Consider the following 101,804-nt stretch of genomic DNA (forward strand, 5'->3'; position numbering starts at 1 on the left):
AGCATACCTACCAGTGTGGCAAATTTTTAAGTTTTTTTCTGTCGGGGAGGTGGGTCAAGTGTAATGCTGGCAATGTGTAAAATTGGCACAGTCACACTGGAGAAGAGACTTAACTTCTTTTTAAAAAATATTTATTTTTAGCCCTGGCTGGTGTAGCTCAGTAGATTGAGTGTGGGCCTGCGAACCACACGATCGCGGTTCGATTCCCAGTCAGGGCACATGCCTGAGTTGCAGGCCAGTTCCCAGCAGGGGACTCACGAGAGGCAACCATACATTGATATTTCTCTCCTTCCCTTCCCCTCTAAAGATTTAAAAAAAAAAAAAAGGCCAACCTGGCCCTGGCTGGTGTGGCTCAGTGGGTTGAGCCCAGGCCTGTGAACCAAAGGGTCACCAGTTTGATTGCCAGTCGGGGCACAAGCCTGGGTTGCAGGCCAGGCCCCCAGTAGGGGGCGCATGAGAGGCAACCGCACATTGATGTTTCTCTCCCTCTCTTTCTCACTCCCCCATCTCTCTAAAATAAATAAATAACATCTTTTTAAAAATAAGTGTTAAAAAAATAAATAAAAAGGCCAACACTCAGGAAGGAGGTGGCTCTGAGTGAGTCAGCCCACTCAGCAAGACGGGACTGAACCTCTAGCACTGATTTAACAAGGATTCTTCCATGTACTTAATGTGCATTAAGAAGTATTGAGAGTTTGTCTATCTTCTGTTCCAAATTTATGCTGGAGGGATGAAAAAGAAAATGCAATGAGCCTCGTTAAATGAAAAAGAAATATGCTGGGAAATCTCCAGAAGAATCCATGTCCCTGATTTGCCTCTCGGTTAGCCCAGAGCAGACTAAGAATTCCTGCCTGTGGGGGAGCTTCCAGCCTCACAAAGGCCAGGCAGCTCCAACGGCTGAGCACGGCCGCAGGGGGCAACCAGTGAGGGGGAGGCAGGCGTCCGGAGGAGACACGGGTGTGGGTGCAAGTGACCTTTTGCCCCGATCTATCAGTGGAGATTTGTAGGAAAGGTTTGTGCATGGAAGGGCATTCCCCATCAGGACAGCCCTTCCGGATGAAAACGCCTTAAAAAATTCCCGTCAGCACTAATCCTAACACCCAGAAGGTGGGAACAATGCAAATCTCCATCAGGCCAGGAACGGACACACAAAATGTAGTCTAGCTGTACAATGGAATATTACTCAGCCATAAAAGGGAATGAAGCCCTGGCCTATGCCGCAACATGAAATGAACCTTGAAAACATACCAAGTGAAAGAAGCCAGATACACAAGGTCACGTCTGGTACGACTCCATTTATATGCAATGTCAAGGACAGGCGAATCCATCGAGATGGAAAGCAGGTGAGCCCTGGCTGGTGCGGCTCAGTGGATTGAGCATCAGCCTGTGAACCAAAAGGCTGCTGGTTTGGTTCCCAGTCAGCGCACATGCCTGGGTTGTGTGCCAGGTTCCCCAGCTGGGGGCATGAGAGAGGAGACCAATCGATGTATCTCTTGTACCTTCCCCCCTCTCTAAAAAGACAAATAAAATCTTTAAAAAAAAAAGTAGTTGAGTGGCTACCTGGGTGTGGGGCGTCAAACATTGGGGACTGACTCCTTAATTAGCTTGAGTTTCCTTTGAGGTGATGATAAACGTTCCACAACTAGGCCCTGGCCTGGTAGCTCATTTGGTTTAAAGTGTTGACCTGATATGCTAAGGTCGTGGGTTCAATCCCTGATCAGAGGGCAAACAAGAAGCAACTGGTCAATGCATCAATAAGTGGAACAACAAATCCATGTCTCTCTCTCCCTCCTTCACTTCCTCTCTCTAAAATCAATATTTAAAAATTAGCCCTACCTGATGTAGCTCAGTGGATTGAGTGCCGGCCTATGAACCAAAGGGTTGCTGGTTCGATTCCCAGTCAGGGCACATGCCTGGGTTGCGGGCCAGGTCCCCAGTAGGGGACACACAAGAGACAAGCACATATTGAAGTTTGTCTCCCTCCCTTCTTCCCTTCCCTGCTCTCTAAATAAAATATTTCCAAATGAACAAATAAGTACATACATACATAATTTAAAAAGAAATGTTCTGTAACTAGAAGGAAGTAATTGTTGCACAGCACTGTGGGTGTACCAAATGATACTGAATTGTGTACTTTAAAATGGATAACTAGGTGTTTTGTGAATTGTAGTCCAATAAAAAATTAATTAAAAAACCCTCAGTATATTTTAAGGGTTTTATTTTTTAGACAGAGGGGAAGGGAGGGAGCAAGAGAGGGAGAGAAACATCAATCTGTGGTTGCCTCTCATGTGTCCCCTACTGAGGACCTGGCGCACAACTCAGGCATGTGCCCTGACTGGGAATCGAACCAGCAGCCTTTTGGTTCACAGGCTGATGCTCAATCCACTGAGCCACACCAGCCAGGGCAAGCCTCAGTCTTTTTTAAGTTTTGAAGGGCTTACGGCATGGCCACATCTCTTTTAGAGACATTGGCAAGATGTTTCTGGTTGAAATTAGGACTTGAAAAACCATGACACCAAGAAGAAAGAGATAGGAAGGAAGGAAGGAAGGAGAGGTCTTCTTCATATTTAGCCAGGAAAATGACAGGGTTGCAGGAGGGGATGCCATTTCTCTGGCTCAGCGACCGAGAGTAACTGGTGGCGGTTGTGGAGGAGGAAAGGGAACGAAGCAGCTCCTCAGGCCGGAGAATGCCGAGCGCGCCCACAGCCCTGGCCCATTTGTGCCTCATCATCTCGAGTCACTCAGCAGATGCCTTCTGCCTGCCTGCCATGTGCAAAATGCTCTCTGGGGGCACTTCGTGGAAATTACAGCACCCTGTCTCCCAGGGTAGCTATTTCTATTTTGAGTGACCTTTCTCACGATTCCATATGTCACAACACTTATTTCGTAACGCCGTTTCGGGTTTTCTTGGCGATTCTTTTGCTTCTCCAATCAGATTATGTGCTTTCTTGAAAGTGTCGTCTGGCCTTATTCAACAATCTATCTCCCGTGTCACTTAGTAAGACATCACAATAATCAATACTATTATTAGCAACATATATTTATATCAGAATGAGCAGCTCATCCCAATTCGCCCAGAACTTAGGGTCTCAAAAGCCCTGTGTCCCCTGGAAATGCCTCAATCCCAAGCAAATCGGGACTGTTGGTTACCCTAATTATAATCTATAATATAAACAGGAAACATTTGTCCAGCTCTACTTGGCATAACATTCTGATGAGATAGGAATATTGTGATCATAATGATTTTCTAGATGAGCAAGTCAGCTCAGAAAGGTTAAGTAACTTTCCCAAGGCTACACAGCTAGGAACAAGCCCATCCTTTTCACCACCACAGGTGTTCAGTAATATTCGCCGATTGAATGAGTAGATTAAGAATCCTTAGTATATAGCCCTGGCTGGTGTGGCTCAGCGGATTGAGTGCTGACCTGCAAACCAAAAGGTTGCTGGTTCAATTCCCAGTCACGGGGTATGCCTGGGCACCCAGGCCGGGTCCTGGTTGGGGACGTGCAAGAGGCAACCAATTGATGTCTCCCCGAACCTCGGTGTTTCCCTTCCTCTCTTTCTTGTTCCCTTCCCCTCCCACTAGAAAAGAAAAAGAAAAAAAAGAATCCTTACATGTAACACCCTCTCTCTCATCTCCCAGTAAACCAGTAGGGTCAGGCACACAGGAAATTGATGTGAAATTACACTGCCATGAAGCGTTCAAACAGCAGCAAAGGACGAGCTCCACTTCCACGGGCCGTAGGCGAATTGGAGCAGATAAAAAGTTTCAATCCAATTTGCGCTTTCATGGTTCGGTGGATTATGGATTCAGGTAGCCCAATGGCTGATTGGTTGCTATTGGGCTAGCTTCTCTTTTGCATCAAAATTTCTTTTTTTTTAATTTTTAAAATTCAATTTATTTATCTTTAGAGGGGAAGGGAAGGAGAGAAGGAGAGGATCAATGTATGGTTGCCTCTCGTGAGTCCCCCACTGGGAACTGGCCTGCAACCCAGGCATGTGCCCTGACTGGGAATCGAACCGCGATTGTGTGGTTCGCAGGCCCGCGCTCAATCCACTGAGCTATGCCAGCCAGGGCCAAAATTTCTTAATTAAAGGAAAACTTATTAGCCCTGGCTGGCGTACCTCAATGGATTGAGTGCCCTCCTGTGAACCAAAGGGTGACTGGTTCCATGCCCAGTCAGGGCACATGCCTGGGTTGCAGACCAGGTCCCCAGTAGAGGGGGCACAAGAGGCAACCTCACATTGATGTTTCTCTCCCTCTCTTTCTCCCTCCCTCCCTCTCGCTCCAAAATTAAATGGAAAAAAACTTAAAAAAATATATTTTAAAAAAAGAGGAACCAGAGAACTAGAAGGAAAATCACGAAAAGGGAAGCCCCGGTGGAGCTCCGGAGGAAAATGCGCTCTCCAGGAGGAGTGTGGGGTCCACCCTGGCCACCGGTTTCTCCTTTCCACTGCCTTTTCATCACTTCTTCGCTTTGCTCAGCTACACTTCCTGTGATTCATCTTTTGGATGCTTTTCTTCAAGCACCTTCCAACTCCTCACCTCTCTCATCCTCCGGAGCACACACCTGGCCGGACTCCAGCCATCTGCCTTCTCGTGCCAGGCAAAGGCAGCAGGAAACCACCCAGCCAGCCAGACGGGTTTTACCTGAGTCAGAAGTCACAGACCTCGAAAGGGCGCAGGGCATTCTCTCTGTGTCCCAGGCGTGCTGCTGGGTGGGAAGAGTGTTTCTTTCCAGGCCTCCCCACCCGCACCCCACCTGCCCTCCAGCGGAGGACCACATCCCACCCGGTACTTCCCTGTGCAAACCGAAGCCGTCGGACGGGAAGCCCCTTGCTGTCCATCTCCAGAGCACAAGCCCCCTCATTGTCTTGCCTTTTGTTGCTCACTCGCTTTAACCCTGCCCCCCCCCCCGCCCCCGCCCCCTGGCTTCCATACCCTCTCTCAAGGATTGAGATGATCTCTTTCCTTTCTTCCCTCTCTTTCCTGAACCTGCTTCTCCTACACTCTTTTCTCCCCCTCTTCCCTCTCCAGTCTGGTTCCAACCCAGGTGCTGCAAGGCACTGGGGGCCCTGACGGGTGTGGCTCTGTGGACTGAGTGCCGGCCTGCGAACCAAAGGGTCGCTGGTTCGATTCCCACTCAGGGCACATGCCTGGGTTGGGGGGCAGGTCCCCAGTAGGGGGCCCATGAGAAACAACCACACATTGATGTTTCTCTCCCTCTCTTTCTCTCTCCCGTCCCCTCTCTCTAAAAATAAATAACATCTTTTTAAAGAAGTAAAAGGCATTAGGAAAAGAGGCCAAAAAATTGTGGACCACCCTGGCTGATGTGACTCAGTTGGTTGGAGCATTGTCCGGGGAACCCAGAGGCCACGGGTTCCATTCCCGGTCAAGGCACTTGCCTCGGTTGTGGGTTCCGTCCTCTGTGGAGGCACGTACGAGAGGCAATCAATTGATGTTTCTCTCTCACATTGATGTTTTTCTCTCTCCCTTCCTTTCTCTCTAAAAGCAATGAAAAACTGTTTTCAGGTGAGGATAAAAACAAGTGTGTGGAGGGTAGATTTTGTTTCGTTTTCTGTCTTGCTCAGTGGTTTTCTGAGCGCGTGCAGCAACAGCCCTGCCTGGCAGATGGACCCACGCTCCGATCCGCGGTGCCCATTCAGAACCCAGGGTTCCGATTCCAAAGTAGCAGCTTCTGCCTTGAAGAAAACAAAATCCAAGTGCATCTTGCGTTTGTGGACACCTGGGACATTCACGTTCCTAACAGAAGCGTCGACATTCATGGACCCCTACCCTTCCTTGTCAAAGTCCTGTGGGTCCCCGAGTGCAGTGCAGAAAAGAAGAGAGGACACAACAAAGGCCGCGCCACCAAAGCCACTGCGGTGCAGGTGACGTGAGTGGCAGAGGTTGCCACTTCTCCCCCTTCCACCTCTGCCCATCACCTCCTTTCCCTAAATTCAGCAAGAGCATCAACGCCTAGGACTCTAAGAGCCTGATCCTTTACTTAAACAGTAACAAGAGTTCTCGGCTCATAAACGACGCAAGAGGCAAAGCTGTTATTCATTGACCATGTCTCTCTTTGGTCGCGGGGGACATAGTGTGTTCTCAGCAGCACACAGACCTGGGTATTGGGATGAGGGTTTCAAGGGGAAGCTGGTGAAGGAAAGGTGAGAGAGTCTGGGGTTTCCTTGAGTCCTCGGTGCTTTGCTCCTGCTGCCTTTCGCTGGCACGAGAAGGCCGATGTGGGGACGTCCCCCTTCGCGTTAGCTCTTACTCTGTCCTCTGTATCAGCTCTAGCTGCGTAATGAGCCAGCTTGGGAGACATAGTGGCTTAAAACGGCAGCATTTACTTTTTCTCACGTGTATTCGGGTCAGCTGGACAGTAATGCTTATCCGGGTCAGGCTCCACCGACCTTGGCGAGGCTCAAGCCTGAATCATTAGCTGGAGGCTGCGTGAGTCTAGAGTGACTTGGATCTTGTGTCTTCCGCGCCTTCCCCTCACCTACCTGCAGCCAGCCAGCCCGGACGTGTTCTCCTTCCTGGCGGAAGCAGAGAAAAGAGAGAGAGAGAGAGAGAGTCAGAGCCTCTGAAGACTCATATTTTTTTTTTTTCAAATTTTTTTCAAGGCTTAGTCTTGGGACTTGTCCACTTCTGCTGTCTCCTACTGGCCAAGGCAAATGGCAAGTTCCAGTTGGGAGGGCTGGGGAAACAGATTCCATCTCTCGGTGGGAGGAGCTGTGAGGTTGCAAGGCCAAGGTTCTGCACAAGGGGGGGCGGTGTGGGAGGGGGGAAGGTGGGCTGAGGTGGGTCAGTGTGACGCTCACTCTCCCCCATGAGTGGGAGCCCCCGCGGCCAGTATTGCCCATCTGCTCAACATTCCTGTTTTCTGACTTCACCCTGTTCTTTCCTTCGTTCTGTGGGTCCCTTTGGCCATTTGGGGGAACTCCCTAGCTCATTCCTCCCCCGTTGCCCACCCCCACCTTCACCCAGCATCAGAGTCCGGACCAGGCCCCCGCCGGTTTCTCTGCCCCTCCTTCACTCCTTGCGTCTCCAGCGAGAAAGCGGCTGTGAGGGGCTCAGTCTGGACTGCACCGCTATCCAGGCCATTCCCTCTCCTTATGGGTCAGTCCTCCTGACTCCATCCCCGAGTCTGCACGTGGTCCAGGAGACGATCTCTCCCCTAGACTAACAATCGCCACCTCGCACAGGAGGGCTGTGGGGTGGGGATCTGGGCTTTCACCTGGTTCTGCCCTCAGCTATCTAGGTGGCCTCAGGGGAGTGACTTTACCGCTTTGTGCCTCAGTTTCCTCCTGCTCTAAACTCAGTGTTTGAGTCCCCCACCACCCAGTTCATATACTGAAACCTAATCTTTCTTCAGTGTGACGGGAGGAGGTGATCAGGTCGCTATGGTGGAAGCCTCATGAATGGCATTAGCACCCTTAGGAAAGACACCTCAGCCTGATTGGCACGGCTCAGTGGACTGAGCACCAGCCTGCGAACCAAAAGGTCGCTGGTTCGATTCCCACTCAGTGCACATGCTTGGGTTCTAGGCTAGGTCCCCATATGGGGGCGTGTGAGAGGCAACCAACTGATATTTCTCTCCCTCTCTTCCCCTCTCTCTGAAAATTAATAAATAAAATCTTTTAAAAATAAATAAAGGACACCCCAGGGTGTTCCCTCGCCCCTTCCTCCACGCAGGGGGACACAGCAAGAAGACAGCTGACTATGAGCCGGGAAGCAGGCATCAAATCCTCCGGCCTCTTGATCTCAGGCCTCCCAGCCTCCAGGACCGTGAGAAATAAATCTCTGTCCCTTACGAGCCGCCTGGTCTATGGTGTCTGCTATAGCAGCCCCGATGCGCTACGGCACCTCCTCTCAGTGCGGATGATAACAGCACCTGCTTATAAGGTTGCTTGTCGTAAGAATCGGAGAACCCGAAGCACTTGGGATTGTTCCGGGACCCGGAGGCGGATGGGGATAATGACGACGATGGCTGTGGGGAACTGACTCCACGCAACGGGCCAGGTCTGTGTCCTCGCCAGTCCTCACGGTGACCCGAAGACTTGGTCCCGCTTTTCTGATGGGACAGCTGAGGCTCAGAGAGGTTCAGCCACTTGCCCAAGGTCACAGTTACTAAACAAATGAGCCGTGATTTGAACCCAGATCCGTCGGATTCCTAAAGTCCTCTTTCTGACCGTGAGCCCCAGCTTCTGGCTGGGCTCCCTGCTTTCCCCCTTCTCCCTGTGACGGCCAAAGGGGTGCAGGACGGGTAAAGCTGATGAAGTCTCCCCCTTCCTAAAATCCTTGGGGGACGTGCCTCGCACGATGCATGATCGGGAGCTAGACAGTGGTCACGGTTGTAAGGCATTAAGAATCCACGAAAAGCCACTGACTTGTACAGTTTAATTCTTCTTCATTTTTAAAAAAGATTTTTAAAATTTACTTTTAGAGAGAGGGCAAGGGAGAGGGGAAAGAGAAGTAGAGAAACATCAATGTGAGAGAGCTACATCCATCTGTCACCCCTCACATGGCCCCAGCTGGGGACCCAGCCTGTGTGTGTCCTGACAGGGAATTTGAACTGGCGACCTTTTGGTTCACAGGACGGAGCTCAGTCCACTGAGCCACACCAGCCAGGGCTTATTTTTTTACTTTTAGAGGAAGGGAGGGAAAGGGAGAGAAGCACACATTTGCTGCTCTAGTTCCGCCTATTCAGGCATTCACGGGTCAATTCCTGCACACGCCGTGACTGGGGATTGAACCTGCAACCCCAGAGGACTGGGACGATGCTCTGACCAATCCGGCTACCTGGCCAGGGCAAGTTAGTGAGCTTTGTGGTATGTGACTTGTATAGGACCAACAATGAGGACAACAAAGCCTGCAATAACCGAGGATCACCTTCGGATCAACCTCCAAAATACCTGCTTTCTCAGCCTCTCAGCCTCACTCAGCCTTGCTCCTGACACCCCAGCTAATTGCCTTGCCCATTTCCCCAGAAGCTGCTGCCTCTGGGCCTTTGCACCTGCTCTTCCCCTCCACCCCTGTCTGACTAAGTCTCCTTATCTTGCAAGTCTTATCTTATAATTGACTTCCTTCTGGAGGGCCTCCCTTAATCTCTAGTGGCCAGGTCAAAGGTTCCCAAAGCAGCTTGAGAGATGATTTCCAGGTGACTTCTTTTAATGGTCATGCACTTATTTTAACGAAGCTTAGGTGGGGGAAAAGGAAGCAGTCCCTCACACCTGTGATTTCATGACTATTTCAGGGAGCCCCCTGAGGACCCATTTAAGGAAAAAGAAAAAAATTGGTTGTGAGAACAAACGAAAGGGACACACAGCAGAGGAGCAAGAATTGCAAAATTGTACTTTAGAGATTAGTATAGAGGTTGGAAAGTCCCTGGGGGCTGGGTGGCCTCTGCTGGGTCGCCTCCTCACTGCTGCCTGAGTTCTCAGAGCACACCATGGGAAGTGCTTTGTTTCACGTCTGTCTCCCACCCTGCGGCACGAGCCCGTGAGGGAAGGGCTGGACCTGTCTCATCACCACTGTGTCCCCAGCATTACTCCCCCCTGCCCCTCCCTGCCACCCGATCCTCCCCACAGAGCAGGTGCTCAGGGAGTGTGTGTGGAATGAACCGATGCCAAGCTGTAGGATGTGAACTTTTACCCCGGGGGCAACAGGAAGTCACAGGAGGGGTCTGATCGGGGAGGTGTCAAGGTTGCTCTGTGCTGTCGAAACCCCAGGCTGCCTCTCCATTCTAGGCCCAGAATATCATCCGCACTGCTCTCCGAGGGAGCTTCTCCTGTCAAACTCCTCTTTATCTCCTCCTCCTCCTTCTCCAGGAAGCCTCCCCGAACTTCAGGCTGAGTCAGGTGCCTGCTCTGCGCTCCCCCATCCTAGCCCTGTCTGTCCTGGAGGCTAGGCTGGGCCTGCATCCCCTGTATGCCCGTGAGAGCTCCAAGAGGTCTCCCCAGACTCTCAGGAACCCCTCCGGAGCAGGTGCAAGGACTGGACCGCACTGGGATGCCATCTCCCCAGACCTCGGCGTTCCTTCCATCCACCAGCCCCTCCCAGCTCTTTCTGGCTCCTCTCCTCGTAGACTTGGCCACCGGCACTATTTTTAAGTCATGTGTAATCAACACCTCTGCTTTCTCGCCTCCTTGTTAACATTGAAAAATGTTTAAATTAAAAAATATTATATTATAACGTTTGCCCTGGCTGGTGAGGCTCAGAGGATTGAGTGCTGGCCTGTGAACCAAAAGGCTGCAGGTTCAATTCCCAGTCAGAGCACACGCCTGGGTTGCGGGCTGGGTCCCCAGTAGGGGGTATGCCAGAGGCACCCACACATCAGTGCTTCTCTCCCTCTCTTCCCCTCTCTCCATAAACAAAGAAATAAAATCATACACTATGCGGCCTTTCCTATCTGCTCCTCACACTTCGCATAAACTTTCTAAGGTTCCTATAGCACGAATCAGCACTTTGTTCTTCTGTGGCGGAATAACATTCCGTTGAATGGCCCTACCACCTTTTGCGCATTCATTAATCCATTGATGGATATCTTGGTTGTTTCTACCTCTCTCCTATTGCAAATGGTGCTGCTATGCACATTCGTGTGCGAGTTACAGTTTACATGCCCGCTTTCCATTCTTTTGCGTGTATACCTAGCAGCGGTCCCACAGTAATTCCGTGGGCCACGTGCTGGGGAAGCACAAAACTGTTTTCTCTGTCAGCTGCACCACTGTACCCACCGGCGCGGTCTGGGGGCTTCTGATTTCCCCACGTGCTGCCAACACTTGCTATTTCTTCCTTTTTGGATTATGGCCATCCCAGTGAATGGGAAGTAGTCTGTCATTGTGGTTTTGATTTGCGTTTGCCTAGTGACAAATGAACTGACCTCAGCCCTGCCACCTCACCAGAGCCATTGTCTCACTCGCATCAGCCCGATGGTTCAGCTTCACGCACGTGCTCTCTCTCTCTCTCTCCCTCCCAACTGTGGACACCTTCCTCCCTCTCCTGCCACGACCTGCCCGTTCCCTTGTCTTCCTCTTCTTGTTTGCAGAGTTGTGGGACCTTGGGCCAGTTGTTTCACTTCTCTGGGCTTCCGTTTCTTCATCTGTGGAAGGAGACTGATAATTCGAACTTCCGGCTTGTTGTCATGATTCAGTGAGCTCATGTATATGAAAAGCTAAGAAGTGTTCCTGGCCCAGAGGGGGTCAGAGGGCCAATGGCAGGACTTTTCCGTTTAAAAGGTACTTTAAAACACTAAATCTGGCCCTGGCTGGTGTAGCTCAGTGGATTGAGCACGGGCCTGTGAAGCCAAGGATCACAGTTCAATTCCCAGTCAGGGCACATGCCTGGGTTGCAGGCCAGTTCCCAGTGGGGGACACATGAGAGGCAACCACGCATTGATATTTCTCTCCCTCTCTCCTTCCCTTCCCCTCTCTCTGAAAATAAAATAAAAAAAAACAACAACATCTGGCCCTGGCTTATATGGCTCCGTGGACTGAGCGCAGGCCTGTGAACCAAAGGCTCGCTGGTTCCATTCCCAGTCAGGGCTCATGCCTGGGTTGAGGGCCAGGTCCCCAGTGGGGGCCACATGAGAAGCAACCACATGTTGATGTTTCTCTCCCTTTCTTTCTCCCTCCCTTCCCCTCTGTCTAAAAATGAATACATAAATAAATAAATCTTTAAAGAAATTATATTTTCCCTGGCATGTAGGTTTTTAGGAAAACCCATCAGAAATTCTTTATTTAAAAGAAGTTTGGCTCTAGCCAGGTAGTTTACTTGGTTAGAGCGTTGTCCTGCTGAGCCAAGCTTGTGGGTTCGAACCCTACTCAAGGCACATGCAATAGTCAACCAATGAATGCATGAATGAGTGGAACAACAAATTGAGGTTTCCCTCTCTCTAAAATCAGTAAATAAGAAAAAAATTAAATCTTGACTATAAGAAGTAGATAGCAGTTGCTCACCTTCATTAAAAATCTTCATCAAGCCCTGGCGGGTGTAGCTCAGTGGATTGAGCACGGGCTGTGAACCAAAGCGTTGCCTGTTCAATTCCCAGTCAGGGCACATGCCTGGGGTACGGGCCAGGTCCCCAGCTCGGGTATAAGAGAGGCAACCGCACATTGATATTTCCCTCTCTCCCTCCCTTCCCCTCTCTGTAAAAAGGAATAAAATCTTTTAAAAAATAAAAAAGAATCCTCATCAAACTTCCTATAACTCCCCCCTCCTTTTTAATTGAATTTATTGGGGTGACATTGGTTGATACAGTTATATAGGTTTCAGGTGTATGATGCTTCATGGAGCTTTTAAAGCAATGCAATAAAAGCCAAAAACTTTTTAGGGGCAAGTGTAATGTGGTAGTTAAAAGTGTGAGCTTTGGAGCAGGGACTGCCTGAGTTTGAATCCTTCTACCTCTTTATTGGCAGTTCTTTAGCCTCTGTGTGACTCAGTTTCTTCATCTGTAAACCAGGAATGGTATTAGAACCTTGTACCTGCTAGGACCACTGGGGCATTCCTGAAGTTTATCTATTAACTCCTATTTGGCCGTGTATAATGCTCACCTTTTTAAAAAAATATTTTATGTATTTATCTTTAGAGGGGAAGGGAAGGAGAGAGGAAGAGAAACATCAATGTATGGTTGCTTCTCGTGCATCCCCTGCTGGGAACTGGCCCCTGTGGGGAACTGGCCCCTGCGGGGAACTGGCCTGCAACTCAGGCATGTGCCCTGACTGGGAATTGAACCACCATCGTCTGGTTCGCAGGCCTGCGCTCAATCCACTGAGCTACGCCAGCCAGGGCTAATGCTCACCTTTTTGGCCCACATTTTTTGAGGGAAAAATAAGGATGCGCATTAAATATGGGTATAATGATTACATACCATGGGTATAATAACGGGCATAATAATCCCATGTATAATACGCACAGAACCTAGGAGCGCATTATACACAGTGGAATACGTGGTAGGTACCTGGGTCTGCAGCCCCGGCTCAGTTAAGCTTTACTTGTGACTCCGTCATCCCGTAGCCTGGCCTATTTTCACTCAAGGCGTGAGTGACTTTCACAGCCATATAAAAACCACGTTTCACAAACCCTGTAGCCCACTTAAACCGAAAAAGGTTTTACAAGTAATTTCCGTAACAAGCCGAAACTCATTAGTTGCAGGAAGTCCTTCGCATCCTCCAGATCTCCTGGAACGTCGAGTAATAAACCTCTAAACGGGACAACTCCCCTCTGCCCATCAAGGCTTCCAGCTGAGGCCAGCTTCCCTTCTTAAAGGGTCCGTTCCCAGTTTTGACTTACTTTCCCTTCTCTTCCCTAAGAGCAGAGGTCCCGTCCCTCCTCCTCATCCTCCCCTAAGCATCACCCAGGAAGTGGCCCCTGTGGCACAGCTAGGATGTTAAGTCTACAGGTGATTACTAAATTGCTTAAAGCAACAAATAAAGCCATAGCTGGTGGTACATGCATAGGGGAAGAAATTCATTTCAGCCTGCCCCTCCCCACCAGTGCCATTGCGGGGTGCAGGGGGCGCAGATTGCTGACACCCATAACCAAGGGCAGAGTTTTCTCAGACGCAGGAGTGTGGAGGAGCAAAATGCAAAGGGAGAGTTCGCAGAAGCTCATATTTTTATTTACATTGTTATGTATTTCTTTGAATGGGTGGTACCACGTTCAAGTTTTACAAAAGTACGAAAGAGCTACCCTGCTCCTACCCCATTTCTCTCCCCACAGACGACTGCTGTTAACATTTTTTTCTTCGTTCGTAGATATTCTGGGCATTTAACGAGCAAAAGCTTTTCTTTTTCTTTTTTCTTTTTAACAATTTAGTTTGTTTTCAGAGAGGGGGGAAGAGAGGGAGAGAGGAAGAGAAACACTGATGTGTGAGAGAAACATAAGTTGCCTCTCGCACTCCCCAATGGGGGACTCGGGGACCCGGCCTGCAATCCGGGCCTGTGCCCTGACCAAAAATCGAATGGGAGACTTTTTGATTCGCTGGCCGGAGTTCAATCCCCGGAGCCACACCAGCCAGGGCAAGTCTCGAGTTTCAACGCGTCCCCACACCACCGCCCCCGCCCCCGCCCCTTTCAAATTAGTACATGCTCTGCACCCTTTTGCTTTTTTCCCCATTGACTGCATATACAGTTCATTTCGTGTTGGTTCATGTATTGCTTCTACATATTATGGTTACTTCGTGTCCAACTGTGGGTCGGACCTCAGTTTATTTAAGGAGTCTCCCGTCGATGGACAGGTCGTTTCCGGTTGGTTTTGCCTTATGCATTTTCATGGAAACAAAAAATAATGCTCCTCACCCCTTAGCGTTTATCGTGTAACGGGTGGAAGCGTCAGCCCATCGGCCCCAGCTGCTCGCAACCGCTGAAGGTACCCCCACCTTCAGGGTCCCAGGGCTTTGGTTGCGGGCGTTGCACCGGCACTAGCCTGCGCGAAGCTGTCAGGCACCGACCAGGGTCCTCTAGAGTCCCGCCCCAAGGCCCGCCCGCAGTCGAGCCGATTCAAATCCAACCAATGGCAGCGTGTAAACAAACCTTGGCCACGCCCCCATATGAATAATACCTCGGGCTGGCGCGAGACTCAATTAGCCCTGCAGGGGGTTGGGGGCGGCTCCGAGCAGTGGCCCCACCCCCGGTCTTGGGCCAATGGACGGGCATGCCCCGCCCCCCGCACTTGCCGCGCTGAGGACCCGAGGCCAGGCTGGGCTCGCAGCTGCCTGATTTGGTCGCCGCGCGGAGTCTCGGTTCTCCCGGCAGGGCTGGGAGACGGGGCTGCGCACTCCTACTGTACCAGCCATATTTAAAGGGCGCGGTCAGAGGGCGGAGGTCACCCCGGAATCAGTGCCCTCCGATCCTCCCTCCCTTCCCCCTCCAGGAGCTAAAAACCGGGTCTTGAAAACATCTCCGATGGAAACTTTCTCTTCTCACTCCACATTGAACGAAATCTGGAAGGGCGGCAGGGGTGTTTTGGAATTGGGCAAGGCTTTTTCTTGTTTCGTTCGCCCTTGTTATTGAAGTGTTACACACATTCATACACGGATCAGCACCGGATCGTACAGAAAAACACGGATCATAAGTATGCTGCTCAGCTGAAAACTAAAAACACTCGTGGCACCAGCACCCTCCTAGATCAAGAAATAGTAGTACTTGGGTTGGCAGTTTTCAACCCTGCAGCTGCCAGTGCAAGGGAGGACCGCGATGAGCGTAGTTTAGACTTTCAGAGGCGCAACGCATTTATTAAAAAAGAAAAAGAAAACCCACTCTTCTCTGTAAAGCAAGGGCCATCAGACTAGATATTGATCAGGACCCTGCACCGTAGGAGCTGGGCTGCTGGGCGGGTATGAGGTGCAAGACGCGGTTAGAAGTAAAGGGGGTCTGGTGGGGAGAGCTGGCGGTGGGGTGCGGAAGGACTGGAAGTGAGAGTGGATAGCGTAAGAGAACGCTGTGGTACTTGCGGGGAAGGGGGCGCTCCTGGCTGGAGCGTTGGGAGAGGAAGAGGGGTATGGAGGCAGTACGCTGGATATGGAAAAGGACATCAGGCCCCTGGGAAAGGGCAGGTTAGTTCTCCAATGTCCTGGATCCTTCCACAGCAAATAGGGTTTTTCCTGATATTCCTTTTTAGCTGCACGGCTATACGTAAAACAATCCATTACAGGTTGAGATGAGGGACCCAGCAATCCAAGGTCATGTTGAGACATAGGGTTTTCATAATCCCAGGTCCAATGTCTAGAGCTATGCTTGTTGACTGACTGCAAGGGCCTATGAGAGAAGCCCTTTGCCTCAAAGCAAACTGTTTTTTGGAAACCTTTATTTAGTCAGTAAACATTTGTGATGGTTTGTTACCCGCCCAGCCTTATGTTAGGAAATACTGTGACTCATGGGATTGTCCCAAACTGGCAGGCAAGGACCCTGTACCAGGAGCCCAGGGTCGCAGTGTAATTGCTGGTTGAGGAACAGTAGATGCATCTTCTCTGGTCCTAATATATTGCTTTGTCCCTGTCCCAAAAGAACTTCCACGTCCTTTGCCCCATTTCATGTAGTCTTCACAGTCTGGACCCTGAGGACTGACAGAGCTGGGTTTGAATCCCCAAGCTGTGTGACCTTGATATGGTTTCTTACCCTCTCTGAACCTGTTTCTCCTTGACAAAAAAAAAAAAGGATAAGAATTGAGAATGAAATGAAAGCCAGTGCCCAGCCCAGGGGGTTGTTACTGCAGTCCTCAGAGTTTATATGAGCAAGGAGTTAGTTAGGATTACCTGGTTAATGATGTAATCAGGGGAAGGTAAACAGATGTCTGCCACTTACTCGTAATGGCATCAAAAACATGGATTTAAACAATAAACAGATGCACAAATGTGACAAAGCCGAGCAGTGCGGCAGGTGAACCTGAGTGGTGGGTATTTAGGTTTCACTGTATTTCTTCCACTTTTCCATGTTTCAACATTTCCATAAATGTTTGGGGGCAGATTCTAGTGTCTGACTAGACAGTCCCATTGGATAGATGAGAAACTGGAGGAGCTGAAGAAGTGACCTGTCCCAGATTCATCTGGTGACTCAGGGACCAAGTTGGTGACAACACCTAAGCATACTGGCTTAGTCCCCACCCTGGCTGGGTAGCCCTGGGGCAAGTGAACTAACCTGCGTCCCACTGCCAACCCAGTTAACCTGAAACTCACAATTTGCATCTAAAGGGAAGGGGATGTGTCACCCCCAAAAGACATCAGTTTTTTCCACTTGAGTTTGTAATGACCCTACACTGGCCTTGGACAGTTAATCTCCCAGGGCTTTGACAGCCATGGTTTGGGGGTTGGCTATTTTTTGGCCTCCTTCACATCCAACCAGGCCTGGGTACGAGCAGCATGTACTCAGGACAATCTCCCCAAGAGATCAGGTGTGCCTCTGAGAGGGTAGGTGTTGTTTATCTCTTCATTAATTGGACCTAGAGCTTTCTTTTCTTTAAAGATTTTATGTATTATTTTCAGAGAGAGAGGAAGGGAAACATTAATGTGTGGTTGCCTCTTGAACACCCCCTACTGGGAACCTGGCCACAACTCAGGCATGTGCCTTGACTGGGAATCGAACCAGCAACCCTTTGGTTGGAAGGCCGGCACTCAATCCAGTGAGACACACTAGCCAGGGCTAGAGCTTTCTTTTTTTTATGCAATTTGCACAAGGTTCTTTTTTTTTAAAAGATTTTATTTATTTATTTATCTTTAGAGGGGAAGGAGAGAGGGAGAGAGACATCAATGTATGGTTGCCTTTATGCGTCCCCTGCTGGTAGTTAGCCTGCAAGGAACCGGCCTGCAACCCAACCATGTGCCCTGACTGGGAATCGAACCGTGATCATGTGGTTCGCAGGCCCGCGCTCAATCCACTGAGCTACGCCAGCTAGGGCCCAGGGCTAGAGCTTTCTTGAACACTGAGTACCAGTTACCATTCTATGAGTGAAGGATACCATAATGCACCAAAACCCTGGGACCTGCCATGGAGGGTGGAGAGAAACCAAGGCTAAGGGATATATTTACTTACTTGTTCATTGTCTGTGTTCCCCTTAGTAGACTGTGTGTTGGGGGAGAGCCGATGGGAACCAGGGTGTTCTGGGTCACTAGCCGGTACATACTAGATCCTTAAAGAGTAATTCCTGAATGAATAAACTGGAACAGTCACCCCCTCGTGCCTGGAGTCTGGCAACTTTGATCCAGTCCTCAAGTTCTGAGTACCTCGGGGGCTGGCAGCTATGACACACAAGTGCCACCCAGCTTAGATGGGGCCCCATTTCCTGGTTGTGTGACCTCGGGCCAAAACAATTCCCCTCTCCGGGCCAATTTAGTGTTGCCCGCTGTAAGATGGGAAAAGCGAAAAGCTTCCCCATGAAAGGTTATCAGAGGTCTCTTCCTGGTAACATTGAACTTGGCACTAATGAATATTCAAGATGTAGTTCAGTCCTGGCCAATGGAAGGGCAAGCTATGCAAAAGCGTGTGTCTATTGCTGTTCCCCTAAGGGTCCCATAACCCCGGTGTAGGACCACCATTAGAGCTTTTCCCACTCTTATGTTTGGGGCAACCCATAGTGAGTTCTTTTGGAATTGATAGTTTCTTTTTTATATAATAATAACAACAGCCAGCGCTTATCTGGCACTTCCTGCTGCTCTCTCCAGGACAGCTCATTTCCTCCTAATGACCCTATTAAGTGAGGTCTATTATTTAAAGATGAGGAAATGGAGGCACAAGGAGGTGAAGTAATTTGCTCAAGGTCACACAGCGAGGAAGTGACAAAGGCAGAGCCCTTAACCACTGTGGTCTCTTGGTAAAATTTATTTTTTAAAAAAGTAAATAATTATGAGTAGTATCACAAAAGCACTAGGGTAAATACTAAAGCTTCAAGCATACAGATCTGTCTCAGTCATTCATTTATTCAACATATTTATTGAGTAGCTTCTGCATGCATAGAGCTTTTCTAGGCCCTGGGGAGCCAGAAGGTACTAAAAGGCCTTAAGACCCCGAATCTGTGCGCCCGGGTTGAGTCCCCGCTGCGTCCTCAGCCCGGCACCCGGCACACAGTAAGCGCTCACCATGCATTCTCTGAATGAACTCGTGAATCTCAGTGTCTCGCCCGCGAGGCTTTCACGGCCAGGTGGGGCGGAAACGGACCCAGCACCGCGGCAACTTGGGGCTTCTGGGAATCCCACCCGCGCGGCTCGAGAGGCCTCGAGGCGGATCTGCAGCAGAACGCGCCCGTGTCTCTGGCGCCCTCCGCGAGACCGTTGCAGCTCGGCAAAGGCCCAACCGGGGTGAGTGATCAAGTCAGCCGGGTGTCCGGGCCAGTCACCCCAAAGCTCCAGCCGCCTTCCACCCTTTATGGATCGGACTCCCGGCTCCTTGGTGGTCGCACCTGAGATACATTTCCTCCTCCCTCAGAGACTCCCGCTACCTTTTCAAACCACCACGTCCTCCCGCCCGGCGACCATCCCCCGAATCGGGGGCGCGCCCAGGGCGCACGGCGACCCCTCCCCAGCCAGGCACAGCGTCCGGGGTCTGGAAGCGCGAATCCCTTTAGCTTTCTCCCAAACCCCGGAGCGTCGTTCGAAGCAATTGCAGGAGTCCACCGAAGTCTGGGAAAGCGCGCCCCCAAACCCCCGGGACTGGGGCTGGGGAGGGGGCGGTACTGGAGTGAAGGGGCCCCTCCCTGGGCGGCCGCTGTCTGCCATTCGCTGGCCCGCCCGCCGCTCGGCTCCGGGAGCCCGGGCCGGTTAGCCGGGCGCGGGCGGGGCCTCCCAAGCCACTCCTCCGGCGCGGGCGGAGGGAGGAGGAGGAGGAGAAGGGGGGGCGGAACACAAAACCAGTAAAGGTTTTTTTTTCTTTTGCATTTAATTAAAAATAAATTTTTTTTGCAAACCCGAGGGGTCCTCTCCAGAGCGGGCGCGGGGCCGGGGCGCCCGGGCCGCGGCGCGGGGCGGCGGCGGGGACCCGGCGGAGGCTGCCGGGCGGCCGCCATGCGATCAGGCAGTGCGCTGACCGGCCCGGCCGGTCGGCCCCTTCTGGGTCCTCCCTGTGCAGCCCGTGCGGGGCCGTCTCGGAGACCCCGCGCCGACGGCTGCTCAAACATCAGGGTGAGTTTCTCACAATGTAGCAATTTCTCTTTAAATCTCTTAACTCTCTCTACCTGCGAGTCGGGGCTGTGACAGGGCGCAAAAGCGAGGGGGGAGTGGGGGTTGGAGGCGAGGGTGTATGTGGGGGGAGCCGGAGCCGGGGCCGAACCCACCCCCCCGATACTCACACACTCAGCCCCCCAACCGGGGCGCAGCGCCCGCTGCCTCTTTTTTGCTCGGCGCCCACCGCTCTCGGCAGCCCCCCACCCCCCGCGTCTCTTCCACCATCACCGCCGCCCCGATCCTGCGGGGCCCCCCCGCCTCGCTCCCTTGCCCAAACCCGGCGCCCGGTGCCTCCCCGGCCCTCCCGCCGGCTGCCGGGGATACAATGGAGCGGCGGAGAAACGAGACCTAACGTTCCACGGGGGGAGGGGCGGGGAGACCCCCTCCCCCGGCCCCGGGGCTCCCTCCCCTCGCCCTGCTCCCCGCCTTTCGGGGAAGAAGAGGGCAACGGGGCAGTGGATGGTGATTTCCCGGCCGGAGGCGGCGAGCCTTCACCTCCTCCTCTCGCCGGTCTCCTGCGCCCCCTCCCCAAATGCCTCCCGGGGGTGCCAGGGAGGAACGGGGCCTCCAGCGAGCAGGGGAGGGATGGATGTGGAAGGAGGCCACCGGGTCTCCCCCTCCCCATCGCCCCTAAACAATGAAAGGACTTGACTTGGTCCTCCACCCCCCAGCAGTGAAAGGAGTTGACCCCCTCCTCTGCGGACCGGCTGGTCCCGGAGGGGGCCGTTACTGGGGGAGCGAGGAGGGCGATGAGCCTTACCCCTGTCACCTCCCGGGATTTGGGGCGGCCCCCATCGCCACCCCCTCCGCCCGGGAATGGGAGGCACCAGGCCCAGCCCGGGCACGGCGCTCGGGTGGTGACCTTTAGACAAAGGCAACCCTTTCCCTGGGGTGAGCCCGGGCGAGTCGGGCCCCTGCGGAGGGCGGCCAGGCCGCGGGCACCGGGAGGGAGGGATGGAGGAGGGAGGAGGGATGGAGCCATCTGGTTTTCCCATCCCTGGCTGCCCCTCGGCTGCTTCCCCGGCTGCTGTCACCGGCGGCCGCGCGGAGACAAGGGACCGGGGCTGCCCGGGCCTTGGTCGGCGGCCAGCGGAGAAGCGGGCGAGGAGCGGCGGGAGGGCTGGGGCCGGGGCGCGGCGCCGACGGTGATTGGAAGGCACTGTGGCTCCTTCCTCTCCGCGCCCCTTTGTTTTGCTTTGTGGTTCTGAGCGACTGAGCTTCCCGGGAGGTGGGGTCAGAGGCCGCGGTGTCAGCTCTCCCCGGAGGCCGGGGTGACAGGTCCTGGCCCTCCGGTGGTCCGCGGGCGGGCGGCGGGGGGCTGCGGTCCGTGTCCAGCCTCCAGCCCAGACAAGCGGCCCCTTTGGGGACACAGCCCTCTTCCGATAGTATAATGAGGATCTGGGCTTGAAGTGCAGACGCTCCGTACAAGCGTCTGCACTTCTCTCGTACCTCCTTTCTGAGGGCGCTTGTCTGGGAAACAGTTTGTAGAAACAGCCAAGACACCAAGGCCTGAGATTCGTGATGAGTTTCGAGGGCTTTCAGCTTCTCACCTGGGTTGGGGGTAGTGGCAAGGGCTGAGTCAAGTGTGCCCTCAGGGCGGGTGGGAGAACAGGGGAGGTGACAGTTCAGGAACTACCCCTGCTTCCCATGCGCGAGTGTCAGGTGGGACCGAAGGGGTTCATTGACCTCTCCCGCCCTTCCCCATAGCTCCCCCACTCCTAGAGGTTGGCAGTAACTTCATCTCCCTGCCCAGGGAACATTACCGTTGAGTGCATTTTGCAGACCGGCTGATGGAGTCTCAGAGAGGTTAATTGGCTTGCCTGGGGTCACACAGCCCCAGTGTGTAACCCTCTCAGGTTTCTCCAGCTAAGCTGAAAACTGTTAGGTTCTCCTGTACCCCTCTTTGACGCTTGGCCCCTTTGATTTCAGTTGCCCTGGGTTCCACCTATAGTTAATACAGAGCACTCAGAGCGCTGGTCGGGGGAGTCCCGGGCATGGGTGGGGGGTGCCCAGGAGCTAGCCCCACCGTCATCCTCCTCCCCCTGAGCTGGGACTTGCCCAGGCTTGCTGCTCCTCAACCCTCTGCAGGGAGGGACGCTGAGCTGTTGGGGACCTGGTGGTTACTCTGCCCTGTGACCCTCCTTCTGAGGCGCCCTGATGCAGCTGGGGGAGAACCTTCCTGCCCGATCTTGGCTGGGCTTGGGTGTCACACTCCTGCCCCCGCCCCTGGGGGCCTTAGGGAGGTCATTGAACTCTCTGTCCTCGGCTTCTTCATTTGTAGATGGGGTTGAGGATAGTTCCCTTGGCTGACCTGGAGGTGGGTGAAAGTGTTATCTGCCCATGTTTGTTTCTTACTCAGCACATGGGACCTGGCGCTTGCCGGTTGGGTGCGGGGCATTTTAGGGTGGTCCACCCCTGAGGATTGCCCTGTCCACTTAGGTGACGCACCGTGCCCCTTCCACCTCTCTGGCCGGGGACCCTGCCCCTCTATCAGTCGCTGGCACTGAATCCACTTTTGTGGGGGGTGGAGGGCTGAGGGAAAGGGTCTTGGGAGGGCCTTGCATACCCAGTGAGGGAGGCGGCACAGGTGGTCTCACCATTTTAAGGATGAAGAAACTGAGGTCAGGGAAGCCCGTTCCCTGGCTGGGGCTGGGGCGGGGCGGGGCACTGTGTCCCCCAGCAGAGCTGGGGAGATGACATTTTGAGAGAGCCCCTGCCCCCTAACTGCTGTCTTCTCCCTGATGTGCAAATATCTTCCTTCCTGAGATGACAGGCATAAATAATAGTAAGTCCTGGGTGGGTAGGAGGAGGGGGGTTGTAGGCCTCCCTGGGCTGAATGTTTCCGAAAGTAAGAAAGGATCTTTTTTGGAGGAGGGGGGAGCATGAGTAAGGCCCCAAGAGGGGCAGACCGATGCCCCGCCCCCTTCCCCATTGACTTCCTTCCCAGAGGCCTCTGGGGCTTCCCCCAGCCTTCCCTGGGGATGTGGGGATCTTCTTCCTCTTCTCCCCTCCAAGGGCCTGTGGAAGGGCCAAGGGGGCAGCACTAGCCCTGGGGCCTGGTGGGAGGGGTTCCCAGGGCGTGGGGAGGGTGGTCGAGGTCCAGCCACCAGCCGATCTCCCGCCAGCCTTCCCAGCTCGCCCCTGTAGCTGTCTTGACTCCTGGTCTCAAGAATGCAGAGGGCTGCTGGTGGGGGGAGTTAATTGGAAACAGGAAAACATGGCATTCCTTTCCAGCTGGGCCTGGGCTTGGAAAGCCACCGAGGGGCTGCCTTTTTCCCTCTCCCGCCCCGTAGGGGAGAGGGGTGGGGGGCATGACTCTCTCACCCTGGTCTCTTTCGGGTCTCCCCCCCGCGAGGCACCCTCACTGTCAGCAGACATAGGAGTTCGAGAACTACACATCGGTGACGTGAAGTGTTCCCTCCGTCAGAAGGAATGCCTCCCCCCATTAGTCACCGTTCATACCGAGTTTGTCCCCTCTCTCTGAGGGCGGAGGGCCTGCCTGAGCGCTGGCACCCAGCGTGGGGTGCATCACACTGGAGGCACATGGGAAATGTTCTGTCGAACGGTCCCCAAGGAGCTCCCCCCACCCCCCCGCTAGAATTCTCCCCTGCCTGGAGCCACCACCGTTGGAGTGTTCGTCCCCATTGACTGACGCCTTCGTGTCTTGGTGACATGCATGTCTCCCCAACGGGGAGAGAGAGAGAGAGAGAGAGAGAGAGAGTGTGTGTTTTCCAAGACATTTCTAGTTTGGCGACAATTAGTTTTGTGGGGAGTTTGTGTGTGTGTGGTGGTTCTGTTGGCAGGAGAAGTGGGGGAGGGAGAGAGAGAGAGCGCGTACCTTTGTTTAATTATTTCCAGTGAATCTTCCTTGAGGGCCTACTGTGTGCCAGGGCCCCGGGGCTCAGTTATGATGCTGGGACCCAATCCAGGAGGAAGTAAGGATTGTTTTCAGGGCTGGGCAGGCTGGGTGGAAGTGGATGCGTTCTGTCTGGGTGGTCTGCCGGGTCTCCAAGGAGGAAGCCGTTTCTTTCTCTCTGCTCAGCGGTGCTGCACAGGGAGCCCATGCAAAGTGGTGAGCCCCCCTCTCCACCCTCCCTGGCATGCGGGGGACCCCAGCTCGCCCCCGCCACAGGGCACTCCTCAGGCTTAATGTTCTGTACATACACGTTTACACCTGTGTGTGTATGTCTGTAAAAATATTTATTGTGCACAGGTGGTAGCACGCTCTTCCCAGTGCTCTGTACAGGACTTCTTTCTCTTCACCTCCCCGGGAGACCTGGCTGCACAGTAGTACCGGGAGGGTTTCCTAGGGCTTTTTCTTGGCTGCATGGTATTCCGCAGAGTGGGTGAGCACTCCTTGGCTTGACATGCACGTGGGGGTGTTTACAAAAGTTTCTGCTGGCAGAGATGGAGGGCCTGCGTCCCCGTGTTTCACTGGGGAGTGGGTAAGCCTGCAGAATAAACTCCAGCTGCAGGATTGCTGGATCCGGAGCCTGCCATTCAGCACTCGGTCACTCTTTGGAGGTCCTGTTGCAGCCACATCTTGAAGGAAGTCATTCTCCCCCCTGTTCAGCTCATCCAGCCTGTCAGGCTCTGGGGTCTTTGTGTCTTGGGACCTCCTTGTCTCTTGTGCCTGCCCATGGCCTGCATCATGTGCTTGTCGGTCGGGGTGGAGGTCAAGAGCGTGGGCTCCGGTGGCCAACTGTCTGTTGGTTCGAATCTTGGCTCTGCCAAATGCTGGCTGAATAGCTGCAGCCAAGAGGCTTGCCTCCTCTGGGCCTTGGTTTTTCCTTCTATTAAATGGGTTCATCTCAGGACTTAACTCTGAAAGGTCCTTGAGAGGATTAAGTCAAGTTCCTAAAAAGTTCACAGGTAGCTGGTACAGTCGATGGCAATGTCATCTGTCATGCTCTGTCAGTTCTTTCTCCTGGGGCCCTTTCCTCCCAGCTGAGCCTTGAACCCCTGATGTTGGCAGGTCTGGGAGAGAACGCTTGCTCTTCTACTTCACTGCGGCCTGACCCTGGGCAACTGATCCCTTTTCTGGGCCTCAGTTTCCTTGTCTATAGAATGGGCCCGCAATGGCCCCCTTGCAGGGCCTGCTGGGAGGGCCTCGCGAGGCAGCACTCCTCCCAGCCATGCGTGCGGCGGCCTTTCAGGAGCTGGCTGCTGAGGTCGCTGCTGTTTCCACTATGATTACTGTTCTCCTGTGGGCCCCGGGCTGACTTCTCCACTCTGAAAGGTCCCCATTGTCTTTCCCAAAGGCACATGGGAACAATGTTGCCATTCTGAAGCAGTCGACACAGCAGGCTGCGGTGGCATCAGGCATGGTGGTGTGACTCTGGAAACAGACAGGGCTTCCCTGCCCCGCGCGTGCCTCAGTTTCCTCATCCGGAAGAATGGGGAGCACAGAACACCCACCTCAGGCATGCTCACGGGTGTTCAATGCCTGGCGCATAGCAAGTGCTGGTGTTAGTGTCTGGGCTTGGAGAGAGAGAGAGAGAGAGAAAGCAATTTTTGTTCCACTTATTAACACATTCATTGAGTGACCGGGGATCGAACCTACAACCTTGGCGTCTTGGGATGGCGCTCTAACCAACTGAACTACATGGCCAAGGCCTTACTGTTATGAGGGGAAGGAGCAAGTCTCCCATGACGTCAGACCCAAGTCCTTATTCCCTTTTCCCCAAAACCCTAAGCAACTAGTGTTGGCGTTTTAAGTGGAGAGCGAGGTCCCGGGCAGCCCAGTGCCCTTTGGGTCTCAGTCCCCTCCTCTGTGACAGAACTTTCCCTCCTGAGCTGGTTGGGGAGGCTTGAGGGGGTGACGGGGTGGAAGGCGTTTTTAAGACAGGGCCTGGTGGGATGGGATGGGAGTAATAGACAGAAGACTGTACTTGAAAATTACATAAATAAATAAATAAATAAATAAGGGCCTGACATGGAGTGCATGGTGAAGGTTGACTTTATTATCTGTTAATTACTAATATAATAAAAGTAGCATTTAAACTTTTCGTTGTGGATTTTTTTTTAAAAGGTTTTATTTATTTTTAGAGAGAGGGTAAGGGAGGGAGAAAGAGGAGAGAAACATCAATGTGTGGTTGCCTCTCGTGCGCCCCCTACTGGGAACCTGGCCTGCCACCCAGGCCTGTGCCCTGACTGGGAATCAGAGCCCAACGCTTTGGTTCGCAGGCCCGTGCTCCATCCAAGTCGTGGAAATTTTAAAGCACCCACCAAGAGTTGAGAGAATAGCATACTTAAGCCCCCAGGGCCCATTGCTGGCTTCAGCAATTTTCTGCTAATCTTTTTCGGTCCATTACCTGCAATGCTGCTTTTTTTTTTTTTTTAAAATCTGGAGTAGTTTTAGGCAGATTCCAAACCTCTTATCCGTTCAGCTGGATGTTAGTGTTACTAATGGTATTGCTACTTCTGGTGTCAGGAACAAGGTTCACCGCCTCCAGGGCCTCTCCTGGTCCGTGAAGGAGACACAAAGCCTACGTCACAGCTTGGGGAAACCGAGGCAGCGGGGAGTGGGCTTTGGTGATGTGGTTCTTTCTCTGGTTGTTCCCTTCTCTTGGGGAGGTCGCTCTCTTGGCTACCACGGGTCTCGTGCCCTGGAGCCTGTTTCTGATAGAAACGCAGGTTGGAGGATCGGGGCCTGGGTGGGGCCGCGCGGGTGTAGGTTGTAACATCCTGGGCAGGTACCGTCCCTGTGAAAGGCGAGTCTTGTGGCAGCGGGGGTGGACTCGATGACCCCGGAGGTGAGGGATAGTTGGGTCAGCTGGCCAGGTTCCAGTCCTCTCTCTCTGCCCCTTCTAGTCCTTATGACTCAGGGGCAGGTGACGTCCTCTCTCCCCCTCCCAGGTGAGGGAACCAGAAGTATGGGAATGAAAACAGATGCTTCTCCCAGGAGCCCTTGCACGCACTCAACAAGGCCCCGTGTATGCTTAAGGGGGCGCTCTTGCCGGGCTTCCGAGGGTCAGAGGAGGGGTTAGTGGCCCCGAACACCCAGCTGGGCTCCTAGTAGTTCCCCTTGAAAACGTTTTTCATGTTTGGATGGCCTGGGTGGGTTGCGGGGGGGCTGCCGACTTTAGGTGACCCCCTCCCCAACCTCCGTGTTCCCTGGGTCCCGGCCTGGCAGCCTTGGGAGGACAGTGGAGGGGGGGTGTCTGTGGCTGTGGGCCCCTACTAATGACCCCCTGGTGACCTCCACAGCTTGGAGGCTAAGGGGGGCCCTTTCCCCCAGGACAGCCGCAGGCCGGAGCTCCCTGGAGCCCCCTTTCTACAGGGACGGCCACTGCCTGTGGTCCCTTGTGCGGGGCTGGTGAGGGGGACGCCGTAGCTCCTGCCTGGTACAGTGGTTGTAACAGTTGGTTGGACTGTAACATCCTCCCTCCCATTCACAGTACCTCACCTGGCCTTGAACATGGACCCCCCTCCTGCCCCCTGCCCCCCGCTAGGTGAAGGGGGCTCCCTCTGACAGAACTCTGGACTCTTTACCCTCTCACCCCAGGCTCCCCTCGGCTTAGCCAGCTCTTGCCACAGAGCCCTCTCCCGTGTCCGCTGCCTCCCAGGCACCCTCCTCCCGGACTTTAAAGTGGATTGTTTTGTTCTCCTGTGCCCGGCAGCAGCGGGTTTGCTGTGTGTGTGGTGGAGTTTTGCTTTCTATAGAGTATTCTGCTGTATTTCTCCTTCTGTGTCTTTTCCACCCAGCTCTCTGCTTTTCTTTCTTGTTATTTATTGATTTGTAGAGTGAGAAAGAGCAAAAGGGAAACATGGAGAGAGGAATATCAATCTATTGTTCCAGTTGTCTCTGCATTCGTCGGTTGATTCCTGTAGTGCCCCGACTGAGGATCGACACTGCGACCTTGGAGTATCAGGGTGATGCTCTAACCAACTGAGCTATGCAGCCAGGGCCTGGCTTTTAGGCGCCCATGTTGCTACTTGGTACAGCCGTCTCCGTTTGCTTAAAATCCCCCCCCCAGGGCCGGACCTCCTGTTACAGAGGCAGTGAGAGGCAAACTGACTGGTCCAGGGTCACACCGCTGGCTGCAGGCAGGCCGGGCTGTGAATCCAGGCAGCTCCTGCTACTGGTTGGTTAATCCAGACCCCCACAGCCAGCCTGCAGTGTGCTTGGCCTCAGAGTTCTGCCCTCAGGGACGGGGGAGGGAGATAAGCCAGGAACACACCCGCCCTTCCTGCGAGGTGAGATAGGTATCTCACTGGGCTGAGATACTCGCGGAGGCTGGAAGGAGAGCTGGCTTCTGGGGTAAGTTGGGGCAGTCGAGGAAGGAAGAGGGGGCTCCTGGGGGGACATGCTTTGGATTCCACGCCCTTCCCAGCAGAGGAGCCAGGGCAGCTTCGCACAAAGGCCAGTTGGAGCTTCACCGGGGAGGAGGACCTGGGATACTGGGGCTGGGATCTGAGGCGCCGTGCTCTTGTTGATGGGATGTTAGAGAAAGAGGAAGTTCAGGTTGCCCGGTGTCAGTGGCCTGAACGGCTGGGTGGGTGCAGCTGCCCTTGTCTGAGGTGTGGTTGAGTGCCGGTAGTCTGGGGACCACAAACCCCGGAGAGGAAAGCTCCGACGCCCTCTTGTTGGATAGAGGAACGCAGAGAAGGGAGAGACCCGGGGACACTGAGTGATAATGGAAGTCCTGGGGATGGGGATGAGTCCCTAAGGAGAGGACAGGAGGCTGTGGGGAATCAACCTGGGTGGCCGCCGCCGCCTCCCCCCCTCGCCCCCCCCCCTCGCCCCGGCCTTGTAGACCAAAAGCATCTTTGACCCGAAAAGAGAAAGAGAGGGAGGAGGATCAGGGTCAGGCTCGGTCAGCGTCTCCGGACCGATGGAGAGGAGTTTCTAGAAAGGTTTTGGCGTACGTGGACTTGAGGTTGGGCCTCCTGGGTCAGATGCAGCTGTTCTGGAAGCAAAGCTGGGTAGGTAGGGGCGGGAGGCAGATTGGAGGACGGTGAGGAGCCCTGAGAAGGGGAAGGAAGGCTGGTGTCATGGAAGGAAGGGAGNAGGATCAGGGTCAGGCTCGGTCAGCGTCTCCGGACCGATGGAGAGGAGTTTTAGAAAGGTTTTGGCGTACGTGGACTTGAGGTTGGGCCTCCTGGGTCAGATGCAGCTGTTCTGGAAGCAAAGCTGGGTAGGTAGGGGCGGGAGGCAGATTGGAGGACGGTGAGGAGCCATGAGAAGGGGAAGGAAGGCTGGTGTCATGGAAGGAAGGGAGGGAGGGAGAGAGGAAGGAAAGAAAAAACCTCGCTACCTTCCATGGCTCCTTAGTGTGCTCAGGTAAACCTCTGACCCTCACCATGACCCCAGACAGAGCCCCCCTAAGCCTGGCCTGGGCTTGCCTCCTTGACCCCTTTCACCCTGCCTTCTTTACACGTGGAGTTTGGTCCTCCTTGCGCGCTTTTGTCCTTCCTGTGCCCTCTGCCGGCAGAGACTTCCTCCAAGTCCCTCCTATCTTGCCTTCGTAAATGCCCCCTCCTCAGGGAAGCCCTCCTTGTTGCCTCCATCAAGCCTCCTTCACAGCACTCGGCTCCTCCTCGTGGTAGGATTCACCCCCAGGACCTGGCTCCGATGAAGCTGGTAATGGGTTCTGATCGCGCCAATGAGGGGCCAGGTGACCTGGGCACAGATTGATCAGGAGGAGAGGAGCACATGGCACGGGCGTCTCAGCACCTGAGCGGGCTCAGAGGCCGGGGAGAGCCAAGGAAATGAGTGAAGGAGAGTTCTGGCCGAGTCTGGAGGGGGTGGTGTGGGATTGGCCTCAGGAGCGTCTCCTCACACGTGAGGCCGGGAGGTGAGTGGTGTGGAGGTGGAGAAAGACGTTTGCGCGACGGGAAGGAGTGCAGAAGGCCAACATGGATCTGCTTGGGAATGGGAGGAGAGGGAGGCCTGTCCGGGGCCCAGCTTCAGCAGCCCTGCCTACCCGGCCCACCTTCTTTGGGAGGCTGGGGTCTTAAGCACGTGGGGCGGTTCAGTTTGGGGGAAGGAGGTCTGAGATCCTTTTGGGAATCTGCTGAGAGGCAGAGAAAGGCGCGCTTGGCCCTCCAGACAACTGGCAGAGGGTTTCGGGGCACCTGTGGGTCGGGTTAAGGGCTTCACCCAGACTGGCCATAGCAACTCACTCATTCAGAGAGGGGCCCATTTCACAGATGAACAAACTCGGGCACGGAGCAGTTACATGACTTGCCCAGGGCCACCCAGCTGCTCCATGGCTGTCTGGCCCCAGAACCCGGACTTTCACCTGTGAAGGCTCTATGCTTCCTTGTTCCCCGGGGCCAGCCTGAGAAAGCCCACCGTCTGGGAGCTGCCCTCGCCCCTCCGCCCCCACTGTTAGTTTGGGATCCAGCGTTGTGTCGTCTCCGAGACCCACGGGAAGCCCGGTGTCTTCATGAACAGAGCCTTGGCTGCCCCAGCTTCCTCCAGAGAGCAGATGTGTTTGTGAGTCGGTGGGCGACAGGCTGGGATGAGTCAGCGAGACCGAAGGGACGGGGTGGAGGGTCGGGACTCCGAAGGCACATCTAATTCGGCTTGTAGCTGGCTGTGGGGCTTGCAGCACCTCTCTCGGCCTCAGTTTCCCCATCAGTGCGAGGGGTCCCATCCCTGCCTCTTGGCAGTCAGATGGGTGACATCACGTGCCCACAGAAGGGCGGCGTGTGCGGTGCTCACGTGCTCACTGGTGTCGTCCGAGCTTTGTGATTTGGAGTGTCCCGGACTGGAGCTCTTGGTAGGGGGTGGGGAGGTACCCCCGGGGGGCGAGCAGCTCCCATGGCGGAGTAGACTCCGATTTCCCCGGCAAAGCGTATTCCCGCGGCGGACACACCCGTGGCTGTCGGCACTGAGAGGGAGACTCTGGCATGGCCTTTGCAGCTCGGGGTTGTCCCCGAGCCCCGAAGGCGGGGAGAGTGGATTGTAGAGACGGTCGGAGGTTGGGGTGGCAGATATGGGGTCACAGATTTATCTAAATTATCTCCTGATGGGACTGTGGTGCAGCTTGGCATCACAGAAGGCACCATCAGGTGCCCGGCACCGAAGCACCTGGTGAGGGGAGCTGATTGATCACTCTCACCCGTCCTTGCTATTATTACCATCCCCCGGCCCAGTAGCCTGCACGCTCTGGTGCGGCCCCAGGGGGCTGGCCTGCGCGCAACGGTTTCTCAGACTTCGCGGGTCCCTCACACCTGACTGCCCGCGGGCCCCTCGGGGAGCCTGCTCCACGCGGGTTCTGATTCAGTGGCTCTGCGGCTCCTCCTCGCGTTTCTGACCAGCTCCCAGGTGCGGCGGCTGCTGCTGCTGCCGGGGCCCCTGCTCCCGGACCACACACGTTTGAATTGCAAATGCGGCCGCGGGGAGATTGGTTTCCCCGCGGTTTGCAGAGTCGCTGCTAGCCTCTGCAGATCTGAGACACACGGGACGCCAGGCGAGAATAAGGTCCCCTAGCTCTCTGCCTTCCAGGTTGCTCGATGTGTGGGGCTGGTCTGTATGAAGTTTTGTGCAGGGAAAACTCATGTAGCACCGCGGGTCTTTACCCTGCCCGCCCCCGCCCCCCGCACCCCCCCCCCGCCCGGAGAGGGCACCTCTGTGGGGAGTTTGGGCTGTCATCTTTCGGCCCCCTTTTCTTTCTTTTTTTAAATCTTCACCCAAGGATATGGGTATTGATTTGAGAGAGAGAAAGAAACATCAATTTGAGAGAGAAAAACATTGATTGGTTGCCTCCCATACATGCACATCCCAACTGGAGATCGAACCGGCGCCCTAGGTGTGTGCCCTGACCTGGTATCGGGCCTGCGACCTTTTTGGTGTATGGACAACGCTCCAACCAGCTGAGCACCTTGCCAGGGCTTACCTGTCCTTTTTAACTTGAACAGATGTCTTAGAGGAATCATTTCCTTCTCAGCAATCGAGAACCTCATTCTTCTAGCAGCTGAGGAATTGTCTAGAATGTATTGAACCTCTACCTTAAGGGTTGTTTTTTTTTTTTAGTTTCAATTTTTGCTGTGAGCCTCTATGTGTCTTTATATTTAAAGTGTTATCTCTTGCAGCTAGCATATAGTTTGACCGTTTCCATCCATAGATTTCCATAGTAAGATCATTGCAGTCTGGTAGAAATAAAATGCTAGCCACTTACATGTTGTTTTAGCCCTGGTCAGGTAAGCTTAGTTGGTTAGAGCGTCGTCCCAATACGGCAAGGTTGTGGTTTTGATTCCTGGTCAGGGCAAGTACAAGGATCAATCAATGAATGTGTAAATAAGTGTAACAACAAATCAATATTTCTCTCTTTCCCCCTTCTTCTCTCTCTTAAAAAATAAATCAATTTTAAAAAGGTATGTGTTATTTTAAATTAAAAAAATTTTTTATTCATTTATCTTTAGAGGGGAAGGGAAGGAGAGAGGGAGAGAAACATCACTGCCTCTCACGTGTCCCCTGCCAGGAACCCAGGCATGTGCCCTGACTGGGAATCGAACCGTGATCCCTTAGTTTGCAGGCCTGCGCTGAATCCACTGAGCCACACCAGCCAGGGTGGTGTATGGTATTTTAAATTTCCTAGTAGCTTCAGTAGAAAGAGGGAAAGTGAATGTGAATATATTTTACATAATCTAATATACCCCAAGTACTATCATTTTAACCTATGATCAGTATAAACATCATTCATGAGAAATTTCATAGATTTTTATTGTAGTTAAATACACATAGCCTGAAATGTACTAGTTTGACCATTTTTCAGTGTACAATTCAGTGACAGGTGTATTTGCAATGTTGTGTAACCCTCTGCCCACTAAATGTCCCCTCGCCCTTCTCGCCTGGTGACCTCTGCTTTACCTCCTGTCTAGAAAGCTGCCTCCTCTGGGTACCTCACACACGTGGTACCACCCCATGCCCCTCCTTTTGTGTCGGGCTTATTTCACGGGGCGTAAGTCTTCAGGGCTCATCTGTGTGGTGGCACGTGTCTGTGCTTCATTCCATTTCATGGCCGAGTAGTATTCCCTTGTCGGTGCACACCACATTTAAAAAAAGATTTTTATTTATTTACTTTTAGACAGAGGGGAAGGGAGGGAGAAAGAGAGGGAGAGAAACATCAGTGTGTGGTTGCCTCTTGTGCGCCTCCTTTACTGGGGACCTGGCTTGCAACCCAGGCATGTGCCCTGACTAGGATTTGAACCAGTGACCCTTTTGAATGTTAGTGTCTGGGGTTGGAGAGAGAGAGAGTGGATTGGCTCAGTGCTCAATCCACTGAGCCACAGCAGCCAGGGCTGGCACACACCCCACTTTGTTCGTACAGTTATCCCTTGATGGATACTTGGGTTGTTTCCACCTTTTGGCTGCTGCCAGTAGTGCTGCCATGAGCATTGGCTCCAAGGATCTGTCTGAGCCCCTACTTCCTGTTCCTTTGGACAGAACCAGTGGAGTTGCCGGTGGAGTCGCCAGGTCGCAGGGCGGACTCTGCCTGTGCCTCTGGAAAGAGCCGCTTTCTCTCAGCAGCCACACGTCTCCCATTCCCACCGAGCAGTGCACAGGGCTCCCCGTTCTCCGCATGTCCGCCAACATGGGCTATACAGTTGTTTCTCTTTCTTCCATACTCAGTTTTCCACATTCAGTGTTTTTTCTACACTTCCAGCGCATCTCAGTTTGCACCAGCCGGTTCCAGGTGCTCAGTTGCACGGTGGGCAGTGCTGGTTCAGACCACTTTCTGTTCAGGGTCATTCCTGACCAACCTGGCTGGACGTGTAAATCTTCCGTCTTGCTCTTTGTTTTCTGTTTACTGCCCGTGTTCTTTGTTCCTTTTTTCTCATTTCCGGCCTCCTTCAGATGAATTGAGTAATGCAGTGTTCCCTCTTACCCCCACTCTTAGCCGATTCGTGCTGCCTCTTTGTTGCTCTGGAGCTTCCCTTCTGCATCTTGGACTAGAACTTGGCCTTCGAGTCTCAGTGAGCTGGGAGCCATGGTGCGTGGCGGCGGGGCGGGGCAGGGGGGCGGTGTTTGCTTTGAGCTGGGGAGTGGCCCCACCTGACGTTCTCCTAGCCACACCTTCAGCGGTTTATGCAAGAGCACTTCTTACCAGCTCGATTCCTGGAAGAGGGTTTGCTAAGGCAAAGGGAAGCGCACATTTAGATGTGGGCAGGTCCTGCCAAATGGCATTCCACAAAGGCTTCGCCATTCTCACCCCTCGCGAACAGCAGCCAGGATTTATGGCATGACTGCTCCATGCCAGGCCTGTGCCGAACCCTAGGGACACGGGCGAGAATCAGCCCGGGGTCTGCTGCTTAAATACCTCTCGGTCCTCGAGGCCCCGGGGCAGCCTCGGAGCCGCCTCCGAACTCAAAGGAAGGCGAGGGACCGCAAAAGGAGAGGTGAGAGGGTATTGTAGGTGGTGGAAGGAGCTTGGCAGCCGCCCGGGTGGTGTGAGAGCTGGCTGGACCAGGAGGCGGACAGCACAGGGCTGGGGACCACGTGTGTGTGGGCTCCCCTTTGGGGCAGGACAGGTGCAGGGGAGGATGATGACCACCTCCCTCTGGGCTGGTTTGAGGAGGGTTCCATGGGAGGGAAGGCGGCGCAGGGGTCGTTTGATTCAGGTGCCCCCGAGGTGGGAGGGGATCAGAGCCAGGAAGGGTCCGCTTGACCTGGGGGCCGGCTTGAAGCCCGTTGTGGACAGCGTTGAAGGCCTGTGTCTGATGGACTTCCTGGACATGCCACTCCAGGCCCCTAGGAATAGAGAGGGCCAGGAGCAGCAGCGGAAGAGTCGCAGAGGGTGATGGGGCCTCAGGCAACACCGAGCGCGGTGCCCTCCTGCTCCGTAGGGAGGCCCTGCGCAGGTTCGAGGCAATTACTGTCATTAGTGCTTGTGTTGTCTTCGTTTTCATTATTATTCATCCAAGGTCCTTCCTGTCCCCAGGGCTGAGACCCCAGAGAAATGAAGTCAATTGCTCAGGGTCAGAAAATTGCAGGGCTGGGGTTTGAAGCCCAGTTTGTCTGATCAGAGCTCAAGGGTGTCCCGTTTCTAGGCCCCTGGGGAGCCTCCAGGCGCAGCACACGAAGACTCTGCCCCTTGCAGAGCAGCCAGCCAGCGAGACGCACTGTCAACATTATTCCACCAGCAGCAGGAGTGGAACCGCGGTGACTTGGGCAACAAGACCTGACCTGTCGCCGGGACTATTTATAGTTGGTCTGGCTCGCATTCCCAGTGAATGTTCACGTTTGGCTGTAGAAATATTAGCGTTTGACCGAAGGGCGCCGCCGCGGAACCTGGGGTGGCTGTTCTGTAGTAGATGCTTGCGCAAAGCTTGGGAAGGAATCTGTGCGATTGGGCGCACGTCTCAGGCCGAGGGCCTGGAATCAAGGATTGGGGGTCCACATGCGTAGAGAGTCTGTCTCCCCCTTTCCCGCACCCCAGGTTGCGAGTCGCACACGCCGGTTAGCACCTTCACGGGGCGTGTTTACTACTGGAATTCTCCACTCCTTGCTACACGGCTGGGAAGGGGTGGCAGCGTCGACCCTGCGTGGCATTGCAGGCGAGGAGGCAGGTTGGGTGGTTGGAGTGGGGCCTCTTCTACAAACCTGTTCCCCAAAAGCTGGGAGCCTGGGTTCTGTGCCAGCTGAGGCTGGTGATAAGGGAGGAAGGGGGACTGTGATGACGGGCCAGGAGAGTGTCAAAGGGAGGCGGGGCCCTGCAGAGGGTCAGGTAGAGGAATTAGGAGCAGATGGGCCAAGGGGGGATCCTGCTCACTTGCCCCTGGTTACCGGCCTGTCGTCTCTGGCCTGTGTTACTGCACTGAACTCCCCACTGGGTTGTCCAATCGGCAGCTCAAACTTTGTGCTCCCCATCGCCCCCAGTCCCCCAAACCAAAGCCGAGCCTGCCCCTTCCAGATTCTCACCATCTCTGCTCACGGCAGCTCCATTCTCCCAGGACCAGGGCTACCTGGAGACTTTTATGTCATCCTTGACTTCTCTTTCTCCCGTTTTAATTTACTTTTGAATTTTTCTTATTGTGAACAACACAGCGATAACATTGCCTGCCGTAACCCTTCCGAGGCGTGGAGTTCGGTAGTATGAAGTAGACGCACGTGGTCGAGTCGGCCCCCTGATTCTCTCTGAGGCACCCGTCGCCTCTGCCTAGACAATGTCTCCAGAACGTGGCCTTATGTCCCCACCTCCTCTGCTCCCCACTTCGGTGTGGCCACAGTCCCCTCCCCCGTGGACAATCGCCATCTCCTCCTCCGGGAGCATGTCTGCACCTTTCATGAAGTGGGAGGGACCCTCGTGTAATGGGAGTCAGGTCACGGTCTCTCCTCTGCTCAGAGCCCTCCCACGTGGCTCCTGCCACTCAGGGTAAAAGCCGAGTCCTTACCGAGGCCCAGAATTCTGCTGTCCAGTGCAGTGGCCACTGGCCACCTGGGGCCCTTGGGCACCGAATGAGCTGTGAGTGTAAAGTGCCCCCGGATTTCAAAGACCTGGAATGAGGGAGAGCCCTGGCTGGTGGGGCTCAGTAGGTTGGGTGTCATCCCATAAAGCGAAAGGTCACTGGTCGGAATCCTGGTCAGGGCACATTTTATGCCAGGTTACATAAAATACTAAAATTAATATATAATAAAGCCACCCGTTCTTTCCACCGGAAAAGGCTCACATCGTGTTTCCTCGGGACGGCGCTGGTTTCGAAGGTCCCTCCCCTGTACCGTGGTTAGGGGAGCAAGTGAATATACACAGGCAAATCTTGTAGAACAGTTCTTGATACATCAGACGCAAGACAAGTATTGGATGTTATTTTTTTTTTATTGCAGTGAGATGTTACTATTTTTTACCACTTTTAATCGTGCGCGGCAGCGGCACCGCGGAAGCCATAATGATGTGCATCTGTCCCCTCCGCCCATGGCCGGAACTTTTTCACCACCGCAGATGGGAACTCGGGACCCATAGATTAATAACCCCGCTCCCGGCACCCCCTGCTGACCTCGAATCCACCTTCCGTGGATGTAAATTTGCCCACTGTCGCTCCCCGGGTACGAGTGGAGTCGGCAGTGACGGTTCTGGGTCTGGGCTGTTCCGCGCACACAAGGCTCATGGGGACTGTGCTGGGTCTCCGCGCTTCACTCCTTCCCGAGGGTGGGAGGTGCGCGCCCTGTGGCTATGCCTTCTCTTCGTCCGTTCACCAGGTGATGGGCGCTTGGGCTGTTTCTACCTTTCAGCTGTCGTTATCTTTAAAAAACGGGCTTTATTTATTAATTTTAAAGAGAGAGGAAAGGGGAAAGAGGGAAAAACACTGATTTGTTGTTCCACCGATTGGTTGATTCTCGCATGCACCCTGACTGGGGATTGAACCTGCAACCTTGGTGTATCGGGATGACACTCTAACCAAGTGAGCCACACAGTCAGGGCTAGCTATTGTTATTACTTTTAAAGATTTTATTTATTTTTAGAGAGGGTATGGGAGAGAGAAACATCAATGTGTTGTTTCCCTTCTCACGCCCCCAACTGGGGACCTGGCCTGCAACCCAGGCATGTGCCCTGACTGGGCATCTAACCGGTGACCCTTTGATTTGCAGGCCAGTATTCAGTCCACTGAGCTACACCAGCCAGGGCTACTGTTATTTTTAATACATGATCTGGACCCTGGCCTTCTACCTAACCCACCTCCCGCTGACGACTCTCCTCCTTGCTCAGTCTGCTTCAACCACACTGGCTTCCTTTCTCAGCTCAGGCACAGGTGCACCTCAGGGCCTTTGCACTTGCTGTGCCCCTGCTCCACGACTCCCTCCCTCCCTGCTTCAGTCGAGCCTGCCTTTATTACTCTACTTAAAACTGCAAACCCCTTGCCCTTCTCCTCCACGGCTTCTCCTCCATAGCACTTACCAATTTCTGACATGCTGTCTATTTACATTTACATGGATGTAGATCAGTGTTTTATAATACAGCATTTTCGTTCTCTCGAATTTTCTCTGGCTCTGTTTTAGGAATAGTTTTGCCATGTGCTTCCTATGAGCCACCACAGAACCCCCTGTAAAGTCAGACAGGGTGGTAAGTAATTAATAAAGAAACACTGAGAGTCAGGGCGGAAAGCAGCTCCGTTCACACCCTCGTGTTAGCAGAAGCCCTCCCACTGCTCTGAAGCCTGTCATGTTGGGGTGGGGACAGAGATCATTTCAAAGTCCAGAGTCCATATTCCTGGGACCAAGGCGCCCCTCCCCGAGCCCTGGTTCACCCAGTGTCAGAAATTGACCTCATGCCTGTGTGGCAGCGTCTTTGGCCCAAGGTGCCAGGACGGACCCTGGGCAGCCAGGTCTCACCCACCAAAGCCATACTGTCCCTGTGGGGTGCGGTGACCTTGTACTGGTCAAACAGAAGGACATCGCCCGCTTGGGTCAAGGCCACCTGCCTCGGAGGGCCCTGGTACAGAATCACTGCCACCGGCAGGACACAGACTCCATCCTGGTTCACTGGGGCGGTAACAGCCGGCCGCAGACGCCATCTCGCCGCAGACGCCATCTCGCCGCAGACGCCATCTCGCCGTAGTCGCTGTGGGCGTAGGCGGCGGGGGACGCAGAGGGAGGGGCAGCAGACGGTGCGTTGGGGCGGGTAGGGGCCACCTCTGCGCAGCGCACGATTTGGGAGGAAGGGAGCAGTATGACGTACTTTTCTTTTTTAAGATTTTATGTATTTTATTGCTAGAGTGAGGGGAAGAGAAGGGAGAGAAACATCAATGTGTGGCTGCCTCTCACATGCTCCCCACTAGGGTCCTGGCCTGTAACCCAGGCATGTGCCCTGACTGGGAATCGAACTGGCGACCCTGTGGTTTGCAGGGCGGCACTCGACCCACCAGTCAGGGCCATACTTTTAATATTTAGAAATAATTCTATATATAACATAGCATTTCCATGTTTTTATTTATAAACATAACTTACAATGTCTATTAAAATTTCATTCCATAAATGAAAATCAAATACATGTAAATTAAGTATTTGTAAATGCTTGGTGTAATATATTATTATTTCTGTCTCCATCCTGCCCCTCCTCCAAAGTGTAAGCTCCAAGTGAACAGGGACCCTTGTTTTGTTCAAGGCCACCCCCCCACCCCAGCCTCTAGAGCAGAGGCTCCAGTCCTGGTCCTTGATGGCTAAGTGGATGAGTAGTGAATGAGGAACTCAGGAGGATGTGAATAAGCCACAAGAAAATGTGCGGGGGATGGAGGGGAGAGGAAGTTGGGAAAAAAGGCCTTGAGGCTTAAAGATGGTGTGATCGGGCCCTGGGTGGGTGTGAGGCACCCACTAGCAGGCAGGGTGATGCTTGGCGGGGGTTGGGGGCTCCTCTCTTGCCCAGAAACCCAGTTCCCGCACTCGTTTGCTGGGCGATCTCGAGTCAGTGATGAGCCCTCTCTGAGTCTCATCTGTAAAAAAAGGAAAGCGCAGCTGTGTTTATTCAGCGGGGATTTCCCGGGTATCTACGGTGTGTCAGGTGCTGTCTGTGGTACATGAAGGAGGCCATGTCCTTGCCCTCACTGAGCCTCTGCTCTAGGCTCCCACTTCCAGGGCCGATGTGTGAATGAAGCGCTTGCAAGCCTGGCGGGCCCCTGGCGAACCACGGCTCCTGCTGTCGGTTCGCTGTAGGCTTCAGTGTTCCCCATCTGCTGGGTGGGGATAAAGGCACCTACTCTGCCTCGTTGTCGGGAAAGCCTAGGACCTGGTGTGTGATAACGATGATGTTTAAATTGTGGGGGGGGGGGGGGTCGGCCATTGCTCTGGTGTCAGGCCGGAGACAGGTCGGCCCTGATTGTGGAGCTCAAGTTTCTTTTCCAAACACCAACTAGATATAGCTTAGAACATTTTTCGGGCACTAAATCCCTGGCCTTGGGTGTGGCCCTGATGCTTTGCTGTAGGCTCTCCTCAGTGGGGCACACCTGCTGCACCCCAGGGCATGCCGAGACTCCATTCCCTCTCTGGTCCTCTCTGTCTGGAACTTCTGTAAAGGTTTTTCATTCAGCCGGCTGCTGAGCCCACCAGCCTGCATCCGGCGGGTGTGAGTTAGCGGGGATTATGCTAGCTACTGTAACAAACAAGCTGCTGTCTGTTCTCAGTGGCTTAACACGCGCCATAAAACTGTCTTTCTTGCACATCAAAGACCAGTGAGGGCGTTTCTGGTTGGGTGGCCTCTTGTGAACTCACTAAGGACACCCGACTTCCTCCCTCTGTGGCTCTGTCCTCCTCCGAGGCTGAAGTCCACTGTATATGAGTAGCGGCAGAATGTTTTATGTGACAGGCCTGGAAAAGGAGTGTTACTCCACTTCTATCCTGTTGGCCTGAATTTTGCCACAAGGGGTGCTGGGAAATGTAGTCTGGTCTAGGAGGAAGAGAAATGGTTTAGGGGCACACAGGAACATCTTTGCCACGGTGAGTGCATAGATGCTGGCGTGGCCAGTGGAGTGGGTGGGAAGGACTGAGTTCTGGGGGAAGTGACACCCAGACGAACTGTTTTCCTCACTTTTTATTTGAAATTCCCAATAAGACCTATTTTACACTATGACCCAGGACAGATGGACAAACACACACACCTGAAAATAAACCTTTTCTTTTAAAAAGAAATGTTTTTGGTTTAGATTTTTAAAAACATATTACTTACTTGTAGAGAGGGGGGAAAGGAGGGAGAAAAAGAGGGAGAGAAACATCAGTGTGTGGCTGCCTCTCACATGCCCGCAACACGACCTGTAACTCAGGCATGTGCCCAGACTGGGAATCAAACCAGTGACCCCTTGGTGGTTCGCAGGCCGGCACTCAGTCCACTGAGCCACACCAGCCAGGTGAAACTGAAGTTTTGCAGAACACTGAGCTTGACTACCTTTGAGTCATTCAGCAGTATATTTTAAAATTCTCGTTTCATTCATTTAAATGGTGGTTGAGACCCATCCATTACATTGATTTCATTACCACTCAGATAACTGCAACCCACAATTTGAAAAACATTGACAATGAGAATGGAACTAAGAACATGTGAATGATAGTGGTCCACTTCTGGACTTCGAAGAGTACCGCCTCAGTTCTCCCTGTGTCCCAACCCTCATTTCAGAAGCTCGTTGGAGGCACGGAAGCAGGGAAGGTTAGAACGCTCAGAACAAAATGCACTCACCTCCCAGGCCCCCCACCCCTTCACGACCTCTCTGACGCCATTCCCATGCTCTTCACCCGCTTCATTCACAATGATGTGGTTGTTCTGGGAGCCAACCAGACACATTCCTGCCTCAGGGCCTTTGTACGAACTGTCCCCACCTGTCCCCACCGTCTGGTATGCTTTCCCCCACATAGTTGCGTGACTTGGGTCTCCCCTTCAATGTGACCTCTGCTGAGCACTCTGTTTTAAAACGGAAAGCTCCCCTTCCCCATCATTCCTTATCCTGCTTTATAATCCCCTCCCAGCCACTCACCACTGTTATGGTTAACCACATGGTTGTCTGATAATTTGTTTGCTGAGTATGGTGTGTTTCTGGGACCAGAACTTAGCTTCCCGCGGGCCTCCCAGGGCCTGTAGGTGTTCACTGAATATTTGCTGAATGAATGAATCAGTGTTTTGGTTTGGGTTTTTCCCTTCCTCTCAGCGGGGAAAGCTGTTTCCTCAGATCAAGTATTGGTGCGGGATGGAGGGCCGGGTGGGGGCCAGCGGCCAGGACAGGCAGACACTGGCGCCGGGAAAGCCATTTCCAGGAAACCTATGGCATCAACAGCTTGGATGCTTGAAGCAAGAACATATGTCTATAGGTTACTTTTCATAAAGGAATTGCTTAAAGCAATGCAAGGTTTCCCTTCCTTCCCACCTCCCATCAGTCCTAGATCTTGGCTCAACTTCCTGAGGCACTAGGAGGCGCGAGCGAGTCCCCTCCCGTCCTTTCCCTCAGGTCCCGCGGGTCTGGTTTTCTGTTGTGTAAGTGTCTCGTGTGGGTGTTAAATTTTTATCGACGTATAAAGGTTTCTGTTTGTTTTGTTAACTCTGTTGGGGTAACATTGGTTAATAACTGTGTAAATTTCAGGTGTACGTCTTCCACGTCTGCATTAGGACATCTGTGCACGCCCCCGTGCGCTCCCACCGGAAGTCTAGTCCTCTTCCCAACGTAGTCCCCACGACCCAATGTATTTGACCCCCTTTACTCTCTTGGTCCTCTCCACCCCACGGGAGGTTTGTATGTTTTATTTTGTTGGACGTGTAAAGGAATTGATTCTTCTGAAATCAGCACTACGCGTACATAGGAAATTCTACAAACCCAGCCTATTTCACGTTCCCTTGTGATTTCTGCCTTCTTGCCCGTTTTTGGCTGGCGGGGAGGAGACACGGTAGGTGGAATGTGAGGCCGAAAGCCTCGTGTCCACCCTTATGGCACTCTTGCCCCTGGCCCGCAGCAGGGACAGGGGGCGGCAACCCGGGTGACGTGCGGCCTGACCCCAGTGACGCGCGGGCTGACCCCGATGACGCGCGGGCTGACCCCGATGACGCGCGGACTGACCCCGATGACGCACGGACTGACCCTGATGGCGCGCGGACTGACCCGGATGATGGGTGCACTGACCTGGTTGACACGTAGACCGGCCCGGAAGTGTGTGTGGGGACCCAGGAAGTACACCCAGGAGGAGGCGGGGCCCTGCGTCCACCTCGGTGGTGCTTCGGGTTTTCCGCGGTGGCGAAGGTGCCGGTGCCGACTGGAAAGTGAGGTTGCAAGGGTGTAAACGTTTAAACAGCCTTACTGAAATAGAATTCACATACCATCCAATCTACGTATTGAAAAGATGCAATTCAGCGGGTTTTAATATATTCGCCGAGTTGTGTTCTGCCATCATCTTTATCTAGGTTAGTCTCAGAACATGGTCATCGCTGCAAATAGAAACCTTGTACCCTGTGACCAGTTACTCCCCGTGCCCTCGGCAGCGCTGCTTTCTGTCCCTGTGGACTTGCCATTCTGGCTGTTTCGTATAAATGGAATCATCCCATCTGCGGCCTTTTCTGCCTGGCTTCTGTCACACACATCATGTTCTCAAGGTTCATCCATGCGAGACCATCTATCACTACTTCATTCCTTTTTCCCCTTCGTTTTCTTTTAAAAAATCGAGATCGGTTGTAGACCCTACTTTTCTGCCTTTGAAAGTGTTCTTTTCAGTGGCTTTTAGGATATTCACAAGGTCGGGCATTCCTCGCCTCAGCCTAGTTGTTGAATATTGTCATCACCCTAAAAGGAAAGCCTGTACTTACTTCCCCCTGCCCCTGGCAAACGTTAATCTGCTTTGTCCGTGGATTTGCCTATTCTGCACACTTCGTATCAATGTATGTGGCATTTTGTGTCTGGCCTCTTTCATTTAGTGTAGTATAAGCATATATTACACGGTGTTTCATTCCTTTTTATGGCTGAATAATGCTCCGGTGTACAGATGTACCACATTTCCTTCGCCCATTCTTCGGTGGATGGACGTTTGGGTGGTTCCTGCTTTTTGTCAGTTACGTAAGAAGCTACTTGGTGTCTGTTTCTTCCCGGGGAAGTAGCTTTTCCAGCCACTCCCGGCTCAGTCCTGAGCTGCTTTTGTTCCTAAAACGCAGCAGCCTCCTTCCCCTTCTCTCCCTTCTCTTCCCCCTTCTTTTCTCCTTTCTCTTCCTCCCTCCTGCTGGGTGGGTGTGATATCTCCCCCTCCACCAGCCTCAGCCAGGGAGTAGGAGTCTGGAAATCCCTTCTAAGGAGCCCAGGGCTGGGGCTGGCCCCCTGGGCATTTGTGCCCTTCCTACAGGGAGGGCTCTGCCTATGCCTGGCTGCCCACCCATGGGAGAGCATCAACCTGATCCCTCTAACCCAGCCCCAGCCCCAGGGGAGATGGGGGGGCGGACCGCGCTGAGGAAACAGCTTTTCTTTGGGGCTGAAGTGTATTTTATTTTATTTTTTTATTTTTGGAACAGAGAGCACATACCCAATGGTATCAAAGATTTCCAGTGAAAAATCCCCCTCCCTCCCCCAACTCCCCGCCATCCACACTCAGGTCCTGTGCTCAGGTAATGCAGTTACAGTTCTTGGGACTCTTTGCAAAGAGATGCTTGTTTGCCTGTATAAGCACCGCCCACTGCCCACCCGGGCCCACACAAACACAATGTATAAGGCACTAAGGACAAGATACTCTTTTTTTATGTTTGCTTTGATTTATTCTGTAAAAAGAAAGGTTTTACAAAGGTTTCTACACATCAACAGTAAAAGAATTGCTGGTGACTTGGCTAAAATTTCATCAACCACCACAGAGATCTATTAAATAAACAAAAGAAACATTGAAATTGTAAGTGCTGGCAGTGGGTTTTAATTTAGTAAACTGTCATTGTCTATTTAAGTGAACACGAAACAAAGTGGGAATTGCATTGGAAGTTGGAAATTATGAGGAAGCAAATAGCTTTTAGCTCCCTTCTGCCCTTCGCCCATTAATAATATATCCAGGGGCTTCTAACTTATCAAGTTCAGTGTCTTTCACAGCTGCATATAAGTGGACAGCGTAGAACTCCATGGCAGGGCCCTAACTTACTGAGGCAGTCCCCCTTCACTGGGCACTTAGGTTAGCTCCAGGCTTTCACAAACAAGGCCTCGATGGGTAACCATGACCAACTGTAAATTTGTGGGAATGTGAGTAGAGCTGTAAATTAAATTCCCAGAGGTGGGCCCTGGCTGGCATAGCTCAGTGGATTGAGGGAGGGCAATTTTTGCGAACCAAACAACCATGGTTTGATTCCCAGCCGGGGCACATGCCTGGGTTGCAGGCCAGTTCCCAGCAGGGGACGCATGAGAGGCAACCATGCATTGACATTTCTCTCCCTCTCTCCTTCCCTTCCCCTCTAAAGATAAATAAATAAAACCTTTAAAAATAAAATCCCAGAGGTGGAATTGCTGGGACAGAGGTGGAATTGTGTGTGTGTGTGTGTGTTAAAAAAAAATTATGAAAATTCCCAAATGTGCACCACAGTAGAGAGAAGCACAGAACAACCCCTGTTAGTTACTCCCAGGATGCACGCAGTGGCACTTACTCTATTGGGCCTCTTTTCTGTTGTCGAAGTATTTTAAAGCAAGTCCCCGATCTTTTGTATTTTAATTCTACACGCTTAAGTATGTATTTTAAAAACAAAATTAAGCATTTTCTTATACAAGCACCGTGGCATTACCCGACCTAAGAAAAGTCGCAGCTTGCGGTATCATCAAGGGATGTGCTTTTTCATCAGCTATTGAGATGTAATTTACCCACTATAAAATTCGCCCTCTTAAAGCGTAGAATTCACGGGGTTTTAGGATAGTCACAGGGTTGTGCAACCGCCACCACTCTCTGATTCCAGAATATTGTCACCCACCCCTGGAAGAAATCCCATGCGCATTTCAGCTCTGCCTACTCACTCCCCCCAGCCCGCCTTCCCCACAACAAGCCCCCGGCAGCCCCTAATCCACTTCCTGTCTCTACAGATTTGCCTATTCTGGGTATCTCATATAAATAGAATCCTGCCATAGGGGTCCTTTTGTGTCTGGTGTCTTTCACTCAGCATTATGTTCTCAAGGTCTACTTGTGTTGCAGCGTGGATCGGAACTCCGGAACTTTTTACGGCTGAATAAAACGGCGTTGGACGGATGGGCCACAATCCGTTTATCCATTCATCAGTTAATGAATATCTACGCTATTTCCACTTCGTGACTCTTACAAATAATTGCTGCTGTGGGCATTGACGAGCAAGCTTTTTGTGGACATGCATTTTTCTTTCTTTCGTGTATGTCCCTGGGAGTGGAGTTTCTGGTTTTAGACGGGGCTGCTTCGTTTTCCATTCCCACCAGCAACGCCCGACGACTCCGGTTTCTCCTTTATATCATGACTGCACGGCTAGGCATGCGGCCGTCTCTCATTACGGTTCCGATTTGCATATCCTTACTGATGTTGAGCATCTTTTCTTGGAGAGTGTGCATTTTAAATTCCGATCCGTGTTTCCAAACGGGGGCTGGGACCACTTTTTTAAGGTTTTATTTATTTATTTTTAGAGAGAGGGGAAGGGAGGAAGAAGGAAAGGGAGGAGAACATCAATGTGCTACAGAAACATCGGTCTGGCGGTTGCCTCTCGCACACCCACAACCAGGGACCTGGCCGGCAACCCAGGCATGTGCCCTGACCAGGCGTTGAACTGGCAACATTTCGGTTTGTGGGACAGCGCCCAACCCACTGAGCCACGCCAGTCAGGGCTTGTTCAGTTATTCAGCAGTTATTTGGTGTATATTGTGTGCCAGGCACTGGGCGGGGGAAGAAGGCAAGAGGAAGACAAAAAAAACTCTCTGCCTTCGGGGAGCCGATGGGCTGGTGGGGGAGACCCAGGGTAGGACAGAGAGCTGAGTGCTGTGGAGAGGAAGAAAGAGCAACGTGGGTGGAGAGGGCTGGTGGTGCCTGTGGTCGTTTCACCCAGTCCTCGCTGACAAGATGGCCTTTGAGCAAAGACCTACAGAAGGGGGACAGCAGGCCCTGTTGCTGTCTGTAGAAGGATGTTCCTGGCAGAGAGCCACATGTGCAAAGGCCCTGAGGCAGGAAAATGAAGACGCCAGCCAGTAAGTGCGGGAGCCAAAATTTGATCCAGGCAGTCCAGAGTCAGTCTGTTTTTTTTTTTTTTTTTAAATAATGAACTGTGTGGACATATATTTTATTTACAATGTGATTCATCCGTTTTAAGAGTTCTGTTGGGTGTATTTTGACCGCCACCTTAGTCCAAAGCACAAAGCAGTTCCATCGCCCAGACAAGGGTCCCTCACGCCCTTTCGCAGTCAGCTCTCCCTGCATCCTGGCCTCCGGCGATGTCACCTTCCTTCGTCAACTGTAGGTTTGGTGGGTCTTTTCTAGAGTTTGACATAAGGAGCATCACACAGCGTGCACAGTGTTGGCGGCTGGTTCGGCCACTCAGCGTGACGACCGTGAGATGCATCTGTGTCTCGGGTATCAGTGGTTCCTTTCTTTCTGTCACTGGTCTGTCACTCCCCCGTGTGGATGCGGCACAACTTGCCTGTTGTCCATTGAAGCCACCGGTGGACCGGCGGGTTGTTTCCGGCGTGTCTGGTCGTCACAAAGGAAGCTGCGGGGAACATTCACGGGTGGATCTTCGTGTGGATGCGTGTTGTTGATTCGGGTAGACACCAGGAGTGGAAGGACGTGCTTCACATGATTCGAAACTGGCACACCGTTTTTCAGAGTGGCCGGGACGTGTTTACATCCCCCCCAGCAGTCTGCGATCGCTCCAGTGCTCGCCCCACCATCCCATCACCACCTGCGATGAGAAGCCTTTGTTCTTTTAGACCTTTGAGTTGGGTATGTTTTGGTGTTTTTTTCCAGTCTTCATCTTAGCTTCCCTGACGACGACAGGGGTTGGGCGTCTCATTGGCTCATGGACCGTTTGTGGATCTTCTTCTGTTTGTTTTTAAATTGGGTTGTTTGTTTTCTTCTGACCGAGTGGTAGGATTTCTTTGTGTATTCCGGATCCCTGGCCATTGTCTGATGTTTATGATGTGATGCGAACATTTTTCTCCCAGCCTGCCACTGGCCAAGTCACAGTTGATTCTTGTTATTCACAGAAGATAAGTTCTGGGAAGTTGGCAAAGGCACCACACTGGGGACTTATTGGGGATCCTGCTGGCTTTCCTGGGCGGCAGGCAGTGACCAACCGAGGCCCCCGCCAATGCGACGCCGTGGTAATCCTCCCTCCCCCTGCCAGCTTGCGTCCTAACCCATCTCTTCCCGTTGCCCTGTCCCTTCTGCTCGCACCCCGACTTCCCTGCTCCCACTTTCTTCCTCCAGCGATGCTTCCCTCAGAACAGCTTTATGAGACATAACTCACGTCCCTACAATTCACCTGCGCAGAGGGTGTGGTTCGGCGCTTCTAAGCATCTTCGCAGGGTTGAACGCCATCACCACAGTCCGTTTTAGAACATTTTCACCACCCCCAAAAAGAAACCTCATGCGTCTCAGTTGTCGCCCCCAGTGCTCACCTCCGGCCCCCGATCACGGACAGCCTCTAGGCTTTCTGTGCTCTTGGATTGACCTGTCCCGGGCATTTCATGTAAATGGCATGGTCCACTGTGTGGTCTTTTGTGTGCACTTTTCGAGGCTCACCACGCTGCGGCACGTGCTGCCGGCACCCTGTTCCTTTTTATCACCGAACGAGATTCCTTTATGTTGGCCGGGCCACATGTTATCTGTTCACCTGCTGTCTCTGTGCTCTCGGGCTCTGATCTCACACGGTGACAGGAGGGCCTTGGCCACGCTTCTTTTTCTAGAAACACCACCTGCCTCCAATGCACAGTGGGTGGGGACCAGGGATCACAGGGCCCACGTGGGTACTGGCTGCTTCCATGATGGTCTGGTTCTATCCTCACACCAACCCTCCGAGGGTTCGGGTGCAACTGGCCCTTTTCCCACGTGAGGAAGCTGAGGCTCTCCGATGCGAAACCATTGGCTCAAGGCCCCATGACTGAGCAGAAAGTCAGAGCCACTGACCCAGATGTCCCCAGGGGCCCGGACCCGAATGCTGGGTGTAGTGTGAGGAATGAGGCCTCTAGAGGGGAGGGTGTGTCCTGGGCAGCCGAGAAGCCCCCTCCCCGTCAAAAGGGGTCAGTTGCAGTTCATTTCTTATTGTGGGTCAGATATTCCAATCTTTCAGGAGCAGCCTGCCCTGACCAGTGTGGCTCAGTGGGTTGGGTGTCGTCAGGCAAAGTGGGAGGTCCCTGGTTCAAGTCCGGGTCAGGGTACTTGCCTGGGTTGACTGGGGTGTGTAAAGCAACTGATCGATGTTTCTCTCCCTCTCTTTCTCCCTCCCCTTGCCTCTCTAAAAATAAGTAAGTAAATAAAATCTTAAGAGAAGAGCCAGAAATGCAGATTATTATTTTTTTTAAAAAAACATTCTTCCCGGTTTCTAAAACCTGGCCACAAAAGTAACCCTGTGTAAACCAACCCAAATAAACCTGGAGGTTCCAGTTTGTTGCCTCCAACTGTCAACACGACAGATGTGACTGTGGCTCTCGCTGTTCCGCAGGGGCTCCGTCCAGGCCCCGGAGGGACGCCCACTTCCTGGGCGGAGGGCCCTGTCTCAGCATCCCCGGGGCCCCTCACAGTGAGCTCGCCAAGTCCCTGGCACTGACAGGCTGTGACAAGGGACTGGGGACCAGCCCCCCCCCCCCCGCCCCCCGCCGGGTGGCCTGTGACAGATGGGCCAAGGAGAAGCCATGTCCCGGGCTTCGCCCAGCCTGTGTGTCAGCCAAGAGATCGAGGCACGAATTCACGTCGTTTCAGGGTCCTCGTTTGTGACAGTTAACCTTGGTGGAGCGTTTGACGTGTCAGGCATGGGGACTCATTGGATCCTGAGACAGCCCGGCAAGCAGAAGTGATGTAGAGAATGTTTAAGCCCCGTCCGAACCCAGGTCTGCTGTGAAACACCCGCAGGCGGTCCAGGCACAACACCGTGGGCCTGTGAGGTGCTTATCCAGATGTTCCTGACACCCACCTTTTTTTTTTTAGTTTTATTTCTTTATTTTTAGAGAGAGAGGAAGGGAGGGAGAAAGGGAGAAAAACATCAGTGTATGGTTGGCTCCTATGTACCTCCTACTGGGGACCTGGCCTGCAACCCAGGCATGTTCCCTGACTGGGAATCGAACCCACGACCCTCTGGTTCGCAGGCCAGCACTCAATCCACTGAGCCACACCAGCCAGGGCCTAACACAGTTCTTCATAGCTACACCTCTGCCCCCAATATTGGACCAGGTTCGGGATCACGCGCTGCATTTCACTGTTTTTTTGTTTGTTTCCTTCTGTCTGGAACGTTTTCTCAGCCCTTCCTTGTGTTTCCTGACACTGGCTTTTTAGAAGGGTCCCCACCAGTGGATTTGACTGTGGTTTCCTCTCAGCGACAGTCAGGTATTCAGGTGACGCATCCCCACTGGACTTCCCAGATCCTTCGCTCTGTTATAATACACACTTATAATACGAGCTTTGGGGGAGGCATGTGATTTCAATGAAAAGTGAAGGAAAAACTGTCTCTTGCCTTAAAAAAATATATATAATACCAGTTCGACAGCAGGGACAAAAGAGGGAAAGGGCGGGGGTGAAGTTGGAATATGCAGAGTTCCAGAACCGCTGTGAACAACAGGGTAGCGTGCATTTGGGCAGAGCCTACCCCTAACTCCATTGGTTGGCTTTGCCCCTCGCCCTCCAGGCATTTGACAGGACCCATAGATTTTGAGAGCCAAAGGCAAGAGGAGAATCCGTGAGGTCAAACTCAGTCCAGGGCTGNGGGGAGGCATGTGATTTCAATGAAAAGTGAAGGAAAAACTGTCTCTTGCCTTAAAAATATATATATAATACCAGTTCGACAGCAGGGACAAAAGAGGGAAAGGGCGGGGGTGAAGTTGGAATATGCAGAGTTCCAGAACCTCTGTGAACAACAGGGTAGCGTGCATTTGGGCAGAGCCTACCCCTAACTCCATTGGTTGGCTTTGCCCCTCGCCCTCCAGGCATTTGACAGGACCCATAGATTTTGAGAGCCAAAGGCAAGAGGAGAATCCGTGAGGTCAAACTCAGTCCAGGGCTGTTGCTGGTGCGTTGGGAGTGGCGAGTGTCCACTGAGGCTATCGACCCCCGGAGCTGGAGTTTCTGCCCCACAGCCTGGAGATACCAGTGTCCCCCACTGGCCCTGGGAGGACGCGGAGCCCAGGTCCTTTGGGGCCAGCAGGGCTAGGTCTGTCCCTAGATCTGCAGAGCTCCGAACCCAAAGCCGAGGGGGTCGGCTCAGCCCCACACTTGGCAGACTGAAGTGCTTTGTGCTCGAACATAGTTTTCCCCGTGGTTTTAGTTCTTGAAACCTGAGCCTGAGGATTTGGGAACAATAACTGCTTTGGATAATAGGGCTGGCGTCTCTAGCGTCCTGTGCACCCCAGGCTGTGGACTTTACACGTACTGATTCATCTCATCCTCCCACCACCCACACCTTCCCCCACCCAGGGGAGGTGGTGTATGTGGTTCCTGTCAGTCAGAAGAAGAAACTGAGGCACGGGGAGGAGTGGTTTGCCCAAGTTCAGAGAGGTGCTCACTGTCTGCGGGATCTGAACTCCGGCCGGCCTGGCCTCATCTGAAGAAAGTCTGTCTGCCTGTTTATTTAACCACAGCCTCCCCGCTTACAAAGTATAGCACTTTTGTGGAGCTACAAACAAATGCCCCTCTTTCACGGCCCTTAACTGCCATCTGCCAGCAAGCCATCCCCACGTCTACGGCATCGTAAATGGGGACGGTGACCCCTGGGGCTGTGCTGTGGGCCATTGCACAGCTGTGCGTGGTTACCCAAGTGTTTACTAAACATTTCTGCAGCGGCTGCCTCAGAGACAGACAATAAACAGAGTAAGTCAGTGAAGTATTTACTGTGTCCAGTCATTGGTGAGTGTGCCTAAGAAAAATAAAGCAGAAAAGGGGGGGATCAGGGTGCAGGAGGCTGGGGCTGCACGTTCGGAGGTGACATTGGAATGGAGACCTGAACAGGGTGAGGGGTGAGCCGTATGGGGTTTTAGGGAAGAGCGTTCTACAGACGGAGTGGCCAGTGCAAAGGCCCTGAGGCAGGGCCTTGCCTGGTGTGATTGAAGACGGTTGAGGAGGCCCCTGTAGCTGGAGCCGAGTGAGCCAAGGGGAGAGGGTTGGGGCCGGGTGCACAGAAGGAGCGGCAGCAGGTCTTCTGGGGCCTTGTGGGCCACAGTGGGGACTTGGCTTTTGCGTGAGTGTGACAGGGACCGGGGCAGGGTTCGGAGCAGAGAGGGAGCTGACTCAGGTTCTAACCAGATCCCTGTGAAGACCCGAGCGTGGCGGGAGCAGGGCACCTGGCAAGGAGGCCGCTGGGGAGATTCAGGCTTAACGTCGTCTTGGGAAATACTTGCTGACTTTGAACGATTGAAAGGATGATCGCCAGAGCAGAGCGAGCTGTTTTCTGAAGCAGAGGCATGGGGGGCCGGGAGCAGGGTCTGCCGGCTCCGGCTCCAGCTCCGGCTCCAGCTCTGGCTCCGGCTCCTGCTCCTGCTGCCGCCTCCCAGATGGGAGCAGTTACCTGGTTACTCCTCTTACCAGCCGAGTTACCTGGCCAGAGCTGGACATGCGTGCATTTTTCTTTCTCTTGGGTATCATAGGGTTACTCTGTGTTGAACTTTTGAGGAACTGCCAGGCTGCTTCCCAAACAGTGGCACCATTTTACGTTCTAGCACAGTTGATGAGGGTGACCATTATTCCTCTTTTATTGTTTTCTTCCCCTTTTAATAACTTTGGGTGGACTTGCGGCACACAGAAAAGTGCTCGCATCATAAACCTCCAGCTGCGTGCTCTCACACATCGGACACTTCCCATCCAGCCAGCTCTCAGGCGAGAAGACAGAGCTCGACCACGTTCCTCAAAGATGCCCTGTGCTCTTTCCAGTCCCTCTCACTCTCCCTGGCTCCGGGGACCCCCTTCCCGATTCTACCTCTTAATGTGTGAGGTCGCTTTCTTTCACTCGCCATCATGTTTTTGAGGTTCTTTCATGTTGCATCAATCGGCACTTGGTTTGCTCCTTTTCATTGCCGCGTAGTATTCCATCACATGGCCGTGCCTCGACACATTCGCACATTCCCCCGGTGATGGACCTGTGGGTTGCTTCCTGTTCTGGGGTGCTGTGATCATTCCAGAACACGTCCTTTAAAAACTTTTTAAAAATATGTTATTTATTTATTTTTAGAGAGAGGGAAAGGGAGGGAGAGAGGGAGAGAAACGTCAATGTGTGGCTGCCTTTCATGTGTCCCCCACTGGGGACCTGGCCCCCAACTCAGGCACGTGCCCTGACTGGGAATCGAACCAGTGACCCTTTGGTTCGCAGCCCATGCTCAGCCCACTGAGCTGCACCAGCCAGGGGTAGAACACGTCCCTTGGGCCATACTTGCCCTGTTGTTCATGAGGGTGGCATTATGGAGAGAGCAGCCCCAGGCGCCGTGTGGTGCCAGACAGAGACTGACAGAGCTGCACCCCACGACGCCGCATGTTCTAGAATCCTTCCTCGGTGAGGACTGGAAGCCGCTGTCTCAGTCCCTGCTGCTGGTTTTAGCTCCGTAACTCCTGCTCGTGGTCTTGAGAAATGTGCTCTCGCATGGCGCCCGTGAACCAGACGTCCGGGTAGCCCATGCGGCCATGGAGGTGGCTGCCTGGGGGGGCCTGTCCCCTGTGTGGGGGTGCCTGTTGGGCTCCATGGGGCTCCCAGGGGCAGTGCCACCCTCTAAGGGGCGCTTTTCACTTTTGCCCAGAGTTTTGGTCGTCCTGTAACTGGGGTGGCTCCTGGCACTGAGTGGGCAGGGACCACCGGTGTAGACTGACTGAATTCATTGTCTGCAGATTGGGGGAGCACGGGGGAGTCCTGTAGAGATGTGCCAGCCTCTCGCTGTCCCTCTGTCTGTCCGCACCGCCAGCACTTCTGCCCAGTTCTCCCTTCTCTGTCTGGCCAGCTCTCTGCGCTGAAGCCCAGTTTCACCCCTACTCCCGTGACCTTTCACCTGCTCTCCCACCGCCAGGTGTCCTCTGGGTCCGGGGGCCTCGCTCCCACCCAGCGCCTTCCACCCCCATTTGGAGCCCAGACCCCATGAGTCTCTGGTCAGCCTGTGGCTATGTCCCCCTCCGCCAGGACCTACCGCTCTCCCCCAATCCCAGTCGGTCTTGGGTCAGGCGCCTGCACAGTTCAGCATCGGCCGGGGTCACAGAGAGCCAGGCCCCTCAGTCATCGAGCCAGTGTTGACACGAAGCTCACAAAGCAGACAGCAGCCTGGTGCAGACAGGCAGCAGATAAGATACATCAAGTGTACAGCCTGTCAGATAGCAATCAGCCCTTCGCCGAAAAGTAGAAAAAGAGCAGGAGGTGGAAGTGCCGCTGCGGGGCAGGGCCTGCACTTGTAGACAAACCCGTTGGAGCCTCCCTGGCCTGCCACAGTGGAGAACAGGGGGTACAGGCAAAAGCATACAGGCAGAGGGAGCGGCTGGTGCAAAGGTCCTGAGGCAGGCGTGTGCCTGGTATGTTGGAGGAATGTTGAGGAGGCTGGTGTGGCTGGAGGGAGTGAATGGGGGAGAGGGTGGGAGAGGAGGACAAACGAAGGAATGGGGCAGATGCGGTGTGGGGCCAGGCGAGCCGTGCCCAGGGCTTGGGCTTTTACTCTGGGTGAGGCGGGAGCCGGGGAGGGCTGTGAGCGGCTGCTGGGTGGGGATGAGACTGTAAGAGAACAAGGATGGCAAAGGGCTCCGTGGCTAATGTGGAGCTGTGACGGACAGGCAGATCCCTCAGGGATGTGTCCCCTCATCACACAGACCCTGAGTGCCGGCCCAGGCCTTTCAGTGAGCAGGCTAGAGTTGCATCTTCTGTGCCCTAAAAAAAAAAAATCTATATATCTATATAGATATATTATCCTCACCTGAGGCCATGCTTAGAGAGAGGGAAAGGGTGGGAGAAGAGAAGGAGAGAAACATCTATGCGAGAGAGAGAAATAGCGACCAGTTTTTGACACACCCCGACCGAGGACTGAGCCCACAACCTAGGCATATGCCCTGACTGGGAATCGAACCCATGACCTTTTGGTTTACGGGATGCCACCTGACCAACTGAGCCACACTGACCGGGGCTCCAACATGTTTTTTTTTTTTTTTTAAAGTTCATTGAGGACTGTTAAGGTTTTAAGAATATATATAACTTTGTTCTTTTTAAATAATTTCTGATTTAGAAAAATTGCAACAGCAGCACAGAGTTCTTAGGTATCCAGTTTTTCCATTGTTAACGTTTTACATCACACCTAAGAAACCAGCGGCACATTTACTGTCAGCCGCCTCCAGAATTTACTCTTGGATTTCCTTTGTTTTCCCCTAATGCCCTTCTCCAGGGTCCCGTCCACAGCGCCACCACACAGTGGGCTCCTCGCTGTCTCCTCAGGCTCCTTCTGGCTGTGGCGGTTTCTAGATTTCCCTGCCTTTGATGCCCTTGACGGTTTTGAGTGACCCACTCGGGAGTTAGCTGTTGTTTTCCCCATGACTGCACAGGGCCTAGGGATTTTGGCAGATAGACCACAGAGGTCAAGTGCCCTTCTCAGCCAATCACGTCACAGCGGCTCTCTCCCTGGCCGCTGCGGCTCAGTGGGTCCGGTCGCCAGTTCGATGCCCCGTCAGGGCCCATGCCTGGGTTTCACGTTCAGTCCCCTGTTGGGGTGCCTGCAAGAGGCAAGTGATTGAGGTTTCTCCCCCTCTCTTTCTCCTTCCCTTCCCCTCTCTCTAAAAACAAATAAATGAGATCTTGCAAAAAAGAAAAAGTACATGCTCTTAACAGGACTTACTCCGGTTGGTCACCTTGGCCACCTGGCTGAGGACACAACACTTTGGGCAGTAAAAATGACTAGCTTGTGCCCTAGTGTGTGTGTTATGTGTATTGTGTGTGTGTTATGTGTAATGTGTGTGTGTGTGTGTTTCCATGTAGCAGCTCATCCTGCTCACAGCCCCGGGGTCGGGCACTCCTTCAAATCCCAGTTTACAGAGAAGGAGACTGAGGCACAGGGCGGCTTGAAGTGACTGCCCAAGGTCACAGGTCAGTGAAGTGGCAGAGGTGGGATTTGAACACTGGGGCTCTGCATCCAGAGTCCAGGCTCCTGGTGGCCACCTGTTTATTATCAACCGCACTCGTATCCGAGAAGATGCCTGCACTTCGGTGCTTTGTAAAACCTACCTTCAAGTGTACGTCTCATCAAAACAGGGGAGGATGAGTTTAAAATAACATTCTATTTATCAGCTCTGGCTGGCGTAGCTCAGTGGATTGAGCGCAGGCCTGCGTGCGAAACACACGATCGCGGTTTGATTCCCAGTCAGGGCACATGCCTGGGTTGCAGGCCAGTTCCTAGCAGGGGACGCACGAGAGGCAACCACACATTGATATTTCTCTCCCTCTCTTCTTCCCTTCCCCTCTAAATATAAATAAATAAAATCTTTAAATAAGTAAATAATAAAATAACATTCTATTTATCAGAGGTCGTTGTTGATAAAATCTAAAGTCTGTATTTTGAATAGTTTCTTGTTTTTCTCTTTTAATCTTTATTATATATATTGTTTTTCCCATTACCACTTAGTCTCCTTATACTCCCCTACCTCTAGCATGGAATCATTTTTTCTCTTTTAGATTTTATGTGTTTATTTTTAGAGAGAGGGGAAGGGAGGGAGAAAGAGAGGGAGAGAAACATCCATGTGTGGTTGCCTCTCACATGACCCCACTGGGGACCCAGCCTGCAACCCAGGCATGTGCCCTGACTGGGAATCAAACCCAAGACCCTTTGGTTCTCAGGCCTGTGCTCAATCCACTGAGCCACACCAGCCAGGGCCTCTTCCTCGTTTCTCATCTGCTTCCTCTCTTTATAAATTCACCTTTGCTGGACGTTCCACATAAATGGAATCCTATGATACATGACCTTTTGTGTCTGTACAATTAATTATCTTTAATTGTTTGGTTTCTATGTAAGCCCTTTATGAGGGTTTAATTAAAAGTTGATAATATAACCTGGACGGTTAGGCAGAGGGACACCATGGTCCCTGTTGAAGTCAGCTAGCTTCCTTGACCATCAGTCACCATCTGCAGCTTCAGTGTACATATCGATTATTGATTACCTGTCCAGCCGAATCTGCTCTATTTCTAGAATCAGGGAATAAATAGAAATTGGTGTTCTACCTGTGGAATGGAATAGAGAGCCAAGGACAGGAGTGGGCACATACGGACATGTGGTGTGGGACCCAAGCGGCCACTGGCCAGATCCGGGGTGGGGGGCGGGGAGTCACTCCTATGAAAAGAGATGAAGTTAGATCCCTACCTCACAGCATATCCCCAGGAGAGTTTAAGGATTCAAAGTCAAATTCAAACTTGGAGACTCTGTTTACACTTTGGGGTCAGGAGAGATTCCGAGACAAAGGACTAGAAGCGTCACTGTGAGAGGAAGACTTGGAGGCCGGGCCCATTTCTGGGCTGAGGGCCCCCGCAGATATTTCTCCTCCTCCAAGCAGCCCCTCCCCCTGCTGTGCCCTGGGCCTCGGGGGAGTCCATATTCTCCCTTTTAATAAGGCAGTCGGCGGCTTTGGGGCCATCAGAGGCCTTACTGAGAAACAGCTTTCCCCGAGGAAGGTGCTGGGTCGAGCAAAAGAGCTTATGTGAAGGGGCATCCGGCCTTTAACGTCTTGCCTGGCTGCCTGGTTGTGGCTGCTCCGCCCACCCATCCCCAGGCCTGGAGGGTCCTTGGACTCTCCCTCGCACCCCTAGCCAGTAGACCTGCAGACCCTGTTGCGTTGCCATCGTATCTGGAGTCCAGATGCTTTTCACCTCCTCCCTTGTCACCGTGGCTGCCTGCCTGGGCTCCTTGCTCCTCCTCTCTCCTGCAGTGCGCTCTCCTCTCAGCCTCCAGAGGGATCCTGTGAAAACCCACAGCCGACCCCCTGTGGCTCTGGACACAGACTGAAGCTCAGGTCCTCTCCACGGCCCCCCAGGCCTCCTCCATCCCTCTTTCCCTCCTTGCTGTTGTTCAAGCACCCTCAGCATGCTTCCGCCCCGGGGCCTTTGCACGTGCTGTTCCTTCTGCTAGGCATGCCTTCCCCCATGTGTTCACCTTGCTCCTTTCCTTCCCTCCTGCGTATCTGCTCAAACTCCCCTTCTCCATGAGGCAGCCCTCCTCACTTTAGCTAAAAATGCTCCCAGTCAGTCCTGCCTGCCCCTCCCATTCCACCTGTCATCCTCGCCATCATCTGCTCCGCAGTGTGTTGTCTGTCAAGGTCTGACTCCGCCCCAAGAACAAGACCTCCCAGGAGGTCAGGGATGTCTGTTGCCCTCCCTGCCTCCCCCTCTCCCCCTCTCCCCAGCACATCTGGGTAGCATTTGGCTTTCCTTGGGGGCAGTAGGAGGTCTGTGAAGAGTCTTTTGGAGGGGAATGCACGGCCTGTAATAAAAGGCATCGCTTTGGCTGCCTAGTGAGACTCATTTAGAAGGGACTGGAGAGGAAACAGGAGGCCAGGGAGCGGTGGCCCTGCAGTCCACGCAGGGAGCACAGGAAGAGCTGGCCAGACAGAGCTGCTTGCGAGACCTAGGGCAGATGGGGGGTCAGGAAACGGAGGAGGCGCCCTGCCTTGTGTTTGAGCCGTCCGGACTTAGCTGGGTCTCAGAGGGGGCCCTGCTCTGTGAGATTGCAGAGCTCTGGCGGACTCGGGGCCTGCCCGGGTTGGGAATGTTGAGCCACACCAGACCCGCATCTTCAGGTGAGTTGGGCACTTGTCAGACTCAGGCGGGATTCAGGAAGAAAAGCGGTTCCATCCAGTAGGGTGGAAGGAGGCAAGTTGTCTCAAGTCCATCAGATGCTCAGCTTCCCACAGTTCTCGTGGGCGTGACCAAGGGGGTAGTGGGGCCGCCTGGGAAGCAGCCCAGGCTTTGGTGTCCAGGAAATCCCGGTTCCAATCCCAGTACTTCTTATACCCCTGGGTAGCTTTTTAGTTTGGCTGCGTTTGGCTGCAAGTAACACTCACCTGACTAGTGATGACTCAAGTAGTACTTTACAGATTTTTATAAATTTACTTTTTGGAGTAGTTAGTACATTCACGCGGCTGAAAAGTCAGGAATTATTTTTGAAAAATGTGCAGCGAAATGTTTCCCTCCCGCCTTTGTTCCCGTCTGTGAGGTTCCTGTGCGACTAAGCTGTGTTTAGTGTGCCACATGGATTCTTCTCAGCGTTCTTTAGACACATAAAGGTACTTTTTATATCCTTGTATCTCTTTCCTACTCTTTATAAGCAGATGGTAACGTTTTATACAGAGTGTTCTTCATTGTTTTCATGAAGCCAATAGTCTTGGAGAGCTTTCCCTATCAGTATACAAAGAACATCCTCATTTTTTAAAAAAGATTTTATTTTTAGAGAAAGGAAGGGAGGGAGAAAGAAACACCAATGTGTGATTGCCTCTCGCGCGCCCCCTACTGGGGACCTGGCTCGAGACCCAGGCATGTGCCCTGACTGGGACCTGAACTGGGGGTGACACAGCGAAACCAGTTGTACCACAGGTTCATCGCTATCAACAGGGGTGCTGTTCCCATGGCATCTCATCCATGCGGTAACGGAACAGGGTTCTTGGAGGACCTGCTGTGTTTAAACAAACCTGAATGGTGCCACGCACTGCTACGGCTCTTGTACCTGTAACATGTTAATACAACCGGCAGCGCAGTGGGCTTGCTTAAAGCAGCATCGGGACAAACATGTGAGTGGCGCGTTGCCCTGCAGCGGGATAGCAGCCACGATGTCGCATCACATTCCTCCCTCCCCGCAACCCCTGGCAACCACCAGCCTGCCTTCTATCTCCATGGATTTGTCTGTTCCAGACACTTCATAACATGGAACCGTGCAATATGCGGTTCGTTGTGTCCACCTTCTTGCACACGGCATCACGTGTCCAGGGTCCGCCCCGCGATGCCTCAGCCTGGTCTTGCTCTGTGCTGCCGGAGAACAACCCCGCTGCTTGGATGTGCCACGCCCACTGATGGACGTTGGGGTTACTTGGACCTCTTGGCAATTATGATGTGCATTTGTGCATGAATTTTGGTGCGGACATTTTCACTTCTCATGGGTGTCTATGTAGGAGTGAAATGGCTGGGTCACACGGTCACTCTGTGTTGAACTGTTTGAGGAACAGCCCAGACTTTTCCACAGCAGCCACGCCCCGTTACATTCCCGCCAACAGCGTAGGGGGGGTCCTGGTTCCCCGGCATCCCCGTCCACCTGTGCTGGGGTGTGTGGGGACTCACTGTGGTTGTGATGCATTTCCCCGCTGGCTGGCGATGTTGAGCATCTCTTCTCATGCCGCTTGGCTGTTTGTGCACCCCCTTTTTTCATGGCTGCATAGTATTCTCCAGCCGATGGGCTGTCATTTATTTAACCTGTTTCCTACTGGTGGCCAGTGGGTCATTCCCAGCATCTTGCTGTTAAACACATCACAGTAAAACCTTCTGAGCATGTGAGTCTGGATGTGTCAGGCTGTATCTGTACGATACCTTCCTGTAAGGGAAATCACCAGGAAAGGGTAAATGTGTTATCTTCTGGATGGACATAGGCCTAGACAGCCAACTCTCATTACTGGCAGGGTGTCTTTTGTGAATTCACCTACCTGCTACAAGTTCTTTGTAATCCTCCAATCGCAGTGCTGTCCCGGCCACTTGCCGGGGGTCCCCATGTGCCTACCCCCCAAGCCGAGGTGGGAGGTGGCTCTGGGCCTTCTTCCAGCTCCCACGCTGGGAACAAGAACCTTTGTCTCAATTATTGAGGGCCATGTTTTCACATTTTTATGGAGGTTTTTTTGGTGGTGACTTAGCTGTTTGAAATGCCTCTCCAGTGCAATGCCTTTGCTTGGGAAGGCTCTGACGTGCCTCACGAAGAAAATATGTGTGTTCCAGAAGCTTCCTTCAGGTGTGAGTCATAGTGCTGTTGGCTGTGAGCTCAGTGTGAACGGATCATCAATTTATATTAAATAGCATGTCTTTCAACAGAAACACACATAAAACACGGTGCTGTATTGATCGGTTGATGAAAATTTTGTGACCAGAGACTCCCAGGAACCCGTGTTTCCCCCGGGATCAATACAGCTCATTAGCCCCCCATTCGGGGTTCGTGAAAATCACCTCACATAACTGCTTGCTGCGAATAACAAGAATTAATTCATGCGGGCTTTCTTTTTTCCTGCACACCAGCTGTGCTTTACCTAGATGCGGAAGAATTATGTCCAACAAAGTGCATGGGTCCTAAGTGCACAGCTCAATGAATCTGACACCCAGTTCCTGTGTAACCTCTAGTCGCCCAGATCTGGATACAGAGCATTTCCTTCAGCTCTTGCCTGCTGTGGCTCAGTGGGTTGGGCGCTGTCCTACAAACCAAAAGGTCACCAGTTCGATTCCCCATCAGGACACGTGCCTGGGTTGCAGGCCAGGCCCCCACCCCCACCCCCACTGTTGCGGGTGAGTGAGAGGCGGCTGATGCATGTTTTTCTTGCACATCGATGTTTCTCTCCCTCTCTCTCAAAAAAAAAAAAAAAAGAATAAAATCTTGGATCCATCATCCCAGAAGATTCCTTCATGGACCTTCCTAGTCAGTACCGGTTCCCCACTTCCCCTCCTCCCACCCCTTTAGGCAACGATACCTCTGATTTCTTCCTGTCAGTTGCACTAGACCTCTACCTAAAGGGGACCACACTGTCGGTGGTCTCTCAGGTCTGGTTTCCGTTGTTCAGGATGATCCGCTTCAGATCCACCATGCCCGTTACACGTATCAGCAGCATATTCTTGTTTACTGTTAAGCTGTGTTCCATTGTGTGGAATAGATAACACGGCTTGTTTATCCACTTACCTGTGGATGGACACCTGGGCTGTTTCCAGTTCGGGGCTGTTGTGAACGAGGCTGCCACGGAAATGTTTGTACAAATGTTTTTGTAGATATACTTTTCCCATTGGTTAAGCAAATACCTTGGAGTGGAATAGTTGCGTCATGGAGTTAGGTGTGTGTTTCATCCAGGCTTTTAATCCGCTTCTGGAACAAGACTTTCTAGCAGGAGGCCATTCCGGGGATGGCTGGCAGCTCGGTGGTGCCGGGCTGCTAGGTCCCCTCAGGAGCACAAAATCACTGCCGTAGCACCAGCCACTGTCATCAGGCTTCACATCTGTCTTTCAAGCAGAAAGAGAGAGCGGGGACGAATGCTCTTCCTGAATTAAGGCTCTGTCTTTTTGCCCAAATGTAAGAATCTTTCCCATGTCCACACTTGGCTGCAAAGGAGGCTGAGAAAGAACGTTTCTGGCAAAGGCCTACACCCGTGACTCACCCTCTGGGGAGGGTATGTTGACGAATGAAGGAAGTCCAAGTTCTGTTTATTAGGGCATCAGTCTGGGAATGGCTGTTGGACCCTCCTGAGCCTTGGAGGTGACCCTCTGGGGCCACTTGGTCAGGGGCCTGGACACTGCCTGGGAAACGGTGGCTCGTGTCCCATAGGAGAGCAAGAGCCCCAGAAAGACTAAAAGGGACAGAAGCTTCTGGAGTACAAATTCTCCCGGTGTGGCCCCTGGACCAGCAGCTTCAACCTCACCTGGGGACTTGTTAGAAATGCACATTCTCTGGCCCCACCCCAGACCTGCTGATTCCAAGACCCAGTCTTCATTTCTTTTATTTACTTTTTAAAAGGTTATTTATTTAGAGAGGGGGGGGGGGAAGGCCAGGAGAAAAAGAGGAAAAGAAACATCAATCAGCTGCCTCTCGCACATGCCCGTACAGGGGATTTAACCGGTGACCCAGGCATGTGTCCTGACCAGGAATCGAACCAATGACCTTTCACTTTGCAGGATGATGCCCAACCAAATGAGCCACGACTGGTCAGGGTCCAGTCCTTATTTTAAAAGCCTTCCAGGCCCTGGTTGGTGTGGCCCAGGGGATCAAGTGCCAGCCTGTGAACCAAAAAGTCGCTGGTTCGATTCCCAGTCAGGGCACATGCCTGGGTTGCGGGGCCAGGTCCCCAGTAAAGGGGTACATGTTCTGTTTCCCCGTTGCCTCTTTTCGCTCCATCCCTCCTGCCCACACACGTCCTGAAACTTTCTCTGCTTCCTGATGCCTAGAGACCCTGTGCCCGTCCAGCCCTCGGAACCACTCCCCAGGTTCCCCTTTCTCCACCCCCTTGCCTGCTTCCAGCCTTCCTCAGTTTCCCTGGCTTTTCTAAACTGGCATTAAGAAACAGAACCTCCAAAGGTTTTGGAGGTTCTAGGCAGGCCTGCAGCTTCGTAGGCGCCATTCGAATCTCTGCGAATGGCCGAAAGGGAAGAGTGAGAACGCGCAAGACATTTCCGGCGTGTAACTGGGCTTTCAGGAGGTGGACACCAGGACTTTGATTCACAGTCCGCGTTTTACAGGCACGCGTTCCCGTTGTTCAGCTCACTCCCGGTTCCAGAGCTCTGAAGGTCACTCAGCAGAAAGATGGTGTGCGTTTTAATTGCTCTTCAAATGGCTCTTTCTCTTCCTTCCCCTAAAGGGCTGGGAGTGGGCCAGGAAACGACATTTTTTCCCCAGTTTTCCTTTTCGGGCTTTCAAATAGACACAGCCTGCTGGCAGCTCCGTACCCAGGCCCAGCCAGCTCCCTTCCGCCCCCAGGCTTCCCTCGGAACTGGCCTGGTGCCACCTGGGGAGGACACGAGCCCCGTGGGTTTCTACCTGGGGCCCCCTGGAGTCCGAAAGACCTCAGCTGGGTGTGCGCCCGCGCCTGGGTTCCTTTGTGCAGTGAACGGCCTGGAGGATGGTGTGTGACACACGGTCTGTATGTTCTACGCCTGTTGCATGCCCAGTGCGGAGACACGAGTCTGTCTCATACACTTACATCCTGCGGCAGTGTCTTGGGGCTGCCTTAAGTACAACAGCCCTGGTGCCTTAAAATAATAGAAGTGTATTCCCTCTCAGGTCTGCTGGCAGAAGTCCCTAATCAAGGCATGGGCGGGGCCGGCGGGGCGTGGGCGGGGCCAGCAGGGCCGAGGGCGGGGCCAGCAGGGCCGAGGGAGCTGGGGAAGAATCGAGTGCCTTTTTCTCCAGCTCTGGATGTCCTTGGCTGGTGGCTCCCTCCTTCTGATCTCTGCCCCCATCTGCACAGGCTTTGTCCTCTGTGTCTTCTCTTCTGTTTAAAGGTCATTGAATGTGGGACTCACCCAGAGAATTTAGGGTGATCTCATTTTGAGATCCTTAATTTAATGATATCTGCTAAGATTTTTTTTCCTCCCCCAAATAAGGAAGGCCATATTCAGATTCTGGGTTGTGGACATATCTTTTTGGGAAGTCACCGTTCAATGGATCGCAGATGCCTGAGAGATAAACACACCAGCAGAGCATAGCAGGCATTGTGGTACGTTGGGTCCAGCACACAGTGTGTCATCAGATTTGCATGTGTGGCCGAGCCATGTGGGAAATGAACTGACTTCTCTGTGGCGTTTCGGGGCAGTGTAAGGGGCGAGGGCCCAAGTGGGTTATTGGAGGATGGTGGGGACCTGTCAGGGCGCCACAGAAAGTCACTGGTTGGGGTTTGGTGGGGGAGCTAGCCTGCAGGCTGCATCGTGGGGTTCCCATGGACTTGGCAGCCTGTGGGCCGGGGTTCAAATCCCAGCTCTGCCAGTTTTCTAACTGGTGACCTTGGGCAACTTACCGAACCCTTTTCTCTGCCTCGGTTTCCTCCTCTGTGAAATGGGTGTGAGAGGAATGGCACTGGCCACGCAGGGCTGTCGTGAGAATGAAATGAAACAGGAAGAAGCACTTAGAACAGCACCTGGCACAGGTGCGCTGGGCGAACCTCGGCTGTGATGACGAAGATGGCGAAGCAGGAAGTGCTTGTGGCCGAGGGTGTCAGGCCCAGGCCTGGACCACCTCAAACGCCTGGCCTTCCTGACTCCAGCTGTCTGGGGGGGGGGGGAGCGGTCCTAAGCAGGGGTTGGCCCTGTGCTTGGGCAGGCCAGCCGGTGGCCAGTGAGGAAGCAGGTTGGCTGGAGGAGCAGAGGCCACAGGGCGCCTGGCAGGCTTTACAGCCTTTTGTGTGAGGTGCGGTTGATGTTCTTGCTGGAGGACTTCAGCTCTGGGAAGGTACGGCCGTGTTTGCCCAGCAGAGTCTCGGTGCCCAGCACGGGGCAGGAATACAGGAGGTGCTGAGTGACCCCTGCAAATCCGGGGCTGAACAGATGCATGCAGTGGAGGCAACATTTAAAATTAACATGAATTTTATTGCTGTTTATTTTTTGTAAAGATTTTTATTTTGGGGGACATGGGGGAGGGAGGGAGAAAGGGGGGAGAAACATCAGTGCGTGGTTGCCTGTCATGCGCCTCTTACTGGGGATGTGGCCTGCAACCCAGGCATGTGCCCTGACTGGGAATCGAACCTGAGACCCTTTGGCTCGTAGGCAGGCGCTCACTGCACTAAGCCACACCAGCTGGGGCTGAAATTCACGTGAATTTTAAATGTTGCCACTGCTGTAAACTAGAGTCACTCAGCAGGGCCTCTGAATGGGGGGGGGGGAGGTTGTGGTGGAGCAGCGGCAGGTACAGCCTTGTAGAGACCAAGGGCCAACCTTGACCTTGCACCCGGACTCACTCAGTCTTACCCTTCCCACCTCCCCAATCTCTCCGCCCAGAAGCACTCTCCTCCTCTCCGTCCAGACCTAGGCCTCACCCTTCCTCTCCTCCCCTATCTGCCCACCCAGCCTGTGTAACACTCCTTGCTCCGCCCCACCACACCAGCTGTTCAGATACTCCAGCACTTCCCTACTGACGGCCGAATAAATGTTGCTTCAAGCCCCCAGCACCGAGCCTGACTGCTCCTGACCGCCTGAGACCTGCCCCCGCACAACCCAGTCACTAGGGAGCCACCTGGCAGCGCAGGGAGTTGGTGTGTCTCTTTCTGCGCAGCGCCAGGCCCTTGGTCTGCCGAGGGTTGTGTCCGCTGCTGCTGTTAACATGTTACTTAACATGTTAAGTGTAGTAATTGTGCTCATGGGTTTAATGGGTCAAGAATTTCACATGGCCCTGGTTGGTGTGGCTCAGTAGATTGAGTGCCGGCCTGTGAACCAAAGGGTCACTGGTTCGATTCCCAGTCGGGGCACATGCCTGGACTGCAGGCCGGGTCCCCAGCAGGAGGTGCATGAGATGCAACCACACACCGATGTTTCTTACCCTCTCTTTCTCCCTCCCTTTCTCTCTCTCTAAAAATAAATACATAAAATCTTTAAAAAATTGTTCACATGGAATTTCACTCAGTGGGTTTCTGCTCCTGACGTCTGGGACCTGGGCCAGGAAGACTCAGAGGCTGGGGGCAGAAGGCTTGTCCACACACGTGCTCAGCACCGGGCTGTGCTGACTTAGGATATGAATGTCATCCACAGTGCCTGCTGGTGGCCTGTTTGGATCCTAGCTTTGACTTTGACCTCCCCCTAGCATGGTGGCCTCAGAATAGGCAGGTGGCTTTCGGAGATCAAGCTTTCAGGTTCAGGGTCCCAGTGGACAAAGCAGAAACTAAATTGCCTCTAGTGACCTAGCCTCAGAAGTCACATAATGGCAGCTCTGTCCCACCATCCTGGCTGAAGTGGTCACACACTTCCCTCCATTCAAGGGGAGTGGCAAGATCACACTGGGGGCTTCTGGGGGATAGAGACATCATTACAGCCACCTTTGGACTGCGCCCCAGTGGCTGAAAACAAAACCGTCATCTTGACGGTTGGAATTTAGACTGGGCGCAGCCGGGTGCTTTTGGTCCTACCTGGGTGTCTATGGGCAGCTGGAGGTCAGCAAGGTGACTCTGCTTGGCTGGCTGTGAGCCGTGATGATGAAAGTGACTCCTGGCCTTCTTCACACAGCAGTGGGCAGGGAGAGAAGGTGTGCCAGGTGTCTTTAGGCACGGCCTCGGAAGTACACGCTGTCACTTCTGCCACGGGGTTGGCCAAGGCACGTCAAAAGGCCAGCCCAAGTTCAGTGGTTGGGTCACAGACCCCATCTCTTGACTTGGAGATGCTGCAGAAGGTGGGCCTAGGGAGCCTGCGATTTTCTGGCCAATTTGGCAATCCCCATGGTAGTGTTTCTGCAGATCCCCTCCCCGCAGCCCTTTCCCATTTGTCCGGGCCTCTCTTCCCAGTGCGTTCACAGAGGCTAGTCCCTCACCCGTGGAAAGCCGTCAGAGTCCTTGTGCTGAGTTGCAAAGTCATCAGAAGTGCAAGCTCATTTATGTCAGGTTGTGCCTGACTGCAAATGAAGGAAACCCTAATAGGGGCTTAAACTGTCAGGATTAGGAAGTCTGGAGGCAGGCAGCTTGTGAGGAGTTGTTAAGAACCCGGCCTTTTTCTCTCCTTTCAACGGTCATCCTTGGCAGAGGATCCTATCAGTCTCTAGTTTGTTGTCTCATGGTCATAAAATAGCTGCCGCAGCCCCAGTTGTCTCAACTGTATTCCAAGCTGGGAGCGTGGAGTGAAAGGCATTCTCTCTCTAGAGAAGTTCTGTTTTTACATTCAGAGAAACTTTCCCAAAGTCTGCCACATTCTTACCCGAAAGTCTCATTGAGCTGCACCCAACTGTACACACTTTGGCTGTTACTCTTTGCAGAAAGCTATGGCTAATATAGGTGCAAGGAAGCCTGGGAAAATGAGTGACTGGTAAGGGGTTAGGCAAGGTGTTTGGGCCACGGTAGGAAATGTGCACCCATACAAACAAACACAAATGAAACCAGTCTCACAAATAGATACTTAACGCTTAACATATGGGGTGCGTTTTAATATTTTCTATCCTGTCCCATTTTGTTTTATACTCTCCACTATTTCATTGAAAAAAAAAAAAATCCTGCTCACAACCTGCTCATTGGATTTCACAACCCTCAAAGACGTGTCCCATTGTTTGAGAAAGACTGACTCAGAACAGCTTTGGTTTACATCTTGGAATTGGCAAGGCTTCTGGGAGGAGGAGGAGGAGGAGGAGGAGGAGGAGGGCTGGGGAACCGGTGTTGGGCAAAGCAGCAGCCCAACTTTTCCTGCTTACCTTCTTGTCCTGCCGTGTCCCATCAGGCAGCGATAGAGTTCCGTCAACTTCCATTTGTATGACTTGCAAGTAACCCGGGGGGGTTACTGAAGTTTGTCCAGGGAAATTAACATTCGCCTGTGTCTGGTGTGAACTGGGGCCTTTGAATGCGTATCCTGCTAAGCTGTCTGGCTTCTGTACAGCTCCCGATGACAACGCAAAACTCCGATCGCATTACAAGTGCCGGAGGAATTCACACGAGTTTCTGGAAGGACACTTTGTCATTGATGCGTCACGGCTGTTCTCTTGAGCTGCTTATGGTTTCCAGTCCTGGCTTTCCCTGCGTTTTCTAGCAGATGGTGAGGAATGAGAGTCTACGGAGTCATGGGGTCCGAGTTCGAATTCTGCCCCATAGTGGGGTTTGAGGCGAGCATCCTGACCCCTCTGTGTCCTGAGCTGTGAAACGTGAGTCAGCGTCCTTCCGGCCTCCTCGGGCCCCAGAGGGGTCAGTGGGTATGGAGTTGGCGCAAGGCCCAAGACCGAGGAAGCGCGGGGCCGAGCCGGCTTTGCGAGGTGAATCCGTCAGCTTTGGCTGAGCCACGTGCAGGAACAAGCGAGCCTCAGGTCTCAGGGGCGTTACCGCAGTGAAATCGCGCTCCCACTCGCGCATGCACCTTTGGGAGAATGGCGGCAGCTCTGTGTGTCCGCTCCCTTCGGGGACGCAGGACGGGAGTCACACGGTGGCTCTTAAAAGCCTCTGTTCCCCTGTGAACAATTTTGGGTCGGCAACTTTGCACTCGAATTGTCACCCCTGTGAGTCTTTTCCGGAAGCTTTTGAGTATGTGTGTTCCAAGGTGAGGGGCATCTGACACCAGCCCTGGTTGAGAACCCCTGGGAGCGCTCCCCAAGGCCAGGGGTGGCGTCATCACGGCATCCTCAGCTATGTATGCTGGGCACACAGTGGGTGCTTCATACCTGCCTTTTCCACCAGGCTGCTCCTCAAATGAATGAGTGGGTTTGTTTTACTTCTGCAGATTTATTTAATAAATATTTACTGTGCCTCCTACTGTGTGCCATGCCCTGTGCAGGCCCAGGGGGCGCAGCTGGCAAACAATAAGCAACCAAATACACAGGCGTGTGATACTTGATATTAAGGTACTTTTGTAGTTAAAAGTTTTTCACTATGAGAGAAAAAATTTTAAGACCTTATTTCTCTTTAGAGAGGGGAAGGGAAAGAGAGAGGGAAACATCAATGCATGGTTGCCTCTCATGCACCCCCTGCTAGGGACCTGGCCCGCAACCCAGGCCTGTGCCTTGACTGGGAATTGAACCTGTGACCCTTCGGTTTGCAAACTGGAGCTCAATCCACTGTGCCATACCAGCCAGGGCTTGCTTTCTTTTCTGTCCTTTCTTTTCGTTCTTCCTTTCATTCCTTCTTTCAAGAGAGGGAGAGAAACACCAATTTGCTGCCTTTTGCCCCGACCAAGGACTGAACCTGCCACCCAGGCATGTGCCCTGACTTGAAATTGAACCGGAGACCTTTTTCTTTGCGGGAAGAGTCCGACCGGCTGAGCCATGCTGGCCCCGGCTTTCCAACCATGACCAGCACTGTGTAGGGAGCTTTCTGTCCTGATGGAGGCGTTCTTCATCTGCGCCCTCCCCTGCTGCAGCCACATGTGGCTGTTACTGAGCCCCTGATAGGTCACTCACGTGACAGAACTCCGTGCTTAATTTCACTGAATTTTTCATATAAGTATCTATTTAAAACTCAGATGTTCCTAATTGTCCATTTTCTCTCCATTTTAAAATTGTGGCGCAACACCCAGAACATAAAGTTGACTGCGTCAGGCAGTTTTCCGTGCGCCGTTCAGTGGCACGGAGGACAGTCAGCGTGGTGGTGCAACCGTCACCGCCGCCCAGCCGCAGCGCCCTTTGCATCTTGCAGAACTGAAACTGCACCCGTGAAAGTGCCTCCCCAAGCCCCGTTCCCAGCCAGGCCCCTGACAGCCTCCATTCTACTTCCTCTCCCTGTGTGTGGACCTCAGAAGTAGAATCCTACAGCATTCGTCTCTCTGTAACTGGCTCGTCTCGTTTAGCAGCGTCCTCAAGGGTCCCCAGGGTTGAGTCCGCATCAGATCTCCCTCCCCAGCGGCACTGCATCCTCTGCGCGTGCGCACGTGGGTCTCCATCCGCCTGCAGCTAGACGGGCGCTTGGGCTGTGTGTGTGCCTTGCACGTTGTGGACGAGCCGCTGTGAACACGGCATACGCGCAGCTGTTTGGGACCCTGCTTCCAGCCCTTTCGGATGGACACCCCGAAGTGGAATCGCTGGATCATGTGCTAGTTCTATTTTTAAATTTTTGAGGAACTGCCAGGCTGTGCTGCAGGGCAGCTGCACCATTTCGCGTTCTCACCAACAGTGTGCAAGGGCTCGGATCTCTCCTTGTCCTTGTCCTCGGCATTTTCTGTTCATGGATGTTGGCCATCCGAATGGGTGGGAGGTGGTGTCTGTGGGTTTTTTTCTTTTTCAAAAGATTTTATGCATTTATTTTTTTGAGGGAGGGGAAGTGAGGGAGAAAGAAAGGAAGAGAAACATCAATGTATGGTTGCCTCTCACGCACCCCTACTGAGTGGGGACCTAGCTCACAACCCAGGCCTGTGCCCTGAATCGGAATCGAACCAGCGACCCTTTGGTGTACAGGACAGCACTCCAACCAGCTGAGCCACCCAGCCAGGGCTACACCTAGAATCTTAATCCCAATTCCTCAGCATCATCAAATATCCAGGCACCTCAAATTCTCTTTTCCAACAGTCAGGTTCATTTGTGTGCTTTGAGGCTCCCTCTGCCTGCTGGTTGAGAGCTAAGGGACACCTGCTGAGCCCCAAGCACTCAGAGAGCAGGCACATTTCTTCCTTGTGGGTGGCCCCTACTTTCCCTGTAACTGCTCCGTTTAGCCTTGATGATCCCATCTGAGAAACGGGGGTAATGGCGGGGTTGGATGGATTCAAGACTTGGTGCCCAGCGGTTTCTGTCGGACCATGGCCTCACCCATGGGTGAAGCGTGTGACATATAAACCCTCCAGGTAGCAAACCTGGGGCCTGGGACCTCTGTCCCCCAGACCAGGCTGTGGCCAGAAAGCTGTGGGCATGGCCAGAGTGCATCATATTTACAGTGGCAGTTAAAAATGATTACGGACATACCTCTTTCAATTGCACTTCCCAGATACTGTGTTTTTGTTACAAACTGAAGCTGAGACCTCCACGAGCAAAAAGACTGCCTCACGTGCTTTATTGCCACACCTCACTGCAGTATCTCTGAGGTGTGCCTGTGTAACTGGTATGTGTCACTTACAAAACGTGTGAGGTGCAATGGTGTCCACGTAAAACAGTCTCACGGGGGGATGTGATGCCTGCATTTTCCAGAGGGGGACGAAAGCACAGGCGGGTTGCGGAGCTTGTCGTGGGGCGCGCAGCCGGTGAGTGGGCGTGCCGGGATGGGAACCCAGGCCTCCTCTCCCCCACGCAACACCCGACCCGGCTCTCCGGCTCTCCGGCAAAAAGCTCAGGGAGGGCACGGGGCCGGCGGTGCACGCACAGCAGCCTTGTAGAAGCTGGCTGCTCTGAGTCTGGGCCGATCGTTACAAATGCAGCAGCTCTGCCCCCCTTCCCGCTTTCTGACAGCCTGGATGCGGGTGGGGCCTGGAGTCAGCGGGAGACCACTTGCAGGAGAGACTGGGGGGCAGAGGGTAGGAGCTGGAGGCCTCTGCCCCTCTGACCTGTTCTCGTGTACACTCACGCAATACTGGTATCCATACCAATAGCAACCCTTCGGGTGCCTGTGCTGAGAGCCCCGCCCTCCGCCCCGGTGGGAGGGGGGCAGCCTGGGGTCCTGCCGTTTTACAGATGGGGGCACTGAGGCCCAGAAAGGCACAGTCAGTGGCCCTAGGTCACCCAGCCTGTGCGTGGGGGAGCAGAGACTTGAACCACCACCTCCTCCGCCCCCCGACCCCAGAACTCTGGACCTCTCGGCCTCCACCCAGTGGGAAACAGATGCCACCCTTGGCACCCAAATCTCAGAGGAGCCCGGGCCCGCTAAACATCAACATAGCATTCTCTTTGTTACGGGAAGTCTCAAAAACGTGCAGTCACTAGACCGTGTGCCGAAGTCCCCAGCTGCCTGCTTTAACAGCTGCCAACACGTCGCTGCTCTTTGGGCCTCACTGCTCCTCTCCCCCCGCCCCTGCTACTGCTCCATGGTGGTGATTTATGTGTTGTTGTTTTAAGGTTTTATTTATTTATCTCTAGAAAGAAGGGAAGGGAAGGAAGAAAGAGAGGGAAACATCAATGTGTGGTTGCCTCTTGTGCGCCCCCTACAGGGGGTGGGGGGACCTGGCCTGCAACCCAGGTGTGTGCCCTGACTGGGAATTCAACTGGCGTCGCTTTGGTTTGCAGGCCGGCACTCAATCCTCTGTGCCACACCAGCCAGGGCTGTTTGTTAGTTTTTAAAGGTGACGTTTACCTGCGTTGTGGTGCACAAATCGGGGCTTTCAAGCCCCCAACACCTCATCCCGGTGTGGGTCAGTTCCCTGTCCCCACGCATGTCCTTGATGTCACCACTGGGATCAGAAGTTGTGCAGGAGGAACCTGGAGCCTCTTGTGGATGTGGCCTAAGGAACCCAGGGGCCTGTGCCGCCCTCCACGCCAGGGCGGTGCACCAGGAATGTAGGTGGAAGGTGGCAGTCTTGTGACAGCCTTGTCCTAGCTCTTTCTGGGGGAGGAGGAGGGGAAGCCAGCCCGCACGCCCTGTTCCTCTCTTTATCACTTCTTTATCACTTGGTATCTGACTGCCCCAGGCATTCCTGAAATGAAAACAAAAGCCCGTAGGAGCAGGGCAGGTCACCTACCTCCGGCTTATCTCTACATTTTTGCCGTATTTGCTTCAGGTCTTAAAAGAGGCTCAGTGCAAGGAACATCTTCTGTGTGACAGCGACGGAGGGTGAGGGACGGACTCTGGAACGAGCCTGCCTTGGCTCAAGCCCCAACCTGGCCGCTGGCCGCTGGCTGCCGCCCGCTGGGGGATCTTGGGCAGGTTGCGGACTGTTCTGAGCCTCGGTCCTCTCATCTGCGGAATGGGGCTTGTAAGAGCTCGAACCTCGTAGGGAGCTAGAGACGGCGGAAAGGGTTAGTTAGTGTGTGCAGGGTGCCAGAAACCAGGGCAGCCCACGGCGCGGTTACGGCACCCCAGAGGCGTCCTGACAGCGAGGTCTCGTTGTGCCAGGGTCTGCTTCTGCGAGCCTGCCTGCTCACTCAAGTTGGTAACCCCCAGCGCTCAACCCTCGGGCTGCCTTCCGGTCACTGGCAGGTGTGTGCAGAGCCGTGGAGAACACAGGCACGACCGCCCAGCGGAGGTCACTATCTTGCTGCCCAGCCTCCCTAACATCCGGAAGGCAGGGACGTGCCCTCTTGTGTTAGAGAGGCCCCGGGGCAGGTTCAAGTTAGAGGCCTGCCGGCCAGCTGCGCCTTCAATGTGGCTGCCTCAACAACTTCTGGTAAAGAAGCTGTCCTAAAACAGGAGCCCAGAGGAACCACGGACGGGTGGGTGCCATGGGGACAAGGCACTTGTGGGGACCTAGTCCCTTGTATGTCTCCAGGGAGAGGTGGTCCGGTTTTCGCCCATTTGGCACTCACGGCAACTTGGTAGAACCCGAGTACCACGGATAGCCGGACTTGACGGTATTCTGTTTGACTGACGCGCCGTGAGGGGTACTGTGGGAAGTTTTGCACTGTTATGTAGCAGGTGTGCGTGTCTGCGGTACAGACACTGTGCATGTCAATGTACACGTGGGGTGCAGCGTTCGTGTGTACAATGATGCAAGGTGGTGGTGTGTGTTTTGAACGTGCATTTGGCCTCTTCTTTGAGCACCCTTGCCCTCTCTCTCCCGTTCTGCCTGTTCTTACTCCGGCTGCCCCGTTCTCCTTTCCTGGACTTTCTCGCTCACGGCGTCTCCAATGTTCTCTTTCCACAGCTGGCCCCCGAAAGGACACTCCCCGAGTCCCCGGCTGGGGGCCCCGCGTAGACCTGGAGCGGACACCCCCTCCTTCCCTTCATGATTCGTTTGTAGCACAGGTAACCAGCGGAGGGTCCCCGTGTGTTCCCAGAGGGGCTGCTGTCCCTCAGTTCACCTGCCAGGGTCTTCCTCTCCCTCTTCTCCCCATTCTGTGCGGATCTTTCCTTTTCCTCCCCCGGCAGGGACTGGTGATGCAGGAAGAAGGGAGCGTGGGGGGGCTGGGATATGGGGTCCGAGGGGTGTCCCTGCCGCTAAATGCAGCAAAAGCCCGGGGAGGGCCTTGCTGGGGACGGTCCCCGCGACCAGCCCAGGGAGGGAGAGTGATGGCACGGGAGGCCGTCGGCATACAGAGTCTCTGTCTGTGCGGCCTGGACTGTCCCAGACCTGGGCTTGTTACCTGGGGCTCGTGAGGGGTGCACGTGAGGACATGCAAACACACGTATGTACCACGAGCCCTGGGAGGCACCTGTACGGTTTTAGGCCACAGGCCTGCTTCTCTGGCCAGGGCGCCTTTTCCATCAGCAGCTCCTCCCATCACCGTTTGGAGAAGCCCCTCCCCCAGCCCCCAGAAGCCCCCAGCTGGCTCTTCTTTGTGTCACAGAGCAGCTGAGAGTCCCGGGAGCTGGAGTGGCGGCCAGGGGGGCGTCTCGGGGTTGCTCAGACAGTGCTGGTGGGGGGCGGGGCTGTGAGCCAGCTGTGTGATGCTGTATGTGTGTGGTGGAGGGCGGGGGTCCCCAACCACCACGGCATCCTCAGTGAGATTCAGGACGGCCACCTCCAAAAAGAGAGGGCAAGGACCCCACAGCCCTGGGCCACATCCCTGAGGCACTGGGTGGGGCCTCTCTGTGTCCCCCGAGCGCCCTGAGGGAGGAGAGGGTGAGTGGGTGGAGGGAGGGGTCGTGTGTGTTGGAAGAAGAGAAAGACGGAGGTTTGGGTGGCAGTTTGGCAAGATGGACAGGCGGGAGCTGGGAGGGGCAGAGGGGTGTTTGGACAGATGGAAGGTTAGGTGAGTTGGGGGCGGATGGGCAGATGCAGAGAACCTCGGTCCCCTCACCTATAGGATGGGCCCATGACATGCATCCCCACCCCGGGGCTGGAACAAGCTCTCACATCCGTGCAGGGCTTGGCACGGGGCCTGGAGCCGTGTAAACGCTCAGCACGTATTAGGCGCCCTCCTTGTCCTCATGCTGGTGGGCTCAGCCCTGGCCCCGGGCCTCTCTCCCCCTGCCTGCCCTTCCATGGGAACCACTCTGTGTATGTCTTCAAGGGGAGCCTGGAACCGGGGCTGAGAGTCCCGCATTGCTGCCTGCGCCTCCTCCCTCCTTCTCCCGTTCATTCGACACACAGACCCCTCCCACCGTGTGCTCCCCGCCAGGCCCTGTCCTCGGGCAGGCTGGGCGGCGTGGTGATGAAGGGCCGGCCTGCTGGGCTCAAGGCCTGGCTCTGCCGCCTGCCTGCTGCAAGGTGGGGAGTGAGGGTCTCCATGCCTCCGAGTACTCACCTGCACCGTGGGGGCGGCAGCACCCACCTCGAGGGGCACCGTGAGGACGAGCCAGCGAGTGTGCCGTGTGTGGTCAGGGCTTGCTTCATCTTGGGTGCTGTCATCATCGTCATGTTCAGATCCTGGGGACGGGGAGGGATGGGGAGGAGGAAGAGGCGCGGTGGCTGGTCCAAGCTTCTACAGGGAGGCCCCGGAGCTGCTCGCCTCCCCTCCCACGTTCACAGATGCGTGGGAACCGAGGCCGTGGCCGCTCCAGGGGCCTTGACCCTGGGGAGTGGTCCTCAAAGGGAGGGTCCTGGTGTGCTGCCGAGATCTAACCTGTCTCCCTGCCCCCTTCCCGCTCTGTCCAGTGGCGATGGATGATGAGGATGGCAGATGCTTACTGGACGTGATTTGGTGAGTGGCGGCCTCCCCACCCCACCCTCCCCTCCCCTGCCCCGCCCACCCCGCAGCCCCTCAGTGCCTCTTCCCTTCTCTCTTCCAGTGACCCTCAGGCCCTCAATGACTTCCTGCATGGATCCGAGAAGGTGAGTGAGTGCTGGGCCGGGAGGCGTTTGCAGGGCTGGGGCTGCCGCGTTCCCTGGTTCGGTAGACGTCTGCCCCCCGACTCTGTGAGCTGGGCAGTGGGGAGCAGGAGAGATGGCTACTTCCTGTCCTCACTCCATATACTCTGCTTTGGTCAGCAAACTAACCAGTCTCCAATAAAGGGGATGGTGGAAAGCACCCTGCAGGGTAGGACGAGGAGTAATAGTGTCACTTGCACAACAAAAGAGTCTTTAAAGAAAATGAATGGGGCCATCGCTGGTGTGGCCCGGTGGACAGAGCACTGGCCTGTGTGAACCAAAGGGTCGCTGGTTTGATTCCCAGTCAGGGCACATGCCTGGGTTGTGGGCCAGGTGCCCAATAGGGGTACTTGAGAGGCAACCACACATTGGTATTTCTCTCCCTCTTTCTCCTTCCCCTCTCTGAAAATAAATAAATACGGCCTTTTTTTAAAAAAGAAAATGAAGGGAGGGTGGGGGCAGGGCCTTCCTTAGGTAGTGGTGTCAGGGAGAGCCACTCTAAGGAGTTGACACTGAAGGGGAACCTGGAGGGTCAAAGGGAGGAGCCATGGTGCTCCTTGCAGGCCGAGAGCAGGTAGAAGGGTGGGGAAAGTCAGCATGATTGAGGAACACAAGGTCGGTGGGGCAGACTGAAGGGGACACTTGTAGGAGGTGAGGTGGGAAGCCATGAAATTCACCAGGTCTCGCAGGGTCAGGAAGACGAGGATCCAGGAGATCGGGTCTTATTTTGCACACGACAGGCCGCTCTGATGGGTTATTAAGCAGGGGGGTTGCCAGAGTTGAGCCTCTCCCCAGAGGGAGGGACAGAGCAGGGGACAGGGGAAGTCTAGCCAAGGGGAGTGGCGTTGGTCATCGGGCTGTGTAACGAGCTGTCCCAACACTTAGAGACTGAAAACACCCGTGAGAGCTCAGTGAGGGTCGGGATTCAGGGAGCGGCCTCGCTGGGGGGCCTGGGCGGCATCTGTCCCAGAGTCACAGTCAGGTGTCGGGTGGGGGGGGGGGCGTGTTTCCCCCACAACTCACCCCCTCGGCGTTGGCGGGGGCTCTCTGCTCCTCACCGCGAGGATGTCTCCTTGGGGCAGCTTCAGTGTCCTCACGCCAGGGCAGCTGGTTCTCCCAGAGCGAGTGACCCAAGGGAGAGAGTGCCTGTCATGGCCTAGTCTCCGAAGTCACACGTCACTTCGGTCAGATTGGACTCAACTCCGTGCGAGTCGCTCAGCTGGCCCTCATTCACGGGGCGGGGTGGGGAGCTCCAGTTCTGGAAAGGAGGCTTCATCAGTTGGTGGAGAGGGGGCCAGTGCAGCCCCCTGGGGCAGGTGGTGAGGAAGGGCCCGGCCCCAGCCTTGGCGTCTCTACGGGAGGCAGAGTCAACTAGAGTTGCTGTCAAGGAAGAGAAAGTATTTAGGAGGCCTCCGGATTCTGGCTTGAGTGGGTTGCGGTGCCCTTTTGTGTGATTGGGAATGTGGGGTAGATTCCAGAAACCCATGGGGGGCTGGTGGCTATTGGGTCTGGGGCTCTGGGGAGACACCCAGCTGGAGAAAGAAACCGGCCAGGCCGCTGGGGCCCTGCATAGACACTCCCCAGGCCCCGCCGGACGGCGGACTCTGTCCTCGGTGCTGAAGGTGCCAGGGGCTGTCCTAGGTGCTCCCAGGGACAGGCGCAGCGCCTCGAGCTGGGCGCCTGGGGGGTGGGTCGTGCCCGGAGCTTGGAGTGACTGTGAGAAGGGACAGAGTCGTTGGAGGGGTGGCATCTGTGACGAGCCCCGAAGGAGGTACTTCTAGAGGGAAGAGGCGGCGAAGGGCAGAGGATCCTCGCGCCGGGGCAGCCACGGTGTCGGGAGAACCTTGGAAGCGGGGCTGAGGGGCTCAGGGTCGGGGACACCTTGCCCCCCACCTCGTTCTAGGGCAGGGGCTGGCTCACTGCCCGGCTGACCTGTGACCTTGGGTGGGGGCGGGTCTTGTTGCAGCTCGACGGCGACGACCTCCTGGATAACCCCGCGGAGGCCCAAAGTGCCTTCTATGAAGGTCCTGGGGTAAGTGGCCCCGGGCCCGGGGCGGGGTCACGCCGGTCCCCATGGTGCGCTTTGCTGGGTGGAGGGTGGCGGCGGTCACCGGGAGCCGTGTGGGCGGAGGCGGGACTCTGCTGCCAGACCACCCCGACTGGGCCCCAGCCTGCAGCCCTGCCGGGTCCGCTGGGGCACAGCTTTGGGGGGTGTCAAGGCAGATGCCAGCTCTGGGCTTCACCGAGGCACACTCCTCTCAGGAGGAGGGGACGTGGGGGTCTGCGGTCCTGTCTTTGCTAAGCCGCTGGGGGGCGGCCTGGGCTGGGGGAGGGCATCAGCTGAGGCAGACCTCAGGCTCCATCTAGCAGGTGGGGGCAGGGCCATGACTGAGCGCCTGCTGTATGCCCTGGCTGTGCTGGGCCCATCCCTGAACCCCGCGCCCTCTCCCCTTTGTCTCTGCTGCCCCTCCCCCTCCTCCCTCCTCCTCGCCCGCTCTTCTCTCTCCCTCCCCTTCCTCCCTCCCCTTCTCCCTCCCCATCATCATAACTAGCGTTGACTGAACACGTCTTGTACGCCAGGCCCTTTACAGTACTTTTCACTTCGTCCTCGTGACTATAATAGTATATTCTGAATAATGTTCCTTTCGTAATGTAAATGATTGAGCCCAGATCCCAAGACATAAGCCTCCCTTCCCGTTGCCAGCTTCGTAGACCCGGTGATGGTGCTGGGCCCATATTCTTCCTTCAGGGCTGGTGTTCTGCTGGCTGCTGTTGGACAAAGCCCACGCAGCCCCCACTGGGGCTGTCCTCACGCCCCCTGCGTGATGTCCCCAAAAGTCACCACCCTCTTGGGAGGCTGAGTGTGGATCGGATGTCAGCAGAGACCCCATCCCGGGAGTGTGATTATTGCTTATAGAATATTCGCTCAAGTTGCACATATTTGTGCCCACGTGGCCTGGACCGTGTGTGGAAAGTATTTAAGAAGCCGTCAGGCTCACAGCGTTCTTGGCACAAAGTTAGATTCGCGTGTTCTGTTTAACAGAACCACAGTCTTTTACCCCAAACCCTTAGTGCCAGGTATGTTTCGAAGTCGGGGTTGTTCGGGTCTCTGGAAAGGTGAGGCTGGGTGTGTGCGCTGTGCGTGAGGGCACGCTCCTCCGCCTTTCCACGGTCAGACCGAAGAGGGGTCACGTGGCGTGGGCAGGTTAGGCCTCTCCCCAGGAGAGCCGCATCCGTTCTGGTCAGGTTCCGCTTCCAAAGTGATGTGAGCGCAGTTGCGGGTTCCAGAGCCTTCGGGGCTTCGGAATCGCAGGGAAGAGCTAAGGGCCTGCACGACTAGTTGCTACGTGGTTTTCCTTACCTTCTCCTGAAGTGCACAGATGGGGCAAGAGGCCAGGGTAAGGAAGAGCTCCACAGCGAAGCCCCCGTGGCGTCTGGATTTGAACCCGGGTCCAGCCACTTCCAGATGGAGCATTCTTTCTGACTGTGCCACCCCGACCCCGAGTGTCCCCTGTTCTAGCCGTGCCCTGAGCCTGGCCCTTCACTAATCTCAAGTCTTTCCTTCCCACTTTATTTGGCCTCTAGCTCCACGTGCAAGAAGCTTCTGGCAACCACTCAAACACGGAGCCCAGCCAGCCAGCCCCCAGCGTGGACCTAGACTTCCTGGAAGATGACATCCTGGGCTCCCCCTCGACGGGGGGCGGGGGCGGGGGCGGTGGGGGCGCAGACCAGCCCTGCGACATCCTTCAGCAGAGCCTGCAAGAGGCCAACATCACCGAGCAGACTCTTGAAGCCGAGGCCGAGCTGGACCTGGGCGCCTTCCAGCTGCCTACCCTGCAGCCCGCGGACAGTGGGGCGGGCCCGGCCGGTGCCGGAGGGGCCGCCGTGGCCCCGGGGCCCCAGGCCCTGTTCCCGGGTGGCACAGACCTGCTGGGACTACAGGCCCCGCCCACCGTGCTGACACACCAGGCCCTGGTGCCACCCCAGGATGTGGTCAACAAGGCTCTCAGTGTCCAGCCCTTCCTGCAGCCCGTGGGCTTGGGCAACGTGACCCTGCAGCCCATCCCGGGCCTCCAGGGCCTGCCCAACGGCAGCCCCGGGAACGCCACGGCGGCCACCCTGGGCCTGGCCCCCATCCAGGTGGTGGGCCAGCCCGTCATGGCGCTCAACCCACCCGCCTCCCAGCTCCTGGCCAAGCAGGTGCCTGTCAGCGGCTATCTGGCCTCGGCGGCTGGCCCCTCGGAACCAGTGACCTTGGCGTCGGCCGGTGTGTCACCCCAGGGGGCTGGCCTGGTCATCCAGAAGAACCTCCCGGCCGCCGTGGCCACCACGCTCAACGGGAACTCGGTGTTTGGAGGTGCAGGAGCTGCCCCAACGGCCGTCACCGGGGCGCCCTCGGGGCAGCCGCTGGCCGTGGCTCCGGGCCTTGGGGCCTCGCCGCTGGTTCCAGCCCCCAACGTGATCCTGCATCGCACGCCCACGCCCATCCAGCCCAAGCCGGCTGGCGTGCTGCCCCCCAAGCTCTACCAGCTGACACCCAAGCCTTTCGCCCCTGCGGGCGCCACGCTCACCATCCAGGGCGAGGCGGGTGGACTCCCGCAGCAGCCCAAGGCCCCGCAGAACCTGACTTTCATGGCCGCAGGCAAGGCCGGCCAGAACGTGGTGCTGTCGGGCTTCCCGGCGCCCGCCCTGCAGGCGAACGTCTTTAAGCAGCCCCCCGCCACCACCACAGGGGTGGTCCCGCCTCAGCCACCCGGTGCACTGAGCAAGCCCATGAGCGTCCACCTCCTGAACCAGGGCAGCAGCATTGTCATCCCTGCCCAGCACATGCTGCCCGGCCAGAACCAGTTCCTGCTGCCCGGTGCATCCGCCGTCCAGCTGCCCCAGTCGCTCTCGGCCCTGCCGGCCAACGTGGGTGGGCAGATCCTAGCGGCTGCTGCCGCTGCCCCCCACGCGGGCGGCCAGCTCATCGCCAACCCCATCCTCACCAACCAGAACCTGGCGGGCCCACTGAGCCTGGGCCCCGTGCTGGCCCCCCACTCCGGGCCACACAGCGCTGCCCACATCCTCTCGGCAGCCCCCATCCAGGTGGGCCAGCCGGCCCTCTTCCAGATGCCCGTGTCCCTGGCCGCGGGCAGCCTGCCCACGCAGAGCCAGCCGGCCCCCACCGGCCCCACTGCCACCACCGTCCTCCAGGGGGTCACTCTGCCCCCCAGCGCTGTGGCCATGCTCAACACGCCCGACGGTCTGGTGCAGCCGGCCACCCCTGCTGCCGCCGGGGAGACCGCTCCTGTGCTCACGGTGCAGACAGCCCCCCAGGTGCCCCCCACGGTCAGCACCCCGTTGCCTTTGGGCCTCCAGCCGCCGCAGGCACAGCAGCAGCCCCCCACGCAGGCGCCCGTGCCTCAGGCTGCCAACCCGCCTCAGGCCACCACCCCCCAGCCCAGCCCGGTCCTGGCATCCAGCCCGGAAAAGATCGTGCTGCCCCCGTCTGCCGCCGCCACGGCCATCCTCACTCAGGAATCCCTGCAGATGTTCCTGCCCCAGGTAACCAGGGGCGGGTGGGGCGGCACAGGGGGGCTTTCTCTGTGGGCGGGGGACTGAGGGGCAGAGGAGAGGGAAGCGAGGGCAGGGGCTCTGCCTCGGGGAGGGGCCGCGAGCAGCGAGGCAGTGGCTGAGGGGGTCTCGTGGGCCAGGAGAGCGTCTCAGAGGTGGCACCCCTGCTCTGGGCCACCGCGTCCCCTAGGCAGATGCCCAAGGGTGACGGACGTACTGATGGACAGGAAGACAGACAGACACAGAGAGGTGTCTGATGACATACAGGAAGTGGGACCAACTGGCCACAGCGAGAGGAATCGATTTGACGCCAGAGAGGGACAGGCAGACAAGGGGAGGGACTGGTTGACTGACAGACAGACAGACAGACAGTGAATGGCTGGCTAACAGGAGGATTGATTGACAGGGAGAGCGACAGACTGGCAGAGAGACCACCTCCTGCTGGAAGGCTGGGGTTGGGTCGCAGGGATGTGCACGGACAGACAGGACAGCCTCCCTGGCTCCAGGACCCCGGGGGCTGCCGGCCTTTCGGTGCCCCTGGCACCTGGGCCCCAGATCCCCTTGTCTGGAGCATCGCTGGGGGCGGGGGCCTCAGGGTGGGGAGGCAGCAGGCCAGGGGCGGCCTGGTGACCCTGTGTGGGCTGCCCCTTGCAGGAGAGGAGCCAGCAGCCCCTCTCCGCCGAGAGCCCCCACCTCTCCGTGCCCGCCTCGGTCATAGTCAGCGCCCCGGCTCCCGCCCAAGACCCAGCCCCGAGCACCCCCGCCACCCACGGAGCTGGCCTGGGCCCTCAGGCCCCCGACGGCCAGGCCTCCCCGGCGCCGGCCCCCCAGGTAGATGAACCCAGCAGCCTCTGCCTAGCCCAGCCAGCCCTGCCCCTGCGCCCCTGCCGCTGCCCTCCCTCCCTTGCTGCCCTGCCTGCCTCTCTGTCTCGCTGGCTTGGGGAATGGTGCTCTCCTTTGCTCCCCAGACATTTCCTCGCAGTCAGGGACGCCTGCGACCAGGGCCAGCCCCCCGAGCTACCCTCTAGGCGGGAAGTCGCTACACCCAGCAGGCCATCGATGATTTCCTCCAAGTATCATCGTCGTGCCTGGGGAAATAAAACATTCGGGTAGTTCCCACATCATAAGGCGCAGAAGACTGTCCCCCCGCCCCCAAACCTCAGCCTGCTGCTGTCCCGCCCTTTCCGGGCACAGATGAGCGGAGTGAGATCTGGATTCTTTTCTTTCCATTTTTGCAAAAATGGTATAGCCTACTCTGCATGCAGGTTTGCACCTTGCTTTTATCATTTAAAAATTAACTGTGGAGGTACCTGGTGGTGTTTTACCACTGCATAGAATTCCATTGTGTGGATCTATTGCTTGTGTAACCATTAGTCCATGGTGTCGGAGGTTTTTCTAAAGAGGCCATCATTTTCTCTTTTTTATTTTAAGGTTGTATTTATTTATTTATTTTTAGGCAGAGGGTGAGGGAGGGAGAAAGAGAGGGAGAGAAACACCGATGTGGGGTTGCCTCTCACGTGCCCACTTCTAGAGACCTGGCCTGCAGCCCAGGCATGTGCCCTGACTGGGAACCGAACTGGCGACCGTCTCTTCGGTTTGTTGGCAGGCCAGTGCTTAATCCACTGAGCCACACCAGCCAGGGCCCATGCTGTGGGCATTTTGGTCACTTTAGTCTTTACCTGTTATAAGCAAGGCTGCCGAGAATGACTGTACATCCACCTCTTCGGATGGTATGTTCTAAAAAAGGAGGTGTAGTGTCTAAGAGCACATGTATCTGTAGTTTTGACAGGCATGGCCATGGCATGTAAGTAGGTTTCTCTTTTGTCACTGGTACATGGTCTGTGCCTATTTTCCCGCAGCCCCAGCCCTGAGTCGAACTTGGCCAATCTGGTACGTGAAACATTGTATCTTGTTATTTGCATTTCTTTTGCTGTGAGTGAGGCTGGCGGTGGCTTTCACAAATGTAGAACTACTTGTGTATTCTATGGAATTGTCCCTTTGCCATTTTAGCATTTGGGTTATTGGTCATTTTCTTGTTGATTTGTCGGAACTCTTTACATAGTAGGAAGTTCAGCTGTTGTCTCATATGGGTCCTGAGCACGAGAGGTTAGGGAGAACCAGGCACCTTTTATTCTGGAGGGCGGTGTGACTCGGGCAGAAGGACCGGCGGGTGGTCAGTTGGGACAGGAGGGAAGAGGAGGGAGAGGCGTCCTCGAGGTCCCGAGCGGCAGAAATCAGCTGGGCTTTGGCCTCACACAGCCGTGAGCTCACTCTCTGGTGATTTCGGTGCCATGTGACTTTGGCAACCAGTCTGTTCATCCCATGAACTCTGGGGAGGACGGGACGTCTGCTCTGTGCCGGCCTCATGCTGACCCTGGGCGAGTCGCTGGGGCAGCCGGACCTTGGCTTCCTCCTCACCCTGAAAACAGGAAAGTAGTTTCTTACGGATCCGACAGGGGTGCGCAGGTTCACGCATGCCCCGCACAGAGCAAGCGCTTGGTAATCGATTTGCTGTTCTTGTTATTTTAGGCGTTGTTGTTCTAGGGCAGAGCCCGGGTCCCGTCCAGAGGGACGTGGGGTCACCTCTGTGCAGGGAGGAGCAGGGGAGTGACAGGAGCCCCCGGCCCGTGGGAGACTGAGTTGGAAGCACTCTTTCCAGAATGGGTCCCCCCTCAGCCTGAGGCGTCCCCTCTTGGAGCCTCCTCCTCGGCTGTGACAGGGGGCGGGGACAGTCCCTTCTTCGGAGCGTGTTTGTCCCCTGCTGTTTCAGCGTGGCACCAGCAGACACACTGCTGTGGGTTGGGTGCTTATCTAGACTCCCCTTGGGAGCTCAGCTGTCCCCGTCCACCAGCACCGAGGAGGTTCTCGGGATAAAGGACATTCGGCTTTGAAACAGAGACAGTAGAAATGAACTCCGGGAGGGCAGAGTTTTGTCTCTTTTGTCCGTGCTGTGTCCCCAGGACCTGGCACATAACCGATCCTCGGTGAGCATTCGTTCAATAAAGAACGGGGGAGGGAGCCCTGCTGCCCATGGGGCGAGCACTGCCCTGTGCATCTGCCCCCGCGAGGTCAGAGGGGGAGCCTGCTGCCCGGCCCTGCATGGGGTGCAAAACCCTGCTGTCCTGGAGACTGGTGGGTGGCCGTCAGGAACGGGGACCCTGGACCCCCAGCCCTGCCGCTGTAGGCTGGGTGACAAAGATAGCGGGGGTTGTGGTGAGGGACGAGTAGAGTACGTGGGGGGCTTGGACAGGGTCGGCGTGTGTGAAAGTCCCGCGGCGTGGAAGACAGGCCACTGCCTCTGAGGGGCCGGGGGCAGCATTTCAGGCTGGGAGGGTCCCCATCGGCATAGCTGGCCTCCTTTATCTGCAGGGGACACTTTCCCAGGTACTGCTGCTGTGGATGACTGAAACCTCGGGGAGTGTGTCAATGTATAATTTACACCTACAGGGCCCGGGACGAGTAACGCCCCTTGTTTATATTACAAGCTCTTTTATTACAAAAGCATAAACATGCCGTTCTGCGACATAACAGTATCCCACTCAAGCACCCTCTAGGACCTTTTAGGTGAAATGTTCAAATGGAAACTGTGAGTTGTGACGCCCATGTCATCACCTCACCAACCACACCGAAGCCCTACTTCTACCAGACCCTGTATGGTTTCTTTTCTTACATACCCACGATCAAGTTTGATTTGTAAAGTAGACAGAGTAAGCAGTTAGCGACAATGACGTGAAAGTTATGTGCGTGTGGCATTATTATTAAGTCAAATGAGAGCGACTTGAATGCAAGCGTCGTGACACCGCGGACGGCCCCTCTGGGGACCGAGGGCCGCTGTGTGGCAGGTGGGCAGGGAGTGACCACAGCTCGGACACGCTGAGCAAGGGCGTGATTGACGTCCCAGGCAGGACAGGGCGGGACAGACGTACCACGTTCCTCAACTTAAAGATAGGAATTGTTTATTTCTGGATTTCTCTATGTAATATTTTTGGCCTCGGGTGAACCCCAGGTAACCGAAGCTGTGGAAAGCAAAAAGCACAGATGAGGGAGACTAGGATATCGCAACGGCGCCTTACAGAGCATGTGTTACAGGAGCGAGCATGGCGCGTGTTCCAATAAAACTTTATTAGACACTGAAACGAATTTCATATCCTTTTCACGAGTCACGAAATACTATTTTTCTTTTGATTTTTTAAAAAAGATTTTATTTATTTATTTCTTAGAGATGGGAAGGAAGGGAGGGAAAGGAACGTCAATGTGTGGTTGCCTGTCATGGGCCCCCTACCAGGGACCCGGCCCACGACCTAGGCATGGGTCCTAGACCGGGCATTGAACCGGTGACCCCTTGGCTCATAGGCCAGGACTCAACCTCTGAGCTATACCAGCCAGGGATCTTTTGATTTTTTTTTAACTGTTAAAAAATGTAAAGCTATTGTTAGCTCTTGGGCCATGCAAAAATGACAAGCCCAGCAAAGAGCAGGCCAGATTCCACCAAGGGGCGGTGGTTTGCTGGCCCCTTCAAATAGCATTTATTTGGGGATTTATTCATTCAGTCCCCAATTCCTGTGTGATCGTTAACAAACGGTGCTCACAAATATTCTTTTGTTGTTGTAGTTGATTGATCTTAGAGAGAGAGGAAGGGAGAGAGAAACACCGATCAGTTGCCTCCCATACACGCCCTGACCAGGGATCGAACCCACAACCCTTTGGCACAACGGGACAGTGCTCCAAACAACTGAGCCACCCGGTCAGGGCCAATATTTATGAATATTCTTTACTCAGGCTTTGCACACACATACGAGAATAACTGCAGGGTAAATTTCTAGAAACGGAATGGCTGGATCCGGAGGTGGGTGTGCTTTCCGAACATTCTAGAGGAAGCGCTCACCTGTCTGCTCCGCCCCCAGCCTTGTGCCTGTGGGGGCTTTTCCGCCAGCAGCTCCGTCAACCCCAGATCCCAGCCGGCTTGCCCCTCGCCAGGCCGGCAAATGCCTCCTGTACGTTTCTCCGATTCTGCGTGAGGCTGAGCGTCTTGCCATCCACACACAGCGATAGCTGGAATCGCATGGGAAACAGTCTGCTTGTGTGGTAGTTCCTAAAAAATGATGATAAAAATAAGCTCATACTTATTTAGAGAGTTTAGAAAATATACGAAAGAGCAGAGAAGAAGAAATCTCCCATAACCCTCCCGCATAGAAACGTTTTTGATGTGAAATGTTTTTCAGCCTTTTTTCCTCCCCATTCATGCAAAATGTTTTTTTATTTTTTTCAATATTGTATTTGTTTATTTTTAGAGAGGGGAAAGGAGGGCGAAAGAGGGAAAGAAACATCGCTGTGTGGTTACCTCTTGAGCACCCCCTACTGGGGCCCTGGCCTGCAACTCAGGCATGTGCCCTGACTGGGAATCGAACTGGCGACCGTTTGGTGTACAGGCCAGCGCTCAATCCACTGAGCTACTCCAGCCAGGGTATTTTACTCTTGAACTACAGGGGGCCCACCAGCCCACATTCCCTCCGGATAACCACAGTAACTTACTGGCGTACACCTTTGCACATATACAGCCCCGGGTGTGTCTGGGTTAACATTTCCCTCCTGTTGCTTTCTGCCCAGAAGCTAGTGAGTTGCAGGCCCTCTATATTGGTGGGTTCTGCGACCACAGATTCAACCAACCACAGATTGAAAATACTGGGAAATTCCAGAAAGTTGATCCCAAAACGATGCCGTATAACAACTATTCACGTAGCACTTATACAATATCAGACACTACAGGTAATGTGGAGATGAATGAACATACAGGAGGGTCTGTGTGGGTTATATACAAATACTATGTATAATAGGGACTTGAGTGTGTGCGGCTTTGGTATCTGGGCTGTCCTGTAACTGAGCCCCATGTCCCCCATCAGTGGTGCATCGATTCACGTTATACTGTGTCCAGGTGTGTCCGTCTGGCCACTTCCCAGAAGCCTGGGTGTCCCAAATCATACATGTGCATTTGCTTTGATCTGACAAAGCAAATGCACATGTATGATTTGGGCAGCTACCGCCATGTGGCGTCCCCCTGAGGCTGGAGCATGGTGTGTCAGCGTAGACCCCCGTGGGCAGCCTGTGGGAGCGTCCTTGTAGGCCGTGTGGCTTGGTCCCAATGTGATGAGTAGAAATGGTTCCGCAGGGCGCTTTTGATTCTCATTTCTCTTATTACCGGTGGACCCGAGCATCCCTTGAAATACTTAAGCCTTTTGTGTTTCCTCTTTTGATAATGTCCAGTCCTATCCTTTGTTGTCTTTTTCCCTCTGTTTCTTTTCTTAGTGATTTCTAGAGGCCCTTTACATAGGAGAAGGATAACTTTGTGCTGTGAATTGCAGATATTTCCCCCAGTATATAATTTGTTTTTTTAAATTTTGTTTGTGTGATGTGTGTGTGTATTTGCCTCTGCATGTTTAAGGAGAGCAGATTTAAATGTATTTTTTAATGTGGGTCTGTTTAAACTTCACTTTAAATAGATGCAAAGTTGCAAAAATAGCCGAAGCACTCATGGGAGTTCTTTACTCTTTAACCAGATGCATTAGTTTTGTACTGCTGTGTAACAAATCACCCCAAAACTTAGCTGCTTGCAAGAACCAACAGTCACGCATCTCGGACTGTTTCGAAGGAGCAGGAATCCAGAAGGAGCAGCTGGAAGCTGCTGGCTTGCCATCTCTGGAGAGGTCAAAATGTGAAGGAGGGCTGCGGTCACCTGGCGCACTGGCTGCTAAGACAGTGCTCTGGGGTGGCTGTTGGCAGGGCCCTCAGCTCCTCTCTGTGGGGGCCTAAGGGGTGGCTCAGAACACACAGCATGGCGGCTTCCACCCAAATCGGTGAACCAGCCGAGGGCAAGACTCTGCCCAGGAGTGGAAGCCACAGCCTTTTTGATAACCTAACCTTGGAGGTAGCATGTGATCCCTTGGGACAGATTCTATTGGTCACGGAGACCATCCGGCTCCGACGTCAGAGGAGACGGACTGTGAGGAGGTGGGAGCTCGGGGAGCCAGCTCAGAAGCTGGCCGCCGCCCCCGCCGTGCCCATTATAAACCCTTTGCGACATTCCCTCTGTTCTCAGCCCTCAAAAGCACGTTTCCCTCCTGAGCCATTCGAGAATGCACTGCAGACATCAGCTTCCTTTACCGTTTCATATTTCAGTGGAGTATTTCAGCCATTAGGAACGAGAACACTCTCTTACTACTCAGCTACAGGAGATACATGCAAATTCAGCACAGAGACAACGCTGTTGGCCAGTCCCCTGTCCCTAATGCAGCTCAGGCAATTGCCCAGCCCCCTGCATAACGTATCACTCCGCGTCTTTCACCCGTGTTGTATTCACCCGTGCTCGGCGTGGGCCTCGTGTGCAGGGAGGTGTGCAGGGGGCCAGTGTGCTTCTCCTGCCTCCCTCAGCTCCTCAGCTGTTGGGGGCCTTCTGGGTTGGTTTCCAGTTTTTTACTTGGGAATGCTCCCACAGCGGGCACCCCTCTGAGCAAGGGCCCGGCTGCCCCTCATGACAGACGCCTGGAGAGGGGCCAGCAGGTCAGAGGTGGGGGGGCCTTTTCCAAGTCACCAGACCAAACTGCCTTCCAGAGGGGTTCTCCGGCTGCCACTCTCAACCAGCCCCTCGTGGGAGCCCAGGGGCTGCTGCCTGATCTCTCTGTAGTGAGGCAAGCCTTTGGGAACAGACAGACTGAGCGGCCGGTTGGTGTGTGTTTTGAATTGAAGTTATGCCAGGCCAAGCTTGGAAGGGTCCAGAAGCTCAGAGCCTTAAGTCAGGACTCAGAAATCACAAGTCAGTCCACCTCAGGGGCTCGAAGCAGAGTACCCAGCTTCGGGGCATGGCAGTGCTGGGGGCCCTGGGCGAGTCCCGAGTCTTCCTCGCTGGGCTCTGAAGTCCTGGGTGGTGGTCAGACAGGGAGACCCCTGGACCCGTCCTTCCGGCGCCTGGCTCCAGGGTCTCCTCTGTGAGCTGGGTCCAGTGTGACCACCACCCCCAGGGCCGTGGGGGGCCAGTCTTGCTGGGTTTGTGTGAGGGGTCACCGGGGGCCGGTTCTGTGACTGTGGCCTCTGGGGCCGCAGAGTGCAGGGCGAGGCGCTGTGGCTGAGGCGTGTTTGGGGCAGGGCATCTCTGCCTGTGTAACAGAACTGTGCCAGGGGCTCCTGTGCAAGTCTCATACACACATGCGCACACACATGCGCACACACAGGCCCGTGCCTGCAGGCGCCTGGGGCCCAGGGGCCCAGGGGCCCAGGCCCTGCCCCTCAGTTTCCTTCCCCACCTTGGCTGCCTGGGTCCCCCAGGCCCCACTGTGCCCTCCTCCGTGGCCATCAGCCCCCACCCTGGACACAGCCCAAGGGTCTGCACTGGGGTCGGCTCTCCTGGATTAGTGGCACTGTCAGGCTGGGGCTGGGTGCTGGGACGCCGCCCCGCCCCACCACCTCCTTCCCTCTCACTGCTTGTGCTCATGCTCCTTGGCGCCCCCCTCGCCGCCTCCCCGCTGGGCAGCTGGTGTGGTGTCGCCTGCTGCTTCCTCTGCTGCTGCCCCCAAACCCTGCAGAGCTCGCCTTTGTCTGGGGAACTGGGGAGGCAGGCATGTGGTGGGGCGGGGGGGATCAGAGGGTAGAGGTGTGGAGGGGGCGAGGTGGGGGATTTGATGGGGGGTGAGGTGAGGGGCAGGTGAGGCGGGCAGGACAGCTGCTATCGTGGTGGTTTCTTCCAGGACACAGGGTTGCTGAGAAGGGTGGTTTCTGGTGGGAGAGGCGGGGTCCCCAGTGTCCTGGGACAGTGGGAGCCAAGGTTGGTTCTGACCCTGCCCCTCCACTCTCCCTCCCTCCCTGCCCAGATCCCAGCAGCGGCTCCACTGAAGGGCCCAGGCCCCTCCTCGTCCCCGTCACTACCTCACCAGGCCCCTCTGGGAGACAGCCCTCACCTGCCGTCCCCACACCCCGCCCGGCCCCCTTCACGCCCACCCTCACGCCCCCATTCCCGCCCGCCCTCCCAGCCCCAGAGCCTGTCCCGCCCACCCTCAGAGCCAACTCTGCACTCTTGTCCCCCGTCCCAGGCCCCCCCAACTCTGCCTGGTATCTTTGTCATCCAGAACCAGCTGGGCGTCCCTGCACCTGCCAGCACCCCTGTCCCCACTGCCCCAGGCCCACCCCAGCCCCCCCTGCGACCCCCTTCCCAGCCCCTGGAGGGGCCGCTGCCCCCAGCCCCCCACCTCCCTCCTGCCTCCACCTCCTCCGTCGTGGCCTCCACTGAGACGTCCACCAGGCTGCCAGCCCCCACACCACCAGACTTCCAGCTCCAGTTCCCACCTGGCCAAGGGCCCCACAAGTCCCCCACGCCCCCTGCAGCCCTCCATCTGGTCTCCGAGCCCGCAGCACCCCCACCACCACCTCCTCGGACCTTCCAGATGGTGACCACCCCCTTCCCGGCGCTGACCCAGCAGAAGGCTCTTCTGGACAGATTTCACCAGGTAATGCAGAGGGGACCGGCCCCAGCGCACGCTCCCCTAGCCCCCAGCCCTTCCCACTGCAGTCTGATCAGAGCCCCTCCCACTACACCCCCAGCCCTGGTGCCTGGCTGCCCTGACTCCTTACAGGTGTACCCCACTCCTCAACCACCTGTCCCTTCCTCAGGTGCCGTCCGGAATCATTCTCCAGAGCAAGGCCGGGGGACCCCCTGCCGCCCCACAGACCTCTTCCAGCCTGGGGCCCCTCACCAGCCCCACAACCTCGGTGCTGGTCAGCGGGCCGGCCCCGTCCGCGACCCCTGCCGCCCCCAGCCACCCTCCTGCCCCGGCACCCGTGGCCACCGCAGGTAGGGGAAGGGCAGCCCATGGAGGAAAGCTGGGGGGGGCTGAAGGTGGGGGCCTGAGCTGTGGAACCAAGGGGCTGATCAGACCTCACAGGCCAGGGAAGGTGGAGGAGGAAGGCCTGGCCCCCAGACCCGAGGGCTGGTGGGACCGCTGAGGCCAAAAAGCGGGAGCAGAGCGGGGCGCAGGCTGGAGGGCGTCATGGGCGAGGAAGAGGTTGCTGGCCTTGGCCTCTGAGCCCTGTTTGCTCCCATCCCTGCCCCCAGGCCTCCCTCCTCTGCTTCCTGCCGAGAGCAAAGCTTTTGCCAGCAACCTCCCAGCCCTGAGTGTGGCCAAGGCCACTGTGTCCGGGCCAGGGAAGTCCTCCGGGCTGCAGGTAAGGGGCCTCCAGAGTGGAGGGCTGGGGCAGCAGGTCAGGGGAGGCTGACAGGTGCGTAAGACAACTCCAGACGGTGGGTGAAACGGCAGGACAGTTGGGACAGTGGGCCTGCGAGAGACCGAGACCATTGGACAGGGATGCACAGACACCATGATGAGGATGAGGGTCAGACAGATGGCCTGAGACCTCGATGTGTCCCTGGGGGTGGGCGCAGGTGAAAGGCTGAGGCTGAAGGAGGAGGGATAGGTGGGACAGTCCGATGTCCGCTCTGGACAGGTGGGCAAGAACCCAGGGAAGGGCTCTGGTGGGACCCTAGACATAAGAACAGGGTTGGGGGCAGGCATCTGAGGCAGAGGCCACCTGTCGGAAGTGGCAGGGCAGGACGGGGAGACAGCGACGCATCTGCAGACATGAGAGGGGTGGGGCAGGTGGAGGGGCGCAGACCCCAGAGTTTGGAGTCTTGAAGACAAGATTCACCAGAGGTGGGAAGACGGGGTATGGAAGAGGGAAGGGGTCAAGGTGCAGAGGCCTGAGGCAGAACAAGAGGAGTCGGGCTGGGGAGAGAGGCTGCAGGTCAGAGCAGCCCTGTGAGGAGCAGGGAGGGGGACGCTGGAGTGACCCTGGTGTCCCCACAACGGGCAGGTGAAGGCCAAGACCCATGCATGAGAAGGGCTGCAGGGGCCTCTGGCGGAGGGTGCCAGGGCTCAGGCCTGCTTGTCACCCTCTCCTCGCCACGTCCCCACCTGCACCCAGCCCAGGTCTGCCCCACAGACTGAGTGTGATAGCAGGGCCAGGAGCCCGTGGGAGAGACGGGGTAGAGGGGGTCAGGGCTCGGAGGGAGGGAAGGCTTGTCTGCCAGCCCCTCACTGGCCTTTCTCCCCAGCAGTATGAGAGCAAGTTGAGTGGCCTGAAAAAACCACCCCCACTTCAGCCCAGCAAAGAAGCCTGGTGAGTGGCGGCACTGTCCTTGTCCTGTATTTCCCACCCACACCGAGGTGTCCATCTTCCCAGATACCTGGGAGGGGTTGTGAGGACCACCCCGCCGAGTGGGAGGCAGCAGAATACCCACTCGCCCTCTGTCCGCCTGCGGTTTCCCTCACATACCCTCTGTGTCCTACTCTGGAGAGTGGGGTGGTGGCCGGCAGGCGGCCGGGTGGGGATCCCGTGAGACTGAGCCCAGCACTTCTGTGGCGCCGCTAGGCCGGTGACTTCTGCGGGGCAGGCACCACCGGTGGGCCCTGGTCCCTGCTGCACCCTCAGCAGCTCAGAGAGGGCTGGGGGCGGGGCAGCGGTGTCTGTGTGGATGAGTGGGGGGAGGGGTTCATGTGCAGGTGGGTGGAGTGATGGGTGTTTCAGCCAGGGGGTGGGTGAATGTTAGGTGCTTGCCTACCTTCTCTGTCCTCCCTCCAAGTATTGACCCATGCACTCCCTCGCTGCCCGTCCCGTGCTGGGTTCTGGAAATGCCAGGCAGACCAGGTCCCGCCCCGCTGATGTGTGGGGACAATCACACGATAAAGAGATTTAAACCCCTGTAATCTGCGCTAGAAGGCCGCGTGAGAGAAGACGGTTTTAGGGACCAACCCCGGGACCTGTCGGACCTCAGCAGCGTGGGGCCGTGCTGACCCCTGGTGGCGGGAGACAGCACAGCATGCAGGATGAGTTGCAGGCTCTGTGCTGGCCTGGCTGATTTGAGCGGAGGCACCTCCCCTCTCTGGACCTGGGTTTCCTTGTCTGTGAAATGGGGATAATGGTCGCACCTCCATTCGAGGGCTGTCATCAGAGGTTCCATGAGACAGATCGAGCACAGGCAGCTCTTGCTAGCGCCTACTTCCTAAGTGCCACTGTTGTCAGCCTCAGGGCCTGGGGCTTGGGTCCCTGTCTCCCCTGGCCTCACCGGCAGCTCTGCCTCTGTGGTCTGTCCCCACCCACCCCCAGTTTCCTGGAGCATTTGCACAAACATCAGGGCTCCGTCCTGCACCCGGACTACAAGACGGCCTTCCCCTCCTTCGAGGATGCCCTGCATCGCCTCCTGCCCTACCACGTCTACCAGGGTGCCCTCCCCTCCCCCAGTGACTACCACAAAGGTAAGGCCTCCCGGGACCACCCCACTGCAGGGGGCGGGGGGTGGCAGGCACCTACTGCTCGGTCTGCCCACAACGTCTGTCTTCCCCGCAGTGGACGAGGAGTTTGAGGCCGTCTCCACGCAGCTGCTGAAACGCACCCAGGCCATGCTCAACAAATACCGCCTCTTGCTCCTGGAGGAGTCCCGGGTAGGGTGGCTGTCACCTCCTCCCCCCGGGGACCCTGGTCTTCCTCTGTCAGAGGAAGGGAGGCCGGGAGGCTTGCGGTCAGATCACAAGGGGGACAGTTGGGAATGTGCTCCCATGCCCCCCTCCCTTCCTCCCTCCCTCCCGGCTTCTTCACTTGCCCATCTTCCCCCCCCTCAGAGGGTGAGCCCCTCAGCAGAGATGGTGATGATCGACCGCATGTTCATTCAGGAGGAGAAGACCACCCTCGCCTTGGACAAACAGCTGGCCAAGGAGAAGCCTGGTGAGAGGGGAGAGGAGGACGGAAGGAACAGAGGCGTGTCCCCCACCCCTTCCATCTCAATTGAGACTGGGGGCAGGAGGGGGTGTGGCCTCGCCTTCCTGCGCCACCAAGGGGCGCGGGAACTGGCCTTCTGCAGAGGCTGGGCTCCCGGGGAAAGTGGCCCTCACCGTCCGGGACGTGGCGTGGAGGGAACATTCTTCCACCCTCAGGGCGCATAGAAAATCAGGGGAGCAGAGCCAGGATTAGGGTGAAGCAGACAAGGTGCTCGGGTTTTAGAATATAAGGTGGCATCCGGTCTAAGGTTCTGTGTCTCTCCCCTCCCCCCGCTGGGATCTGGGGTTTGCCGAGAAGGGTCGCAGTGAGTTGGGGGCTTAGCCCGGGGCCCGGGCTGTAGTGGGGGCTCAGTTCTGCACAGGCGGGGGTGCACTGCCTAACCCCGTGGCTTTTCTTGGCCTCTCGTTTCACAGATGAGTACATGTCTTCCTCCCGGTCTCTCGGCCTCCCTGCCACAGCCTCTTCTGAGGGACATCGGCTTCCCAGCCAGGGCGCGCCGCCCTCCGCAGCGTCCGGGGCGCCCGCCCAGCCCCCTCTGCACCTGCCCACCAAGCTGGTGATCCGCCATGGCGGGGCGGGCGGCTCCCCGTCCGTGACCTGGGCCCGCGCATCCTCCTGCCTGTCCTCCTCGTCGTCCTCTCCTTCCGCCGCCTCCGCCCTGGATGCCGACGAGGACGGCCCGATGCCCTCCCGAAGCCGCCCGCCCATAAAGACCTACGAGGCCCGAAGCCGCATTGGTCTCAAGCTCAAGATCAAGCAGGAAGCTGGCCTCAGCAAGGTCGTGCACAACACGGCCCTGGATCCGGTGCACCAGCCCCCGCCGCCGCCCCCCGCTGCCCTCAAGGCGGCCGAGCCCCCGCCCCGGCCCCCGCCCCCGCCACCCCAGACCACCGGCCAGATGAATGGCACCGTGGACCACCCGCCGCCCACCTCCACCGACCACAAGCCGCAGGCCCCGGCCCCGCACTGCCCCCGCCTGCCCCTGCGCAAGACGTACCGCGAGAACGTGGAAGCGCTGGGCAGCGGGGTGGCCGAGGGGGCCATGACGGGCAGGGCCCGGGGCGGCAGTCCGGCGCCACTGCCCACCAAGGTGGACGAAGCCACGAGCGGCCTGATTCGCGAGCTGGCCGCGGTGGAGGACGAGCTGTACCAGCGCGTGCTGAAGGGCGCCCCGCCCGAGGCCGCGGCCAGCGCGGGGCAGGGCAGCCGGGACCCCGGCTGGGAGGCGCCCCCGCTGCCGCCCACCAAGCGGCGCAAGTCCGAGTCACCCGACGTGGACCAGGCCAGCTTCTCCAGCGACAGCCCGCAGGATGACACGCTGACCGAGCACCTACAGAGCGCCATCGACAGCATCCTGAACCTCCAGCAGGTTCCCGGCCGGACAGCCGCGCCTCCGTACCCCCATGCGCCCCCAGTGGCCGGCACGCCCGCCTCCCCGTCACCCCTGCACAGGCCGGAGGCCTACCCACCCTCCAGCCACAACGGTGGCCTCGGCGCCAGGACGTTGAACAGATAACACCGGGCTGGGCTCCCCTTCCCTGTCCCCTCGCTCGGTGCGGACGCCAGGGGCAGCCGGGCACCTGACCGCAGCCTCCTGGGGGACACGAGCCGGGGATCCCCTGAGTCTTTCTTGCCTAAGTTATTTGAGTCACAAAGGCCTCCTCTCCCACCGCCTGCTTCAGCTGGATTGTTGGGCGGGGGGTCGTGGATTTAAGGGGAGGGGCTGTAGATGTACAAGGTCCCCTGCCAAAGGAGCAGTGAGCCTGGCATGTCACTTCCCACTTCTCCCCACCTGCTACACTCCACCCCTCCCTCCGGGGCACATGCGTGTGATTGCCAGGTGTGGGGGCACCCTGGTTGTTCCCATTGCTCACGCGTGTCTGGGTACCAGGTTTGTGTGTGTGGCTTCGGGCATCCGTGCCTGGAGGGCGCTCAGAGCTGGGGGCACCCTTGGAGGCCCGCTCGGCCTCTCCACACCGCCCCCAACAGGCCGTGAAAGGAAACGCAGGGAAGGGGTGGTGTGAGCCAGAGTCGAAGGACCTACATAGGGCACCTGCCACATCCCTGTGTGTGCGTCCAGCTCCTTGTCCTGTGTCCCCGTGTGTGTGCTGGAGCGAGAGAGAGAGAGAGAGAGAGATTGAGAGAGAGAGAGATTTCGAACCTTCCCGTCCCTCGACTGAAATCCGAGCACCTCCAAAACAGGAAACCGAGGTCTTCCTCCCGCCCCTCCCCAGCCAGTCTTCTCTCTGTTCTTCCTGCCGCCAGCCACCCGCACCAGATTTTGAAATCTCGGAGACAAAACTAGTACTGTAAGATAAATTTTTTTGTACTGTATTTATTGTGTATAACAATTTTTTAAAGGAGAATTCTGTACATTTAGAACTCTTGTAAATTAAAAGCCAATCCTTTTTTTAAAACGACTGACGCCCGCTCGGCCCTTTTGCTTTTGGGTCTTGGCGGGGGGGGGGGGGGGGGGGGGGGGGGGGGNTATTCCACATATATCTGTTAAGCACCTACTGGGTGCCAGGCCCTGTTCCCGACACGGGGGTACAGCGTTAGCCAGGCAGGCAAGGATTTCTGCCTGGGGGTCGGGGGGGGGGGCAGACTTAGTGGAGGAGGACGACAGTGAACAGCTCCAACAGCCTTTTTTTAAAAAAGATTTTATTTATTTATCTTTAGAGAGGAAAGGAAGGAGAGAAGGAGAGAAACAGCAATGTATGGTTGCCTCTCAAGAGTCCCCCGCTGGGAACTGGCCTGCAAGCCAGGCATGTGCCCTGACTGGGAATCGAACCGCGATTGTGTGGTTCACAGGCCCCAGCTCAATCCACTGAGCTACACCAGCCAGGGCTCCAACAGCCATTTTTTAAATTCCCATCTCCCCACCCTCTCCCCTTTGGCAAAGGCCAGCTTACTCTTTTTATCTCTGGGTCTCTGTCTATTCGCTCAATTTTGGTTTCTCCACGATTCTTTTTTTTTAAGAGTTTTTTAAAAAATTAAATTTGTTTATCTTTAGTGGGGAAGGGAAAGAGAGAGGGAGAGAAATTATCAATGTATGGTTGCCTCTCATGAGTCCCCTGCTGGGAACTGGCCTGCAACCCAGGCATGTGCTCCGACTGGGAATCGAACCACGATTGTGTGGTTCTCAGGCCCTCGCTCAATCCACTGAGCTATACCAGCCAGGGCTCTCCATGATTCTTGTTCACGCTAACGTTCTGAGGTTTATTTAGAAGGTGACATTAGCAAATACTTCGAGCCTCTGGTCACATCTTTGTCGAGTGATCAGTCTATCACCCTGTTTTATGTGTGTCTCTGTCCAACTACACCTCATTCATACACCTGTGTTGAGTCGTTGACACTGAGCTCACGGCCAACAGCGCTGTGACTTGGGCCTGAAAGAGGTTCGTCCAATACACCTGCTACCGCCGTGAGGCCCAGCACAGCCTTGTGCTCAGGAACACCAGCCAGCATTTAGCACCATGCCTGGGGACAAGGGTGGTGGGACGAGAGGCAAGATCGCAGGGTACAAAGGAGGCTCATCGTGTAGGACCTTGGGCGCCCAGGTGCGAGCCTGCCCCTTCTCTGAGTGAGGCGTGAGCCACGGAGGGTTCTGAGCACTGGGCTGTGAACGGACAGGGTTCCCAAGGCGCCCTCTGGTGGCCCCCCGGAGGAACATACACGAGGGCAGGGTCAGAGCCCAGCGAGATCTTTGCGGTAGTCCAGGTGGACAGTGGCTGCCTGCTGGACTCCTGATGTGTAGGTTCTCTGCAACCCCCTGGGGTGTTCGTGGTGGGAAAGCTGATACTCGGGGTCTCCTGGAGATGACCCTTCTCCGCCTAGCTGAACGCCAACTTCCCCCATGTGCAAAATAAAGCGCTGAAGGAGAGCTGCAATTTTAAAAAAAATTATTTATTTTTAGAGCAGGGAGGGAGAAAAGCATCCATGTGTGAGAGATACATAGATGGGTTGCCTTTCGTGCACTCCCCAACTTGAGACCCGGCCCTCAACCCAGGCATGTGACTTGACTGGGAATCAAACCAGCGATCCTTTGCTTCACAGGCTGGCACTCGGTCCATTGAGCCACACCAGCCAGGGCAAGAGTGGGAGTTCTGAACATCTTCGGATCCCTGTACACTCTGGGAAGACCCCGTGTGGCCACGCAAAATAAGCTTGGTAGTAATTTCCATGGGCTTTGGGGCCTCAACTCCAGGAGGCTGGCCTCATGCCCCCGGAGCACAGGAACATGGTGACTGACGTTTGTGGAGCACTCCTCGTGGGCACAGCTCCAAAGCCCTTCGCCGTATCTTTCTTGGCCCTCGTGGGAACCCATAGCCCCATCTTGCAGGTGAGAAAACCCAGGGCCCGAGGGCTGTGGAAGGTGGCAGGCTGGGCCACGAGAGCCCACCATACTCACCTCTGCACACCTAGGTTCCAGGAGACAGAGACCCCTTCCTGGGGGCTGGGGAGGGGACCTACATGGATCTCAGTTTCTGCCAAGTGAGCTTTGGGGACCAGACTTGTTAGATGCCATTCCCGGGTCCTGAGAGCAGCTCAGTGGGTGTCTGTGGGGTCCCCTTTCCCACAGCCGAGCCATCTGGAAAGAGAGGCCCAGAAAGATTACCGCAGGGCTCACGTAATAACCTGGGCCCAGGGCAGGACGGGAGCCCAAGGTGGACAGGAGTCCAAAGTTCACCAAGTAACTCCAAGGCTCACTGGCTGCCTTCTCCATAATATAAAATTTACCATTTTAGCCATTTAAAAAAGATTTTATTTATGTCATTTTTAGAGAGAGGGGAAGGGAGGGAGAAAGAAGGAGAGAAACATCAATCAGTTGCCTCTTGTATGACCACCGCTCCCCCCTCCCCCCGACCAAGGGACCTGGCCCACAACCCAGGCATGTGTCCTGACTGGGAATTGAACCAACAACCTTTTGGTTTGATGGATGACACCCAAGCCACTGAGCCACAGCCGTCAGGGCATGCTATGAGCCACTTATGAGCATACACAGTTCAGTGGCATTAAGTACATTCGCATTGTGTAACCGTCACCACCCCCATTCTCATAACTTGTTTTGTCTTGCAAAACTGAGACTCTGCCCCTTTAAGCAGTACTGCCCATTCCTCCACCCTGCCCCGCCCCAGCCCTGGCCACCCGCCATCTACTTTCTGTCTCTATGAGTCTGACTCCTCTAAGCACCTCACATGGGTGAGCTCATACGGTATCTGTTTTTTCGGGACTGGCCTATTATTACACTTGGCGTCATGTCTCCCAGGTCCATCCATGTTGCAGAATGTGCCAGAATTCCTCCATCCAGTTTTGCCAGAGGGGGGAAAAGAGGAGCTAGAAAAAAATTCGAGCTTGTGCCTTGGGGAAGGGGCTCCAGCGTCTGCGGGGACATCAGGGACGACCCTAGGAGTGGATCTCAGAACGTCCCTGATTCAGAGAGACAGCGGGATAAGACAGTAGCGCCACCTACTGGCTCAAAGAATATTTAAGGAGGCCTGCAGGGCAGTGTCCACTGGGGGTTTTCACTCCACTGACCCCTTCCCAGAATAGTGTGTATAAATGCATGAAATAAAACCCACAGGGTTACAAGAGAAGCAATGATACCGAAATACAGTTATCCGTTTAGTAAGAAACCCACAAGCCTGCAACATGCTAATAGGGGCCGCTATTAATTACACGTTACATGGGGCTAGCGGTGGGTCTGGCCGCGATGCGTAAATGGGTCCTGGAAATCTTTGAAGCAACTGAAATGTGACGAAAACATCAGCGATTCCTCCCAGTGACGGTGACGCAGGTCCTGCTGACGCCACTGTGTCTCGTGGCTCACGCTCAGGAGTGAAGGGAACCCTGAATTTCAGTGCCAAGTCTGCATGTTATTTTTTCCCCAGACCAAGTTCACAGACCCTCCTGAATTTCACCTGAGGACACATGGGGCAACAGAAGCTGAGAAGCCCCGGGGTAGAAATGAAAGCAGGGCTCTGCCGTCAGGCAAGCTGGCTGGACTCCTCGTCATTTCACTCCTAGGGCTAAAGAGAGATTCTGCTTCTTTGCACCTCAGCTTCCCTGTCTCAGGTAGGGGATTACTAACGGTAGTGTATTTTTTAAAAGATTTTCTTTATGTATTCATCTTTAGAGGGGAAGGGAAGGAGAGAGGGAGAGAAACACCACTGCCTCTCTTGTGTCCCTTGCGGGGAACTGGCCTGCAACCCAGGCATGTGCCCTGGCTGGGAATCGAACCGCAATCCTTTGGTTCACAGGCCCGCGCTCAACCCACTGAGCTACACCAACCAGGGCTAACAATAGTGTATTTAGACGGGACCTTGACTCCTGTGGAGCAGGGAGATGGTCCTGCCCCTGCGTCCAGCACGGGGCCTGGCTCCTAGCAGTAGTGACGTTAGTTACTGCGAAGTTCCAGGCCTTTGATTTACACGTATCCACCCCAGTCATGAACGTCATTGCATGTAGCCAATTAAATAGTTACGCTGTGTGCCAGGCACTGTTCTTGGTGCTGGGGCAACCAGAGCCAACACAACCAGTCCCGGCCGGGTGGCTCAGTTGGTTGGAGCGCCATCCTGTACACCAAGAGCTTGCAGGTTCGATCCTCGGTTGGGGAGCCAACGGCAGGCAACTTGTCCATGTGTCTTTCTCATGAGGATGTTTCTCCCTCTCCCTCTCTCCCTTCCTCTCTCTCTAAAATCAACAAACATACCCTTGGGTGAGGATTAAAAAAAAAAAGTGAACACAACAGACCAAAATTCCTGCCCTCTCTTCCTCAGGGAACTGACATTCTTGCATGGGGGAAATTAAAAATAAGTAACATTAAGAATAAATAAATAGTCCTGGCTGGTGTGGCTCAGTGGATTGAGCGCCAGCCTGCAACCAAGGGGAAGCCCGTTGGATTCCCAGTCAGGACACGTGCCTGGGTTGCGGGCCAGTTCCCCAGTATGGGGAGTGAGAGAGGCAACCACACGGTAATGTTTCTCTCCCTCTCTTTCTCCCTTCCCTCCCCTCTCCCTCAAAATAAATAAATAACATCTCATAAATAAATAAATAAATATCAATTTTAAAAAAGAAGTAAAATAAGTAACAGACATGCTGACCAATGGCCATAAGAGCTAAGGAGTGTGAGGTCCAGACTGGAGATTTGAGTGGCTGGGGTGGGGCGGGGTGTTAATGGTAGGGCGCCCTGGTCGGAGCAAAGAGGCGAGGGCAGGGGTCCTGGGAAGCAAGACAGATGGGGTAATTGAGGCTCACAGAGGCAAAGTCTCTCTCCTGCAGTTCTCCAGCCAGCAAGTAGCAGGGCTGGGATTTGACTGGAGCCGAGGATGCTCTGAGCCCCGCGCTGGACGGGGGGTGGGGGGTGGGGGGGGGTTGGATTCCTAGAGCGGATGGCTTTGAGGCATCTGCTGTGGACCGGGCGCCACGCTCAGCCCAGAACGATCTCTCTGGGTTTTCTGAATCCACTTCTCTGGGGCTCCGCTGCCTCACCTGGAAAATGCTGATGATAATATCTACTTCTCGGGGGCGTTCTGAGAATCCGAAGAGCTTGGAGTGGCGTTTACACATAGGAAGCGCTCAGTAAACGTTAGGGATTCACTCCACAAATATTTATGGAGCCCGCCGTCTGGGGTGGGACTCTGTGCCTCTGTGCTAGGCTGGGGACACGGCAGGGAAGCAGCCAGCCGGACTCCCCACCCTCGCGGGGCTCCCGATGTTGTGAAGAAGACAGTCACTTAGGCAGAGAAGTGGGGAGTATGTGGAGTGTTAAGAACTGTGGAGAAGAATAAAGCAGCCGGAATGGCTACATGGTGGGCGCTGCATTACATGAAGGGAGCAGGGAGGGCTTCTTTCAGGAGATGGCATTTCGGCAGACACCTGAAGTGAGGAGGGAGCCAGCCATTCCTTCCAGGGGGAGTTATCAGCAAGCGCAAAGGCCCTGAGGTTGGAGGGTTGAGCGAAGGGAGCAAGGCAGACAGGAAGGGAGGAAGGTGAGGGCGGAGGGGCCGAGGGACTTGTGGATCCTGCAAGGTTTGGCTGTTACTTTGAGCGAAAGAGGAGCCAG

At 55.1% G+C, this 101,804-nt stretch overlaps 1 protein-coding gene across 3 annotated transcripts; it reads left to right on the plus strand.

The window, feature by feature from the left end:
- The first annotated feature begins 19,419 nt into the window (after positions 1-19,419).
- BICRA (BRD4 interacting chromatin remodeling complex associated protein) lies at positions 19,420-96,157 on the plus strand. 3 transcript variants are annotated; one of them, XM_037059571.1, is made up of 15 exons: positions 19,420-19,613; positions 73,265-73,365; positions 75,158-75,203; positions 75,292-75,334; positions 77,337-77,402; positions 78,956-80,917; positions 81,581-81,757; positions 89,785-90,417; positions 90,581-90,761; positions 91,023-91,132; positions 92,019-92,083; positions 93,071-93,219; positions 93,311-93,405; positions 93,583-93,685; positions 94,153-96,157. In XM_037059571.1, the coding sequence occupies exons 3-15, from the start codon at positions 75,163-75,165 to the stop codon at positions 95,253-95,255; spliced, it is 4,728 nt and encodes a 1,575-aa protein (XP_036915466.1). In that variant the 5' UTR covers positions 19,420-19,613; positions 73,265-73,365; positions 75,158-75,162; the 3' UTR covers positions 95,256-96,157. The 3 variants fall into 3 exon arrangements, with proteins under 3 accessions (XP_036915466.1, XP_036915474.1, XP_036915481.1); XM_037059579.1 differs by having other exon boundaries at positions 92,022-92,083; XM_037059586.1 differs by lacking the exon at positions 81,581-81,757.
- The last annotated feature ends 5,647 nt before the right edge of the window (positions 96,158-101,804 follow it).

This window comes from Sturnira hondurensis, unplaced genomic scaffold (assembly GCF_014824575.4).
Source record: "Sturnira hondurensis isolate 20B ecotype Veracruz unplaced genomic scaffold, ASM1482457v3 Scaffold0001020, whole genome shotgun sequence".
NCBI classification, from domain to species: Eukaryota; Metazoa; Chordata; class Mammalia; order Chiroptera; family Phyllostomidae; genus Sturnira; species Sturnira hondurensis.

What these genes read in the sequence shown, in the direction of transcription:
- BICRA (XM_037059571.1), top strand. Translation starts at nt 75,163, where the DNA reads ATGGATGATGAGGATGGCAGATGCTTACTGGACGTGATTTG. An exon ending in TGCTTACTGGACGTGATTTG is followed by an intron (nt 75,204 to 75,291) that starts GTGAGTGGCGGC and finishes TCTCTCTTCCAG; the next exon opens with TGACCCTCAGGCCCTCAATG. An exon ending in CAGCCCAGCAAAGAAGCCTG is followed by an intron (nt 92,084 to 93,070) that starts GTGAGTGGCGGC and finishes ACCCACCCCCAG; the next exon opens with TTTCCTGGAGCATTTGCACA.